The sequence below is a fragment of the Sardina pilchardus genome, chromosome 2, assembly GCF_963854185.1.
Source record: "Sardina pilchardus chromosome 2, fSarPil1.1, whole genome shotgun sequence".
NCBI lineage: Eukaryota > Metazoa > Chordata > Actinopteri > Clupeiformes > Clupeidae > Sardina > Sardina pilchardus.
Window position 1 is genome coordinate 1 of NC_084995.1, and position 120,728 is coordinate 120,728.

Consider the following 120,728-nt stretch of genomic DNA (forward strand, 5'->3'; position numbering starts at 1 on the left):
TTCTGCTATATCTGTGAATATATATTTGTCTGATCATGTTGTATAACTATGTTTTTGTGCTCCATCTAATATTTGTGTGACTATGTGTTTCATTGTATATCTATGTCTTACCAAAAGAAGGCCTACACTTTTTATGTTAACATAGGCTATACAAAAAACAACACAACATAAAACATAACATTAACATAAACATAAAAATAAAACGATTGCTGCTACAGCCCCAACTATTTCTACAAGCATTATTATTTTTATTATCATTATTATTATTGACAGTAATAATTCCAAAGAATAATGATGACATCATTTCTATCATCATCATTTATTATCATTAACTCATTGGCTGCCAGCGATTTTCAGTGCAGAGCGCTCCATACTGCCAGACGTTTTACAGCATTTTGACTGTTTTTCCAAGATTCACCGAACGGTGAGCTTTATGACTACAGATGGTACGGGTTGAGAATGCTCCTTTCTTTCCCGCACATCGGGACTCCCGAAGCATCGGGACTTTAATTAAAACTGCAACCGCAAGGGGGCAACATAAGACCGCCTTAATAAAATGAAGGTTCGGCTCATACCGGAAAACACGGAAAAACCCGAAGACACCGCGCTGGTGACAAGCGGAGAAAAGAGACATCACGCTCGGCATGTCAGATTGCAGTTTCAGAGTTTTCGAATGTTTTACAGCGTACCTCACAGCTGGCTCTCTCACTCGACGTAGCCTATAACTCAGTCAGTCCAGCAGAGATGCCAGAGCAACGTTTTGGTCAATGGAGAGGGAGAGAAATGCTCCGCATATCCGTCTCATTTAATCCGTCTCATTTAATCATTAAAATGAAGGTGATGACTGGCGAAATTATAATCAAACCACGTTTCAATAAACCATTGTTGAAATTAATGAAAATGGTTTTAGAAGCCTTCAATTCAACCTGAAAGACTCGATATAGGCAACCTTAGATTAATTCATTAATTCATTACGGTTACAAGACCGCATTTCCGTGAATAGGCTATTATTGTCAAGGCGAAGACGAAAGAGATGGACAAGATGGACATTTAGGCTACATTTATGTTAGGAATACTTAGAAATGTGTAGGCCTATAGGCTATTTTAAAACGGAGGCATGTTCATTTTAACCGGCGACGCTGGGTAGCTTACCCAGCACTTTATCACAGATGTTGTCCCCACCACTTTTGACAACTGAAAATAAAATGTATTTAACAGAAATATCTTTAATAGGCCTACATGCCTATCATGTCACTTTACTTATAACCGTAGGCTACATGATTGGAGAAGATCGCGCATTTTGTAACATTATAACAATGGATGGTCAGATATGCGATAGGGCAGTGAGGGTGATTCATTGTAACCATCGACTAGTAGGCCTAGCTCCGCAAAAGAAGTTTCTAGCAACTTAGAATATATGGATCTCGTTATGCATGTTCATGTTGATTCAGAGATAGACATAGACTACCGTGGGCTACTGTGCGTCAATATAACAGCATTTTATCATGTGGTGAATTAATGACTAACGTCAGTTTAACATGTCAGAACTTTTGATCGGCGTTTCAAGTGCATGCCGCGAATAAATGAACTCGACTGACTGAATCCTTTATATTTCTTGGCTAAGTGCGAAGAGATTGACACTCGAACTGTGGCGTAACTGGTTGAGGCATCTTACTCATACGTCAGCGACCGGGGTTCAAAACTTACTCTACGAACCTCAGGAACCCATTAAGACAAGAGGCATTATTTTATTAAAAAGTTTTGCGATTTTTTTATGATTGCGATGTCTGCTGAAAAGAAAAGTTAATATGTGAATTCGTGGTTCAGCGCACGCACGCACACACACACACACACACACACACACACACACACACACACACACACACACACACACACACACACACACACTTTTACATTTACATAATAGGGCTCGGGCACACGCCTTGCATTCTAGGAATATCGCCGCCATTTGGTAGCGCACTGAACGTAATATCCATTCATTCAGATGCACAAGACAAGAAGCAGAAATATAGTAGCGATTTATTCTTTTCCTCTTGCGATCGTGGGTTGCACTGTTACACCCCACTACACAGCAACATACTACCAAGAAGGCAAAAACTAAGTAACAGGAACACACTAAAAGGCGGGAGTAAATCCATAGTAATCCATAGTAAACTAAGGAGTGAAGCTGCCAATGTGGCTGTGCCCGCGAAGTTTTGATGTCATGATCCCGAGCCCTAGTGTCAGGAAGTGTCTGTCGAGAGAGAGGGGGGAGGGAGGCAATCGTCCTCAATGCCGCATACAGGTAGGCTATAATGTCTAGTGAACTGGTTAGACAAGTGTGGGGGAGGGGGAATGATCGCACAAGACAATTGCTCTTCATGAAATGGGTAGTCTCACAGACGTTTGTCGATGTTTAAACGTAGCCTACTACATCACTTGCGAAATCGGACGTGGCACATAGAATTATTAGGCTACTGGATTTAATATAGCATAGACTTTGTTCATCCTATATTAGCCTATATTAAAATGTAATGTGCTGCGGGGAAGCATTGGGGAAGCATTGGGGAAGTCAGTTTAAGTTGTCCTGTAACAGTTTGCCTCTTATTATAATCAAGAGTATGCAGCCACTACGCACATAATAGTCTAGGTTACGGGCGGATGCGAGCAACCCCATGCAAAAGAAGGCCTTAAGTTAACGGACTGAAGGCCTGTTTACATGTCAAACATGCATTAAATCTAAGAAACGAAAAACTCAAATATCATGTATTGTGTCGTAAACAGTTAATGACTTCGTGGCCACTATGCGCAACTGCATCGCGCAGTGAGCTGAAGGATAGGAGGACCGACACTTACTAACACAAAGCTTTGTAAAGCACTAACAACCACCCCTCAAAGTTCATTGTCCATAAGTCCAAACAATAAGTATAAAAATCCGACAATCCAAAACGATAACGTGATCTCCCAGAAACGAAAAACAAGTTTGTTGAGTAGCCTAGTCCTTCCAACAATCTCAGCTTTTGCGTTTGTTAGATAAAAGGCATTCTGTCCTGCTGTATTCCAATGAGAAAAAATCATCCACAAGGTAGGCTAAGGGTCACGGTAATGCAGCATGCAGGAATCTATATACGCACAAAACGAATGAATGGATTATATCGGCCAAAACGAATGAATGGGTTGGGAGAGTCGTCTGGCTGTGTCAGCAGACTGCAGTCGGTCTCGAGGGGTTAAATAGCGCACGTACTTGAATTTTAATCTGAAGAAGACCACACGAAAATCAAATCAAATCAAAAAAGAAGGATTTCAAGTGTGCGAACCTTTTTCCATTTTGTTTATGATTTAGCCTACTCTTGTTCTGCACCTTGACCGGGGATGTACACAACTTTTTTACTACACTTGAATTTTAAACCAACTCTTCTCTAGCCTATATCCTATACCATACTTTAATAATCAGATGTTATGCTCATTTTTGTAGGCTACACCTCACCGGCAAGCACGCACGCAAATGCTGCTTTTGCACATCTACAATATTGGCCAGGCTATATAGAATAGGCTTTTAGGACTGTATTTTGCCTTCGTGCAACTTTAGTTGTGCTCAATCTAAATTATTGTCAGTAAGGATAGGTCATATTACCAAATGGCGAACCTCGAAAATTATTTAGGATATAGAGCCGTGTCCATTACGCATGCAGTTATTGTTTAGGCTATTGTTTTATTTGAGTGTTTTTGTCTACCATGGCAAACATAGTTGAAACGTTCGCTCTAAACTTAAGTATTTCCAATCGGCTTTCACAAAACCGATGAGGTCCAGATCTCAGTGGCCTCATAGCTGCCTACAGCCATGCATAGTAAGCCTAATGATAGCCTAATAGTTATGACATTAATAGCCTATTAATGACCTCATGTCGGAATGGCACGTTGTTTGAAAAAAAAAGTTAAATAGGCCTAGGCCTACCGCCGAGTGGGGATAAATCGGAATGAACAGCGGATACCAGCTGGGTTGTAAAACATTACTGTATTCGTTGATCTTATCGATGCAGTCCTTGCGGCCACTTCTCCCCATCGTAGGAAACTGTGTGGCAGTGCTTGCTTGCCCTTCGATCCATCCCAGTTGGTGGTTTTGCACCTGTCCCTGAGTTATGGTATATGAGTAAGCGCTTATGCTCTAACCGCATAATAAAAGCAGCACCTGCAGCAGTGCTTATGGCAAGGCTATTAACACCTGTCACTGAGCTATGGACAAGCAGTTATGCTCGAAAATTATCATAATGACAGACACACCTAATTGTATGGCTCTATGTTTAAACACATCAAATTAGCAAGCATTTCCGCAGCAACGTTTGCTTTCTTTTTCTGTCGGTCCGCGGTTGCTTGGTCAATTGCGCAGCAAATTATCAGATCACCGGACCTAATTTCACCCCATGTCTCGCGGACCAGCAGCAGTCTCCACATTTCGCGGCCCATAGTTTGAGAAACGCTGCATTAAAGTGTCATTAGGTTGTAGGCTATATGTTTAGTGATTTCTTTGTGTGTTTTTCATTGTAGTGTGTGTGCATTGAGTAGTTCCTTAAAATACGGAACAAAGAGCGTCCCGTAGCCTATCTGTTCAATACGGAAGAAGACTAACTATTACTTATATATTTCTTATAACGAAACGCGAAGAAAAAATACGAGGACTGACCATCTCGTTTCTCCGCGTTTCCCCCAATACCATGGCGACAAAGATAAATAAATATGATTTGACATTTAAGCTGATTGCTGACAAATGTGCCACACAATTCGGGAGAAGCAGCGGACAGGAGCGCCACCACAAGCAAGCACTTCTAGCCCAAATTAACATGGCAACGTTGCCTATGACTAAAGTGTCTAAGTAGGCTAGTCCTACTAATATTACATTTGATTGGTAGCATGTTTGTAGCGCGCCAGTTTACCCATCCCCTACATCAAAACAGCTTAGAATCAACCAAAGAATCAGCTGTGTCGGCGTTAGGCTGTAGGCGATTTTCTATAACCATTTTCATTCATTTCAACAATGGTTCATTGAAACGTCGTTTGAATAATTTCGCCAGTCATCACCTTCATTGTAATGATTAAATGAGATTAAGGAGTCGACTATTGACGGATATGCGGTCTTCATCATTTTGAAATGCGGGATGAAACTTTCTGCCACCTGGTGGTTGTTTGGGTACATTGCCTTAGGCTCGAAAAAAATCGGCTTGACGGCCTGCGGGATCTCTTCGGGAGTCCCGCGGGAGAAGGTGCATTCTCAACCCGTACCCACTGTATGTAAACACCGAAGGAACCAAATGAAAGAGTAGACTCTCTTCTTTCACCAGGAAAAAACGGCTTGTTTCTATCGTTTTCCGTTCTTTAGTAATCGTCAGTAGAACATGGGTTAGTTTTGCTAAAAACACCTGTTTTTGACCAAAACATGGAGAAAACGATCTTTTTGTGAAAATCAACTTTTTAACGTTAGCGTTTCAGTAGTATGTCAACCACGATTGCACTGTTATCTCGTCAGTCTCGTCAAGGTTGCTAGGGACTCTGATGGTCGCTAAAGACTCTGAACAGGATGCTAGACTTAGCAAGCTAGCACTAGCAAGGTTGTTGTTAGTCTATATCGCAATATCCAATGTAAATGGATCATACCGTTCACGTGTTTTCCATCCTTGATGTAAGCAGTAAGCATATTTATTCCCTGCATCGCGTGCAAACTAGATCCACTGTGGTCGATCTTCAGTGTGTTTGCTAGTTGTCTCTGCATGACTTGTGCACTCTAGGCAGATACTAATGATCCAAATGGCACTGTTGCCATCTAGAGGTTCGGATCGCTAGTGCAGTCTGTTTACAAGCCTGAAACTCTGCCAGATCGTTCCCAAGCCCACCCAGGAGCCCTCCCCATTGAAAAACGCAATTGACGTCTAAAGACGTCAATGGCAGTCAACGTATGTGTCTGAAATGACGTTTAAAGACGTCAATGGCAGTTAATGAGTTAAACAAGATAAGGTCACTCAAATGTTTTGCGTGTGTAATAATCAGTCCCTATTGCCTTAAACTACCTTATCATTGCAATTTCAGCTTTCTTATCCCTTTTCCTTCACTCACATTTAAATTCTTTCCATCAAGCGACATCAAACCATTTTCAATGATCAATTGCTGCCTGCCTTCAAAAATCCTACTATTTGGATTATCAAACCGGATTTCAAACCGTGTAAGGGCGCTTTCAGACCTATTTTGTTCCGAATCATGGGCTGAATCGGAACAAATTCGTGTTGGTTCGGTTCGTTTCGTGTTCACACTGCCAACATTTGAAGCGGAACAAATGATGTAAATGATGTAAACAAGCACACGTGAAAAGATGTAAACAAGCACACGTGAGCTGTTCTAAACGAACCCACACGCGCTACGTTATCTGATTGGTCACATTTTGACAGCAGCCTTGTTAGCCTAGCAGCTAGTTTACCATAATGGATTACCAACCGATCCACCTATTGATAGCTTTGGTAGCGATAATTTGGCTGGCATACCAGAGCACTACACATCAACAAAACGTTCAATTTGAACGTGACTCAAGAAGACGCCGTGACAATTTGTTGCTGTTGTACCGGATCAGAAGGCGGACTGCCACTCAAAACCGCAGGAGAAGGCTAGCGCTAACGGACGCATACAGCCAACAACTCACCCAACAACTGTTCAGAAGATGGATAAGGTACGTAAAAGAGGATATTTGCAGTAATGTAGCACATAGAGAAAGAAATTAAAACAAATCACTTACACTAACACTGCTAACACAGCTATCCAACTTCTCCCTCTCCTGAAAGTATATCCAGGCAGCTAACGAAAACGTTTCTGCAGTCAATAAGTGCTTTACTGTCAAGTGATCAAAGGCAGACCAATGATCCGGGTGCGCCTTGTGATTAGTTTGAGATTCGTTCCACACTGCAAAAAGTGATAGATGCAAACTAGAATGTTTTTATCTTGATAAGGCCTAACAATGTTAGGCCTTATCAAGATAAAAACATTCTAGTTTGCATTGTTTTAGTATGATAACTTATTGTAAGATTAACTTAAAACTAGTCAAAATCTTCTTTTTCTCTTTTGAATTAAGACAAATAACGAGCAAATGTATCTGCCAATGGAAAAAGAAAATGTTGCCTTAATTTAAGATGAGATTTAAGATTTAAGGATGAGATTTAAGTTATTTGATATTATTTGTTGTATTAAGACAATGACATGGAAACTAATATTGTTATATACAAATAAGCAATATCTGTCTTTTTCTTTCCTTACAGAGACATATGGGTATATCCACGTACCAATGCTTGGTGGCCACACGTCCTCTCTACATGGACCGACTGGTTGCAGAATTTCCGGATGCGAATAGACACCTTCATGCTTTTATGTGATACCCACCGGCCGTGGTTGACACGTAACAACACCAAATACAGAAAGCCAGTTCCAGTAGAGGTTCGGGTGGCTATCTGCATCTGGAGACTGGCAACCACATTGGAGTACCGCTCCATCTCTCATTTATTTGGTGTTGGCTTGTCAACATGTTGTGCTGTAACTCAGGAAGTATGACCCATTAATGTGGTCATGAAACCTAAATATATTAAAACACCATCTGTGGTAGAGTTTAGGTTGATGGCAATACAAATGTAACATAAACTACACATTTCCATCCTTTTCACTTTTAGAATCAAAACATAATATCTTGACAACATTTCAGTAACTAGGAAATTATAAACAAAATATATTCATAGCCTACCCATAGGCCTTCTGGAAACGTTGACTCTTGTGCACGCAACTCATGTTTATTAAATTTCATGGTTATGCATGGCTTTAGATTAATATTTAGTTTATAATTTCCTAGTTACTGAAATGTTGTAAAGATATTATGTTTTGATTCTAAAAGTGAAAAGAATGGAAATGTGTAGTTTGTTACATTTGTATTGTTTGAGCCAATGACAATTGACCTAGAGGTCAAGGGTAATCAGGAAATAAGAAACAACACCAGGGAGAAGAAGGGAGAAGACAACTGCCGAGCGGGAAAGGTTTACCGCAGACTAACACAATTATAGCCTTTGTGTTTAGTGGGTAAAACACTTACTTAAACATTACTGCTAGACGGTGAAGTTGTGTTGGAAGTGAAAACTTTGAGACGAGAATTTCCCACGAGTATAAAGCCTTCAGCTAGTCAGCAAGACCTAGCTGGCTGCTAGCACGATGCGACTTGTCAATGACTTTGCGTGAGATAGCCTGCACGGCCACTCTCTTGGAACCTCCACGAGCCTTGCTGAAGACTTCTGTCCATCTGGTCCATCCATGACATCTAGCCTACACGCTGAGTTTTCTTTGTTGCGCTGCCGGAGCTATGTGCTGGAGTGGCGTGAAAGAGCCATTTTGGTTTTAGGCTTCAACGCACACCAGCAACGTTATAGGCCTGCCACACGAACTCTGACAGCTGGTTGGGTAGCCTACTCATTTTTTATTTATTTACTTAATAACTGCCGGCTATAGTATAGGGTTTGATATTTTATTTTGATGGAAAAGAAAACCATTGTTTGCTTGGATGTTGGTTGTATTACATTTGATACCTGAAACTGAAAGTTAGCCTATTGAAAACTATTGAAGATTGAGTGCATGTGTGATGAATGTGTAAATAAGAGTAAATAGAATTTGCATATAATTTAGGGATCACTAAGCTAAGTGGTTATATTTCAAATAGAGGTGATGAATGAACGCTTGGATTAATTTGTTTATTTAATACTTTAAAGAACTCAGGATAGCTACCCATGGCAACGAGGCGCTACAATATATGGTTTTGCAAAATTCATTGCTGAAATAAACTCTTTGAAGTCATGACTTGAGTATGGTGTTTGTTGTTATTATACTTGAAGTTAGACTCTCTGTTCCAGAAATGTAAATTTACAGAAATGAAACCTACATGACAGTGTAATGACACTTCATGACATGTTCAGGAAACATCTCAGATGGTTTACTGTACTTGAGGTCAAAGTTAAGCATTCATGACACTGTCAGAAAACTATTTTGGTCAGTAATAGTTCTTTGTGACAGCTTAATGACAAGTCAAAACTGTACCACTGTAGTTGAGGTCAAGAAAAGTATTCACGACCAATTCATAATGGTGTCATGACAGCCAATTGCTCAGGCTCATCATTTAAAAAACCTAAAAGATAAGTCAGGCCAAACACAGTTATATGTCAAGTTGTCACGACAATATTGTAAACGGATTACATTTTCTTGCCTAATGTCAAGTTGTCATGGCAAAGATGCCGTCAGATAATGTCATCTTGCCTAATGTCAAGTTGTCATAATGATGACGCTCAAACAATGTCAACTTAATTACAAAGCCATAAATGGAAGAGCACCCGAATATATTAAAGATCTTCTAGTCCCATATAATCCACCCAGACCCTTACGATCACAAAATTCTGGACTTCTTGTAATTCCAAGAATTTCAAAAACTACAGTAGGAGGCAGAGCCTTTTGTTACCGCGCACCCCTCCTCTGGAATAATCTTCCTCCCTCAATTCGATTAGCAGACACCCTCCCTATTTTTAAGTCTAGACTTAAAACATATCTCTTTAGTGCTTCCTATAGTTAGGTATGGTGCAGTGTGGAACTTCAACCACCTCAGGGTCTTACTGGAACGGACCACCTCTGCTGTGGGCTTGTGTGACTGGTGCCCCAGTCATGCATCCCATGGTGGCTACTGACCACACCTGAGCTGGTGCTGACCACCCTCCACCATGCCTTAGGGAGGGTCCCGCGTGCTGTCTGTTGCGCGTGCGGGCATTTGTTCATTCACTGCGCATGCGGGCTTTTGTCCATTTGCGCCGTTTCGGTCATGGGCCTTCCCCGGGTGGGCTTGCGCATCATGTCTGGGCTGCGCGCCTGGGTGGTGTGGCTGGGTGCTCTGGGCCGGTCGGGGTCCGTTCGCGGGTGGCGTTGCTCGTCCGCGGGGGGCCTCCCGTCGCCGTCTGTAGATGGGGGGGGGGGGGGGGGGGGTTCGTGTCGGCTCCATTCGCCAGTGGCTCTGCGTGGACGTATATTGGCGGTCTGGCTGGGGCATACGGTCTGATCAGATGTGCACGGCTGTGCATTTAGACGGGGGAGGAGGGAATGCTGGGAGTGGATGGCGGAGGGGAGGGCTGTTGCGGCATTGTATTTGGACTGGGCTCGCGGTCCGGGCCTTCTTGGGGTGGTGTTTCTAGAGTGGAAGTCCAATGGTTTTAACGATTTTAATTACATTACACCAATGTCCAATGATTTTAACGATTTTAATTACACTACATCGCCTCCCTACGCCTCCCGACCCTGTCAACAGGATGACAGGATGACACGTCCAAAGGCATGAAGCATTCTGGACTTTTGCTCTGGGGGCGCTGCTTCCGGGGGGCCTGGGCGGCGGGGCGGATCAGACTGTGTGTCCTGGTCGGGCCGTGGTGTGTGTTCGCGCGGTGTTGTGGTTGGGGTGGGGCTGGCGCGGGCCCCGTTCTCTCTGCTCGCGGATGGTGGTGGGGGGTGTCTGCGGATGGGTGGCGCCGCCTGTGGGCGGACTCTGGCTGGCCATGCTCGGCCATGCTGCTCCGACGCGCGGTTCAGAGGTGGTGTGTGGGTTCGCCTGGGGGGGGGGGGGGGGGGCATTGGGGGGGGCATTGTGGGTGGGTGGATGTTGCGTGCGTGGTGGGTGGGTGGATGTTTGCATGCGTGGTGGACGATGTGCGGGATGCCTCTTCGGGTTTAACTGGGTAACCTATTCCTACGCACCTGTCCCCACAAAAGAGGTGTGTAAAAGCGTTTTGTAAACCCTCTATAGTATAACCATTTATATCACCATTGATATACTTATTAATACTTAATATGACTTACAGTAATACTAACACACTCTATTTCTCTTCCCTTTCCCCTATACCTCACCTGTGAGGTAAACCATTACCAGCCATCAACCATCTCTGTGCCTGTCCCTCATCACACCTGAAGTCACATCCCTCTGACTGCCCTACCATCGCCATTGCCTTCGCCATCCCTATGACTGCCCTAACATCGCCTGCTGTGGTTCCCTGCCCGAATCTTTGGCCCTCGGATCCCAGCGACCCATCACCTACCGAAATAACTAATGGATTACTAATGGACAATTTATTCCCTACACTGGACTATTTGAACTTTCATTGTCATTGTAACTTTCAAACTACAAATGACTGTACTGTAACTGACCCAAGGCAGATGGGTTGGGCCCTTGAGTCGTGGGTCTGTCTGAGGTTTCTTCCTATATGTATCTCCAATTCTAGGGAGTTTTTCCTTGCCCCTGTTACTCATGGGCTCTCTTTGAATGTCTAAACACTCTGTAAAGCGCCTTGAGACATGTGTAATGTATTGGCGCTCTATAAGCGACATTAAATTGAAATTGAAATTGAACTTGACATAACAAAAACCGAATGACACATTATGACAACAGTCATAAACATCAATAATGTGTCATTAATGTGCATGACATGTGTCATGTCATTCTTATGACGGTTACATGACACCCTTATGTAGACCCCTTCAAATAAAGTGTTACCAAACGTTGTATTAATTTCCACCAACAGAGGACGCTCTTCATTTTATAATTACAATGACACACATCTATGACTGCTAGCCGACTTACCTTCATCACTGGTTGTGGAACTGGCGTTGGTTACCAGGCTGTCATCCCCTCCGGTGGACCCTACCACATCCACGGGCTGAACAACGGGCTTGGTACTGAGGAATTTGTCCAGGTCTTCGTACCATGGGAACCTGTCCCTTTCCTCCCCAGAGCTCCCACTTCTATTGAGGCTGTCTTTAGTTTTAATATAAAGCTGCCTAAGTTTTTTAACTTTAGCCCTGCACTGGTCTTGTAGGCGATCGCTGAAGACTTTAAAAACAACACTGTTTTTGTGTGTGCTATCCAGCATAGAGGATATCGCCTCATCGGCCCAGATGTCGATTAAATGCCTAGGTATGCTAGCTGATTACGCTCTTTGGCTGTTTGTGTTATGCAATTTGCTCAGTTTAACGTTTTTTTTTATATTGTATTCTGGAAAACGCAGCCTAATTCTATTCACGAGCATCAACTATCCCAGCTCAGCACAGATTGTTAACAGTTATTATTATTAATATTATTATTATCATATGGTTTAGGAAGTTTCTAGCCAACAGGTTAGCACACAGCCTACCAAATAGCTGTCAGCAAACTGTTTACTGCTTTTATTCCAAATGCATTACATTTATCTGGGTGAGCTTTTGGGCATATTCATTCACTGCGCATGCGGGCTTTTGTCCATTTGCGCCGTTTCGGTCATGGGCCTTCCCCGGGTGGGCTTGCGCATCATGTCTGGGCTGCGCGCCTGGGTGGTGTGGCTGGGTGCTCTGGAACGGTCGGGGTCCGTTCGCGGGTGGCGTTGCTCGTCCGCGGGGGGCCTCCCGTCGCCGTCTGCAGATGGGGGGGGGGGGGGTTCGTGTCGGCTCCATTCGCCAGTGGCTCTGCGTGGGCGTATATTGGCGGTCTGGCTGGGGCATGCAGTCTGATCAGATGTGCACGGCTGTGCATTTAGTGGGATGGGGGGGACGGGGGAGGTGGGATGCTGGGAGTGGATGGCGGAGGGGAGGGCTGTTGCGGCATTGTATTTGGATTGGGCTCGCGGTCCGGGCCTTCTTGGGGTGGTGTTTCTAGAGTGGAAGTCCAATGGTTTTAACGATTTTAATTACATTACACCAATGTCCAATGATTTTAACGTTTTTAATTACACTACATCGCCTCCCTACGCCTCCCGACCCTGTCAACAGGATGACAGGATGACACGTCCAAAGACATGAAGCATTCTGGACTTTTGCTCTGGGGGCGCTGCTTCCGGGGGGCCTGGGCGGCGGGGCGGATCAGACTGTGTGTCCTGGTCGGGCCGTGGTGTGTGTTCGCGTGGTGTTGTGGTTGGGGTGGGGCTGGCGCGGGCCCCGTTCTCTCTGCTCGCGGATGGTGGTGGGGGGACTCTGGCTGGCCATGCTCAGCCATGCTGCTCCGACGCGCGGTTCAGAGGTGGTGTGTGGGTTCGCCTGGGGGGGGGGGGGCATTGGGGGGGCCATTGTGGGTGGGTGGATGTTGCGTGCGTGGTGGGTGGGTGGATGTTTGCATGCGTGGTGGACGATGTGCGGGATGCCTCTTCGGGTTTAACTGGGTAACCTATTCCTACGCACCTGTCCCCACAAAAGAGGTGTGTAAAAGCGTTTTGTAAACCCTCTATAGTATAACCATTTATATCACCATTGATATACTTATTAATACTTAATATGACTTACAGTAATACTAACACACTCTATTTCTCTTCCCTTTCCCCTATACCTCACCTGTGAGGTAAACCATTACCAGCCATCAACCATCTCTGTGCCTGTCCCTCATCATACCTGAAGTCACATCCCTCTGACTGCCCTACCATCGCCATTGCCTTCGCCATCCCTATGACTGCCCTAACATCGCCTGCTGTGGTTCCCTGCCCGAATCTTTGGCCCTCGGATCCCAGCGACCCATCACCTTCAGAAATAACTAATGGATTACTAATGGACAATTTATTCCCTACACTGGACTATTTGAACTTTCATTGTCATTGTAACTTTCAAACTACAAATGACTGTACTGTAACTGACCCAAGGCAGATGGGTTGGGCCCTTGAGTCGTGGGTCTGTCTGAGGTTTCTTCCTATATGTATCTCCAATTCTAGGGAGTTTTTCCTTGCCCCTGTTACTCATGGGCTCTCTTTGAATGTCTAACACTCTGTAAAGCGCCTTGAGACATGTGTAATGTATTGGCGCTCTATAAGCGACATTAAATTGAAATTGAAATTGAATTGAAAATTTTGAATGGCTTGAAAACGTATCATGGTGGTTTATTGGGGCATACAAAGGCAACAAAATACAATACAAAAATGTTACAATGTGTACAACAATTGCAAACACGGGAGAGTTGTTCCGCTACACGTCCCGATTGCTTTCTCACTACATACGAACCGCTCTCGGGTTCGATTGGAAACGAGCCGAGACCACCTGCTCTAGGCGGTCTCGGCCCATTTGTTTTGTTCCGGAACAGAGTGCGATTTCTGCTTTCACATATACCCAATCGAACTGATCTTTGGGGGAAACGCTCCCTGTTCCGATTCAAATAGCCAGGTCTGAAAGCGCCCTAAAAGAAAAGCCAACTTTAAGCACAAGCTACGTTTGATACTTTTTCTTAATGTCTAGTAGCGACAGAAAGCGTGGCGCTCCCTCCGGCGACGGAGACGTGAATGAGCGCTTCTCCTTAGCGCACGGTTTATATAGGCCTTATACGTAATAGTAGACACACGTCAATCGAATGCTGCATCTAATCCGACAACATAGGCTATGTAGTAGCAACTGCTGTCAAGCAAAACTTCATGAAGCACGCTGATATTAGCTTTTCATATATCAATTCGCTGTGCGTAAAAACAGGAACTTTGGTCACTCGCTCTACTTGGACATCCTGAAACGAGTAACCTACAGTTGTTCAGGAAAACACTACAATATCTGGGATGTCGAAGGCCATGCAGACTATAGGCTATTTTCCATACTCAGACAGTGTTGAAAAAATTACTTTGCAGCTCTTGGGCGAATGAACACAGCGAGACCGGGAATTGTACAACACGGTGAAAACTACATCGAAAACAAAGCTGTCACCCCAAAAAATAAGCTAAACATTCCAGATGAAAACAAGCACTAAAACTCCCCCAATCCGCCAGCTGTTTACAGTCAACTCGTGCAATTTTTTCCGACCTGTTGCTGGCTTAGCCTATATTTCCTACCGATGCATTTATTTATTTATTTATTTATGTATTTCTTTATTTTGCTTTCAAACGGAGGAAGCAAATATTCAAAGGGGTTGGAACGTCTACGTACTAGGGAGCAGGCACGCACAGACAGACAGCCTGAAAAAAAAAAAAGTTTCACTGGCTGATGGAGAGAAAAGCTTACGGCACCTGGTATTCCCAGGCGGTCTCCCATCCAAGTACTAAACAGGCCCGACGCTGCTTAGCTTCCGAGATCGGACGAGATCGGGCGTGTTCAGCGTGGTATGGCCGTAAGCGAAAGCAACCGGCCAAAGTAACCTACTTAAAGCTCCCTAACCCGGGTTGGAGACGCGTGTGTTGTGAAAGGTGAGGTACGCTACATTGTGTTCAAGAAAACAAGGGCGCATTTTCCGCGTGGAGTTCAACTTTGAAAGTGAAGAATACAACAAATGGCATTTAAAACTTGGTAACATTTCCAATAACTGTTCCTTCTTTATCCTAAAAACGATGGGTACTGACAGAAGAGTTTGGTTAGGCAAGTGCACATACTTTACTCACAGTACAACATACATAGGGCAGCTTTATCTCTGATTAAAACGCTCACAGATTTCTTTAGAAGCTAAATAAATTGTAATGGTGACATAGCATGGCAAAAACCACTTGGTGTGTACACCATTTGAAACTACCACAAGTAAATTAGAAAATGTCACTGGAGTAAAAAAAAAGCTCAGCTTTTCAAACAAAGATGATACTCAAAGCTAAGGAGAGAAATCAGTGTCTGGCCATGCATGAGAATATAAAACCACTAAGTATTTGATGGGATTTAAAAAAAAAAAATCCGTTTCTCTAAGCAGAGCGAAAACACAGGAGACGTTTCATTGGAGAGAACAGCCCTAATTTACAATTCATAAAATATGAGCTTCGTTTTAGAAACTTAGCCTCTCAATGAAAACAACGTACACATAGGCTACCGGTCGGGATGCGGACGCTCCGAGTTGGGTCTCTGGCCAGTTAGGACTGCGCATTCAGGTCATGTGTTGTAAAGAGGGTTGTTTCGTGGATCCTCTTTGCTTCATCTTCGCCACGGAGAAAGAAAAAACAACTGCTCCAAATGCAGTTCTCTACTGGTGTGCTAGAGTCACTGGCAGCCAATGATCCATACATGTCCAGATGTACACTAGCGACAGAAAGCGTGGCGCTCCCTCCGGCGACGGAGACGTGAATGAGCGCTTCTCCTTAGCGCACGGTTTATATAGGCCTTATACGTAATAGTAGTGTAACTGCCAAGGTTGATTTTGTTTTGTATGATTTTGGTTTATTGTTGTTATGATTTGCGATATTATGTTGTGTATATTTTGGGTTACCTTTTGTGTGTGTTGCATCACCTGATAGGCCTAAAGGTCAATTTAGTACATGTTCCACACGGACATTTGAAAGTGTTGCACAGCTCACCTGGACGGCCGAGTGCTGTGCGTGTGATAACTCGTGGTCATGTCGGCATTCCACGTAGTTTAAGACTTTTTCACACTGGACCTTTTAAGCTTTTATATCGCAAGACTGTGGGGTTTTTTGTTTCTCATTCCCTCATGGTGTGTGCAGCCAGCGAGGTATGTGGACTTAATTGCTAAATGATAATATGTGATTGAGTGTTTTATATTGCCTTTTAACTGAGTGAATGTATTGTGTTTATTACCGAACTCTTAACAGTTCGACGGTGGACGAAGATTAATTAAAGAAAGAAAAATAAACCACCCGTAACTGAGAACTAAGGCTTTGCGTATTTCCTGAGGGAGTGACAGTCGAACTCGGCACCAGTAAGCAAGCCATAGCCTACCGCCTGCAAGCAAGCTGAACCCGGAGCTGCCCTTGATCCTTTCTTCCCGGCCTTTGTGGAGCCCGTTGCCGAGGTTGGAACTAATCAACCTAGGAGCTAGTGTCGCGCTCAGCTGAGTGCAAACGCTAATCGGATCCACCTGCGTGACTGCGAATTCCAAGCGGAGTTGGATAGAGTTGGGCTACAACTGCCGAAGACGGACCTGCCGAAGTTTCCCCAAACCTGGCGTGTTGGAGAGACACTAAACAGATAAGCAAACATTTAGTCTAGAATTAAAAACACACAGTTCGTTTTTTTGCACGAAAACGTCGGGCTGGGTTGTGTCCAAAACACTTTGAACTTTGTAGCCTACAGCCTATGGTATTTTAAGTTATGAACGAGCATTTAGTTTGTATTCATTGAATTGAATGTTGAAAAATGTGTGCACATGTACTAGTTAACTTATGTTGACATTTGATGCTTAGGTCCATGGACAATTTGCATTTATGGCTGATTTTTCATTAGTTCATTTAGGCTAACTATACGCCTTTGAAGTGTATGTTGCTCTTATGTATAGTCAAGTCTTGTAACTGTAAGCCTAATGCTTAAGGGACAGTAACCTGTCTAAGTTAATTTATTTGGGTAGGCTATCAAAATCATTCTCTCCTTTTTATTCATAGTCTACTGATTACTCTCCTAGTTCATTTTCTAAAATAATATAAAATGTCCCAGTCAAACAAAGAACCGCAGGGTGTAGCTGCCTTAAAAGAAGCAACAGAGCCACAGCAAACGGTTAATTCTAACACTGCCCAACCAGTTATACAAACTGAAGACCCTCGTAGAAGTGAAAGATCTCGTACATTAACTGAAAAGGGGAGGGAATTGCAAGAAGAAAAGTTAAGTGGGCTTCTGCGCCGTTTCTACTCGATTTATGAATGCTGGAAGGTTCTGACAAAGGTAGCTAAAAAATCTGTCATGAGACAGGATACTAGTAGCGTCTTACAAGACAACATAAGCCGAATGCAGAAAGAATTAACTGATCTTAATAAAGTTTATGATGCATATAGAAGTATCGACACCCCATCTCATGACCTACGCTGCAAGTTGGACAAAAGTACATCGGTCACTAAGATTGTCACACAGAATGCTCATTATCAAATGCAAGGAACAGATGAGGAGATGATTTGGCCCGATGCAGATTCTGTTTTCGCCTCTTCAACTTCAAGTATTTCACTTTCTGCCCACGAGACTAATTCCAACGCATCATTTGTAAAAAGACAACAGGCTGCTGTTGAGTTTGAATATACACAAGCTGTATTGAGAATCATGGCAGAGCAAGAGCGCCGCCAAGACGAGCTCCGAAGACTCGAAGCGGAGGAGAAGCAGAAGGCTGCAGACCAAGAAGAAGCTGCGTTGGTTCGTCTCTTACAGGAGGAAAAGGAAGAAGTTGAACGCAAGATGGAAAGACAGAAACGAGAGGCGGCCCTCCTGAGGAAGCAGCAAGAAGAGAATGCTACCAGAAAACGATCTGTTGACATCCTAAAAAGAGAGCTTGATCGCTTGGAAGAATTAAAAAGGATAAATGCTGCCAAGGCAAAGCTTCAAGTCTTTGACGAAAATCTTGACCTAGACCAGGAGCCTGCATCACAACATCTTGAGCTTCCCTCAGCTGTGCATGCAGTTAAGCAAGTTAAATCGGTGGACAGGCATTTGCAACCACCACAAGACATGACTGTAGGAAGTGCGTATCCAAGTGACACTGGGAATTTTGTGAGAGTTTTGGCCGAGGCTATATCAGCGAACAGACTACCAGTTCCAGAGCCTTCCATCTTTAATGGCGATCCACTTAAGTTTAACCACTGGAGGTCATCCTTTCAGACCTTAATTGAGAGAAAAAATATTCCCACCTCAGAAAAGGTCTTTTTCCTTCAGAAATACGTCGGTGGGGTAGTCAGAGAGGCTTTAGAGGGTCATTTTTTGCTTGGCTCAGAAGATTCATACAGTGCGGCCTGGGATCTCCTTAATGAAAGATATGGCCAACCATTTGTCATTGCTAAAGCTTTTAGAGACAAATTGCTTGCCTGGCCAAGAATAGCAACTAGAGAGAGTGCCGAACTAAGAAGATTTGTTGATTTCCTACGCAGTTGTGAATATGCTATGATTCACAATGAGAGTTTACATGTTCTTAATGACTCAATGGAAAACCAAAAACTTACTGCCAAGCTGCCTGAATGGTTAAGCCTTAGATGGAACCGAAGTGCCACACACTACCTGTTAGAGCATGGAAGATTTCCAACATTTAGTTATTTTGTGACCTTCCTTTCAATGGAAGCTAGTATAGCTTGCAATCCAATAACATCTTATCAAGCATTACAATCATGTGAATCTGAAAAGGCAAAGAACAAGAACCAGAATGCTGTGCCTTTCAAGAATCAGAACATTGGTGCCCGGATCTTTACTGTCGACACCAGTGAGAGGAACTCGGACACATGCATGTTTTGTAATATAGCAGGTCACAGCCTACACAAGTGTTATGCATTTCTTGAAAGTCAAGTTGCCGATCGAGTCAAATTCATCCAGACTCAAAAACTCTGCTTTGGTTGCTTAAATCCTGGCCACCAATCAAAGAACTGTAGGAGGCGGATGACTTGTGATATCTGCTCAAGGCGTCACCCTACATGCCTACACGAAGAGCGCTCAACTCAAGAATCTAATCGAGGACAATCCGAGGTAATAAACCACAGTCAGAAAAAGCCATATTCAATGCCACACAACATTACCACAAGTACATCTAATAGAATTGTTAAAGATGGCAATAGTACTATCCAGACTTCAACAATAGTACCTGTCTATGTGTCCAGTGACTCGGGCAAGGAAGTTCTGGTGTATGCCCTTCTAGATTCACAAAGTGATTCGTCCTTCATTATAGAAGAAGTGGCTGACGCTTTAGATGCAGAAACTGAACCGGTGAAGCTGAAACTGTCCACTATGTCATCGACAGGCACAATTGTGTCCAGCAAAAGGCTCAAGGGCTTAAGGATAAGAGGGCTGTTTTCCTCCAAAAGGATCACAGTGCCAACAGTTTACACAAGGGAATTCATTCCTGCTACGAGATCGCATATTCCCATTCCAGAAACTGCTAAAGCGTGGCCACATTTAGAACATCTTGCAGAAGACATTTCTCCATTAAAGGATTGTGAAATTGGCCTGTTGATTGGGTATAATTGCCCACAAGCTCTTATGCCAAGGGAAGTTGTGTGTGGAGAAGAAAACCAACCGTTCGCACAAAAAACTGACCTAGGATGGAGTATAGTAAGCTATTGCGACCCTATGGAACACCATGGTGATGCAGTCGGTGTAAGTCATCGCATCTTCGTAAGACAAGTAACTCCTAAACACAACTCGCCAATCCAGCTCAAAGGTGAAGTTCACTTTGTCTTTAGAACTCGGATCAAGGAAATGATCACCCCTGATGATGTCATGAAGGTGCTTGAATCTGATTTCAGCGAGCAAGCAGGAGAAGATGCAACACTTTCTCAGGAAGATCTTCAATTTCTGACTAAGCTGAAAGATGGAATAAAACACAAGCCAGATGGTCATCTTGAAATGCCTCTACCTTTTAAACAAGATGGACCAAGACTACCCAACAACAAGTCCTGTGCTGTTCAACGTTTGATGTGTTTGGGAAGAAGACTCAAAAGGGATCAGAAATACCGTTCAGACTACTTTAACTTCATGGAAGACCTTATCAACCGTGGCGATGCAGAACAAGTTCCAGAAGAACAGGTCAGCAGTAATCCCGTTTGGTATATTCCCCATCATGGGGTTTATCACCCTCAAAAGCCTGGGAAGATACGTGTCGTCTTCGATTGTTCAGCACGGTTTCAGGACACATCCTTAAATGACCACCTCCTCACTGGACCAGAGCTCACAAACACCTTGCTGGGAGTTCTCTGTAGGTTTCGCAAAGGCCCAGTCGCCATAACATGTGATGTGGAACAAATGTTTCATCAATTCCATGTAAGGCCCCAAGACCAAGACTATCTGAGGTTTTTATGGTGGAAGAATCGTGATCTTGAGTCACCACCATCAATCTTTCGAATGAAGGTTCACCTATTCGGGGCAGCATCTTCACCTGGCTGTGCCAACTTTGGGTTTCAACATCTAGCTGCCAAAGGTCAAGGTCAGTTTAACCAAAACACTGTTACATTCATCCAGAGAAACTTTTATGTTGACGATGGGCTTGCGAGTGTGACCTCTGATGCTGAAGCAATCCAGCTTATCAAGGAAGCAAGACAACTCTGTATGATGGGCAAGCTTCGTTTACATAAGTTCATTTCTAACAGCAAGGAGGTTTTGAGATCAATTCCAGAGGAAGAGTGCGCTCCAAGCATCAAAGATCTGGACATGGCCCTTGGAGAACCATTCATGGAACGAGTTCTCGGCGTCCAATGGTGTGTATCCTCTGATGACTTCCAATTCAGAATTATTGTCAAGGAACGTCCAATGACTAGAAGGGGAGTGTTGGGTACGGTCGCTTCCATCTATGACCCGTTGGGTTTTGTAGCACCCTTTATCCTTCGTGGAAAACAGATCCTACAACACCTCTGTCGAGACAAGGTCGGTTGGGATGAGCCACTCCCAGAAGAGTGTGGAATACAGTGGGAGTTGTGGCTACAAGATCTCCCAAACTTATCCAGTATAAGGATCAGAAGGTGCTATGTGCCAGCGAAATTCAGACGTTAAGCAGTATGAGTTCCATCATTTCTCAGATGCTAGCAGCACAGGTTATGGGGAATGCACTTATCTCAGAGTAATCAGTGCTTGTGGAGATGTCTATTGTTCATTGGTCATGGGGAAAGCGCGTGTTGCCCCTACTAAGGTAACTACAATACCCCGGCTTGAATTATCTGCAGCAGTGGTGGCAGCAAGGACAAGTGTCATGCTTAGAAATGAGCTGGAACTAGAAGGGCTTCAAGAATATTTCTGGACTGACTCAAAGGTTGTTCTTGGATATATAAATAATGATGCCAGGCGTTTCCAGGTGTTCGTGGCAAACAGAATCCAAAGAATCAAGTCTCTTACAGATTCCATGAAATGGCACTTTGTACGCTCGGAAGACAACCCTGCAGATCATGCATCAAGAGGCCTAACTGTAGATCAGCTGATGTCTTCCAATTGGTTCACAGGTCCAGATTTTCTATGGAAGGAGCAGCTACTCATTGGAGATGTTAGGGTGGGAGAGGTCAATGATGAGGATCCTGAGCTGAGAAAAATCCAAGTGTTGAGTACTGAAGTAAAGGAAGAGAGGACATTGTTAAGCCATCTGACTAAGTTTTCTGACTGGAGAAGGGTCGTCAAGGCGATTGCTTGTCTCAAGCGTTATGCCAAGCAGGTAAAGGGTGTTAGCCCAAGAGTAAATGGAGCTACAAGCATCAAAGAAAGACAAGAAACTGAACTTTTCATAATCAAATTGGCTCAAATGGAAGCATTCAGTGGTGAAATCAAAAGCATAAAGCAATCCAACGAAGTAAAATCCAGAGATAAGGCAAATAAATTGTACAAACTCAGCCCATTTGTCGATGAAGATGGTGTGCTTAGGGTTGGAGGGCGGTTGACTAGATCTGTTCTTCATCCACACATCAAACATCCTGCCATAATGCCACGGTCAAGTCATGTGTCGTCCTTACTCATCAAGCACTACCACGAGAAGGTGCACCACCAAGGAAGAGGATTAACTGTAAATGAATTACGTTCCAACGGAATTTGGATCATAGGGTGCAGCAGTGCAGTTTCCTCCCACATCTACAAGTGCTTGATCTGTAGAAGGTACAGAAGGCCCACACAAGATCCCAAGATGGCAGATTTACCACCAGAAAGAATGGAAGTGACATCCCCATTCACTTATTGCGGCTTAGATTGCTTCGGACCATTTTATGTGAAGGAAGGGAGAAAGGAACTGAAAAGGTACGGCCTGCTCTTCACTTGTATGTGTTCTAGAGCCATACATATTGAAATGCTGGAGGACCTTACTACAGATGCGTTCATTAATGCATTGCGAGCATTTATTGCAATTCGTGGAAAGGTTCGGCAGTTGAGATGTGATCAAGGTACCAACTTTGTTGGCGCTCAAAGAGAGTTCATGAAGGCAATGGAAGACCTCAATCAGGAACAGTTGAAGGAACATGGATGTGAGTTCAAAATGAACATTCCATCATCAAGCCATATGGGAGGTGTCTGGGAAAGGCAGATTAGAACGATCAGAAGTGTTCTAACAGCAATCCTTGATCAGGCTGGTAAAAGACTTGACAGTGCCTCACTAAGAACCTTTCTCTATGAAGTAATGGCTATTATAAATAGTAGACCTCTGACAACTGAGCATTTACATGATCCATTGAGTCTTGAACCTCTTACTCCAAATCACTTCCTTACAATGAAATCCAGTATTACAGCACCCCCTCCTGGGCAGTTTGTGAGTCAGGATCTGTACCTGCGCAAGAAATGGCGACAGGTGCAGTTCTTGGCGAATGAATTTTGGACTAGATGGAAGAAGGAGTATTTACTCAATCTCCAACTAAGACAAGTATGGCAAAAGGATAAAAGAAACACAAGGGTCAATGACATTGTCATCCTAAAAGAGGATGGTACTCCACGCAATAAATGGAGATTGGCAAGGGTAGTAGAGGTATATCCTAGTACTGATGGCAGAGTCAGAAAAGTGAAATTGCTCATGAATGACTCCACCTTAGACGAGCAAGGAAAGCGCACCTCTAAGCATGTTTATCTTGAGAGACCTGTGCAAAAGATCATTTTATTGCTTGAGGCTGAATGAAAGTCATGGGTTCCTTTGCAACCATAGACTTAAGGTCAATTCAGGGTAAAATGTGAGTACAATGTCTAAAATGAATTAGGTGAAATCACTGTTATGATTTGGTGGGAGTGTAACTGCCAAGGTTGATTTTGTTTTGTATGATTTTGGTTTATTGTTGTTATGATTTGCGATATTATGTTGTGTATATTTTGGGTTACCTTTTGTGTGTGTTGCATCACCTGATAGGCCTAAAGGTCAATTTAGTACATGTTCCACACGGACATTTGAAAGTGTTGCACAGCTCACCTGGACGGCCGAGTGCTGTGCGTGTGATAACTCGTGGTCATGTCGGCATTCCACGTAGTTTAAGACTTTTTCACACTGGACCTTTTAAGCTTTTATATCGCAAGACTGTGGGGTTTTTTGTTTCTCATTCCCTCATGGTGTGTGCAGCCAGCGAGGTATGTGGACTTAATTGCTAAATGATAATATGTGATTGAGTGTTTTATATTGCCTTTTAACTGAGTGAATGTATTGTGTTTATTACCGAACTCTTAACAGTTCGACGGTGGACGAAGATTAATTAAAGAAAGAAAAATAAACCACCCGTAACTGAGAACTAAGGCTTTGCGTATTTCCTGAGGGAGTGACAAGTAGACACACGTCAATCGAATGCTGCATCTAATCCGACAACATAGGCTATGTAGTAGCAACTGCTGTCAAGCAAAACTTCATGAAGCACGCTGATATTAGCTTTTCATATATCAATTCGCTGTGCGTAAAAACAGGAACTTTGGTCACTCGCTCTACTTGGACATCCTGAAACGAGTAACCTACAGTTGTTCAGGAAAACACTACAATATCTGGGATGTCGAAGGCCATGCAGACTATAGGCTATTTTCCATACTCAGACAGTGTTGAAAAAATTACTTTGCAGCTCTTGGGCGAATGAACACAGCGAGACCGGGAATTGTACAACACGGTGAAAACTACATCGAAAACAAAGCTGTCACCCCAAAAAATAAGCTAAACATTCCAGATGAAAACAAGCACTAAAACTCCCCCAATCCGCCAGCTGTTTACAGTCAACTCGTGCAATTTTTTCCGACCTGTTGCTGGCTTAGCCTATATTTCCTACCGATGCATTTATTTATTTATTTATTTATGTATTTCTTTATTTTGCTTTCAAACGGAGGAAGCAAATATTCAAAGGGGTTGGAACGTCTACGTACTAGGGAGCAGGCACGCACAGACAGACAGCCTGAAAAAAAAAAAAGTTTCACTGGCTGATGGAGAGAAAAGCTTACGGCACCTGGTATTCCCAGGCGGTCTCCCATCCAAGTACTAACCAGGCCCGACGCTGCTTAGCTTCCGAGATCGGACGAGATCGGGCGTGTTCAGCGTGGTATGGCCGTAAGCGAAAGCAACCGGCCAAAGTAACCTACTTAAAGCTCCCTAACCCGGGTTGGAGACGCGTGTGTTGTGAAAGGTGAGGTACGCTACATTGTGTTCAAGAAAACAAGGGCGCATTTTCCGCGTGGAGTTCAACTTTGAAAGTGAAGAATACAACAAATGGCATTTAAAACTTGGTAACATTTCCAATAACTGTTCCTTCTTTATCCTAAAAACGATGGGTACTGACAGAAGAGTTTGGTTAGGCAAGTGCACATACTTTACTCACAGTACAACATACATAGGGCAGCTTTATCTCTGATTAAAACGCTCACAGATTTCTTTAGAAGCTAAATAAATTGTAATGGTGACATAGCAGGGCAAAAACCACTTGGTGTGTACACCATTTGAAACTACCACAAGTAAATTAGAAAATGTCACTGGAGTAAAAAAAAAGCTCAGCTTTTCAAACAAAGATGATACTCAAAGCTAAGGAGAGAAATCAGTGTCTGGCCATGCATGAGAATATAAAACCACTAAGTATTTGATGGGATTTAAAAAAAAAAAATCCGTTTCTCTAAGCAGAGCGAAAACACAGGAGACGTTTCATTGGAGAGAACAGCCCTAATTTACAATTCATAAAATATGAGCTTCGTTTTAGAAACTTAGCCTCTCAATGAAAACAACGTACACATACCGGTCGGGATGCGGACGCTCCGAGTTGGGTCTCTGGCCAGTTAGGACTGCGCATTCAGGTCATGTGTTGTAAAGAGGGTTGTTTCGTGGATCCTCTTTGCTTCATCTTCGCCACGGAGAAAGAAAAAACAACTGCTCCAAATGCAGTTCTCTACTGGTGTGCTAGAGTCACTGGCAGCCAATGATCCATACATGTCCAGATGTACACTAGCGACAGAAAGCGTGGCGCTCCCTCCGGCGACGGAGACGTGAATGAGCGCTTCTCCTTAGCGCACGGTTTATATAGGCCTTATACGTAATAGTAGACACACGTCAATCGAATGCTGCATCTAATCCGACAACATAGGCTATGTAGTAGCAACTGCTGTCAAGCAAAACTTCATGAAGCACGCTGATATTAGCTTTTCATATATCAATTCGCTGTGCGTAAAAACAGGAACTTTGGTCACTCGCTCTACTTGGACATCCTGAAACGAGTAACCTACAGTTGTTCAGGAAAACACTACAATATCTGGGATGTCGAAGGCCATGCAGACTATAGGCTATTTTCCATACTCAGACAGTGTTGAAAAAATTACTTTGCAGCTCTTGGGCGAATGAACACAGCGAGACCGGGAATTGTACAACACGGTGAAAACTACATCGAAAACAAAGCTGTCACCCCAAAAAATAAGCTAAACATTCCAGATGAAAACAAGCACTAAAACTCCCCCAATCCGCCAGCTGTTTACAGTCAACTCGTGCAATTTTTTCCGACCTGTTGCTGGCTTAGCCTATATTTCCTACCTATGTATTTATTTATTTATTTATTTATTTATTTATTTATTTTGCTTTCAAACGGAGGAAGCAAATATTCAAAGGGGTTGGAACGTCTACGTACTAGGGAGCAGGCACGCACAGACAGACAGCCTGAAAAAAAAAAAAGTTTCACTGGCTGATGGAGAGAAAAGCTTACGGCACCTGGTATTCCCAGGCGGTCTCCCATCCAAGTACTAACCAGGCCCGACGCTGCTTAGCTTCCGAGATCGGACGAGATCGGGCGTGTTCAGCGTGGTATGGCCGTAAGCGAAAGCAACCGGCCAAAGTAACCTACTTAAAGCTCCCGAACCCGGGTTGGAGACGCGTGTGTTGTGAAAGGTGAGGTACGCTACATTGTGTTCAAGAAAACAAAGGCGCATTTTCCGCGTGGAGTTCAACTTTGAAAGTGAAGAATACAACAAATGGCATTTAAAACTTGGTAACATTTCCAATAACTGTTCCTTCTTTATCCTAAAAACGATGGGTACTGACAGAAGAGTTTGGTTAGGCAAGTGCACATACTTTACTCACAGTACAACATACATAGGGCAGCTTTATCTCTGATTAAAACGCTCACAGATTTGTTTAGAAGCTAAATAAATTGTAATGGTGACATAGCATGGCAAAAACCACTTGGTGTGTACACCATTTGAAACTACCACAAGTAAATTAGAAAATGTCACTGGAGTAAAAAAAAGCTCAGCTTTTCAAACAAAGATGATACTCAAAGCTAAGGAGAGAAATCAGTGTCTGGCCATGCATGAGAATATAAAACCACTAAGTATTTGATGGGATATAAAAAAAAAAAAAATCAGTTTTTCTAAGCAGAGCGAAAACACAGGGGACGTTTCATTGGAGAGAACAGCCCTAATTTACAATTCATAAAATATGAGCTTCGTTTTAGAAACTTAGCCTCTCAATGAAAACAACGTACACATACCGGTCGGGATGCGGACGCTCCGAGTTGGGTCTCTGGCCAGTTAGGACTGCGCATTCAGGTCATGTGTTGTAAAGAGGGTTGTTTCGTGGATCCTCTTTGCTTCATCTTCGCCACGGAGAAAGAAAAAACAACTGCTCCAAATGCAGTTCTCTACTGGTGTGCTAGAGTCACTGGCAGCCAATGATCCATACATGTCCAGATGTACACTAGCGACAGAAAGCGTGGCGCTCCCTCCGGCGACGGAGACGTGAATGAGCGCTTCTCCTTAGCGCACGGTTTATATAGGCCTTATACGTAATAGTAGACACACGTCAATCGAATGCTGCATCTAATCCGACAACATAGGCTATGTAGTAGCAACTGCTGTCAAGCAAAACTTCATGAAGCACGCTGATATTAGCTTTTCATATATCAATTCGCTGTGCGTAAAAACAGGAACTTTGGTCACTCGCTCTACTTGGACATCCTGAAACGAGTAACCTACAGTTGTTCAGGAAAACACTACAATATCTGGGATGTCGAAGGCCATGCAGACTATAGGCTATTTTCCATACTCAGACAGTGTTGAAAAAATTACTTTGCAGCTCTTGGGCGAATGAACACAGCGAGACCGGGAATTGTACAACACGGTGAAAACTACATCGAAAACAAAGCTGTCACCCCAAAAAATAAGCTAAACATTCCAGATGAAAACAAGCACTAAAACTCCCCCAATCCGCCAGCTGTTTACAGTCAACTCGTGCAATTTTTTCCGACCTGTTGCTGGCTTAGCCTATATTTCCTACCGATGCATTTATTTATTTATTTATTTATGTATTTCTTTATTTTGCTTTCAAACGGAGGAAGCAAATATTCAAAGGGGTTGGAACGTCTACGTACTAGGGAGCAGGCACGCACAGACAGACAGCCTGAAAAAAAAAAAAGTTTCACTGGCTGATGGAGAGAAAAGCTTACGGCACCTGGTATTCCCAGGCGGTCTCCCATCCAAGTACTAACCAGGCCCGACGCTGCTTAGCTTCCGAGATCGGACGAGATCGGGCGTGTTCAGCGTGGTATGGCCGTAAGCGAAAGCAACCGGCCAAAGTAACCTACTTAAAGCTCCCTAACCCGGGTTGGAGACGCGTGTGTTGTGAAAGGTGAGGTACGCTACATTGTGTTCAAGAAAACAAGGGCGCATTTTCCGCGTGGAGTTCAACTTTGAAAGTGAAGAATACAACAAATGGCATTTAAAACTTGGTAACATTTCCAATAACTGTTCCTTCTTTATCCTAAAAACGATGGGTACTGACAGAAGAGTTTGGTTAGGCAAGTGCACATACTTTACTCACAGTACAACATACATAGGGCAGCTTTATCTCTGATTAAAACGCTCACAGATTTCTTTAGAAGCTAAATAAATTGTAATGGTGACATAGCAGGGCAAAAACCACTTGGTGTGTACACCATTTGAAACTACCACAAGTAAATTAGAAAATGTCACTGGAGTAAAAAAAAAGCTCAGCTTTTCAAACAAAGATGATACTCAAAGCTAAGGAGAGAAATCAGTGTCTGGCCATGCATGAGAATATAAAACCACTAAGTATTTGATGGGATTTAAAAAAAAAAAATCCGTTTCTCTAAGCAGAGCGAAAACACAGGAGACGTTTCATTGGAGAGAACAGCCCTAATTTACAATTCATAAAATATGAGCTTCGTTTTAGAAACTTAGCCTCTCAATGAAAACAACGTACACATACCGGTCGGGATGCGGACGCTCCGAGTTGGGTCTCTGGCCAGTTAGGACTGCGCATTCAGGTCATGTGTTGTAAAGAGGGTTGTTTCGTGGATCCTCTTTGCTTCATCTTCGCCACGGAGAAAGAAAAAACAACTGCTCCAAATGCAGTTCTCTACTGGTGTGCTAGAGTCACTGGCAGCCAATGATCCATACATGTCCAGATGTACACTAGCGACAGAAAGCGTGGCGCTCCCTCCGGCGACGGAGACGTGAATGAGCGCTTCTCCTTAGCGCACGGTTTATATAGGCCTTATACGTAATAGTAGACACACGTCAATCGAATGCTGCATCTAATCCGACAACATAGGCTATGTAGTAGCAACTGCTGTCAAGCAAAACTTCATGAAGCACGCTGATATTAGCTTTTCATATATCAATTCGCTGTGCGTAAAAACAGGAACTTTGGTCACTCGCTCTACTTGGACATCCTGAAACGAGTAACCTACAGTTGTTCAGGAAAACACTACAATATCTGGGATGTCGAAGGCCATGCAGACTATAGGCTATTTTCCATACTCAGACAGCGTTGAAAAAATTACTTTGCAGCTCTTGGGCGAATGAACACAGCGAGACCGGGAATTGTACAACACGGTGAAAACTACATCGAAAACAAAGCTGTCACCCCAAAAAATAAGCTAAACATTCCAGATGAAAACAAGCACTAAAACTCCCCCAATCCGCCAGCTGTTTACAGTCAACTCGTGCAATTTTTTCCGACCTGTTGCTGGCTTAGCCTATATTTCCTACCTATGTATTTATTTATTTATTTATTTATTTATTTATTTATTTATTTATTTATTTATTTATTTATTTATTTATTTATTTTGCTTTCAAACGGAGGAAGCAAATATTCAAAGGGGTTGGAACGTCTACGTACTAGGGAGCAGGCACGCACAGACAGACAGCCTGAAAAAAAAAAAGTTTCACTGGCTGATGGAGAGAAAAGCTTACGGCACCTGGTATTCCCAGGCGGTCTCCCATCCAAGTACTAACCAGGCCCGACGCTGCTTAGCTTCCGAGATCGGACGAGATCGGGCGTGTTCAGCGTGGTATGGCCGTAAGCGAAAGCAACCGGCCAAAGTAACCTACTTAAAGCTCCCTAACCCGGGTTGGAGACGCGTGTGTTGTGAAAGGTGAGGTACGCTACATTGTGTTCAAGAAAACAAAGGCGCATTTTCCGCGTGGAGTTCAACTTTGAAAGTGAAGAATACAACAAATGGCATTTAAAACTTGGTAACATTTCCAATAACTGTTCCTTCTTTATCCTAAAAACGATGGGTACTGACAGAAGAGTTTGGTTAGGCAAGTGCACATACTTTACTCACAGTACAACATACATAGGGCAGCTTTATCTCTGATTAAAACGCTCACAGATTTGTTTAGAAGCTAAATAAATTGTAATGGTGACATAGCATGGCAAAAACCACTTGGTGTGTACACCATTTGAAACTACCACAAGTAAATTAGAAAATGTCACTGGAGTAAAAAAAAGCTCAGCTTTTCAAACAAAGATGATACTCAAAGCTAAGGAGAGAAATCAGTGTCTGGCCATGCATGAGAATATAAAACCACTAAGTATTTGATGGGATATAAAAAAAAAAAAAATCAGTTTTTCTAAGCAGAGCGAAAACACAGGGGACGTTTCATTGGAGAGAACAGCCCTAATTTACAATTCATAAAATATGAGCTTCGTTTTAGAAACTTAGCCTCTCAATGAAAACAACGTACACATACCGGTCGGGATGCGGACGCTCCGAGTTGGGTCTCTGGCCAGTTAGGACTGCGCATTCAGGTCATGTGTTGTAAAGAGGGTTGTTTCGTGGATCCTCTTTGCTTCATCTTCGCCACGGAGAAAGAAAAAACAACTGCTCCAAATGCAGTTCTCTACTGGTGTGCTAGAGTCACTGGCAGCCAATGATCCATACATGTCCAGATGTACACTAGCGACAGAAAGCGTGGCGCTCCCTCCGGCGACGGAGACGTGAATGAGCGCTTCTCCTTAGCGCACGGTTTATATAGGCCTTATACGTAATAGTAGACACACGTCAATCGAATGCTGCATCTAATCCGACAACATAGGCTATGTAGTAGCAACTGCTGTCAAGCAAAACTTCATGAAGCACGCTGATATTAGCTTTTCATATATCAATTCGCTGTGCGTAAAAACAGGAACTTTGGTCACTCGCTCTACTTGGACATCCTGAAACGAGTAACCTACAGTTGTTCAGGAAAACACTACAATATCTGGGATGTCGAAGGCCATGCAGACTATAGGCTATTTTCCATACTCAGACAGTGTTGAAAAAATTACTTTGCAGCTCTTGGGCGAATGAACACAGCGAGACCGGGAATTGTACAACACGGTGAAAACTACATCGAAAACAAAGCTGTCACCCCAAAAAATAAGCTAAACATTCCAGATGAAAACAAGCACTAAAACTCCCCCAATCCGCCAGCTGTTTACAGTCAACTCGTGCAATTTTTTCCGACCTGTTGCTGGCTTAGCCTATATTTCCTACCGATGCATTTATTTATTTATTTATTTATGTATTTCTTTATTTTGCTTTCAAACGGAGGAAGCAAATATTCAAAGGGGTTGGAACGTCTACGTACTAGGGAGCAGGCACGCACAGACAGACAGCCTGAAAAAAAAAAAAGTTTCACTGGCTGATGGAGAGAAAAGCTTACGGCACCTGGTATTCCCAGGCGGTCTCCCATCCAAGTACTAACCAGGCCCGACGCTGCTTAGCTTCCGAGATCGGACGAGATCGGGCGTGTTCAGCGTGGTATGGCCGTAAGCGAAAGCAACCGGCCAAAGTAACCTACTTAAAGCTCCCTAACCCGGGTTGGAGACGCGTGTGTTGTGAAAGGTGAGGTACGCTACATTGTGTTCAAGAAAACAAGGGCGCATTTTCCGCGTGGAGTTCAACTTTGAAAGTGAAGAATACAACAAATGGCATTTAAAACTTGGTAACATTTCCAATAACTGTTCCTTCTTTATCCTAAAAACGATGGGTACTGACAGAAGAGTTTGGTTAGGCAAGTGCACATACTTTACTCACAGTACAACATACATAGGGCAGCTTTATCTCTGATTAAAACGCTCACAGATTTCTTTAGAAGCTAAATAAATTGTAATGGTGACATAGCAGGGCAAAAACCACTTGGTGTGTACACCATTTGAAACTACCACAAGTAAATTAGAAAATGTCACTGGAGTAAAAAAAAAGCTCAGCTTTTCAAACAAAGATGATACTCAAAGCTAAGGAGAGAAATCAGTGTCTGGCCATGCATGAGAATATAAAACCACTAAGTATTTGATGGGATTTAAAAAAAAAAAATCCGTTTCTCTAAGCAGAGCGAAAACACAGGAGACGTTTCATTGGAGAGAACAGCCCTAATTTACAATTCATAAAATATGAGCTTCGTTTTAGAAACTTAGCCTCTCAATGAAAACAACGTACACATACCGGTCGGGATGCGGACGCTCCGAGTTGGGTCTCTGGCCAGTTAGGACTGCGCATTCAGGTCATGTGTTGTAAAGAGGGTTGTTTCGTGGATCCTCTTTGCTTCATCTTCGCCACGGAGAAAGAAAAAACAACTGCTCCAAATGCAGTTCTCTACTGGTGTGCTAGAGTCACTGGCAGCCAATGATCCATACATGTCCAGATGTACACTAGCGACAGAAAGCGTGGCGCTCCCTCCGGCGACGGAGACGTGAATGAGCGCTTCTCCTTAGCGCACGGTTTATATAGGCCTTATACGTAATAGTAGACACACGTCAATCGAATGCTGCATCTAATCCGACAACATAGGCTATGTAGTAGCAACTGCTGTCAAGCAAAACTTCATGAAGCACGCTGATATTAGCTTTTCATATATCAATTCGCTGTGCGTAAAAACAGGAACTTTGGTCACTCGCTCTACTTGGACATCCTGAAACGAGTAACCTACAGTTGTTCAGGAAAACACTACAATATCTGGGATGTCGAAGGCCATGCAGACTATAGGCTATTTTCCATACTCAGACAGCGTTGAAAAAATTACTTTGCAGCTCTTGGGCGAATGAACACAGCGAGACCGGGAATTGTACAACACGGTGAAAACTACATCGAAAACAAAGCTGTCACCCCAAAAAATAAGCTAAACATTCCAGATGAAAACAAGCACTAAAACTCCCCCAATCCGCCAGCTGTTTACAGTCAACTCGTGCAATTTTTTCCGACCTGTTGCTGGCTTAGCCTATATTTCCTACCTATGTATTTATTTATTTATTTATTTATTTATTTATTTATTTATTTATTTATTTATTTATTTATTTATTTTGCTTTCAAACGGAGGAAGCAAATATTCAAAGGGGTTGGAACGTCTACGTACTAGGGAGCAGGCACGCACAGACAGACAGCCTGAAAAAAAAAAAGTTTCACTGGCTGATGGAGAGAAAAGCTTACGGCACCTGGTATTCCCAGGCGGTCTCCCATCCAAGTACTAACCAGGCCCGACGCTGCTTAGCTTCCGAGATCGGACGAGATCGGGCGTGTTCAGCGTGGTATGGCCGTAAGCGAAAGCAACCGGCCAAAGTAACCTACTTAAAGCTCCCTAACCCGGGTTGGAGACGCGTGTGTTGTGAAAGGTGAGGTACGCTACATTGTGTTCAAGAAAACAAAGGCGCATTTTCCGCGTGGAGTTCAACTTTGAAAGTGAAGAATACAACAAATGGCATTTAAAACTTGGTAACATTTCCAATAACTGTTCCTTCTTTATCCTAAAAACGATGGGTACTGACAGAAGAGTTTGGTTAGGCAAGTGCACATACTTTACTCACAGTACAACATACATAGGGCAGCTTTATCTCTGATTAAAACGCTCACAGATTTGTTTAGAAGCTAAATAAATTGTAATGGTGACATAGCATGGCAAAAACCACTTGGTGTGTACACCATTTGAAACTACCACAAGTAAATTAGAAAATGTCACTGGAGTAAAAAAAAGCTCAGCTTTTCAAACAAAGATGATACTCAAAGCTAAGGAGAGAAATCAGTGTCTGGCCATGCATGAGAATATAAAACCACTAAGTATTTGATGGGATATAAAAAAAAAAAAAATCAGTTTTTCTAAGCAGAGCGAAAACACAGGGGACGTTTCATTGGAGAGAACAGCCCTAATTTACAATTCATAAAATATGAGCTTCGTTTTAGAAACTTAGCCTCTCAATGAAAACAACGTACACATACCGGTCGGGATGCGGACGCTCCGAGTTGGGTCTCTGGCCAGTTAGGACTGCGCATTCAGGTCATGTGTTGTAAAGAGGGTTGTTTCGTGGATCCTCTTTGCTTCATCTTCGCCACGGAGAAAGAAAAAACAACTGCTCCAAATGCAGTTCTCTACTGGTGTGCTAGAGTCACTGGCAGCCAATGATCCATACATGTCCAGATGTACACTAGCGACAGAAAGCGTGGCGCTCCCTCCGGCGACGGAGACGTGAATGAGCGCTTCTCCTTAGCGCACGGTTTATATAGGCCTTATACGTAATAGTAGACACACGTCAATCGAATGCTGCATCTAATCCGACAACATAGGCTATGTAGTAGCAACTGCTGTCAAGCAAAACTTCATGAAGCACGCTGATATTAGCTTTTCATATATCAATTCGCTGTGCGTAAAAACAGGAACTTTGGTCACTCGCTCTACTTGGACATCCTGAAACGAGTAACCTACAGTTGTTCAGGAAAACACTACAATATCTGGGATGTCGAAGGCCATGCAGACTATAGGCTATTTTCCATACTCAGACAGTGTTGAAAAAATTACTTTGCAGCTCTTGGGCGAATGAACACAGCGAGACCGGGAATTGTACAACACGGTGAAAACTACATCGAAAACAAAGCTGTCACCCCAAAAAATAAGCTAAACATTCCAGATGAAAACAAGCACTAAAACTCCCCCAATCCGCCAGCTGTTTACAGTCAACTCGTGCAATTTTTTCCGACCTGTTGCTGGCTTAGCCTATATTTCCTACCGATGCATTTATTTATTTATTTATTTATGTATTTCTTTATTTTGCTTTCAAACGGAGGAAGCAAATATTCAAAGGGGTTGGAACGTCTACGTACTAGGGAGCAGGCACGCACAGACAGACAGCCTGAAAAAAAAAAAAGTTTCACTGGCTGATGGAGAGAAAAGCTTACGGCACCTGGTATTCCCAGGCGGTCTCCCATCCAAGTACTAACCAGGCCCGACGCTGCTTAGCTTCCGAGATCGGGCGTGTTCAGCGTGGTATGGCCGTAAGCGAAAGCAACCGGCCAAAGTAACCCACTTAAAGCTCCCTAACCCGGGTTGGAGACGCGTGTGTTGTGAAAGGTGAGGTACGCTACATTGTGTTCAAGAAAACAAAGGCGCATTTTCCGCGTGGAGTTCAACTTTGAAAGTGAAGAATACAACAAATGGCATTTAAAACTTGGTAACATTTCCAATAACTGTTCCTTCTTTATCCTAAAAACGATGGGTACTGACAGAAGAGTTTGGTTAGGCAAGTGCACATACTTTACTCACAGTACAACATACATAGGGCAGCTTTATCTCTGATTAAAACGCTCACAGATTTGTTTAGAAGCTAAATAAATTGTAATGGTGACATAGCATGGCAAAAACCACTTGGCGTGTACACCATTTGAAACTACCACAAGTAAATTAGAAAATGTCACTGGAGTAAAAAAAAGCTCAGCTTTTCAAACAAAGATGATACTCAAAGCTAAGGAGAGAAATCAGTGTCTGGCCATGCATGAGAATATAAAACCACTAAGTATTTGATGGGATATAAAAAAAAAAAAATCCGTTTTTCTAAGCAGAGCGAAAACACAGGGGACGTTTCATTGGAGAGAACAGCCCTAATTTACAATTCATAAAATATGAGCTTCGTTTTAGAAACGTAGCCTCTCAATGAAAACAACGTACACATACCGGTCGGGATGCGGACGCTCCGAGTTGGGTCTCTGGCCAGTTAGGACTGCGCATTCAGGTCATGTGTTGTAAAGAGGGTTGTTTCGTGGATCCTCTTTGCTTCATCTTCGCCACGGAGAAAGAAAAAACAACTGCTCCTAATGCAGTTCTCTACTGGTGTGCTAGAGTCACTGGCAGCCAATGATCCATACATGTCCAGATGTACACTAGCGACAGAAAGCGTGGCGCTCCCTCCGGCGACGGAGACGTGAATGAGCGCTTCTCCTTAGCGCACGGTTTATATAGGCCTTATACGTAATAGTAGACACACGTCAATCGAATGCTGCATCTAATCCGACAACATAGGCTATGTAGTAGCAACTGCTGTCAAGCAAAACTTCATGAAGCACGCTGATATTAGCTTTTCATATATCAATTCGCTGTGCGTAAAAACAGGACCTTTGGTCACTCGCTCTACTTGGACATCCTGAAACGAGTAACCTACAGTTGTTCAGGAAAACACTACAATATCTGGGATGTCGAAGGCCATGCAGACTATAGGCTATTTTCCATACTCAGACAGTGTTGAAAAAATTACTCTGCAGCTCTTGGGCGAATGAACACAGCGAGACCGGGAATTGTACAACACGGTGAAAACTACATCGAAAACAAAGCTGTCACCCCAAAAAATAAGCTAAACATTCCAGATGAAAACAAGCACTAAAACTCCCCCAATCCGCCAGCTGTTTACAGTCAACTCGTGCAATTTTTTCCGACCTGTTGCTGGCTTAGCCTATATTTCCTACCGATGCATTTATTTATTTATTTATTTATGTATTTCTTTATTTTGCTTTCAAACGGAGGAAGCAAATATTCAAAGGGGTTGGAACGTCTACGTACTAGGGAGCAGGCACGCACAGACAGACAGCCTGAAAAAAAAAAAAGTTTCACTGGCTGATGGAGAGAAAAGCTTACGGCACCTGGTATTCCCAGGCGGTCTCCCATCCAAGTACTAACCAGGCCCGACGCTGCTTAGCTTCCGAGATCGGACGAGATCGGGCGTTTTCAGCGTGGTATGGCCGTAAGCGAAAGCAACCGGCCAAAGTAACCTACTTAAAGCTCCCTAACCCGGGTTGGAGACGCGTGTGTTGTGAAAGGTGAGGTACGCTACATTGTGTTCAAGAAAACAAGGGCGCATTTTCCGCGTGGAGTTCAACTTTGAAAGTGAAGAATACAACAAATGGCATTTAAAACTTGGTAACATTTCCAATAACTGTTCCTTCTTTATCCTAAAAACGATGGGTACTGACAGAAGAGTTTGGTTAGGCAAGTGCACATACTTTACTCACAGTACAACATACATAGGGCAGCTTTATCTCTGATTAAAACGCTCACAGATTTCTTTAGAAGCTAAATAAATTGTAATGGTGACATAGCAGGGCAAAAACCACTTGGTGTGTACACCATTTGAAACTACCACAAGTAAATTAGAAAATGTCACTTGAGTAAAAAAAAAGCTCAGCTTTTCAAACAAAGATGATACTCAAAGCTAAGGAGAGAAATCAGTGTCTGGCCATGCATGAGAATATAAAACCACTAAGTATTTGATGGGATTTAAAAAAAAAAAATCCGTTTCTCTAAGCAGAGCGAAAACACAGGAGACGTTTCATTGGAGAGAACAGCCCTAATTTACAATTCATAAAATATGAGCTTCGTTTTAGAAACTTAGCCTCTCAATGAAAACAACGTACACATACCGGTCGGGATGCGGACGCTCCGAGTTGGGTCTCTGGCCAGTTAGGACTGCGCATTCAGGTCATGTGTTGTAAAGAGGGTTGTTTCGTGGATCCTCTTTGCTTCATCTTCGCCACGGAGAAAGAAAAAACAACTGCTCCAAATGCAGTTCTCTACTGGTGTGCTAGAGTCACTGGCAGCCAATGATCCATACATGTCCAGATGTACACTAGCGACAGAAAGCGTGGCGCTCCCTCCGGCGACGGAGACGTGAATGAGCGCTTCTCCTTAGCGCACGGTTTATATAGGCCTTATACGTAATAGTAGACACACGTCAATCGAATGCTGCATCTAATCCGACAACATAGGCTATGTAGTAGCAACTGCTGTCAAGCAAAACTTCATGAAGCACGCTGATATTAGCTTTTCATATATCAATTCGCTGTGCGTAAAAACAGGACCTTTGGTCACTCGCTCTACTTGGACATCCTGAAACGAGTAACCTACAGTTGTTCAGGAAAACACTACAATATCTGGGATGTCGAAGGCCATGCAGACTATAGGCTATTTTCCATACTCAGACAGTGTTGAAAAAATTACTCTGCAGCTCTTGGGCGAATGAACACAGCGAGACCGGGAATTGTACAACACGGTGAAAACTACATCGAAAACAAAGCTGTCACCCCAAAAAATAAGCTAAACATTCCAGATGAAAACAAGCACTAAAACTCCCCCAATCCGCCAGCTGTTTACAGTCAACTCGTGCAATTTTTTCCGACCTGTTGCTGGCTTAGCCTATATTTCCTACCGATGCATTTATTTATTTATTTATTTATGTATTTCTTTATTTTGCTTTCAAACGGAGGAAGCAAATATTCAAAGGGGTTGGAACGTCTACGTACTAGGGAGCAGGCACGCACAGACAGACAGCCTGAAAAAAAAAAAAGTTTCACTGGCTGATGGAGAGAAATGCTTACGGCACCTGGTATTCCCAGTAGTCCGGGAGCCAAATGCCATAATTTAGGTGAACCTGGCTTTGTCGGTTAAAGTTTTTTTTTTTGCAGAATCTAGTAGACTAGGGGTCCCTCTTTAAGATTTAAGAGGGTGCCCGGTGATATCCCTTGGGCAATTTCATATATTAAGCCTTTCTTGTCCAATGTGTTGACTATAAGGCGGATATACTATAGGTGAATAGGGTAAAAAAATTAACAAGCAGATATCACTATGAAACTTCACCAGTTGATTACTTAGATCAATATGAAAAATAAATGTATTACAAGTTTTCTGAAATGTAATGTTTGAATATGCAAATTAGGTATGATGTAATTAAATATGCGCTGATTTACATAAACGTAAAAAGATCAAATCTGAACATTGGACAAAGCCAGCTTAATTTTTTTTCTTTTCATTTTGTTGACATAAGAGATGAAAAGTATTTTAGAGAGGGAATTATGGATATCTCATTTAGTTATTCAATAAATCAGAAAATACTATACCAGCCTTTAAAAAATCCATTTTCGCCATGTTTTTTGGAATAAAATGTCATGTAAATCAGGCTAAGAATCATATATCAACAAACCCCTCTGCAAAATCCTTCTAAACATGGTTAGGTATAAGACTGAAAAGTTTGGTGTATGTAGATGCTTGTGAAGTGGAGATTTTGTTCTCCGAGTGAGAGAGGAAACTCATCCATATCCGCCTTATATTCAACACATTGGACAAGAAAGGCTTAATATACAAAATTGCCCAAGGGATATCACCGGGCACCCTCTTAAATCTTAAAGAGGTACACCTACTCTACTAGATTCAGCAAAAAAAAAAACTTTAACCAACAAAACCAGGTCTGACCTGGGTTGGTTGCAACCTGACCCCATGGCTTAGTGACTGGTCTGGTCTGCCAAAAGCTCACGAGAACCTTAAAGGAACACTTCACTTTTGTCGGTTAAAGTTTTTTTTTTTGCTGAATCTAGTAGAGTAGGTGTACCTCTTTAAGATTTAAGAGGGTGCCCGGTGATATCCCTTGGGCAATTTCGTATATTAAGCCTTTCTTGTCCAATGTGTTGAATATAAGGCGGATATGGATGAGTTTATCTCTCACTCGGAGAACAAAATCTCCACTTCACAAGCATCTACATACACCAAACTTTTCAGTCTTATACCTAACCATGTCTACAAGGTTTTTGCAGAGGGGTTTGTTGATATATTATTCTTAGCCTGATTTACATGACATTTTATTCCAAAAAACATGGCGAAAATGGATTTTTTAAAGGCTGGTATAGTATTTTCTGATTTACTGAATAACTAAATGAGATATCCATAATTCCCTCTCTAAAATACTTTTCATCTCTTATGTCAACAAAATGAAAAGAAAAAAATTGAAACTGGCTTTAGCCAATGTTCAGATTTGATCTTTTTACGTTTATGCAAATCAGCGCATATTTAATTACATCATACCTAATTTGCATATTCAAACATTAAATTTCAGAAAACTTGTAATACATTTATTTTTCATATTGATCTAAGTAATCAACTGGTGAAGTTTCATAGTGATATCTGCTTGTTATTTTTTTTACCCTATTCACCTGTAGTATATCCGCCTTATAGTCAACACATTGGACAAGAAAGGCTTAATATACGAAATTGCCCAAGGGATATCACCGGGCACCCTCTTAAATCTTAAAGAGGTACCCCTAGTCTACTAGATTCTGCAAAAAAAAAAACTTTAACCGACAAAGCCAGGTCTGACCCCATGGCTCCCTGACTACAGGCACTTTCTCCCCCAAGTACATATCCTCTGCTCAACCGGCCAATCACTGAGCAATGCTGAGCAAAGCTGAGCAGCCTTCAGCCAATCACTGAGCAATGCTGAGCAGAGCTGAGCGCTCAACAGACCAATCATTGAGCGAGGATCGGAAAATATTCACGACGTCATGACGTCGGTGCTGTTAAGCTGCATCTCGAAAAATACTGGCGGCCATCTTTAACTACTCCGGTATCGGCGGCGTTTTTCCGACCCATTGGACCTTTTGTTTTTTACTCTCAGGTAAGTTTTGTATAGTTATGTGCCAAGTAATGAATGAAACTCGATGTATTTTTTAATAGTTGGTCCGATATTCAATGTTTTACACGATATCTCGTTAGCAGCTCGTAACGTTAGCAGGCTGACTCTGACCCGGCGCCGCAAAGGTAAACAGTGCTGCTCACTGTAACAACGGTAGAGTTTGCTATGCGTTGAAAGTGTCTAAGAGCCCAAATGTGTTGTTAGAAGATAGTTTTCTTAGTATTCATAAGTAATTCGTGTTTGTGGGAGTTGGGGGCTATAGACAAAGTTTTCATTCACTGTTCAGCCGCCGCCTCTGTCGAGCTAGCGTTAGCTACCACCGGTGTCGCCTTCACCTGTCAGAGGTAAACAATACATTGAACGTGAATGAATGAGATACCAATCGCCGCTGTAAGACCTGACAATCCCTGGAAACACTTTAAAAATGTCATCAGACACTCTAGCTCACTTTTTTAAGACCATAGAGGTGGTGTTACTTAAGTGTGGAGTTGACGTTTGATGTATAAATATGCCTTAGAAGTGTAAACATGTCAACCGCGATTTGCATGTTAAAAACAAAGTGATGAATGAATGGGCTGTTTTTGGTTGTCATAAGCACTTTTTTTCACCTGTTGGCTGTGGAAAGCAAATAGCACACACATAATATCAATACTCATTGCATGTGTATTTTATATTTCCAGATTATATGTTGAAGAGCCAGAGCCTGTGCCTCCTGTGAACCGGTCCGTTCAGCCCACGGTGTCGTCCTCCTCTTCTCGGCCAAAGCCTGCTGCGCCCATCCCCATTCTGCCAGGGCCTGCTGCGTCCACCCATCTCCAGCCAAAGCCTGCTGCGCCCACCTATGCGCCACCCCCTGTGTCGGCAGCACCCATACTGCTGGTTCTCCCCCCACAGCCACAGGCTCCCTCCGTCCTGTTTCGTGGGCCATCGTGCAGCCAGAGCTTTGTACGTCCTGCACCAACAGTCAAGGCATTCATGCCAAACAAGCCCTCGCGGCCATGTGGGGCTTGCCACGTGCCCAATTGTAGTGGACAGCGGAAGAGGTACACACCTTAAAGTGTCTGGAAGCACCCAGAAGATATTTTCTTCCTGTCCATCCACTAGGATATCCACCACCTCTGGGTCTGACACTGTGGTGTACGACAGCTTTGAACACTTGAAATGTGTGGTGGATGCGGAGTTGGAAAAGAGGAGAACTATGTGAATAACTGTAAATAACTCACCTGTGTGATGCCACTTCTCCTGTGCCATCTGTAGGAGAGAGAAAGAGGCTTGTTTGTGTTATGCTGAAGTACTTTGAAACACAAACAAACACATGCACAAAAACAAGCAATCTATTTATTTGTATAGTTCAAAATTTTAAAACATGCACTTAACAGTTTAAAAATGTTCTTGTGTTTGTTTTTTATTATTACTTATGTTGCTCTTAAAAGGCACTTTGTATTATCTTTTTATATATATAAATATGTTCTGTCATGTTCAATATCAAGGCCAATCTAACCTCCATCATTTTAACCTTAAGCAGTTCCGATCTAACACAATCAGTTTGCATACCCTTTAATGGTCGTTCATGTTCATATCATCTGTTTTTGTGATACGTGTTGTTTGTTCGTCTTTGTCAGCTTCATGTCTTTGTGATGTTTGTATGTCTTGAAAACACACACAACAAATGTATCTTACAGGAATGGCTTGAGCCTTTATTTGTTGATTGGTGACCTGAGTCTTTGGATAATCCTGTTATTTATTGGGCTTTTGGCCAGTACAAACCAATTGTTCATTTTTTTTATCTGAAGTACAAGTTTGTGTTTTTAATTAAGTGTTCTTGATTTATTATTATTATTATTGTTGTGTGTGTGTGTGTGTGTGTGTGTGTGTGTGTGTGTGTGTGTGTGTGTGTCCTTGTAATGTTTGTATGTCTGTCAGCTCCATGTTTAACTAAATGTTTGCAAATGGTAGTACATGTTTCACATGTGCTTTCATGCACTGCTTTTCAAATGAAACACATTCTAGGTGAAAAATAAAAGTTGTAAAAGTATTTCAAGTATGTTGGAGTCTCTGTATGCTTGGGTTTCAGAAGGGGTGGGATAGTGTAAAAAAACCCACATAATTTAGAAGTCCTTGTGTCTTCTCTGCCTCTACCAGAGGTATGAATACACCCCTCTGTGCGCTGGCTGTATCCCCTGAGTGATCACAACGATGACTTCTGTGAACGGCTCTGATGTCTTCCAGACAAAGTGACAGTTCACTGATGCATTACACCATGTCTTGATTCAGCCCAAATGTAATATTGCACACATTCCCTATTGAAAATTATGAATCTCATCAGCTAGATCAAATCAAACTATGGAAATAAAGAGCAAAACATTCAGCAGACTAATGGATTTCAATAAATTAGGCCACCGAATAAATAACACTTCAGGACTTTGACCACCAGATGGAGCTGTCCGTTTTGATCCTTTTTGCTCGCTTCCAGGGCTGAGCAATATGTACTTGTGGGGGTCATGAGCCGACTACAGGCACTTTCTCCCCCAAGTACATATCCTCTGCTCAACCGGCCAATCACTGAGCAATGCTGAGCAAAGCTGAGCAGCCTTCAGCCAATCACTGAGCAATGCTGAGCAGAGCTGAGCGCTCAACAGACCAATCATTGAGCGAGGATCGGAAAATATTCACGACGTCATGACGTCGGTGCTGTTAAGCTGCATCTCGAAAAATACTGGCGGCCATCTTTAACTACTCCGGTATCGGCGGCGTTTTTCCGACCCATTGGACCTTTTGTTTTTTACTCTCAGGTAAGTTTTGTATAGTTATGTGCCAAGTAATGAATGAAACTCGATGTATTTTTTAATAGTTGGTCCGATATTCAATGTTTTACACGATATCTCGTTAGCAGCTCGTAACGTTAGCAGGCTGACTCTGACCCGGCGCCGCAAAGGTAAACAGTGCTGCTCACTGTAACAACGGTAGAGTTTGCTATGCGTTGAAAGTGTCTAAGAGCCCAAATGTGTTGTTAGAAGATAGTTTTCTTAGTATTCATAAGTAATTCGTGTTTGTGGGAGTTGGGGGCTATAGACAAAGTTTTCATTCACTGTTCAGCCGCCGCCTCTGTCGAGCTAGCGTTAGCTACCACCGGTGTCGCCTTCACCTGTCAGAGGTAAACAATACATTGAACGTGAATGAATGAGATACCAATCGCCGCTGTAAGACCTGACAATCCCTGGAAACACTTTAAAAATGTCATCAGACACTCTAGCTCACTTTTTTAAGACCATAGAGGTGGTGTTACTTAAGTGTGGAGTTGACGTTTGATGTATAAATATGCCTTAGAAGTGTAAACATGTCAACCGCGATTTGCATGTTAAAAACAAAGTGATGAATGAATGGGCTGTTTTTGGTTGTCATAAGCACTTTTTTTCACCTGTTGGCTGTGGAAAGCAAATAGCACACACATAATATCAATACTCATTGCATGTGTATTTTATATTTCCAGATTATATGTTGAAGAGCCAGAGCCTGTGCCTCCTGTGAACCGGTCCGTTCAGCCCACGGTGTCGTCCTCCTCTTCTCGGCCAAAGCCTGCTGCGCCCATCCCCATTCTGCCAGGGCCTGCTGCGTCCACCCATCTCCAGCCAAAGCCTGCTGCGCCCACCTATGCGCCACCCCCTGTGTCGGCAGCACCCATACTGCTGGTTCTCCCCCCACAGCCACAGGCTCCCTCCGTCCTGTTTCGTGGGCCATCGTGCAGCCAGAGCTTTGTACGTCCTGCACCAACAGTCAAGGCATTCATGCCAAACAAGCCCTCGCGGCCATGTGGGGCTTGCCACGTGCCCAATTGTAGTGGACAGCGGAAGAGGTACACACCTTAAAGTGTCTGGAAGCACCCAGAAGATATTTTCTTCCTGTCCATCCACTAGGATATCCACCACCTCTGGGTCTGACACTGTGGTGTACGACAGCTTTGAACACTTGAAATGTGTGGTGGATGCGGAGTTGGAAAAGAGGAGAACTATGTGAATAACTGTAAATAACTCACCTGTGTGATGCCACTTCTCCTGTGCCATCTGTAGGAGAGAGAAAGAGGCTTGTTTGTGTTATGCTGAAGTACTTTGAAACACAAACAAACACATGCACAAAAACAAGCAATCTATTTATTTGTATAGTTCAAAATTTTAAAACATGCACTTAACAGTTTAAAAATGTTCTTGTGTTTGTTTTTTATTATTACTTATGTTGCTCTTAAAAGGCACTTTGTATTATCTTTTTATATATATAAATATGTTCTGTCATGTTCAATATCAAGGCCAATCTAACCTCCATCATTTTAACCTTAAGCAGTTCCGATCTAACACAATCAGTTTGCATACCCTTTAATGGTCGTTCATGTTCATATCATCTGTTTTTGTGATACGTGTTGTTTGTTCGTCTTTGTCAGCTTCATGTCTTTGTGATGTTTGTATGTCTTGAAAACACACACAACAAATGTATCTTACAGGAATGGCTTGAGCCTTTATTTGTTGATTGGTGACCTGAGTCTTTGGATAATCCTGTTATTTATTGGGCTTTTGGCCAGTACAAACCAATTGTTCATTTTTTTTATCTGAAGTACAAGTTTGTGTTTTTAATTAAGTGTTCTTGATTTATTATTATTATTATTGTTGTGAGTGTGTGTGTGTGTGTGTGTGTGTGTGTGTGTGTGTGTGTGTGTGTCCTTGTAATGTTTGTATGTCTGTCAGCTCCATGTTTAACTAAATGTTTGCAAATGGTAGTACATGTTTCACATGTGCTTTCATGCACTGCTTTTCAAATGAAACACATTCTAGGTGAAAAATAAAAGTTGTAAAAGTATTTCAAGTATGTTGGAGTCTCTGTATGCTTGGGTTTCAGAAGGGGTGGGATAGTGTAAAAAAACCCACATAATTTAGAAGTCCTTGTGTCTTCTCTGCCTCTACCAGAGGTATGAATACACCCCTCTGTGCGCTGGCTGTATCCCCTGAGTGATCACAACGATGACTTCTGTGAACGGCTCTGATGTCTTCCAGACAAAGTGACAGTTCACTGATGCATTACACCATGTCTTGATTCAGCCCAAATGTAATATTGCACACATTCCCTATTGAAAATTATGAATCTCATCAGCTAGATCAAATCAAACTATGGAAATAAAGAGCAAAACATTCAGCAGACTAATGGATTTCAATAAATTAGGCCACCGAATAAATAACACTTCAGGACTTTGACCACCAGATGGAGCTGTCCGTTTTGATCCTTTTTGCTCGCTTCCAGGGCTGAGCAATATGTACTTGTGGGGGTCATGAGCCATTCCCAGGCGGTCTCCCATCCAAGTACTAACCAGGCCCGACGCTGCTTAGCTTCCGAGATCGGACGAGATCGGGCGTGTTCAGCGTGGTATGGCCGTAAGCGAAAGCAACCGGCCAAAGTAACCTACTTAAAGCTCCCTAACCCGGGTTGGAGACGCGTGTGTTGTGAAAGGTGAGGTACGCTACATTGTGTTCAAGAAAACAAAGGCGCATTTTCCGCGTGGAGTTCAACTTTGAAAGTGAAGAATACAACAAATGGCATTTAAAACTTGGTAACATTTCCAATAACTGTTCCTTCTTTATCCTAAAAACGATGGGTACTGACAGAAGAGTTTGGTTAGGCAAGTGCACATACTTTACTCACAGTACAACATACATAGGGCAGCTTTATCTCTGATTAAAACGCTCACAGATTTGTTTAGAAGCTAAATAAATTGTAATGGTGACATAGCATGGCAAAAACCACTTGGTGTGTACACCATTTGAAACTACCACAAGTAAATTAGAAAATGTCACTGGAGTAAAAAAAAGCTCAGCTTTTCAAACAAAGATGATACTCAAAGCTAAGGAGAGAAATCAGTGTCTGGCCATGCATGAGAATATAAAACCACTAAGTATTTGATGGGATATAAAAAAAAAAAAAATCAGTTTTTCTAAGCAGAGCGAAAACACAGGGGACGTTTCATTGGAGAGAACAGCCCTAATTTACAATTCATAAAATATGAGCTTCGTTTTAGAAACTTAGCCTCTCAATGAAAACAACGTACACATACCGGTCGGGATGCGGACGCTCCGAGTTGGGTCTCTGGCCAGTTAGGACTGCGCATTCAGGTCATGTGTTGTAAAGAGGGTTGTTTCGTGGATCCTCTTTGCTTCATCTTCGCCACGGAGAAAGAAAAAACAACTGCTCCAAATGCAGTTCTCTACTGGTGTGCTAGAGTCACTGGCAGCCAATGATCCATACATGTCCAGATGTACACTAGCGACAGAAAGCGTGGCGCTCCCTCCGGCGACGGAGACGTGAATGAGCGCTTCTCCTTAGCGCACGGTTTATATAGGCCTTATACGTAATAGTAGACACACGTCAATCGAATGCTGCATCTAATCCGACAACATAGGCTATGTAGTAGCAACTGCTGTCAAGCAAAACTTCATGAAGCACGCTGATATTAGCTTTTCATATATCAATTCGCTGTGCGTAAAAACAGGAACTTTGGTCACTCGCTCTACTTGGACATCCTGAAACGAGTAACCTACAGTTGTTCAGGAAAACACTACAATATCTGGGATGTCGAAGGCCATGCAGACTATAGGCTATTTTCCATACTCAGACAGTGTTGAAAAAATTACTTTGCAGCTCTTGGGCGAATGAACACAGCGAGACCGGGAATTGTACAACACGGTGAAAACTACATCGAAAACAAAGCTGTCACCCCAAAAAATAAGCTAAACATTCCAGATGAAAACAAGCACTAAAACTCCCCCAATCCGCCAGCTGTTTACAGTCAACTCGTGCAATTTTTTCCGACCTGTTGCTGGCTTAGCCTATATTTCCTACCGATGCATTTATTTATTTATTTATTTATGTATTTCTTTATTTTGCTTTCAAACGGAGGAAGCAAATATTCAAAGGGGTTGGAACGTCTACGTACTAGGGAGCAGGCACGCACAGACAGACAGCCTGAAAAAAAAAAAAGTTTCACTGGCTGATGGAGAGAAAAGCTTACGGCACCTGGTATTCCCAGGCGGTCTCCCATCCAAGTACTAACCAGACCCGACGCTGCTTAGCTTCCGAGATAGGACGAGATCGGGCGTGTTCAGCGTGGTATGGCCGTAAGCGAAAGCAACCGGCCAAAGTAACCTACTTAAAGCTCCCTAACCCGGGTTGGAGACGCGTGTGTTGTGAAAGGTGAGGTACGCTACATTGTGTTCAAGAAAACAAGGGCGCATTTTCCGCGTGGAGTTCAACTTTGAAAGTGAAGAATACAACAAATGGCATTTAAAACTTGGTAACATTTCCAATAACTGTTCCTTCTTTATCCTAAAAACGATGGGTACTGACAGAAGAGTTTGGTTAGGCAAGTGCACATACTTTACTCACAGTACAACATACATAGGGCAGCTTTATCTCTGATTAAAACGCTCACAGATTTCTTTAGAAGCTAAATAAATTGTAATGGTGACATAGCAGGGCAAAAACCACTTGGTGTGTACACCATTTGAAACTACCACAAGTAAATTAGAAAATGTCACTGGAGTAAAAAAAAAGCTCAGCTTTTCAAACAAAGATGATACTCAAAGCTAAGGAGAGAAATCAGTGTCTGGCCATGCATGAGAATATAAAACCACTAAGTATTTGATGGGATTTAAAAAAAAAAAAATCCGTTTCTCTAAGCAGAGCGAAAACACAGGAGACGTTTCATTGGAGAGAACAGCCCTAATTTACAATTCATAAAATATGAGCTTCGTTTTAGAAACTTAGCCTCTCAATGAAAACAACGTACACATACCGGTCGGGATGCGGACGCTCCGAGTTGGGTCTCTGGCCAGTTAGGACTGCGCATTCAGGTCATGTGTTGTAAAGAGGGTTGTTTCGTGGATCCTCTTTGCTTCATCTTCGCCACGGAGAAAGAAAAAACAACTGCTCCAAATGCAGTTCTCTACTGGTGTGCTAGAGTCACTGGCAGCCAATGATCCATACATGTCCAGATGTACACTAGCGACAGAAAGCGTGGCGCTCCCTCCGGCGACGGAGACGTGAATGAGCGCTTCTCCTTAGCGCACGGTTTATATAGGCCTTATACGTAATAGTAGACACACGTCAATCGAATGCTGCATCTAATCCGACAACATAGGCTATGTAGTAGCAACTGCTGTCAAGCAAAACTTCATGAAGCACGCTGATATTAGCTTTTCATATATCAATTCGCTGTGCGTAAAAACAGGAACTTTGGTCACTCGCTCTACTTGGACATCCTGAAACGAGTAACCTACAGTTGTTCAGGAAAACACTACAATATCTGGGATGTCGAAGGCCATGCAGACTATAGGCTATTTTCCATACTCAGACAGCGTTGAAAAAATTACTTTGCAGCTCTTGGGCGAATGAACACAGCGAGACCGGGAATTGTACAACACGGTGAAAACTACATCGAAAACAAAGCTGTCACCCCAAAAAATAAGCTAAACATTCCAGATGAAAACAAGCACTAAAACTCCCCCAATCCGCCAGCTGTTTACAGTCAACTCGTGCAATTTTTTCCGACCTGTTGCTGGCTTAGCCTATATTTCCTACCGATGCATTTATTTATTTATTTATTTATGTATTTCTTTATTTTGCTTTCAAACGGAGGAAGCAAATATTCAAAGGGGTTGGAACGTCTACGTACTAGGGAGCAGGCACGCACAGACAGACAGCCTGAAAAAAAAAAAAGTTTCACTGGCTGATGGAGAGAAAAGCTTACGGCACCTGGTATTCCCAGGCGGTCTCCCATCCAAGTACTAACCAGGCCCGACGCTGCTTAGCTTCCGAGATCGGACGAGATCGGGCGTGTTCAGCGTGGTATGGCCGTAAGCGAAAGCAACCGGCCAAAGTAACCTACTTAAAGCTCCCTAACCCGGGTTGGAGACGCGTGTGTTGTGAAAGGTGAGGTACGCTACATTGTGTTCAAGAAAACAAAGGCGCATTTTCCGCGTGGAGTTCAACTTTGAAAGTGAAGAATACAACAAATGGCATTTAAAACTTGGTAACATTTCCAATAACTGTTCCTTCTTTATCCTAAAAACGATGGGTACTGACAGAAGAGTTTGGTTAGGCAAGTGCACATACTTTACTCACAGTACAACATACATAGGGCAGCTTTATCTCTGATTAAAACGCTCACAGATTTGTTTAGAAGCTAAATAAATTGTAATGGTGACATAGCATGGCAAAAACCACTTGGTGTGTACACCATTTGAAACTACCACAAGTAAATTAGAAAATGTCACTGGAGTAAAAAAAAGCTCAGCTTTTCAAACAAAGATGATACTCAAAGCTAAGGAGAGAAATCAGTGTCTGGCCATGCATGAGAATATAAAACCACTAAGTATTTGATGGGATATAAAAAAAAAAAAAATCAGTTTTTCTAAGCAGAGCGAAAACACAGGGGACGTTTCATTGGAGAGAACAGCCCTAATTTACAATTCATAAAATATGAGCTTCGTTTTAGAAACTTAGCCTCTCAATGAAAACAACGTACACATACCGGTCGGGATGCGGACGCTCCGAGTTGGGTCTCTGGCCAGTTAGGACTGCGCATTCAGGTCATGTGTTGTAAAGAGGGTTGTTTCGTGGATCCTCTTTGCTTCATCTTCGCCACGGAGAAAGAAAAAACAACTGCTCCAAATGCAGTTCTCTACTGGTGTGCTAGAGTCACTGGCAGCCAATGATCCATACATGTCCAGATGTACACTAGCGACAGAAAGCGTGGCGCTCCCTCCGGCGACGGAGACGTGAATGAGCGCTTCTCCTTAGCGCACGGTTTATATAGGCCTTATACGTAATAGTAGACACACGTCAATCGAATGCTGCATCTAATCCGACAACATAGGCTATGTAGTAGCAACTGCTGTCAAGCAAAACTTCATGAAGCACGCTGATATTAGCTTTTCATATATCAATTCGCTGTGCGTAAAAACAGGAACTTTGGTCACTCGCTCTACTTGGACATCCTGAAACGAGTAACCTACAGTTGTTCAGGAAAACACTACAATATCTGGGATGTCGAAGGCCATGCAGACTATAGGCTATTTTCCATACTCAGACAGCGTTGAAAAAATTACTTTGCAGCTCTTGGGCGAATGAACACAGCGAGACCGGGAATTGTACAACACGGTGAAAACTACATCGAAAACAAAGCTGTCACCCCAAAAAATAAGCTAAACATTCCAGATGAAAACAAGCACTAAAACTCCCCCAATCCGCCAGCTGTTTACAGTCAACTCGTGCAATTTTTTCCGACCTGTTGCTGGCTTAGCCTATATTTCCTACCGATGCATTTATTTATTTATTTATTTATGTATTTCTTTATTTTGCTTTCAAACGGAGGAAGCAAATATTCAAAGGGGTTGGAACGTCTACGTACTAGGGAGCAGGCACGCACAGACAGACAGCCTGAAAAAAAAAAAAGTTTCACTGGCTGATGGAGAGAAAAGCTTACGGCACCTGGTATTCCCAGGCGGTCTCCCATCCAAGTACTAACCAGGCCCGACGCTGCTAAGCTTCCGAGATCGGACGAGATCGGGCGTGTTCAGCGTGGTATGGCCGTAAGCGAAAGCAACCGGCCAAAGTAACCTACTTAAAGCTCCCTAACCCGGGTTGGAGACGCGTGTGTTGTGAAAGGTGAGGTACGCTACATTGTGTTCAAGAAAACAAGGGCGCATTTTCCGCGTGGAGTTCAACTTTGAAAGTGAAGAATACAACAAATGGCATTTAAAACTTGGTAACATTTCCAATAACTGTTCCTTCTTTATCCTAAAAACGATGGGTACTGACAGAAGAGTTTGGTTAGGCAAGTGCACATACTTTACTCACAGTACAACATACATAGGGCAGCTTTATCTCTGATTAAAACGCTCACAGATTTCTTTAGAAGCTAAATAAATTGTAATGGTGACATAGCATGGCAAAAACCACTTGGTGTGTACACCATTTGAAACTACCACAAGTAGCCTAAATTAGAAAATGTCACTGGAGTAAAAAAAAAGCTCAGCTTTTCAAACAAAGATGATACTCAAAGCTAAGGAGAGAAATCAGTGTCTGGCCATGCATGAGAATATAAAACCACTAAGTATTTGATGGGATTTAAAAAAAAAAAATCCGTTTCTCTAAGCAGAGCGAAAACACAGGAGACGTTTCATTGGAGAGAACAGCCCTAATTTACAATTCATAAAATATGAGCTTCGTTTTAGAAACTTAGCCTCTCAATGAAAACAACGTACACATACCGGTCGGGATGCGGACGCTCCGAGTTGGGTCTCTGGCCAGTTAGGACTGCGCATTCAGGTCATGTGTTGTAAAGAGGGTTGTTTCGTGGATCCTCTTTGCTTCATCTTCGCCACGGAGAAAGAAAAAACAACTGCTCCAAATGCAGTTCTCTACTGGTGTGCTAGAGTCACTGGCAGCCAATGATCCATACATGTCCAGATGTACACTAGCGACAGAAAGCGTGGCGCTCCCTCCGGCGACGGAGACGTGAATGAGCGCTTCTCCTTAGCGCACGGTTTATATAGGCCTTATACGTAATAGTAGACACACGTCAATCGAATGCTGCATCTAATCCGACAACATAGGCTATGTAGTAGCAACTGCTGTCAAGCAAAACTTCATGAAGCACGCTGATATTAGCTTTTCATATATCAATTCGCTGTGCGTAAAAACAGGAACTTTGGTCACTCGCTCTACTTGGACATCCTGAAACGAGTAACCTACAGTTGTTCAGGAAAACACTACAATATCTGGGATGTCGAAGGCCATGCAGACTATAGGCTATTTTCCATACTCAGACAGCGTTGAAAAAATTACTTTGCAGCTCTTGGGCGAATGAACACAGCGAGACCGGGAATTGTACAACACGGTGAAAACTACATCGAAAACAAAGCTGTCACCCCAAAAAATAAGCTAAACATTCCAGATGAAAACAAGCACTAAAACTCCCCCAATCCGCCAGCTGTTTACAGTCAACTCGTGCAATTTTTTCCGACCTGTTGCTGGCTTAGCCTATATTTCCTACCGATGCATTTATTTATTTATTTATTTATGTATTTCTTTATTTTGCTTTCAAACGGAGGAAGCAAATATTCAAAGGGGTTGGAACGTCTACGTACTAGGGAGCAGGCACGCACAGACAGACAGCCTGAAAAAAAAAAAAGTTTCACTGGCTGATGGAGAGAAAAGCTTACGGCACCTGGTATTCCCAGGCGGTCTCCCATCCAAGTACTAACCAGGCCCGACGCTGCTTAGCTTCCGAGATCGGACGAGATCGGGCGTGTTCAGCGTGGTATGGCCGTAAGCGAAAGCAACCGGCCAAAGTAACCTACTTAAAGCTCCCTAACCCGGGTTGGAGACGCGTGTGTTGTGAAAGGTGAGGTACGCTACATTGTGTTCAAGAAAACAAAGGCGCATTTTCCGCGTGGAGTTCAACTTTGAAAGTGAAGAATACAACAAATGGCATCTAAAACTTGGTAACATTTCCAATAACTGTTCCTTCTTTATCCTAAAAACGATGGGTACTGACAGAAGAGTTTGGTTAGGCAAGTGCACATACTTTACTCACAGTACAACATACATAGGGCAGCTTTATCTCTGATTAAAACGCTCACAGATTTGTTTAGAAGCTAAATAAATTGTAATGGTGACATAGCATGGCAAAAACCACTTGGTGTGTACACCATTTGAAACTACCACAAGTAAATTAGAAAATGTCACTGGAGTAAAAAAAAGCTCAGCTTTTCAAACAAAGATGATACTCAAAGCTAAGGAGAGAAATCAGTGTCTGGCCATGCATGAGAATATAAAACCACTAAGTATTTGATGGGATATAAAAAAAAAAAAAATCAGTTTTTCTAAGCAGAGCGAAAACACAGGGGACGTTTCATTGGAGAGAACAGCCCTAATTTACAATTCATAAAATATGAGCTTCGTTTTAGAAACTTAGCCTCTCAATGAAAACAACGTACACATACCGGTCGGGATGCGGACGCTCCGAGTTGGGTCTCTGGCCAGTTAGGACTGCGCATTCAGGTCATGTGTTGTAAAGAGGGTTGTTTCGTGGATCCTCTTTGCTTCATCTTCGCCACGGAGAAAGAAAAAACAACTGCTCCAAATGCAGTTCTCTACTGGTGTGCTAGAGTCACTGGCAGCCAATGATCCATACATGTCCAGATGTACACTAGCGACAGAAAGCGTGGCGCTCCCTCCGGCGACGGAGACGTGAATGAGCGCTTCTCCTTAGCGCACGGTTTATATAGGCCTTATACGTAATAGTAGACACACGTCAATCGAATGCTGCATCTAATCCGACAACATAGGCTATGTAGTAGCAACTGCTGTCAAGCAAAACTTCATGAAGCACGCTGATATTAGCTTTTCATATATCAATTCGCTGTGCGTAAAAACAGGAACTTTGGTCACTCGCTCTACTTGGACATCCTGAAACGAGTAACCTACAGTTGTTCAGGAAAACACTACAATATCTGGGATGTCGAAGGCCATGCAGACTATAGGCTATTTTCCATACTCAGACAGCGTTGAAAAAATTACTTTGCAGCTCTTGGGCGAATGAACACAGCGAGACCGGGAATTGTACAACACGGTGAAAACTACATCGAAAACAAAGCTGTCACCCCAAAAAATAAGCTAAACATTCCAGATGAAAACAAGCACTAAAACTCCCCCAATCCGCCAGCTGTTTACAGTCAACTCGTGCAATTTTTTCCGACCTGTTGCTGGCTTAGCCTATATTTCCTACCGATGCATTTATTTATTTATTTATTTATGTATTTCTTTATTTTGCTTTCAAACGGAGGAAGCAAATATTCAAAGGGGTTGGAACGTCTACGTACTAGGGAGCAGGCACGCACAGACAGACAGCCTGAAAAAAAAAAAAGTTTCACTGGCTGATGGAGAGAAAAGCTTACGGCACCTGGTATTCCCAGGCGGTCTCCCATCCAAGTACTAACCAGGCCCGACGCTGCTTAGCTTCCGAGATCGGACGAGATCGGGCGTGTTCAGCGTGGTATGGCCGTAAGCGAAAGCAACCGGCCAAAGTAACCTACTTAAAGCTCCCTAACCCGGGTTGGAGACGCGTGTGTTGTGAAAGGTGAGGTACGCTACATTGTGTTCAAGAAAACAAGGGCGCATTTTCCGCGTGGAGTTCAACTTTGAAAGTGAAGAATACAACAAATGGCATTTAAAACTTGGTAACATTTCCAATAACTGTTCCTTCTTTATCCTAAAAACGATGGGTACTGACAGAAGAGTTTGGTTAGGCAAGTGCACATACTTTACTCACAGTACAACATACATAGGGCAGCTTTATCTCTGATTAAAACGCTCACAGATTTCTTTAGAAGCTAAATAAATTGTAATGGTGACATAGCAGGGCAAAAACCACTTGGTGTGTACACCATTTGAAACTACCACAAGTAAATTAGAAAATGTCACTGGAGTAAAAAAAAAGCTCAGCTTTTCAAACAAAGATGATACTCAAAGCTAAGGAGAGAAATCAGTGTCTGGCCATGCATGAGAATATAAAACCACTAAGTATTTGATGGGATTTAAAAAAAAAAAATCCGTTTCTCTAAGCAGAGCGAAAACACAGGAGACGTTTCATTGGAGAGAACAGCCCTAATTTACAATTCATAAAATATGAGCTTCGTTTTAGAAACTTAGCCTCTCAATGAAAACAACGTACACATACCGGTCGGGATGCGGACGCTCCGAGTTGGGTCTCTGGCCAGTTAGGACTGCGCATTCAGGTCATGTGTTGTAAAGAGGGTTGTTTCGTGGATCCTCTTTGCTTCATCTTCGCCACGGAGAAAGAAAAAACAACTGCTCCAAATGCAGTTCTCTACTGGTGTGCTAGAGTCACTGGCAGCCAATGATCCATACATGTCCAGATGTACACTAGCGACAGAAAGCGTGGCGCTCCCTCCGGCGACGGAGACGTGAATGAGCGCTTCTCCTTAGCGCACGGTTTATATAGGCCTTATACGTAATAGTAGACACACGTCAATCGAATGCTGCATCTAATCCGACAACATAGGCTATGTAGTAGCAACTGCTGTCAAGCAAAACTTCATGAAGCACGCTGATATTAGCTTTTCATATATCAATTCGCTGTGCGTAAAAACAGGAACTTTGGTCACTCGCTCTACTTGGACATCCTGAAACGAGTAACCTACAGTTGTTCAGGAAAACACTACAATATCTGGGATGTCGAAGGCCATGCAGACTATAGGCTATTTTCCATACTCAGACAGCGTTGAAAAAATTACTTTGCAGCTCTTGGGCGAATGAACACAGCGAGACCGGGAATTGTACAACACGGTGAAAACTACATCGAAAACAAAGCTGTCACCCCAAAAAATAAGCTAAACATTCCAGATGAAAACAAGCACTAAAACTCCCCCAATCCGCCAGCTGTTTACAGTCAACTCGTGCAATTTTTTCCGACCTGTTGCTGGCTTAGCCTATATTTCCTACCGATGCATTTATTTATTTATTTATTTATGTATTTCTTTATTTTGCTTTCAAACGGAGGAAGCAAATATTCAAAGGGGTTGGAACGTCTACGTACTAGGGAGCAGGCACGCACAGACAGACAGCCTGAAAAAAAAAAAAGTTTCACTGGCTGATGGAGAGAAAAGCTTACGGCACCTGGTATTCCCAGGCGGTCTCCCATCCAAGTACTAACCAGGCCCGACGCTGCTTAGCTTCCGAGATCGGACGAGATCGGGCGTGTTCAGCGTGGTATGGCCGTAAGCGAAAGCAACCGGCCAAAGTAACCTACTTAAAGCTCCCTAACCCGGGTTGGAGACGCGTGTGTTGTGAAAGGTGAGGTACGCTACATTGTGTTCAAGAAAACAAAGGCGCATTTTCCGCGTGGAGTTCAACTTTGAAAGTGAAGAATACAACAAATGGCATTTAAAACTTGGTAACATTTCCAATAACTGTTCCTTCTTTATCCTAAAAACGATGGGTACTGACAGAAGAGTTTGGTTAGGCAAGTGCACATACTTTACTCACAGTACAACATACATAGGGCAGCTTTATCTCTGATTAAAACGCTCACAGATTTGTTTAGAAGCTAAATAAATTGTAATGGTGACATAGCATGGCAAAAACCACTTGGTGTGTACACCATTTGAAACTACCACAAGTAAATTAGAAAATGTCACTGGAGTAAAAAAAAGCTCAGCTTTTCAAACAAAGATGATACTCAAAGCTAAGGAGAGAAATCAGTGTCTGGCCATGCATGAGAATATAAAACCACTAAGTATTTGATGGGATATAAAAAAAAAAAAAATCAGTTTTTCTAAGCAGAGCGAAAACACAGGGGACGTTTCATTGGAGAGAACAGCCCTAATTTACAATTCATAAAATATGAGCTTCGTTTTAGAAACTTAGCCTCTCAATGAAAACAACGTACACATACCGGTCGGGATGCGGACGCTCCGAGTTGGGTCTCTGGCCAGTTAGGACTGCGCATTCAGGTCATGTGTTGTAAAGAGGGTTGTTTCGTGGATCCTCTTTGCTTCATCTTCGCCACGGAGAAAGAAAAAACAACTGCTCCAAATGCAGTTCTCTACTGGTGTGCTAGAGTCACTGGCAGCCAATGATCCATACATGTCCAGATGTACACTAGCGACAGAAAGCGTGGCGCTCCCTCCGGCGACGGAGACGTGAATGAGCGCTTCTCCTTAGCGCACGGTTTATATAGGCCTTATACGTAATAGTAGACACACGTCAATCGAATGCTGCATCTAATCCGACAACATAGGCTATGTAGTAGCAACTGCTGTCAAGCAAAACTTCATGAAGCACGCTGATATTAGCTTTTCATATATCAATTCGCTGTGCGTAAAAACAGGAACTTTGGTCACTCGCTCTACTTGGACATCCTGAAACGAGTAACCTACAGTTGTTCAGGAAAACACTACAATATCTGGGATGTCGAAGGCCATGCAGACTATAGGCTATTTTCCATACTCAGACAGTGTTGAAAAAATTACTTTGCAGCTCTTGGGCGAATGAACACAGCGAGACCGGGAATTGTACAACACGGTGAAAACTACATCGAAAACAAAGCTGTCACCCCAAAAAATAAGCTAAACATTCCAGATGAAAACAAGCACTAAAACTCCCCCAATCCGCCAGCTGTTTACAGTCAACTCGTGCAATTTTTTCCGACCTGTTGCTGGCTTAGCCTATATTTCCTACCGATGCATTTATTTATTTATTTATTTATGTATTTCTTTATTTTGCTTTCAAACGGAGGAAGCAAATATTCAAAGGGGTTGGAACGTCTACGTACTAGGGAGCAGGCACGCACAGACAGACAGCCTGAAAAAAAAAAAAGTTTCACTGGCTGATGGAGAGAAAAGCTTACGGCACCTGGTATTCCCAGGCGGTCTCCCATCCAAGTACTAACCAGGCCCGACGCTGCTTAGCTTCCGAGATCGGACGAGATCGGGCGTGTTCAGCGTGGTATGGCCGTAAGCGAAAGCAACCGGCCAAAGTAACCTACTTAAAGCTCCCTAACCCGGGTTGGAGACGCGTGTGTTGTGAAAGGTGAGGTACGCTACATTGTGTTCAAGAAAACAAAGGCGCATTTTCCGCGTGGAGTTCAACTTTGAAAGTGAAGAATACAACAAATGGCATTTAAAACTTGGTAACATTTCCAATAACTGTTCCTTCTTTATCCTAAAAACGATGGGTACTGACAGAAGAGTTTGGTTAGGCAAGTGCACATACTTTACTCACAGTACAACATACATAGGGCAGCTTTATCTCTGATTAAAACGCTCACAGATTTGTTTAGAAGCTAAATAAATTGTAATGGTGACATAGCATGGCAAAAACCACTTGGTGTGTACACCATTTGAAACTACCACAAGTAAATTAGAAAATGTCACTGGAGTAAAAAAAAGCTCAGCTTTTCAAACAAAGATGATACTCAAAGCTAAGGAGAGAAATCAGTGTCTGGCCATGCATGAGAATATAAAACCACTAAGTATTTGATGGGATATAAAAAAAAAAAAAATCAGTTTTTCTAAGCAGAGCGAAAACACAGGGGACGTTTCATTGGAGAGAACAGCCCTAATTTACAATTCATAAAATATGAGCTTCGTTTTAGAAACTTAGCCTCTCAATGAAAACAACGTACACATACCGGTCGGGATGCGGACGCTCCGAGTTGGGTCTCTGGCCAGTTAGGACTGCGCATTCAGGTCATGTGTTGTAAAGAGGGTTGTTTCGTGGATCCTCTTTGCTTCATCTTCGCCACGGAGAAAGAAAAAACAACTGCTCCAAATGCAGTTCTCTACTGGTGTGCTAGAGTCACTGGCAGCCAATGATCCATACATGTCCAGATGTACACTAGCGACAGAAAGCGTGGCGCTCCCTCCGGCGACGGAGACGTGAATGAGCGCTTCTCCTTAGCGCACGGTTTATATAGGCCTTATACGTAATAGTAGACACACGTCAATCGAATGCTGCATCTAATCCGACAACATAGGCTATGTAGTAGCAACTGCTGTCAAGCAAAACTTCATGAAGCACGCTGATATTAGCTTTTCATATATCAATTCGCTGTGCGTAAAAACAGGAACTTTGGTCACTCGCTCTACTTGGACATCCTGAAACGAGTAACCTACAGTTGTTCAGGAAAACACTACAATATCTGGGATGTCGAAGGCCATGCAGACTATAGGCTATTTTCCATACTCAGACAGTGTTGAAAAAATTACTTTGCAGCTCTTGGGCGAATGAACACAGCGAGACCGGGAATTGTACAACACGGTGAAAACTACATCGAAAACAAAGCTGTCACCCCAAAAAATAAGCTAAACATTCCAGATGAAAACAAGCACTAAAACTCCCCCAATCCGCCAGCTGTTTACAGTCAACTCGTGCAATTTTTTCCGACCTGTTGCTGGCTTAGCCTATATTTCCTACCGATGCATTTATTTATTTATTTATTTATGTATTTCTTTATTTTGCTTTCAAACGGAGGAAGCAAATATTCAAAGGGGTTGGAACGTCTACGTACTAGGGAGCAGGCACGCACAGACAGACAGCCTGAAAAAAAAAAAAGTTTCACTGGCTGATGGAGAGAAAAGCTTACGGCACCTGGTATTCCCAGGCACTTTCTCCCCCAAGTACATATCCTCTGCTCAACCGGCCAATCACTGAGCAATGCTGAGCAAAGCTGAGCAAAGCTGAGCAGCCTTCAGCCAATCACTGAGCAATGCTGAGCAGAGCTGAGCGCTCAACAGACCAATCATTGAGCGAGGATCGGAAAATATTCACGACGTCATGACGTCGGCGCTGTTAAGCTGCGTCTCGAAAAATACTGGCGGCCATCTTTAACTACTCCGGTATCGGCGGCGTTTTTCCGACCCATTGGACCTTTTGTTTTTTACTCTCAGGTAAGTTTTGTATAGTTATGTGCCAAGTAATGAATGAAACTCGATGTATTTTTTAATAGTTGGTCCGATATTCAATGTTTTACACGTTATCTCGTTAGCAGCTCGTAACGTTAGCAGGCTGACTCTGACCCGGCGCCGCAAAGGTAAACAGTGCTGCTCACTGTAGAGTTTGCTATGCGTTGAAAGTGTCTAAGAGCCCAAATGTGTTGTTAGAAGATAGTTTTCTTAGTATTCATAAGTAATTCGTGTTTGTGGGAGTTGGGGGCTATAGACAAAGTTTTCATTCACTGTTCAGCCGCCGCCTCTGTCGAGCTAGCGTTAGCTACCACCGGTGTCGCCTTCACCTGTCAGAGGTAAACAATACATTGAACGTGAATGAATGAGATACCAATCGCCGCTGTAATGACCTGACAATCCCTGGAAACACTTTAAAAATGTCATCAGACACTCTAGCTCACTTTTTTAAGACCATAGAGGTGGTGTTACTTAAGTGTGGAGTTGACGTTTGATGTATAAATATGCCTTAGAAGTGTAAACATGTCAACCGCGATTTGCATGTTAAAAACAAAGTGATGAATGAATGGGCTGTTTTTGGTTGTCATAAGCACTTTTTTTCACCTGTTGGCTGTGGAAAGCAAATAGCACACACGTAATATCAATACTCATTGCATGTGTATTTTATATTTCCAGATTATATGTTGAAGAGCCAGAGCCTGTGCCTCCTGTGAACCGGTCCGTTCAGCCCACGGTGTCGTCCTCCTCCACTCGGCCAAAGCCTGCTGCGCCCATCCCCATTCTGCCAGGGCCTGCTGCGTCCACCCATCTCCAGCCAAAGCCTGCTGCGCCCACCTATGCGCCACCCCCTGTGTCGGCAGCACCCATACTGCTGGTTCTCCCCCCACAGCCACAGGCTCCCTCCGTCCTGTTTCGTGGGCCATCGTGCAGCCAGAGCTTTGTACGTCCTGCACCAACAGTCAAGGCATTCATGCCAAACAAGCCCTCGCGGCCATGTGGGGCTTGCCACGTGCCCAATTGTAGTGGACAGCGGAAGAGGTACACACCTTAAAGTGTCTGGAAGCACCCAGAAGATATTTTCTTCCTGTCCATCCACTAGGATATCCACCACCTCTGGGTCTGACAATGTGGTGTACGACAGCTTTGAACACTTGAAATGTGTGGTGGATGCGGAGTTGGAAAAGAGGAGAACTATGTAAATAACTGTAAAAACTCACCTGTGTGATGCCACTTCTCCTGTGCCATCTGTAGGAGAGAGAAAGAGGCTTGTTTGTGTTATGCTGAAGTACTTTGAAACACAAACAAACACATGCACAAAAACAAGCAATCTATTTATTTATATAGTTCAAAAGTTTAAAACATGCACTTAACAGTTTAAAAATGTTCTTATATTTGTTTTTTATTATTACTTATGTTGCTCTTAAAAGGCACTTTGTATTATCTTTTTATGTATATAAATATGTTCTGTCATGTTCAATATCAAGGCCAATCTAACCTCCATCATTTTAACCTTAAGCAGTTCCAATCTAACACAATCAGTTTGCATACCCTTTAATGGTCGTTCATGTTCATATCATCTGTTTTTGTCATACGTGTTGTTTGTTCGTCTTTGTCAGCTTCATGTCTTTGTGATGTTTGTATGTCTTTGTCTGCTTTATGTTTAACACAAGTTTGCCAAAGAAAACACACACAACAAATGTATCTTACAGGAATGGCTTGAGCCTTTATTTGTTGATTGGTGACCTGAGTCTTTGGATAATCCTGTTATTTATTGGGCTTTTGGCCAGTACAAACCAATTGTTCATTTTTTTTACCTGAAGTACAAGTTTGTGTTTTTAATTGTTAAGTGTTTGATTTATTATTATTATTATTATTGTTGTGTGTGTGTGTGTGTGTGTGTGTGTGTGTGTGTGTGTGTGTGTGTCCTTGTAATGTTTGTATGTCTGTCAGCTCCATGTTTAACTAAATGTTTGCAAATGGTAGTAAACGTTTCACATGTGCTTTCATGCACTGCTTTTCAAATGAAACACATTCTATGTGAAAAATAAAAGTTGTAAAAGTATTTCAAGTATGTTGGAGTCTCTGTATGCTTGGGTTTCAGAAGGGGTGGGATAGTGTAAAAAAAAACACATAATTTAGAAGTCCTTGTGTCTTCTCTGCCTCTACCAGAGGTATGAATACACCCCTCTGTGCGCTGGCTGTATCCCCTGAGTGATCACAACGATGACTTCTGTGAACGGCTCTGGGGCCTGTACTACGAAGCGGGGTTACTGGCTTAGCTGGGTAACTTCGAGAGTAAGTTGATCACGTGTGGCGTAACTTCCCGGTTAACCCGTACTACGAAAGGTGGATAGGTTTTAACCGAGGTATGCTGCCATGGCAATTTACGCTGCATCTCAATGATCTTGGTTAACCCGAGGTTTGCGGTTAACCACACCCCACAATGTCGACGTAGGCTACTTGGAAGATACATTATTGGAGCGCAAATTGTAAGCGCCTCTCTTCGCAAGGCGAGGGTTTTTAAAGACCGCCAGAATCTTTCTCCATATAATATTCTCTATGAAAGATAGCCTATACATTCTCAGCCGAGGGAATTCGTTGCATTTGTCAGCTGATCGAGGCAAAGTGGAGGCTATAAGCATTGGCAATATAACATTTTCATAATTAAGACATATTAATGCAAACTATAACTAGGCCTATAAACCTTCGGAATGTTTTTGAGTTTCATTTTCACCTGCTGCCAGCGGCACTGCCGTTGCATCTAAAATGTTCACAGGATAGGCATACACTAAATCAGTCAATGGGGCTAAACATTCAATTATCCTTTATTAATATTTATTCATATACATGGCATGAATTGTGTTGCATCTGTAGGACTCTTATGAACTCAAAATGTATTTATTTCAACACATTTCAGACATTCCGCAAGCTTAATCCTGCGTAACACATAGGCTATTTAAGGAACATGAAATAAAACTTTACTTTCATATATCCGATCTGCAATAGCCTACGTTGCCAACAGCCTTGTCTTGCTTTGTTTGCTGCCGACGTAGGCTATTTGATGTATAGTAAAGTGGGTTTTAATTCCTCGCACTTTTTATAATCATTGCGCATTGCTTATCCGTAAAATAACGTGATCGCGTCATCATTAAAAGTGATGATTTGCGCTGCAACCCGCCCATTTTATGTGAACGCGCACCAACTCCGATGAGGTTAACCCCAGTTCAACAAATCAACTTCTTACTCAGCGTCGTAGTACCGATTAATACCAATGAAGATAACCAGGTTTTGTCAACCCCGGTTAAGCAAAGTAACACTGGGTTACATCTGGGTAGGTTGAGCTCCCTTCGTAGTACAGGCCCCTGATGTCTTCCAGACAAAGTGACAGTTCACTGATGCATTACACCCTGTCTTGATTCAGCCCAAATGTAATATTGCACACATTTCCTCTTGAAAATTATGAATCACATCAGCTAGATCAAATCAAACTATGAAAATAAAGAGCAAAATATTCAGCAGACTAATGGATTTCAATAAATTAGGCCACCTAATAAATAACAGTTCAGGACTTTGACCACCAGATGGAGCTGTCCGTTTTGATCCTTTTTGCTCGCTCCCAGGGCTGAGCAATATGTACTTGTGGGGGTCATGAGCCATTCCCAGGCGGTCTCCCATCCAAGTACTAACCAGGCCCGACGCTGCTTAGCTTCCGAGATCGGACGAGATCGGGCGTGTTCAGCGTGGTATGGCCGTAAGCGAAAGCAACCGGCCAAAGTAACCTACTTAAAGCTCCCTAACCCGGGTTGGAGACGCGTGTGTTGTGAAAGGTGAGGTACGCTACATTGTGTTCAAGAAAACAAGGGCGCATTTTCCGCGTGGAGTTCAACTTTGAAAGTGAAGAATACAACAAATGGCATTTAAAACTTGGTAACATTTCCAATAACTGTTCCTTCTTTATCCTAAAAACGATGGGTACTGACAGAAGAGTTTGGTTAGGCAAGTGCACATACTTTACTCACAGTACAACATACATAGGGCAGCTTTATCTCTGATTAAAACGCTCACAGATTTGTTTAGAAGCTAAATAAATTGTAATGGTGACATAGCATGGCAAAAACCACTTGGTGTGTACACCATTTGAAACTACCACAAGTAAATTAGAAAATGTCACTGGAGTAAAAAAAAAGCTCAGCTTTTCAAACAAAGATGATACTCAAAGCTAAGGAGAGAAATCAGTGTCTGGCCATGCATGAGAATATAAAACCACTAAGTATTTGATGGGATATATAAAAAAAAATCCGTCTTTCTAAGCAGAGCGAAAACACAGGAGACGTTTCATTGGAGAGAACAGCCCTAATTTACAATTCATAAAATATGAGCTTCGTTTTAGAAACTTAGCCTCTCAATGAAAACAACGTACACATACCGGTCGGGATGCGGATGCTCCGAGTTGGGTCTCTGGCCAGTTAGGACTAATCAACTAAGTTAGCTAATCAACCTGGTTAGCATTGTTAGCAAATCTAGCATAGTTAGCATTTTTAGCATTACTGTTAGAAATCATCGGTTAAGTTAGCTAATCAACCTGGTTAGCATTGTTAGCATAATTAGCATTTTTAGCACAACTAATAGAAATCATTAGCTAAGTTAGCTAATCAACATTTTAACATGAATAGAAATCATTAGTTAAGTTAGAACTGGAATGTTTCAACTTTAAACTGTCTACCTTCACACTATCAACTCTCTGTAAACTATGCAATCACCATGTTTACCCTAGCTACACCTTAGTAACCATATCTACATTATCTATCTTTTTTTGCATTTTCATGCACTGGTAATTCCTTGGAATTGCATTTCTAGTTACAGTGCATGAAAATGCACTGTACTGTTCTTCCTAGGCTTCTTATTACAGTGCATGAAAATGCACTGTACTGTTCTTCCTAGGCTTCTTCTTCTTATTACAGTGCATGAAAATGCACTGTACTGTTCTTCCTAGGCTTCTTCTTCTTATTACAGTGCATGAAAATGCACTGTACTGTTCTTCCTATTCTTCTTATTATTACAGTGCATGAAAATGCACTGTACTGTTCTTCCTAGTCTTCAACTTCTTCATCTTCTTATTATTACAGTGCATGAAAATGCACTGTACTGTTATTCCAAGTCTTCTTATTATTATTACAGTGCATGAAAATGCACTGTACTGTTCTTCCTAGTCTTCTTCAACTTCTTATTATTACAGTGCATGAAAATGCACTGTACTGTTATTCCAAAACTTCTTATTACAGTGCATGAAAATGCACTGTACTGTTCTTCCTCGGTCTTCTTCTTCTTCTTCTTATTATTATTCTTCTTCTAACGCACGCAATTCAGCTTCAACCGTTTAACGTAGAAACTTCATTCAAACGTTGTTGCGTAGGTCTTGCTTATGCCATGCCTGCTTTGTATTTTTCAACTTTGTAACTTTTATACTTTTTAAACTATTAGTTAAAAACTATTACAATTTCCCCCATAGACTTAACATTGCTCATTATGACATCACGGCAGCAATTAGAATCTTAGGCCAGGTGGCCGGCCACCTGGGCACCAACTGTCAGTTTCTCTGGCTTTAAGCATACAGTCTCTCAGAAGACTACATATCCTGTTAACTGTTTACTCTGTCCACAACTGTTTCAAAATAAAAGTCCTCACTGCAATAATACACTATTAAATCATTTAACCATTGAAACTACTCAACTATTGAACTGTTCAACCATTCCAACGGTCAGTTATCATCCACTATGCCTCCAGTCAACTACATGAAACCTCCATGTACCTAGCAACCAACATAGCAACCATTAAAATTAAGCGTTTTTGACCGTTTCCATAGCAACCAACATGATTATACTGCAGTAACTTCTTGTTTCCTGATAGTGGCCACCATGGATACCCTAGCAACAAATGTTTCAAAATAAAAGTCCTCACTAGCAAGTTAGCTAGTTAGCATGGTTAGCATTGTTAGCATAGTTAGCATTTTTAGCATAACTGCAAAAAATCATCAACTAAATTAGCTAATCAACCTGGTTAGCATGGTTAGCAAATTTAGCATTGTTAGCATAGTTAGCATTTTTAGCATTGCTGCTAGAAATCATTGGTTAAGTTAGCTAATCAACCTGGTTAGCATTGTTAGTAAAGTTAGCATTGCTAGCATAATTAGCATTTTTAGCGTAACTGCTAGAAATCATTAGCTAAGTTAGCTAATCAACATTTTAACATATATAGAAATCATTAGTTAAGTTAGAACTGGAATGTTTCATCTTTAAACAGTCTACCTTCACACTATCAACTCTCTGTAAACTATGCAACCACTATGTTTACCCTAGCTACACCTTAGTAACCATATCTACATTATCTATCTATTTCTGCATTTTCATGCACTGGTAATTCCTTGGAATTGCATTTCTAGTTATTATTCTTCTTCTTCTAACGCACTTAATGGAGCTTCAACCGTTTAACGTAGAAACTTCATTCAAACTGCGCTGCGTAGGTCTTACTTAGGCCATCCGGGCTTTGTATTTTTCAACTTTGTAACTTTTATACTTTTTTAACTATTAATTAATTAAAATGACAATTTCCCCATAGACTTAACATTGTGATTATGACATCATAATAGGGCAATTAGAATCTTCTGCCAGGTGGCCAGGCCAGCTGCAGCAGCTCTCTCTCTCTCTCAGGCTTTAAGCATACATTCTCTGTGAAGACTACATATACCTGTTAAACTGTTTCCTCTGTCCACAACTGTTTCAAAATAAAAGTCCTCACTGCAATAATACACTATTAAATCATTTAACCATTGAAACTACTAATCTATTTAACTGTTCAACCATTCCCACTGTCAGTTATCATCAGCCATGCCTCCGGTCAACTACATGAAACCCCCATGTACCTAGCAACCAACATAGCAACCATTAAAATTAAGCGTTTATGACCGTTTCCATAGCAACCAACATCATTATACTGCAGTAACTTCTTGTTTCCTGATAGTGGCCACCATGGATACCCTAGCAACAAATGTTTCAAAATAAAAGTCCTCACTAGCAAGTTAGCTAGTTAGCATGGTTAGCATTGTTAGCATAGTTAGCATTTTTAGTATAACTGTAAAAAATCATCAACTAAGTTAGCTAATCGACCTGGTTAGCATTGTCAGCAAATTTAGCATTGTTAGCATAGTTAGCCATTTTAGCATTACTGCTAGAAATCATTGGTTAAGTTAGCTAATCAACCTGATTAGCATTGTTAGTAAAGTTAGCATTGCTAGCATAATTAAAATTTTTAGCGTAACTGCTAGAAATCATTAGCTAAGTTAGCTAATCAATATTTTAACATGAATAGAAATCATTAGTTAAGTTAGAACTGGAATGTTTCAGCTTTAAACTGTCTACCTTCACACTATCAACTCTCTGTAAACTATGCAACCACCATGTTTACCCTAGCTACACCTTAGTAACCATATCTACATTATCTATCTATTTTTGCATTTTCATGCACTGGTAATTCCTTGGAATTGCATTTCTAGTTCTTCTTCTAACGCACGCAATTCAGCTTCAACCGCTTAACGTGGAAACTCCATTCAAACTATGTCGCGTAGGTCTTACTTACGCGATGTGGGCTTTGTATTTTTCAACTTTGTAACTTTTATACTTTTTAAACTATTAGTTAAAAACTATTACAATTTCCCCCATAGACTTAACATTGCTCATTATGACATCACGGCAGCAATTAGAATCTTATGCCAGGTGGCCGGCCACCTGGGCACCAACTGTCAGTTTCTCTGGCTTTAAGCATACAGTCTCTCAGAAGACTACATATCCTGTTAACTGTTTCCTCTGTCCACAACTGTTTCAAAATAAAAGTCCTCAATGCAATAATACACTATTAAATCATTTAACCATTGAAACTACTCAACTATTGAACTGTTCAACCATTCCAACTGTCAGTTATCATCCACTATGCCTCCAGTCAACTACATGAAACCTCCATGTACCTAGCAACCAACATAGCAACCATTAAAATTAAGTGTTTATGACCGTTTCCATAGCAACCAATATAATTATACTGCAGTAACTTCTTGTTTCTTGATAGTGGCCACCATGGATACCCTAGCAACAAATGTTTCAAAATAAAAGTCCTCACTAGCAAGTTAGCTAGTTAGCATGGTTAGCATAGTTAGCATTGTTAGCATAGGTAGCATTTTTAGCATAACTGCAAAAAATCATCAACTAAGTTAGCTAATCAACCTGGTTAGCATTATTAGCAAATTTAGCATTGTTAGCATAGTTAGCATGTTTAGCATTACTGCTAGAAATCATCGGTTAAGTTAGCTAATCAACCTGGTTAGCATTGTTAATAAAGTTAGCATTGCTAGCATAATTAGCATTTTTAGCGTAACTGCTAGAAATCATTACCTAAGTTAGCTAATCAACCTGGTTAGCATTATTAGCAAATTTAGCATTGTTAGCATAGTTAGCATTTTTAGCATTACTGCTAGAAATCATCGGTTAAGTTAGCTAATCAACCTGGTTAGCATTGTTAATAAAGTTAGCATTGCTAGCATAATTAACATTTTTAGCGTAACTGCTAGAAATCATTACCTAAGTTAGCTAATCAACATTTTAACATGAATAGAAATCATAAGTTAAGTTAGAGCTGGAATGTTTCATCTTTAAACTGTCTACCTTCACACTATCAACTCTCTGTAAACTATGCAACCACCATGTTTACCCTAGCTACACCTTAGTAACCATATCTACATTATCTATCTATTTTTGCATTTTCATGCACTGGTAATTCCTTGGAATTGCATTTCTAGTTATTAAACTTCTTCTTCTAACGCTCGCAATTCAGCTTCAACCGTTTAACGTAGAAACTTCATTCAAACTTTGTTGCGTAGGTCTTGCTTATGCCATATGTGCTTTGTATTTTTCAACTTTGTAACTTTTATACTTTTTAAACTATTAGTTAAAAACTATCACCATTTCCCCCATAGACTTAACATTGCTCATTATGACATCACGGCAGCAATTAGAATGTTACCCCAGCTGGTCAGCCACCTGGGCACCAACTGTCAGTTTCTCTCAGGCTCCTCTCTGAAGACTACATATTCTGTTCCCCTGTATCCTCTGCGCACAACAGTATCAAAATAAGTCCTCCTAATTCCATCCAACTTTATATCCATTCATCTTCTTCAAACCATTCACTCATCCACCCATTCTAAACAGTCTGCCTATCAACAACATCAATTAGACGCTCTACATTGAACTTTTAAACAATCTACTCTGTCTCAGGCTGGCTCTCTTAAGACTAGCCAGTTAAATTGATTACACCTGTATCTGTATCCACTACTCTCAGTAGAGAGCTGTGTCTCTCCATTCTACAAGAATATAAGGCACATTCCATCCAACATTCTATCCATTCATCTTCTTCAGACCATTCACTCATCCACCCATTAAACTGTCTATCAACATCTATTAAACAATCTGTCTATCAACATCCATTAAACTCTCTGTCTATCAACATTTATTAGACTATCTACATTCAACTTTTAAATTATTTACTGTCTCAGGCTTTAAGAGTACACGCTGGCTCTCTTAAGACTAGCCAGTTAAATTGATTACACCTGTGTCAACTACTCTCAGAGAGCTGTATCAGTGTCTCTCTTAACAAGAATATAAGGCACATTCCATCCAACCTTCTATCCATTCATCTTCTTCAGACCATTCACTCATCCACCCATTAAACTGTCAATCAATATCTATTAAACAATCTGCCTATCAACATCCATTAAACATTCTGTCTATCAACATTAATTAGACTATATACAACTTTTAAAGTATTTACTGTGGGTCCCTCTCAAGCAGTGTTTATATGTCCTCCCTCGCTCCTCGATCCTCAATGATCTACATAAAGAAAGATAGAAGAAGGGCTAGACTATCCCATTGTTGCCGCTCCATCATTCTTTATGTAGATCAGTGAGGAGCGAGAGAGGACGCGTAAACGCTATATATGAGAGGCACCTTCTGTCTCAGGCTTTAAGCATACAATCTCATTAAGACTACAGATCCTGTTTCACTACTTCCTCTGTCCACAACTGTTTCAAAATAAAGGTCCTCACTGCAATAATACACTATTAAATCATTTAACCACTGAAACTACTCAACTATTGAACTGTTCAACCATTCCAACTGTCAGTTATCATCCACTATGCCTCCAGTCAACTACATGAAACCTCCATGTACCTAGCAACCAACATAGCAACCATTAAAATTAAGTGTTTATGACCGTTTCCATAGCAACCAACATGATTATACTGCAGTAACTTCTTGTTTCCTGATAGTGGCCACCATGGATACCCTAGCAACAAATGTTTCAAAATAAAAGTCCTCACTAGCAAGTTAGCTAGTTAGCATGGTTAGCATAGTTAGCATTGTTAGCATTTTTAGCATAACTGCAAAAAATCATAAACTAAGTAAGCTAATCAACCTGGTTAGCATTGTTAGCAAATTTAGCATTGTTAGCATAGTTAGCATTTTTAGCATTACTGCTAGGAATCATCGGTTAAGTTAGCTAATCAACCTGGTTAGCATTTTTAGTAAAGTTAGCATTGCTAGCATAATAAGCATTTTTAGCGTAACTGCTAGAAATCATTAGCTAAGTTAGCTAATCAACATTTTAACATGAATAGAAATCATTAGTTAAGTTAGAACTGGAACGTTTCATCTTTAAACTGTCTACCTTCACACTATCAACTCTCTGTAAACTATGCAACCACCATGTCTACCCTAGCTACACCTTAGTAACCATATCTACATTATCTATCTATTTTTGCATTTTCATGCACTGGTAATTCCTTGGAATTGCATTTCTAGTTCTTCTTCTAACGCACGCAATTCAGCTTGAACCGTTTAACGTAGAAACTTCATTCAAACTGTGTTACGTAGATCTTACTTACGCGATGTGGGCTTTGTATATATCAACTTTGTAACTTTTATACTTTTTAAACTATTAGTTAAAAACTATTACAATTTCCCCCATAGACTTAACATTGCTCATTATGACATCACTGCAGCAATTAGAATCTTACGCCAGGTGGCCGGTCACCTGGGCACCAACTGTCAGTTTCTCTGGCTTTAAGCATACAGTCTCTCAGAAGACTACATATCCTGTTAACTGTTTCCTCTGTCCACAACTGTTTCAAAATAAAAGTCCTCACTGCAATAATACACTATTAAATCATTTAACCATTGAAACTACTCAACTATTGAACTGTTCAACCATTCCAACTGTCATTTATCATCCACTATGCCGCCAGTCAACTACATGAAACATCCATGTACCTAGCAACCAACATAGCAACCATTAAAATGAAGTGTTTATGACCGTTTCCATAGCAACCAACATGATTATACTGCAGTAACTTCTTGTTTCCTGATAGTGGCCACCATGGATACCCTAGCAACAAATGTTTCAAAATAAAAGTCCTCACTAGCAAGTTAGCTAGTTAGCATGGTTAGCATTGTTAGCATAGTTAGCATTTTTAGCATAACTGCAAAAAATCATTAACTAAGTTAGCTAATCAAACTGGTTAGCATTGTTAGCAAATTTAGCATTGTTAGCATAGTTAGCATTTTTAGCATTACTGCTAGAAATCATCGGATAAGTTAGCTAATCAACCTGGTTAGCATTGTTAGTAAAGTTAGCATTGCTAGCATAATTAGCATTTTTAGCATAACTGCTAGAAATCATTAGCTAAGTTAGCTAATCAACATTTTAACATGAATATAAATCATTAGTTAAGTTAGAACTGGAATGTTTCATCTACTGTCTACCTTCACACTATCAACTCTCTGTAAACTATGCAACCACCATGTTTACCCTAGCTACATCTTAGTAACCATATCTACATTATCTATCTATTTTTGCATTTTCATGCACTGGTAATTCCTTGGAATTGCATTTCTAGTTATTACAGTGCATGAAAATGCACTGTACTGTTCTTCCTAGGCTTCTTATTAGAGTGCATGAAAATGCACTCTACTGTTATCCGATATCTTCTTATTATTTTTATTTTTCTTCTAACGTTTTTGTGCGTGCAATTCAGCTTCAACCGTTTAACGTAGAAACTTCGTTCAAACTGCGCTGCGTAGGTCTTACTTAGGTGACTTCAGCTTTGTATTTTTCAACTTTGTAACTTTTATACTTTTTGAACTATTAAATAAAAACTATTAAAATTTCCCCCATAGACTTAACATTGTGATTATGACATCATAATAGGGCAATTAGAATCTTATGCCAGGTGGCCGGCCACCTGCTGCTCTCTCTGTCTCAGGCTTTAAGCATACAATCTCATTAAGACTACAGATCCTGTTTCACTAGGCCTACTTCCTCTGTCCACAACTGTTTCAAAATAAAAGTCCTCACTGCAATAATGCACTATTAAATCGTTTAACCATTGAAACTACTCAACTATTTAACTGTTCAACCATTCCAACTGTCGGTTATCATCAACTATGCCTCCAGTCAACTACATGAAACCTCCATGTACCTAGCAACCAACATAGCAACCATTAAAATGAAGCGTTTATGACAGTTTCCATAGCAACCAACATGATTTTACTACAGTAACTTCTTTATTTCTGATAGTGGCCACCATAGATACCCTATCAACAAATGTTTCAAAATAAAAGTCCTCACTAGCAAGTTAGCTAGTTAGCATGGTTAGCACTGTTAGCATTTTTAGCATAACTGCTAGAAATGATTAGCTAAGTTAGCTAATCAACCTGGTTAGCATAATTAGCATTGTTAGCATAGTTAGCATTTTTAGCATAACTGTTAGAAATGATTAGCTAAGTTAGCTAATCAACCTTGTTAGCATTGTTAGCATAGTTAGCATTGTGAGCATTTTTATTATAACTGTTAGAAATGATTAGCTAAGTTAGCTAATCAACCTGGTTAGCATTGCTAGCATGGTTAGCATTTTTAGCATAACTGCTAGAAATCATTAGTTCAGTTAGAACTGTAATGTTTAAGCTTTAAACTGTCTACCTTCACACTATCAGCTTTCTTTAAACTATGCAACCACCATGTTTACCCTAGCTACACCTTAGTAACTATATCTACATTATCTACTGTATCTATACATTTTTGCATTTTCATGCACTCGTAATTTCCCTGGAATTACATTCTCTAGTTATTAAACTTCTTCTTCTAACGCTCGCAATTCAGCTTCAACCGTTTAACGTAGAAACTTCATTCAAACTTTGTTGCGTAGGTCTTGCTTATGCCATATGTGCTTTGTATTTTTCAACTTTGTAACTTTTATACTTTTTAAACTATTAGTTAAAAACTATCACCATTTCCCCCATAGACTTAACATTGCTCATTATGACATCACGGCAGCAATTAGAATGTTACCCCAGCTGGTCAGCCACCTGGGCACCAACTGTCAGTTTCTCTCAGGCTCCTCTCTGAAGACTACATATTCTGTTCCCCTGTATCCTCTGTGCACAACAGTATCAAAATAAGTCCTCCTAATTCCATCCAACTTTATATCCATTCATCTTCTTCAAACCATTCACTCATCCACCCATTCTAAACAGTCTGCCTATCAACAACATCAATTAGACGCTCTACATTGAACTTTTAAACAATCTACTCTGTCTCAGGCTGGCTCTCTTAAGACTAGCCAGTTAAATTGATTACACCTGTATCTGTATCCACTACTCTCAGTAGAGAGCTGTGTCTCTCCATTCTACAAGAATATAAGGCACATTCCATCCAACATTCTATCCATTCATCTTCTTCAGACCATTCACTCATCCACCCATTAAACTGTCTATCAACATCTATTAAACAATCTGTCTATCAACATCCATTAAACTCTCTGTCTATCAACATTAATTAGACTATCTACATTCAACTTTTAAATTATTTACTCTGTCTCAGGCTTTAAGAGTACTCTGGCTCTCTTAAGACTAGCCAGTTAAATTGATTACACCTGTGTCAACTACTCTCAGAGAGCTGTATCAGTGTCTCTCTTAACAAGAATATAAGGCACATTCCATCCAACCTTCTATCCATTCATCTTCTTCAGACCATTCACTCATCCACCCATTAAACTGTCAATCAATATAAAACAATCTGCCTATCAACATCCATTAAACATTCTATCTATCAACATTAATTAGACTATCTACATACAACTTTTAAAGTATTTACTGTGGGTCCCTCTCAAGCAGCGTTTATATGTCCTCCCTCGCTCCTCGATCCTCAATGATCTACATAAAGAAAGATAGAAGAAGGGCTAGACTATCCCATTGTTGCCGCTCCATCATTCTTTATGTAGATCAGTGAGGAGCGAGAGAGGACGCGTAAACGCTATGAGAGGCACCTTCTGTCTCAGGCTTTAAGCATACAATCTCATTAAGACTACAGATCCTGTTTCACTACTTCCTCTGTCCACAACTGTTTCAAAATAAAGGTCCTCACTGCAATAATACACTATTAAATCATTTAACCATTGAAACTACTCAACTATTGAACTGTTCAACCATTCCAACTGTCAGTTATCATCCACTATGCCTCCAGTCAACTACATGAAACCTCCATGTACCTAGCAACCAACATAGCAACCATTAAAATTAAGCGTTTATGACCGTTTCCATAGCAACCAACATGATTATACTGCAGTAACTTCTTGTTTCCTGATAGTGGCCACCATGGATACCCTAGCAACAAATGTTTCAAAATAAAAGTCCTCACTAGCAAGTTAGCTAGTTAGCATAGTTAGCATTGTTAACATAGTTAGCATTTTTAGCATAACTGCTAGAAATCATCGGTTAAGTTAGCTAATCAACCTGGTTAGCATTGTTAGTAAAGTTAGCATTGCTAGCATAATAAGCATTTTTAGCGTAACTGCTAGAAATCATTAGCTAAGTTAGCTAATCAACATTTTAACATGAATAGAAATCATTAGTTAAGTTAGAACTGGAATGTTTCATCTTTAAACTGTCTACCTTCACACTATCAACTCTCTGTAAACTATGCAACCACCATGTTTACCCTAGCTACACCTTAGTAACCATATCTACATTATCTATCTATTTTTGCATTTTCATGCACTGGTAATTCCTTGGAATTGCATTTCTAGTTATTAAACTTCTTCTTCTAACGCTCGCAATTCAGCTTCAACCGTTTAACGTAGAAACTTCATTCAAACTTTGTTGCGTAGGTCTTGCTTATGCCATATGTGCTTTGTATTTTTCAACTTTGTAACTTTTATACTTTTTAAACTATTAGTTAAAAACTATCACCATTTCCCCCATAGACTTAACATTGCTCATTATGACATCACGGCAGCAATTAGAATGTTACCCCAGCTGGTCAGCCACCTGGGCACCAACTGTCAGTTTCTCTCAGGCTCCTCTCTGAAGACTACATATTCTGTTCCCCTGTATCCTCTGCGCACAACAGTATCAAAATAAGTCCTCCTAATTCCATCCAACTTTATATCCATTCATCTTCTTCAAACCATTCACTCATCCACCCATTCTAAACAGTCTGCCTATCAACAACATCAATTAGACGCTCTACATTGAACTTTTAAACAATCTACTCTGTCTCAGGCTGGCTCTCTTAAGACTAGCCAGTTAAATTGATTACACCTGTATCTGTATCCACTACTCTCAGTAGAGAGCTGTGTCTCTCCATTCTACAAGAATATAAGGCACATTCCATCCAACATTCTATCCATTCATCTTCTTCAGACCATTCACTCATCCACCCATTAAACTGTCTATCAACATCTATTAAACAATCTGTCTATCAACATCCATTAAACTCTCTGTCTATCAACATTAATTAGACTATCTACATTCAACTTTTAAATTATTTACTGTCTCAGGCTTTAAGAGTACACGCTGGCTCTCTTAAGACTAGCCAGTTAAATTGATTACACCTGTGTCAACTACTCTCAGAGAGCTGTATCAGTGTCTCTCTTAACAAGAATATAAGGCACATTCCATCCAACCTTCTATCCATTCATCTTCTTCAGACCATTCACTCATCCACCCATTAAACTGTCAATCAATATCTATTAAACAATCTGCCTATCAACATCCATTAAACATTCTGTCTATCAACATTAATTAGACTATATACAACTTTTAAAGTATTTACTGTGGGTCCCTCTCAAGCAGTGTTTATATGTCCTCCCTCGCTCCTCGATCCTCAATGATCTACATAAAGAAAGATAGAAGAAGGGCTAGACTATCCCATTGTTGCCGCTCCATCATTCTTTATGTAGATCAGTGAGGAGCGAGAGAGGACGCGTAAACGCTATATATGAGAGGCACCTTCTGTCTCAGGCTTTAAGCATACAATCTCATTAAGACTACAGATCCTGTTTCACTACTTCCTCTGTCCACAACTGTTTCAAAATAAAGGTCCTCACTGCAATAATACACTATTAAATCATTTAACCACTGAAACTACTCAACTATTGAACTGTTCAACCATTCCAACTGTCAGTTATCATCCACTATGCCTCCAGTCAACTACATGAAACCTCCATGTACCTAGCAACCAACATAGCAACCATTAAAATTAAGTGTTTATGACCGTTTCCTTAGCAACCAACATGATTATACTGCAGTAACTTCTTGTTTCCTGATAGTGGCCACCATGGATACCCTAGCAACAAATGTTTCAAAATAAAAGTCCTCACTAGCAAGTTAGCTAGTTAGCATGGTTAGCATAGTTAGCATTTTTAGCATAACTGCAAAAAATCATAAACTAAGTAAGCTAATCAACCTGGTTAGCATTGTTAGCAAATTTAGCATTGTTAGCATAGTTAGCATTTTTAGCATTACTGCTAGGAATCATCGGTTAAGTTAGCTAATCAACCTGGTTAGCATTTTTAGTAAAGTTAGCATTGCTAGCATAATAAGCATTTTTAGCGTAACTGCTAGAAATCATTAGCTAAGTTAGCTAATCAACATTTTAACATGAATAGAAATCATTAGTTAAGTTAGAACTGGAACGTTTCATCTTTAAACTGTCTACCTTCACACTATCAACTCTCTGTAAACTATGCAACCACCATGTCTACCCTAGCTACACCTTAGTAACCATATCTACATTATCTATCTATTTTTGCATTTTCATGCACTGGTAATTCCTTGGAATTGCATTTCTAGTTATTCTTCTAACGCACGCAAATCAGCTTGAACCGTTTAACGTAGAAACTTCATTCAAACTGCGTTACGTAGGTCTTACTTATGACATGTGTGCTATGACTTTTCAACTTTGTAACTTTTATACTTTTTAAACTATTAATTAAAAAACGATTTCCCCATAGATTTAACATTGAGCTATTTCCCCATAGACTTAACATTACCCTTTATGACATCACGGCAGCAATTAGAATCGTACGCCAGGTGGCCAGTCCAGGTGCAGCAGCTCTCTCTCTCTCTCTCTCAGGCTTTAACATACACTGGCTCTCTTGAGACTGCATTTTCTGTTCCCCTGTATCAACTGTATCAACTTAAGTCTTCCTAATTCCATCCAACTTTCTATCCATTCATCTTCTTCAAACCATTCACTCATCCACCCATTCTAAACAGTCTGCCTATCAACATCAATTAGACGATCTACATTCAACTTTTAAACAATCTACTCTGTCTCAGGCTCTCTTAAGACTAGCCAGTTAAATTGATTACACCTGTATCTGTATCCACTACTCTCAGTAGAGAGCTGTGTCTCTCCATTCTACAAGAATATAAGGCACATTCCATCCAACTTTCTATCCATTCATCTTCTTCAGACCATTCACTCATCCACCCATTATACTGTCTATCAACATCCATTAAACTCTCTGTCTATCAACATTAATTAGACTACATTTTCACTTTTAAATTATTTACTCTGTCTCAGGCTTCAAGCATATACACTCTGGCTCTCTTAAGACTAGCCAGTTAAATTGATTACACCTGTATCAACTGTCAGTTTCTCTGGCTATAAGCATACAATCTCTCTGAAGACTACATATCCTGTTAACTGTTTCCTCTGTCCACAACTGTTTCAAAATAAAAGTCCTCACTGCAATAATACACCATTAAATCATTTAACCATTGAAACTACTCAACTATTTAACTGTTCAACCATTCCAACTGTCAGTTATCATCAACTATGCCTCCAGTCAACTACATGAAACCTCCATGTACCTAGCAACCAACATAGCAACCATTAAAATTAAGCGTTTATGACCGTTTCCATAGCAACCAACATGATTATACTGCAGTAACGTCTTGTTTCCTGATAGTGGCCACAATGGATACCCTTGCAACAAATGTTTAAAAATAAAAGTCCTCACTAGCAAGATAGCTAGTTAGCATGGTTAGCATAGTTTAGCATTTTTAGCATAACTGCTAGAAATGATTGGCTAAGTTAACTAATCAACCTGGTTAGCATTGTAAACATTTTTAACATTGCTAGCATAGTTAGCATTTTTAGCATAACTGCTAGAAATCATTAGCTAAGTTAGCTAATCAACCTGGTTAGAACTGTGAGCATAGTTAGCATAGTTAACATTTTTACCATAACTGCATGAAATCAGTAGCTAAGTTAACCAATCAACCTGGTTATCATTGTTACCATAGTTAACATTTTAACATGAATAGAAATCATTAGTTAAGTTAGAACTGGAATGTTTCAGCTTTAAACTGTCTACCTTCACACTATCAACTCTCTGTAAACTATGCAACCACCATGTTTACCCTATCTACACCTTAGTAACCATATCTACATTATCTATCTATTTTTGCATTTTCATGCACTGGTAATTCCTTGGAATTGCATTTCTAGTTATTCTTCTAACGCACGCAAATCAGCTTGAACCGTTTAACATAGAAACTTAATTCAAACTGCGTTACGTAGGTCTTACTTAGGACATGTGTGCTATGACTTTTCAACTTTGTAACTTTTATACTTTTTAAACTATTAATTAAAAAACGATTTCCCCATAGATTTAACATTGAGCTATTTCCCCATAGACTTAACATTACCCTTTATGACATCACGGCAGCAATTAGAATGTTACGCCAGGTGGCCAGTCCAGGTGCAGCAGCTCTCTCTCAGGCATACACTGACTCTCTTGAGACTACATTTTCTGTTCCCCTGTATCAACTGTATCAACATAAGTCTTCCTAATTCCATCCAACTTTCTATCCATTCATCTTCTTCAAACCATTCACTCATCCACCCATTCTAAACAGTCTGCCTATCAACATCAATTAGACGATCTACATTCAACTTTTAAACAATCTACTCTGTCTCAGGCTTTAAGAGCACACCCTGGCTCTCTTAAGACTAGCCAGTTAAATTGATTACACCTGTATCTGTATCCACTACTCTCAGTAGAGCTGTGTCTCTCCATTCTACAAGAATATAAGGCACATTCCATCCAACTTTCTATCCATTCATCGTCTTCAGACCATTCACTCATCCACCCATTAAGCTGTCTATCAACATCCATTAAACTCTCTGTCTATCAACATTAACTAGAGATGTAATTCCAAGGAAATTACGAGTGCATGAAAATGCAAAAATGATGAGGACTTTTATTTTGAAACAGTTGTGGGTAGAGGAAACAGTTGAACAGGATATGTTGTCTTAAGAGAGCCAGAAAGCCTGAGACAGAGAGTTGCTGCCAGGTGGCTTTGAACACCTGGCTTAAGATTCTAATTGCTTAACGACTTTATTGTGATGTCATAATCCAATGTTAAGTCTATGGGAGAAAAAATGTTTTAAAAAATTCATATAAATTAAACGATAAAGTTTTCAAAGATGAAAATTACATAGCTGAAGTCACCTAAGTAAGACCTACGCAGCGCAGTTTGAATGAAGTTTCTACGTTGAACGGTTGAAGCTGAATTGAACGCACAAAAAGTGTCTGAAGAAGAATAATAATATCGATAATAAGAATAAACAGCATAACAGTAGAGTGCATTTTCATGCACTCTAATTAGACTACATCACGGCAGCAATTAGAATGTTACGCCAGGTGGCCAGTCCAGGTGCAGCAGCTCTCTCTCTCTCTCAGGCACACTGGCTCTCTTGAGACTACATTTTCTGTTCCCCTGTATCAACTGTATCAACATAAGTCTTCCTAATTCCATCCAACTTTCTATCCATTCATCTTCTTCAAACCATTCACTCATCCACCCATTCTAAACAGTCTGCCTATCAACATCAATTAGACGATCTACATTCAACTTTTAAACAATCTACTCTGTCTCAGGCTTTAAGAGCACACCCTGGCTCTCTTAAGACTAGCCAGTTAAATTGATTACACCTGTATCTGTATCCACTACTCTCAGTAGAGCTGTGTCTCTCCATTCTACAAGAATATAAGGCACATTCCATCCAACTTTCTATCCATTCATCTTCTTCAGACCATTCACTCATCCACCCATTAAACTGTCTATCAACATCCATTAAACTCTCTGTCTATCAACATTAATTAGACTACATTCAACTTTTAAATTATTTACTCTGTCTCAGGCTTCAAGCATATACACTCTGGCTCTTAAATTAAATTGATTACACCTGTATCAACTGTCAGTTTCTCTGGCTATAAGCATACAATCTCTCTGAAGACTACATATCCTGTTAACTGTTTCCTCTGTCCGCAACTGTTTCAAAATAAAAGTCCTCACTGCAATAATACACCATTAAATCATTTAACCATTGAAACTACTCAACTATTTAACTGTTCAACCATTCCAACTGTCAGTTATCATCAACTATGCCTCCAGTCAACTACATGAAACCTCCATGTACCTAGCAACCAACATAGCAACCATTAAAATTAAGCGTTTATGACCGTTTCCATAGCAACCAACATGATTACACTGCAGTAACTTCTTGTTTCCTGATAGTGGCCACAATGAATACCCTTGCAACAAATGTTTAAAAATAAAATCCGCACTAGCAAGTTAGCTAGTTAGCATGGTTAGCATAGTTAGCATTTTTAGCATAACTGCTAGAAATGATTGGCTAAGTTAGCTAATCAACCTGGTTAGCATGTTTAGCATAGTTAGCATTTTTAGCATAACTGCAAAAAATCATCAACTAAGTTAGCTAATCAACCTGGTTAGCATTGTTAGCATATTTAACATTGTTAGCATAGTTAGCATTTTTAACATTATTGCTAGAAATCATCAGTTAAGTTAGCTAATCAACCTGGTAAGCAATGTTAGTTTAAGTTAACATTGTTACCATAGTTAGCATTGCTAGCATAGTTAGCATTTTTAGCATAACTGTTAGAAATCATTAGCTAAGTTAGCTAATCAACCTGGTTAGAACTGTGAGCATAGTTAGCATAGTTAACATTTTTACCATAACTGCATGAAATCAGTAGCTAAGTTAACCAATCAACCTGGTTATCATTGTTACCATAGTTAACATTTTAACATGAATAGAAATCATTAGTTAAATTAGAACTGGAATGTTTCAGCTTTAAACTGTCTACCTTCACACTATCAACTCTCTGTAAACTATGCAACTACCATGTTTACCCTAGCTACACCTTAGTAACCATATCTACATTATCGATCTATTTTTGCATTTTCATGCACTGGTAATTCCTTGGAATTGCATTTCTAGTTCTTCTTCTTCTAACGCTCGCAATTCAGCTTGAACCGTTTAACGTAGAAACTTCATTCAAACGTTGTTGCGTAGGTCTTGCTTATGCCATGTGTGCTTTGTATTTTTCAACTTTGTAACTTTTATACTTTTTAAACTATCAGTTAAAAACTATTACAATTTCCCCCATAGACTTAACATTGCTCATTATGACATCACGGCAGCAATTAGAATCTTACGCCAGGTGGCCGGCCACCTGGGCACCAACTGTCAGTTTCTCTCAGGCTTTAAGCATACAATCTCTCTGAAGACTACACATATCCTGTTAAACTGTTTCCTCTGTCCACAACTGTTTCAAAATAAAAGTCCTCACTGCAATAATACACTATTAAATCATTTAACCATTGAAACTACTCAACTATTGAACTGTTCAACCATTCCAACTGTCAGTTATCATCCACTATGCCTCCAGTCAACTACATGAAACCTCCATGTACCTAGCAACCAACATAGCAACCATTAAAATTAAGTGTTTATGACCGTTTCCATAGCAACCAACATGATTATACTGCAGTAACTTCTTGTTTCCTGATAGTGGCCACCATGGATACCCTAGCAACAAATGTTTCAAAATAAAAGTCCTCACCAGCAAGTTAGCTAGTTAGCATGGTTAGTATAGTTAGCATTGTTAGCATAGTTAGCATTTTTAGCATAACTGCAAAAAATCATCAACTAAGTTAGCTAATCAACCTGGTTAGCATTGTTAGCAAATTTAGCATAGTTAGCATTTTTAACATTACTGCTAGAAATCATCGGTTAAGTTAGCTAATCAACCTGGTTAGCATTGTTAATAAAGTAAGCATTGCTAGCATAATTAGCATTTTTAGCGTAACTGCTAGAAATCATTAGCTAAGTTAGCTAATCAACATTTTAACATGAATAGAAATCATTAGTTAAGTTAGAACTGGAATGTTTCATCTTTAAACTGTCTACCTTCACACTATCAACTCTCTGTAAACTATGCAACCACCATGTTTACCCTAGCTACACCTTAGTAACCATATCTACATTATCTATCTATTTTAGCATTTTCATGCACTGGTAATTCCTTGGAATTGCATTTCTAGTTAAACTTCTTCTTCTAACGCTCGCAATTCAGCTTCAACCGTTTAACGTAGAAACTTCATTCAAACTTTGTTGCGTAGGTCTTGCTTATGCCATATGTGCTTTGTATTTTTCAACTTTGTAACTTTTATACTTTTTAAACTATTAGTTAAAAACTATTACCATTTCCCCCATAGACTTAACATTGCTCATTATGACATCACGGCAGCAATTAGAATGTTACCCCAGCTGGTCAGCCACCTGGGCACCAACTGTCAGTTTCTCTCAGGCTTTAAGCATACAATCTCTCTGAAGACTACACATATCCTGTTAAACTGTTTCCTCTGTCCACAACTGTTTCAAAATAAAAGTCCTCACTGCAATAATACACTATTAAATCATTTAACCATTGAAACTACTCAACTATTGAACTGTTCAACCATTCCAACTGTCAGTTATCATCCACTATGCCTCCAGTCAACTACATGAAACCTCCATGTACCTAGCAACCAACATAGCAACCATTAAAATTAAGTGTTTATGACGTTTTCCATAGCAACCAACATGATTATACTACAGTAACTTCTTGTTTCCTGATAGTGGCCACCATGGATACCCTAGCAACAAATGTTTCAAAATAAAAGTCCTCACTAGCAAGTTACCCAAAACACATCATACCCAGTGTGAAGCATGGTGGGGGCAACATTATGTTGTGGGGATGTTTCTCTTCAGCAGGGACTGGGCAATTGGTCAGGATAGAAGGGAAAATGGATGCTGCCAAGTACACCCACATTCTTAAGGAAAACCTGCGTCCCTCTCCTAGACTACTGAAGATGGGCAGGTCATTCGCCTTCCAAAACGACAATGATCCTAAACATACTGCCAAAAGAACAAAGCAGTGGCTTAAGGATAGGATGGTGAATATCCTTGAGTGGCAAAGTCAGAGCCCTGACTTAAATCCTATAGAAAATCTGTGGATTGACTTGAAGAGAGCAGTCCATCGCCATTCCCTACAGAATTTGACTGAATTTGAACATTTCTGCACAGAAAATTGGGCAAATATTCCCCTATCTAGGTGTGCAAAGCTATAATAGAGACATATCCAAACAGATTGATGGCTGTAATGAAAGCAAAAGGAAGCTTTACAAAGTATTAAGTCAGGGGTATGATGACTTTTCCAACCCTGTTGTTCTAGTTTTTAATTTTTTTATTAATTTTCAGAACTGTTGACTTCTTTTTCAGTATGTTGATGTTGTACAGCTAAATTTGTAAATACAACTGGAACAAGATTTTTTTTAAATGGGTTTTGATTTCAGGCTGTAAGACAAAAAAAGTAACCTTTTCAAAAGGGTATGATGACTTTCTATTAGGCACTGTACATGTCACTGATCTTGAATTAATGAATCACAAAATACTGAATCATGTCTTGTCACTGCTTTAATAGGAATGTTCCAATGTGGACACTATTGTGCCGTTGTACAGCCTGTCTGAATTTAAGGCACATTTCAGACTTTCCAAAGTGCAAGTGGAGTGCAATTTCAAAAACTACAGTAGGAGGCAGAGCCTTTTGTTACCGCGCACCCCTCCTCTGGAATAATCTTCCTCCCTCAATTCGATTAGCAGACACCCTCCCTATTTTTAAGTCTAGACTTAAAACATATCTCTTTAGTGCTTCCTATAGTTAGGTATGGTGCAGTGTGGAACTTCAACCACCTCAGGGTCTTACTGGAACGGACCACCTCTGCTGTGGGCTTGTGTGACTGGTGCCCCAGTCATGCATCCCATGGTGACTACTGACCACACCTGAGCTGGTGCTGACCACCCTCCACCATGCCTTAGTTATGCTGCTTTAGCATTGCGCTGTCATGGACTTCTTATGTGGCATGCCGTACAACTCCTCTTCTCCCCTCTCCCTCTCCGTCTCTCTCAACTCTCCCTCTTTCCTTCTCTCCCTGTCCTGTCCTCTATAGTGTAGCTTGGGGGGGAGGGTCCCGCGTGCTGTCTGTTGCGCGTGCGGGCATTTGTTCATTCACTGCGCATGCGGACTTTTGTCCAATTGCGCCGTTTCGGTCATGGGCCTTCCCCGGGTGGGCTTGCGCATCATGTCTGGGCTGCGCGCCCGGGTGGTGTGGCTGGGTGCTCTGGGCCGGTCGGGGTCCGTTCGCGGGTGGCGTTGCTCGTCCGCGGGGGGCCTCCCGTCGCCGTCTGTAGATGGGGGGGGGGGGGGGGGGTTCGTGTCGGCTCCATTCGGCAGTGGCTCTGCGTGGACGTATATTGGCGGTCTGGCTGGGGCATGCGGTCTGATCAGATGTGCACGGCTGTGCATTTTGTGGGATGGGGGGGACGGGGGAGGTGGGATTGCTGGGAGTGGATGGCGGAGGGGAGGGCTATGTTGCGGCATTGTATTGGGCTTGCGGCCCGGGCCTTCTTGGGGTGGTGTTTCTAGAGTGGAAGTCCAATGGTTTTAACGATTTTAATTACATTACACCAATGTCCAATGATTTTAACGATTTTAATTACACTACATCGCCTCCCTACGCCTCCCGACCCTGTCAACAGGATGACAGGATGACACGTCCAAAGACATGAAGCATTCTGGACTTTTGCTCTGGGGGCGCTGCTACCGGGGGGCCTGGGCGGCGGGGCGGATCAGATTGTGTGTCCTGGTCGGGCCGTGGTGTGTGTTCGCGCGGTGTTGTGGTTGGGGTGGGGCTGGCGCGGGCCCCGTTCTCTCTGCTCGCGGATGGTGGTGGGGGGTTGTCTGCGGGTGGGTGGCGCCGCCTGTGGGCGGACTCTGGCTGGCCATGCTCAGCCATGCTGCTCCGACGCGCGGTTCAGGGGTGGTGTGTGGGTTCGCCTGGGGGGGAGGCATTGGGGGGGGCATTGTGGGTGGGTGGATGTTGCGTGCGTGGTGGATGGGTGGATGTTTGCATGCGTGGTGGACGATGTGCGGGATGCCTCTTCGGGTTTAACTGGGTAACCTATTCCTACGCACCTGTCCCCACAAAAGAGGTGTGTAAAAGCGTTTTGTAAACCCTCTATAGTATAACCATTTATATCACCATTGATATACTTATTAATACTTAATATGACTTACAGTAATACTAACACACTCTATTTCTCTTCCCTTTCCCCTATACCTCACCTGTGAGGTAAACCATTACCAGCCATCAACCATCTCTGTGCCTGTCCCTCATCACACCTGAAGTCACATCCCTATGACTGCCCTACCATCGCCTGCTGTGGTTCCCTGCCCGAATCTTTGGCCCTCGGATCTCAGCGACCCATCACCTTCCGAAATAACTAATGGATTACTAATGGACAATTTATTCCCTACACTGGACTATTTGAACGTTCATTCTCATTGTAACTTTCAAACTACAAATGACTGTACTGTAACTGACCCAAGGCAGATGGGTTGGGCCCTTGAGTCGTGGGTCTGTCTGAGGTTTCTTCCTATATGTATCTCCAATTCTAGGGAGTTTTTCCTTGCCCCTGTTACTCATGGGCTCTCTTTGAATGTCTAACACTCTGTAAAGCGCCTTGAGACATGTGTAATGTATTGGCGCTCTATAAGCGACATTAAATTGAAAATTGAATTGAAATTGAGGTGTGTAGCTGATGTTAAGAGAATGTATTGGGCACAAATTTGACATGATATCATTATTCATTTCTGTTGTTATTTCCTATACAGGATGTGATTGTGGCCCTTGGGTCAGTATATCAAAATCCACTTGGCACTAAAATTCCGCTCACACACAGTGTCCTGGCCTGTTTGTGGACTCTCGCATACCAGGAGTCCTATAGGGGTGTAGCAGATAGAGTCGGTCTGAGCAAGTCCTCCCTCATGCACCATGTTCACAACTTTTGCTCTCTGGTAAATACCAATCTGGGTCATCACATCCTGTGGCTTGTGGGGGAAGCCCTCAACTCTTCTGAGCTGGGATTTGCCAGAGCTGGATTTCCACACACAGTGTGTGCCGTAGATGGGTGTCATATACCAATCAGAAAGCCTCATGTCCAAAATCCCATTGCATACCTTAACACAAAACATTTCTATTCCGTAATCCTTACCGGTTTCTGCACCAGCTACTACTCAGGGAGCAAAACCCCCTTTTTTAGGGAAATCAGACATAGGCTGCTGTAAAAGGTTGTCATACAAAAATAAAATCTAGGGTGTCCCAGGATCACAACCTGGGTGGCCAACCCGGTCAATAAGCTGCTGTTTGTGTGTTATCGCCCTTTTTATGCCCCATTATAAGTCTATGGACGAATATATTATGGGGTGAATAGGGTAAAAAATTTTACAAATAGATATTCCCACAAAAATTCCTTAGATGATTACTCACTGTAAGATAATACTTTTTTATATTGCAAGTTTTCTGAAATACTTTCTACATTTATGTAGATGAACCATTATCAAATTGTATGCATGAATTTGCATACATTTATTAGCCTTGGGCTTGGGGGGCTTAAAGTGCACCTCTATCAATCAAACAAACTTTTGGTGAAAGGTCCGGCTATGCTGCATATAAAAATGAATGTTAACATGGGACAATTTTGGGTTACACTAACCTAAAGCTACATGGGTGTACATTGAGAATCAATGCATTACAATACAATGCAAATACTAGTATAGAGAGATTCATTGTCAAATGTTGTGGAAGAAGGTGAGACTTGTCTCAGCACATATTAAATCATATCTACAGGGTGTAAGATCCTAGAAAATATATAGGTTAGGCTCAGCCTAGGCTGTTTCTTACTGTGTTTACCCATAAGGTACAGGCCAAACTTTTGATAATTAGGCTTGCGTACATTTAAGTGTATGATGCCTTATTAACATATTTGTACATGATATTTAAAAGAAACTTGCAATACAAAAAAGTATTGCCTTAATGTAAATAATCATCTGAGGAATTTTTGTGGGGTTATCTATTTGTTAAAATTTTTACCCTATTCACCCCATTATATATTCGTCCATAGACTTATAATGGGGCATAAAAAGGGCGATAACACACAAACAGCAGCTTATTGACCGGGTTGGCCACCCAGGTTGTGATCCTGGGACATCTTAGATTTTATTTTTGCATGACAACCTTTTACAGCAGCCCATGTCTGTAAAACTCAATTTGCCCCCTGGGTATACAGGCAGTTCTGTCATATCACTGTGGGCCACCCTGGAAGCTGGCATGACGCTAGGCCTTCCGTCTAACTTCAGTTGCCCAAGGTCTTGAGGAAGATCCCCAATCCCTTGTTCCTGTAGGTATGCATATCATTGGAGATTCGGCCTATCCTCTGTTGCCGCAGCTGCTTAAAGTGTAAGTTTGGCGGAAATTGAAAATAAAGCTATTTTCTGAATGAAAATACATCAACTAAGCCATGGAGGAAGTAATTTTCGCTCATCACGCAGTACAGAGCTAGCACGGGCAGGAGCTACAGCCCAAAATCGCAAACAGTGGGTTAGCATGGGGCAAACAGCCACACGCTTTCAAACTCGCATTTTTAAACCACTAACATTGCTCAAAACAGCGGCAAACCTCGTCAGCAGCTTGCTCTAGGTGTCTACACATACAAAGCAGCACCAACTTTCGAATAGTCTGTACAAGTAGAATTAGTTCGAGACCGCAACCCAATCTGAACCACAGAATTTGCGGTTCTGCAAATAGACAATGTCACGAGGTGGCTAAGAGACAAACGTCTGAGCATCTGTTCATCTTTAGAATTATTATTCCGCTGTGCAGGTAGCCTATGCACAAAGAATACACTTTTGTTTTGCTACAAAGTATCCCACCAACATTGTTGTGTGGCAATTAAAGTTTCTGTTCTAGGCTACTGTATGGTGGTAGAATTCCAGAGTGAAAGCAAAAAGTCTCAACTTTTTTTGTTGGTTCCATTTAACTTGGCTAGATTGGTAATTATAACAAGTCATCGTTGAATGCATTAAAATTGATGTCTGGTTCACTAATTCAGATCTAATAGATATTTAGTATATTTAAGTGATAATGTTACTCTGAACTGGGATCAATTTTAGCAATTCGACGTAGACATGATCTAAAATGTTAGTGACACATATAATGTACATGAATTGGAAGAAATGTAGGATTTGCCAATGTCCAGCACGTTGTAAATGGACTAGAATACAGGAAATTGCATCTTAAAAATTAAAATTTTTCTGGGGGAGGACCCCCATACCCCCCGCAAGACTAATACCCAGATGTGCATTTTCAAATCCACCATCCCCCCTGCCATTTTTTAACAACTCGACTACTGGACACAACAGACCAAATTGTGGACCAGCAGCTAAAGCTAACTTATTTGGGACTGAAATGCCCTGATAGCTGAGTTTTAGCTGCTGGTCCACTGTTTATGTTCATGTTGTGTCTAATTTTCTGTTTCTTTTCTTCACTACAGCACACAGTGACCTCAAACAACAGGGCACTGGGTCTAATAATGCATTTTCTTAAACTAACAAAGTTTCCACCCTTCCCCATCGGCCTCAGTGCACGTCACCATCAACGAGGGCACTGGTGTGCAGGCCATTGCAACAACTGTGCAAGAGTAAGCTCCTCAGACACATTCACCATGTGTGACTCAAAAGGGGTACCCATTTCTGATTCTGCTGAGACAAAAGCTTTGACCCATATGAAATATCTAAATACTAAACACACTGGTAATAAATGCTTTGGAAGTGACATTGATACCAATTGATGTAAAACCCAATGAATTGACTAATAAACTGAAGTCATACATATGTTGTACTTATTTATTTAAATGTAATGTGAGTGTGTGTTAGTGAGTCTATTCAAATTATGTTGTGAACTGATTGTGTTTGTGTCTTCTGTCTTCTATGCAGATTTGGAATTCTGGAAAACTCCTAGTCGAAAGATCTATGCGATAAAGAACACAGACATCTCCAAGCTTACACAAAGCTCATCAAAGAAAAGGAGGTGAGGCGGGTAGTACTGTAGTACCTGTAGAAACAGTCAATCGAAAAATAACTTCAATAGTAAGAAATAGTGAGAAGTTTGTCCAACTTAAACACAAAATGGCACTGAAATCCCACTTTTAATTATTACTGTCTCAATGTTATTCAGTCCCTTCTTGTCTGTTGTAAGTAGAATATCACACTTAATACTTAAATTAACTGATGCAAATGTTATGGAGAGGCAAACGACATCTCTGGCAGCATTCTTGAGGAATGTTTTCCATTGCACTTGGCCCCAACCTGCTGCATTAACCCCCCTGATATTAATCCATTCCTCATGGGCAGTTGCAGTTCCCCAAGATTGTTGGACTTGCAAGCTGCGTCTGCCTTATTTTTTAATTGTGCAAATTATCCTTGTTTTGTTGGAACAGTTGAATGTGTGGGGGGGTTGGATTATCTGAAGTGCAATCAGTCATATGTGTGCGCTTGTTTAGCTTGTGATTTGTGGATTGTTCCTGATGTTTGAATTGTCCCTGACACTGTCTGCCATGAAACTGACATTTCATCTTCTCTTAGATCTGAAGCTGAGACCATAGAAACATCAGTGAAGATAAATTTGACTAATGTCAAGGAGAACCTCAAAATTGAGCTGAAGCAAGATTTGCACCAACATGCCCACGACAATTGTTGTCGTGGCAGCATGTTGTGGGCAAATAGTGGGATGTGGGGGATGTGTACAGAGATACCTTGAAGAAAACGACAGTTGTATGTTGTGCAAGTCGGCGACATTTGGCAACAAATTGGTATTTTTGAGAGGTGTCAGTGAGCTACTTTTAAAACTTGCTTAAAGTTTGTAGTGTAAGAGGTTTTAATGTAAAACAAATCCTGCTTTGTGTGATGTTCGTGAGCTTTGAGCTCCTTTAAAACTTGTTTAAAGTTTGTAATGTAATGTAAAAAAAATCCTGCTTTGTGTGATGTTCGTGAGCTGCGACCTCCTGTTGCAAGAGAATATTGGCTGGTGGTCGCTGTGGCCTGTTGTAGACCTGTTTTTGTGGGTTTGAGTGTCCTCATAAAAACATCCTGCTTTGTGTGATGTTCGTGAGCTGCGAACTCCTTTAAAACTTGCTTAAAGTTTGTAATGTAAGAGGTTTTAATTTTAAAAAAATTCTGCTTTGTGTGATGTTGGTGAGCTGCGAGCTCCTGTTGCAAGAGAATATACAGTAGGCTGGTGGTCGCTGTGGCCTGTTGTAGACCTGTTCTTGTGGGTTTGAGTGTCCTCATAAAGTACATTAGATAGAGTGGGTTGGGATATCCTCTAACTTCTATTATGTTGTTAAATAAACGATATTGGGTTAATTTAATGTGTGATTTACTTTTGAACTAGCTCATTACAATGAAAAAAAGGAGGCAGAATGTTCCATCACATTTTGTTTTACTATTGCGTATAAAATATGCATAATAATATTACATCATGTATCATCTGCAAATATATCAGTATGGAAGGTCAGTAGTTGTAATTAAAATGAAGGGGAGAGACAAAAAGGTTTAGCAATAGGGTGCATGCTAAATGACAGAGTTACTACTGTTGAGCAAACCCCTCTCCAATGTAGCTCAGAGTAGGCTACTGATAAAAAGAGGAAACAACAGTGGTTGTTAATGTTTGATGTCTGTCCTAAAAAAAAACTGGGTTTGACCTGTAGGCCTATGTACTCTAACATACACTATATGGGAGATATTATTTGTATATTGTTGTAAATAATTTCTAACATCAATCTATAATTGACTAGGTTACCGGTTGGTGCATATTTCACATTGATTGTCACACAAAACTGCATGTTCATCTTTATCATGGAAGTTCAGCTCCAATTTAGTGTTAAATATATAAAATGCTGGGGGACTATAGGCACATTGTAAGGCCATGGAAGACAGGGAGAGTTAGTTCGCTTGAGTGTAACAATACATAGTGTGGACATTTCTCAACAACAAATGTAACATTAATTCTGCAACTATAGTGGTCATGCTCCTCTTCTAGTAGCCAAATGTAGCCTTACAGGATACCTAAGTGAGAGAAAACCATGAATTAATTTATTCCTGCTCGGGGCTCACACATACTGGAGCAGGGAAAGCATAAACATGTTTTGACTGAGAGTGCGGACCTGGGGTGCGTTTCCCGATAACGATGGATAGACACTCTTACGAGGGTTTTCTATGATTCATCTTAAGATCGATCGTTAGGATTTGCCGACTGTTTCCCGAACATGCTTGTAGCTTGAACGCGCGTGCACAGCTCTTAAGATGCTCTTAAGGGGAGCTGTCCACCGAAGCAGTGCTGAATATCTCGCAACTCTGTTAGAAAGAAGACACATAAGCACGAAGATGACAAGGGCGCGGGAAGTGGGTGCTGAAGGTACTGCATCCCCTGCTATAGCAAAACATTTCATGTGACCTGTACTGTTCAGACTTCAAAAGTGACATCCGATACAAATCTGAATGGGCGAAAAATCGGATTTTGGCTGGCAGTCTGAACGCAGCCTTTGTTGCATGTGTCTGAGCCATAAAGAACATGCAGAACACAACCTTGACTAATGACAACCGTTACCGTAATTTCCTGGCTATTAGCCGCGGCTTATACATTGATTTTGCAAAATAATGTCCGCTATGAGGTTTATACAGGGGGGCAGTAAATATGGTGTTAATATGGTTTTGTTTCTTTTAACTTACATAAAACACTGTCCTGCGGCTTATACACAATGCGGCTTATATGCGGGAAATTACTGTATTGCCTCCCTGCCATGAGGAATTAGACAAATGAGTCGTTTGCATTTTCGACACTCAAGTACCTTGATGTGAAACATACACTCCTAATTGCTCAAAGGATCAGAGTCACCTGTGCAGTGTTGTGTAACCTGTACACATGAACCCTCACATAAGCCAGTGTGTGTAATTACATTTTATTTGGCAGACGTACACATACGCATTGGCCACATACACATACACTTAAGGCTGCGTTCAGACTGCCAGCCAAAATCCGATTTTTCGCCCATTCAGATTTGTATCGGATATCACTTTTGAAGTCTGAACAGTACAGGTCACATGAAATCCGATTTTTGCAAACCACATCCAGGAGGTAGTTTCATATCGCATTCGTATCGGATATGGACAGATGCGTCTCAGTCTGAACAGCTCCCAACACTCAGATCGGATTTGACTGTCCGTGACGTGACTTTACGTGCGTGACCGCCCACCTATTTCGAGTTGTGGAGCAACGTTACGGCTATGTCTTTTGACCATGTTATATTAAACGTGACACAATACTCAATGCTAAATAGAGCATTATACAGTCTCTGCTCTGTTTCTATGGAAGTTGCAAGAATCCACATTGTTCTATTAAATACCGTTAAATAATTAAATAGCCTTCCAACAGTTTGAAGCGGAGCTTGCTACCGATTAGTTTCGGTTTCTGTCGCGCAAATGCGCACACGTATGCATGCATTCAATGAACACTCACCTAGTTGTATTGTTCTATGTTTAATCACACCAAATTAGCAAGTATTTCCTCCTGATGGCAGAAATGTTTGTTTTCGTTGCTACAGCAACCTGTCAGATCTGTTACTAATGTGACCCAGTCTGAACAGAGCCATATCCGATTTGGACACTTACTAAAGGCAGTGTGAACAGTCAGCCCTAAAAATCGGATATGAGAAGGAATCAGATTTGAATCAGATTCGTCTGCAGTCGGAACGCGGCCTAATTGTTGCGCATGTGATTACATCAAGATGATACCTCACAGCCTCCACATCAATTATCTTTAATCATCTGCATGTTTTTGTAATTACTATACGAACCTACATATACTTAGCGAAAATGTAGGCCGGCAGAGCAAAGCATGGCTGGAAGACAGTGAGTGCTCGCGCTCCGTGCGCAAGAGAGAGAGAGCGACAGAGAGAGAGAGAGAGAGGCAGAGGCGTCCCCGGAGTCACCTTGTGCGTCTGAACGCTACCCTTCGGGCGAATAACAACCCCATGGAGGTGTTTAATGATCGGGCGATCATTGAGAGGTACAGGCTACCGAGGGAGGCTGTCCGGCAACTCCTTGAGGCCACCGCCGAGGACCTGTGACGCTCAACTCGGAGGAGTTTTGCGCTCACCGCGGAAACGCAACTGTTGGCCGCCCTCAGATTCTTCGCCACAGGGAGTTTCCTCCAGGTCGTGGGTGATGGCCATGGCCGTCCGTTCAGGCGGTGACCGACTGCCTGTTGCGCCTGGTACCTGAACACCTGACCTTCCCCACGAGAGAGGAGATGACGGGGATACAGGGGCATTTTTTCCGCACGCATCGTATTCCGCAGGTGACCGGAGTGGTGGATGGCACGTTAGTTCCCATACTGACACCCCACGATGATGGTCACATCTACATCTGCAGGAAGGGCTACGCGGCCATCAATTGCCAGGTTGTGTGTGACCACCGAGGCATCATTCGCGACATCGTGGCGAGATGGCCCGGGAGCACCCACGACTCCTTCATCTTCAGGGAATCCACCATTGGCCGGGAGGCAACTGCGTCCAGGGGTGAGTGGCGACTCCTCGGCGACAGTGGTTATCCTCTCCGGCCATTCCTCTTCACACCTGTGGCCAACCCTGAAGACGACCACCAGCGAGCCTACAACGAGGCTCACCGTCTGGCGAGGAGCGTTGTCGAGCGCACCATCGGGCGGTGGAAGATGCGCTTCAGGTGTCTTCACCGATCCAGCGGGGGACTCCTCTTTAGTCCAGCCAAGGCCTGCGCGGTAATTTGTGTAACAGCCATGTTGCACAACATTGCCGTGCGGGCAGGGCTTCAGCTGGATGAGCCTGAGGAGGACGAGGAGGAGGCTGCCGGTGTGCCACACGAGGGAGGACGTCCCGACGACCAGCCTCAACACTACCAGGCTGGTTTTGAGGCCCGCCGTGATGTCATCCACACCTTTTTTTGATGTTTTGAGTTATTCCCTCCCCACAGAGCACTGTCACCAATCACCACCAGCACACCTTGCTTCCTCCCTATATGTTTTTGCCCCACTGCCCTTCCAAGTTCTCTCCTACACCGTCTGCACAACTCTCTCATATTTTGTTCTCCGCCCCATTGTCCTGTTGCCTGTTTTGTTTTTTTTGGCCACTTCATAGGCCTTTATTTATGTATTTATTTTTTTATTTCTCCGTCATATTCCTTCTCTCTCCTTTTTTGGACACATAATAACACTTTCACAACATTGATGAATAATTACTGCACCAGCCACCTAAGCCTACCTAACAACATAGCCTATATAAACTCGCACAAGTGAAGTCAGTTTTATACAGTGTCTTGACATATATTGCAGAGGTCTTGCCGCATATGCCTCAGTGGAGTCACCAGCAGGAAGTTCGGTGACATTCCATAGACACGTGTAATGTCACTGATATTCCTGCTGGAGACTCCACTGAGGCATATGCGTTACGACGCTCTTAGGCAGTAACGAGCACTCTGGATCACTCGTAGATCTACGAGTGTTTTCACGATGCTCTTAAGCTACTATGGTTTCGGGAAACAGTCGGCAAACCTTAAGACGGTCGTAAGAGGGACTTTACGATCATCGTAGGCTTACGATGCTTTCGGGAAACGCACCCCAGCTACGTAACTTAGAAGAGGGGACTTTTATTTTTAATGCTGCCGTACAACCACCAACCATTTCATAACCACATGACCCCCCCCCCCCCCCCCAGCAGCTCTGGGCGCATGCAGAATCAACACCTTTCCGATTTTCTATTTTTTCAATTATTCAATTTTCTATCAAGCTCAACACAAATGCAAAATTAAGAAAACGACTCAAAAATCTTACTGACGTATTTACCTGGCGAACAAAACACACAATATTAGGAAATTGAAACACATTTAAGAGCTAATGTTGGCTAACATGCTTTTCTAGCGACTGCAATAAATACACATGCAACATTTAGGGCACGTCCGGTTTTATTCCACAAATGGATACAGTGATACAGTTGAACTCTCGACATTTGAGCTTTTTGTGCTCAAAGTTAATCGTAATACGTTTCTCCACCACGTCTCCATTTCTGCTGGTTGTTTTGGGATACAAAAGCGCACGTAAACAGTGACGTAGCGACGCAGCACTACTCTGGCACGCAGTCTGGAAAAGCGCCCCGGTTCTTGGATAATCGGCAGGTAGGACCAGCACCGAACTGGCACTAGCACCAGCCCGGAACCAGCACCTGGTTCGTGGTGGTGGAAAAGGGGTATGAGTGTAGGCTAGCCTACATGGGCGGACTTCGTTATACCGCAGAGCAACTTCGTCAGCACGCCTCCTTCACCACTTCCATCGATGAGGATGTGCTCCACCTTTGCCAGGCTGAAGGGATCCTTCGGAGGAAGCGCTATGTGCACAGAGGGTCACGCTCCTTTACCATCCATCGAGTGACGGAGGATGCCATGCCGACTCTGCAGTCTCAGTGTGACTCTCCTGGACGGTCCAAGAAAGTCCACCATAATCACCTCGCTCCTATGACCGTCAGCCCAGCTTCTCCAAAACTGCGGGTCTGAGGCGGCGGAGTGAACTTTTTGAACATCCACCCATTAGAATATGTGCAACGTCCACAATCTCTCGAACTGCCGCCGGCAAAGTTTGCACTGCTCAATGCAAGGTCTGTGTCTTCTAAAACGTTCATTCTGAAAGACTTCTTCATCCAACGGCATCTGGATATTATGTTTTTAACCGAGACGTGGAAGGGGTGGCGGTATTGCTATGATTTTTAAGAACAATTTCAAACTAACAATTATACCTGACTTTTTCAACTTTCGAAATGCAATGCGTAAAAGTGGAACCTACTGCTTCACCCTTAGTGTGTGCCCTGGTTTATAGGCCTCCTAAACCAAACAAAGACTTCATGAAAGAGTTCTCAGATCTGATTTCATTACATCTTATGACCGTTTGTTGATTTTAGGTGACTTTAATATCCACCTCTGTTGTCCAGATAAACCAGACATCCCAAGTCTCCCGGAAGTTCCGGGAGTCTCCCGCATATTAATAGCGACTCACTGATGCCCGCAAATTACTTAAAATCTCCCGGAATCTAGAGCGAGCGGGCAAGATCGCGCACACACGACACAGACTGTGCCCAAAACCGCACACAGCATCTGTGTAGCGCGCACAGGACAGAGAGGCAGAACGAGAGACTGTTCATGTGTGTGATAGTGTGCGTGTGTCTCATGAAGCATCCTGATTGGCATGTTTCGGTAAATCAACCAATCAATTTCCAGTGTGGGCGGGATTATATCTCTTCTCCCGAACCGTATCAATAGGTTTCATTTCAAGTGCATATTATTCAGGCCGGCTAGTTGCCAGGGCTACATGAAAACAACAAACCCCTTAGACCTGTTTAAAGTTGCAATGGAATACGAATAAAAGCCGTTTACATTAATAGTATAAGCAGCCCATAAAGTAATCTACATATTCTTACATGATTAGAAGTGCATTGGGCTAGCCTGTATTATTGCCTTATCTTCCTCTTTTTTTTTTTTTTTGGCGGGGATGGGTGGGGGGGTAGGGATACCTGAGATAAACCCTTGGTTAAGGATTTCTGTCATCTTATGGATTCGTTTGATCTGGTGCAACACATTAATCAGCCCACACATATACTTGGTCACACTCTTGATTTGATTTTGTCATGGGTTTTCTGTTGATAATGTGTATACTGAGGAGGCCTCCTTCTCCGACCATAAACCCGTTCTAATGTAAACCTACCTAACCCTCTGTCTGCAGCTAAACCCCCTGGTCGCTTTTCATGTTATGTAAATTCTCTCACTGCCTGCCATTTCTCTGATTGCTTTCTGAGTAATGAAGTTGCTAGCTCCATCTCTACTGCCATTGAGGTCCATGACAGCATAGATGACGTAGTGTCTCTATTCAACACATCTTGCTGTAATATTCTAGATTCTATTTCTCCCCTTAAAGGGATAATCCGGAGTGAAATGCACTTTAGATAAAGTTTTCGGACTATTGGGGGTACATACGTTGAGTTGACACCAAAATCATGTCATTCGGATGTATTTTGAGAAAGTTCGAGCTCACCGTTTTTAGCCAAAACTCGTTAGCCTGGAAGTGACCGGGGCGTGTCCTTTCGCCGCTACAAAACGCTATTTTTATACCTCTTCTACTGTTCAAACAACACTACACTTACGTGGTAGTGAGTAGAGGGTCCCTAAAGCCAAACCGAAGTATCCCCACGTCTTTATGTGGTCGGATAGAGAGTCCAGAATGAATTTAATCGAGTCCGTACCTTTCCGGAAATGTTAGTAAAGTGTTGTTAAAACGTTGCTAGCTGCAGCAGCGACATTTCCGGAAAGGTACTGACTCGATTAAATTCATTCTGGACTCTCTATCCGACCACATAAAGACGTGGGGATCTACAGTATCTAAAGACTCCGGATTATCCCTTTAAACTCAAACATCCCAAACCTAAGCCACAACCCTGGCTTGACGACACAACGCGTACTCTAAGACAGGTCTGTCGGAGAGCTGAGCGGAAGTGGAACAAAGATAGGCTTACCAGTGGCGTAGCGTAGTTGCGCAAGGCCCCGGTGCAAGTCTGGCGCTGGACCCCCCCTCGACCCATCCCTGTATCTCAAGACACACACCGACCGACCACAGAGGGAAAGAACACACGCACGGTCATTATTACATGGACACCGACTACGGTATTTGCGTAACTTGCACACAGCCTACGATCAAAAACAGAACGCATACAAATTGATTCAACTGAACACACCACGTTCCCTTGCAGCACAACAATGGCCTCATCAAAGGAATACACTGAGGACGGCTTGACGCCGAAACACCAGAGGTGTGGACTCGAGTCATGTGACTTGGACTCGAGTCAGACTCGAGTCATGAATTTGATGACTTGAGACTCGACTTGACAAAATATAAAAAGACTTGCAACTCGACTTGGACTTTAACATCAATGACTCGGACTTTCACTTGGACTTGCGCCTATTGACTTGTAAAGACTTGCTACTTCCCATTAAAAAAACGAAAGACAAAAAGATAAAATGTAGATACGGACTGATCTATCTATATTTATGTGTGTGCGCCTGTGCGTGAGACAATGCGCGTATTCGGCACAAAATCCAATCAAATCACTGACTGTAGCCTAGATTGTTTTGATTCGACAGCGGCCAACCACGCGGAACAAGCTAGACAACACGCAGGGCCAGACAACGGACGTGAATGCGCCAGCAAAATGATACCTACGATTATTTCGTTAATTCGTTTGCCTACAAAAAAATACGTGGAGACCAACAAGAAACGAATGACTGTGTAGAACTTGTTCAATTCCTCCCAGCTTCATCCTAGCCTGCTTTTGACATATGCCTGTTAGGCTACTATGAAACCAAACTGGTAGCCTACCCTACTGATTCTGTTGTCTAATTGATGGATTTAACCACGATTAGGCTTTTAAAAGGTGGAACATTTTTACCTCAAACGTGCGCTGCCTGTAACATATAGCCACTGCGTCTTTTTGTGTACATTCACATTAAATCCATTCCACTACTAACATTATCAGGAGGAGAATAGGCTACCATAATGTTTTATTTTGAGCACTGGTTGTTATTCATTGGATACATATCAAACTCCATGTCTGGTAGAGTAGGCTAAGTTAAGCACCCACCCAATTAAACATGACCAAGGAATCATAGAAGTTAACATTGCAAGATATTTTCTATGACATCAGAAATATTTTCTTTACCTTGTCAGTTTTTTGAACATTCATTTTATTTAATGAAAACATATATCCTTGAACTATGGGTGACTATTTTTCTAACCGAATGAAACCTAATTACGTTCACATACTTCTTAAAGTGACAGGCACTCAATTAGACCTACACACTACCCTGTAATATCATTAAAGACAAGTGTAATCAATATGAAGTATTCAAATTACTGAATATTTTTAGCTATAAGTAATTATGCAGATCCTAAAATACTATAAATTGTTAACAAAATATGTCAAGTTTATGAATTCAAAATATGAAATAGACACAAGACACACCATTTTCTGTGTGTGTGGACTGAAGGTTTGAGCAGAGACTAGGATTGCCACTGCTGTGAGTTATCTGTATACCCCTTATGGCAATACGGTTTTGCCTACATTTTTGTAATGTAATAAACATGGTCACACGTTATAAAACTATTTCAGCTTGTGTAGGCCTATCAGTGGTTTCTTAACAAATTGAACACATATTTTAACACATAGGGCCTATATTTCATTGAGAATGTGCTAGAGATACCATTTGACATTTCTGCTAGACAGATTTGCATCTCAATCTCTCCAGCACACACAAATTCAATTGACAAAATACCTGTTTCACTCGATTTTTAAAAAGACTCGAAAGGACTCGAAAGTCAGACCGTAGGACTTGGGACTTGACTTGAGACTTGTTGGCCTTTGACTTGGACTTGACTCGGGACTTGCCTGTCTTGACTCGGGACTTGACTCGGGACTTGAGGGCAATGAATTGAGACTAACTTGTGACTTGCCAAACAATGACTTTGTCCCACCTCTGCGAAACACGTTTGTTTTATAGGCATGGTGCTACAATAAAGTATAAGATAAATAACTAGTGAGTGCGGTTCTTTTGCACATTGGAATACGATATTTAACTCGCACCCGAAGAAGGAGATATCTTCGAGTTTGAGCGTGCCTCTCTCTGCAAACTCATCAAACAACAAACAGGCACATAAATTATGGCACAGCGGCCATTTAATTGAACTGAATTGAATTGAATGCCTTTATTGTCATTGTACTTTGCAATACAACGAGATTAGAGCGCTACTCCACTGGGTGCACACATACAATAAATAATCATTATAAGACATAAAAACACACAAACTAACCTGTACGCCAATCAGTTGCCGTATTAAGCAAAAACACTTGCACTCACCCGTCAGAAGTGTAGCCTACGGTGAAATTCAATTTCCTCGCCCTGTCATTTTCGATGGAGAGTATGGCCAATCCACTCAATCGCTCCAGACCCATGGCACTCCTCAGATAGATCTTTATTAATTTGCTGACTTTCCACGACTTTAGTAAGAGTAGTAGTTTATACCTGTTTACATTTGCTAGCATGTGCAGCAGCCTATGATCAGAGATGACGTAAAAATGACTGGACAAACAGATTTCCCAGCAGGCCATGTTACAACATCTTGTAAGTTGACCATAAAATAATCAATAATGCTATAAGTTTTATTGATTAATTTTGATTCTAACATTGAAATGTCATTAGTAAAATCAAAAAAAGTTGGAGAAAATACAAGAATTGGGGAATGGATAGGTGCCACCATGAGACCATGTTGTAGGAGATAGTGAAGCACTTAAATAGCAATCAGTTTACTTTAATTGGCAATTAAGAACAGACGGCGTCATTATTGACAACAGTTGATTTTATGTCGTATATTGTAGCTGGGAGGCGCTGGGCAAATTCCGAATTGCCAAGGGCCCTGCGAAGCTCTGAAGCCGCCTTCACATTGGCACAGTAGATACGGCTGCGAAACGGCCGGAAGTCATTCATTTCCTATGGAGATTCGCAGACCGTATGCGAATGGGTCCGAACAGTGCGGTGCGAAAAAAATCGGGTCCGTTGGTCATCCGCATGCGTTAAAAAAATTGAACTCGTACGACAGCAACGGACGGTTCCTATCCGAAGGAAGTTAGCGTTGCTATGGTACTGATAAACAAATTGAATATCTATCTTTTATAATGTCATATTACATGCTTTTAAACGATAAAGTTTAAAACAAAAGTCATCGAAAAGGAAGTGTATGATCCATAGTGGTGCACAAGCCCATCTTGTGAAAATAATGTAATAAACCTCCTGGGTAGGGAAAAGGTCCCCCTCTAGCGACCCCCTTTATTCCCTCCCACAGGTAGACCACTCAGAGAAGCAACAGACGCCACACCACCACGAACAATTCAAATGATCTTTATTTAATACATATAGCCAGGCGGCTCTGGATGCTATAGCCAATCAGACTGACGGGGTCTGAGATCCCCAATCACGCTCTGTGCAAAACAGCAATAATAAATAGCCTACACATAGTAGTCCACTCCACACAATTCATAGACACCACAAAGAGGAAAATATCTCCATTCAATTCATAGCAACACACGTCAAGTGATCACACTAAAAGGTTCCCCCCGCCCCCGTCACTAATAAATTAAACTATTGCACAAGAGTAACCCGGCCTTCATTCATAAAACATAGAGGAGAGAACAAGTGAGTTAATGGATTAAAATGGGAACTTCCCTGCTCCCCAAGACCCTCCCCTGGGGTCTGATCGCCATGGACCGTGACTTCGCCCTCAAGTGGTCAGCGGTTGTCCAATCGCAACATGCAAGTTCCCGGGTGTAGTTCCAAGGAATAAGTCCCAGTATGTAAGCTCCAGTATGTAAGTCCCAGTATGTATAAGCTCCAGTATGTAAGTTCCAGTATGTAAGTGCCAGCATGTATAAGCTCCAGTATGTAAAGCCGGGCCGTAAGAGTCCAATAGCTCAGTCCAAAGCGCAGCCGCCAGTCGCGACGTCAGTCTAGAATTTACACAAGGTCTATGCTAAAACATCCCCCCACTAACTATCTTCACTGGCGGCGATCCTACTGACCGCGACCAGCACAATTCGTCCCCTCGTTGACCAACGCGCTCCTGGCGTTCCGCTTGTACACTTAATCAGTCCCGGCTCTCTCGCGCACCTTGCTCACCTGCATGGCTTTATCCTTCTGCACAGGTGAGTCTCATTAGGCCAATTAGGCAGCAAGCCCAATGCAATCATTATCTCCCCCCTATTATCCCATCAGTCCACCACACTTCTCCCTTCCCAATGAAAAGAGACTCGTCCCCGAGTCAGTCCGACCCGAGTTGAAAATCAGTAGTCCAGGCAGGCCGCCGCCTGTCCCGCTGGGGACGTACAGGTCCCATGAGGGAGGGGTGAGCCCCCTCACCCATCCCCACCTCACTGGCTCCCTGCTGGTCCTGCGCGCTGGTTTCCAGACCTGGCTCGGCAGACCAGTCTCCATTCTGCTCCTGCGGAGGCTCCTGTGCGCGCTGTTCTGGATCCGCCACAGGCACTGCCTCCCCCAGCAACGGCACAATAGATGTCACCTCCCGCTCCGCACCATCCTCATCACACTGCACTCCCCCTGTAGCCTGACTGGCCTGGGATGCAGACGGGGCAGGGAGGTCGTCTGGCTCTGTGTGGTCCCTCAGGGTTTCTGATGGCTCCCCTGAAGCAGACAGGACACAAGGTTTCAGTCGGTTAAAATGTACTATCATTTCCTTTCCCCCTTCAGGCAAAACCAACTTGTAGAGCACATTTGAAATTGATTCTACTACTTCATATGGTCCTTTATACTTTCTCTGCAATTTTGGACAACGACCCCGCTTCCTGGCTTTATCTTGGACCCACACTAATTCCCCGACAGTGTAGTACTGATGGTTAACTTTGAAATCAAACGCCGCCTTCTGCTGCCCTGAAGCTCTGTCTTGATGTCGCTTAACCGCTCCCACCACTGTAGATAATATGTCAGTGAGCCCTACCACATAATCAGTCACTGCAGAGAACCTCTCCCCGTGGCCTGTGTCCCACATCACATCCACAGGGAGAATTATTTCGCGGCCAAACAATACCTTATGCGGGGTGAACCCAGTGGAGGCGTGAACACTACTCCTGTAGGCCATGAGCACGTAGGGCAACAATACATCCCAATTAGATTGGTTGTCTTCTATAAACAATGCCAACATGGACAATAGGGTGCGATTAAACCTCTCAACCATCCCATTAGATTCCGGGTGGTAGGGAGATGTTCGTGTCTTATTTATGCAGAGCAGTTGACAAACTTCTTTAAACAGTATAGACTCAAAATTTCTCCCTTGGTCCGAGTGAATGCTACGAGGAGCCCCAAACCGACACACCCACTGCTCTACCAGCACCCGCGCCACCGACTTTGCTTCCTGATTTGGCAGCGCATAAGCTTCAGTCCATTTGGAGAAGTAATCCCCCACTACTAGAATGTATTTATTTTTATTTGGAGTTTCAGGCAAGGGACCTAGTATATCCACGGCAAGGCGTTCCAGCGGTCGGCATGTAGCGGAAGGATTCAAGGGAGCCCTAGGAGCAGGCCCCTGGGACTTACGTGAGGCACAGTCCTGGCATGCTCTACAGAACTGTCGAACATCCCCGAACCATCCGGGCCAATAAAAACGATCTTTGACTTTAGCCTGCAGTTTTTGAATTCCTAAATGAGCCCCAAACACACTACTATGCAGCATTTGCAGCGCCGCCTGCACCATGTTGCTAGGAAGTACCACCTGCGTACCTGAGGCTGCGTCAGAATATGTGGGTGGCACCCGAACCAAACGTTGTTCTTGTACTTGGAGTTGGTCCCATACGGTCAAGTATTTTCGCAACTCGGGGTGACGTTGCCCCACATCCACCCCTCCCTGCGGGTCCAACTTTAATTTAATAATTAAACTTATGTTTGGGTCGTCTTTCTGCGCTTGAGTCAACTCATCTACTGAAGTCAGAATGCTACCTGTCTGTGTTTGCGCCTCCACTCTTACTGTACAAATTTTCTCTGTAGACATGTTGCATGTTTCTAAAGAATCACCTGGAACACTCTCCATAGTCACCGTGTCAGATGGAGGCAAGGGTCTGCGGGACAACGCATCCGCATTGGTGTGCAATTTGCCAGGCCGGTGTATGATTTTATAATGAAACGCAGCCAACTGCTCTACCCACCGAGCCAACTGCCCTTCAAGGCCCTGGAAATTATGTAGCCATCTTAGGGAGCTATGGTCAGTACGTAAAATAAACTCTTTACCCAATAGATAATGCTTAAAATGTTTAGTAAAAGCCACCATGCTCAACAATTCCTTTTTAGTAGCTGCATATTTTCGCTCCTCTTTAGTTAGCGCTCTACTGGCATATGCCACTACCCTCTCCATACCCCCATCCCCTTCTTGCGACAACACTGCCCCGATACCCAAATCACTTGCGTCCGTATCCAAAATGAAAGATCTCTGAGGGTCTGGATACGCCAGGACGGGGGCTGTAATCAAACTAGTTTTTAATTGCCGAAAAGCCTCTTCACAAGCGTGATCCCACTTATACTTTCGCCCCTTTTCCGTCAGTTGGTGTAGTGGTCTTGCTATATGCGCAAAGTCTTTAATGAAACGGCGATAGTAGGACGCCAAACCAAGAAAACTTTTAATTTCAGTTTGCGTTTTTGGCACTGGCCAGCTTCTAACTGCTTCTACTTTCGAGGGGTCCGCCATAATCCCCTGGGCTGAGATAATATGTCCCAGATAGCGTACCTCTGTCGAAAACAGATTGCATTTAACCGGTTTCACTTTTAAGTTAGCTTGACCCAGCTTTAAAAGAACTTCGTCCAGTCTGCGTAAATGTTCGTTAAATGTCCGGCCAAAACAAATAATGTCGTCCAAATAAACTAAACAGGTTGACCACTGCAAATCAGCCAGCACCAAGTCCATTAAGCGCTGGAACGTGCTAGGCGAGTTGCAGAGGCCGAAACTTAAGACATTAAATTCAAATAACCCCTGTCTAGTTATAAAGGCCGTCTTGTGTTTATCGCAGGGGTCCACCTCGACCTGCCAGTAGCCACTGGCCAGGTCGAGGGTAGAAAACCATTGCGCATTTGCCAGGCTGTCTAAGGCATCATCGATCCTCGGCAGAGGATAAGCGTCTTTTACAGTGACTTCATTCAATTTACGGTAGTCTACGCAAAAGCGCAGACTACCGTCCTTTTTTCTAACTGGGACTACCGGGGCAGCCCAGGGACTACATGAGGGGCGTATGATGTCATCTTCAAGCATTTGTTTAACATGATCAGAGACCTCTTCTTGTAAGTGCAGGGGCACACGGCGAGGGTGCATTTTAATTGGCCTAGCATTTCCAGTGTCGATCCGATGTTGCGTCATATGAGTTCTCCCCAAATCACTGTCGTTTTGACTAAAAACACCACTATGGCGTTGGAGCAGCTCTCGTACCGCTTTTAACTCTGGCGGAGAGAGATTTTTTTCCGCCAATCCAAGCTTTGAAAAGAGAGTCTCCCCCGACCAACCCGCGTTACTCATTGACCCTTCATTTTCTTCTATAGTGACGTCTGTATACATAGTGCCCACTTTCATGCCCTTCTTCAAAATACAAGACTCCTCAGTCACATTTATAACCCTCACTGGTACTCTCCCCTGCTGAGCTTTACAAACCACCCGCGCCACCATCAAATCACAGTGAGAGGACAGGGAATCAGATGGCTCTAGTAGCCCAACAGCCCGTCCTGCCAAGAGTCCCTCCACGGCCCCCGAAATAATTGCTTCAGAGCGCGGTCCCACCACAGTATCAGTCTGAACAGTCACTAACTTTGGCTGACTAGCCTCATTCAGCGATATCAGTGGCAATTGCTTCCCCATTAAACAGCAACATTTATTAACCAGATCCACTACAGCCCCATATTTTGACAGGAAATCAATCCCCAGCAAGATCTCAGTCGGCACATCAACCACTAAAAACTCCACAACCAAAGCCAAAGAGTCAAATTGACAAATAGTTTGCCACCTCCCCATTACACACATATCACTTCCATTAGCGGCTGATGCTGCCCCCTGATACCCGGTTAACTCCCCCACCCCCTTTGTTATTTGTAACCACCTATGCTTAGGGATAATCGAGGCTTGTGCCCCAGTATCTACCAATACATGTGTTAAGAACCCACCTATTTTTGCATTAAGGTAGACGCCTGGGCTATCCGGATGGTTGTAGGCCAGTCTTGCAGATCTGCAGAAAGGGGCGGGCATTCGGCCCACTGTACCCACCCCTTCTAGTTTCCCTGCAAGTAGGGGCAATTACGACGCAGGTGCTTTGTGCACCCACATTCCCAGCACGCATCTCGCTCACGGGCTGCTGTTGCGCGCTCAGGTCCATTATTCTGACCACGTCTCCCCCATTCGTCCTGGCGATTTCGCATCATTCTATTGTTCACGGGGGCCTGTAGAGATGCAACACTATGCTGAAGAGTTTTAACTTCTTGTCTTAGACCCTCTACCACTCCCAGCAGAAGCTCCATTTGTTTGTCGCTAGGCGATTTCTCAACCACAGCTCGCACCCTGGTGTCATGACTAATTTGGGACATTTCCAAGCTCTTTATCATTTCCAACTCAGACGCTATATTAATGGCCTCCTCCAATGTGTTAGGTTTCTGACTACGGAGGTGTATTCTCAAATCGCCACTCCCCACATGTTCAACAAAGTGGTCGCGGGCAAACATATCTCGAGTGACATTATCTGCCAGAGGGTAAGCTTTATAAATCAGACGGCGCAAAGCCGTGCCAAAATCACGGGCGGCCTCGTTTGGTAAGCGTCTGCGAGACAAGAAGTTGGCCCTATTCCAGTCCTCGCTGTCGCACGGTTCAAAGCATCTTCCAAGCGCCTCTTTTAAACTCCCATAGTCATTAAGGGCGGAGGAGTGTAGCCCCGAGTACAACTCTCTAGCACGGCCCGACAAAAGTAACGACATGAACTTCATTTTTAAAGCATTATCCCACCCATTCACCTCAGCGGCTACTTCAAATTGAGCCACCCAATCCGACCACTCCCGGCTAATTCCCGTGAAAGTCTCAGGCATAAACACTGGGCGAGCTGTTCGTGCTACTGGATTACTGCCCGGCCCCGATGGTCCTGCAGGTGGGTGCGCTGTGTTCTCTGAGTCAGACATGATCCCACCGCTGCCACCAGTGTAATAAACCTCCTGGGTAGGGAAAAGGTCCCCCTCTAGCGACCCCCTTTATTCCCTCCCACAGGTAGACCACTCAGAGAAGCAACAGACGCCACACCACCACGAACAATTCAAATGATCTTTATTTAATACATATAGCCAGGCGGCTCTGGATGCTATAGCCAATCAGACTGACGGGGTCTGAGATCCCCAATCACGCTCTGTGCAAAACAGCAATAATAAATAGCCTACACATAGTAGTCCACTCCACACAATTCATAGACACCACAAAGAGGAAAATATCTCCATTCAATTCATAGCAACACACGTCAAGTGATGACACTAAAAGGTTCCCCCCGCCCCCGTCACTAATAAATTAAACTATTGCACAAGAGTAACCCGGCCTTCATTCATAAAACATAGAGGAGAGAACAAGTGAGTTAATGGATTAAAATGGGAACTTCCCTGCTCCCCAAGACCCTCCCCTGGGGTCTGATCGCCATGGACCGTGACTTCGCCCTCAAGTGGTCAGCGGTTGTCCAATCGCAACATGCAAGTTCCCGGGTGTAGTTCCAAGGAATAAGTCCCAGTATGTAAGCTCCAGTATGTAAGTCCCAGTATGTATAAGCTCCAGTATGTAAGTTCCAGTATGTAAGTGCCAGCATGTATAAGCTCCAGTATGTAAAGCCGGGCCGTAAGAGTCCAATAGCTCAGTCCAAAGCGCAGCCGCCAGTCGCGACGTCAGTCTAGAATTTACACAAGGTCTATGCTAAAACATCCCCCCACTAACTATCTTCACTGGCGGCGATCCTACTGACCGCGACCAGCACAATTCGTCCCCTCGTTGACCAACGCGCTCCTGGCGTTCCGCTTGTACACTTAATCAGTCCCGGCTCTCTCGCGCACCTTGCTCACCTGCATGGCTTTATCCTTCTGCACAGGTGAGTCTCATTAGGCCAATTAGGCAGCAAGCCCAATGCAATCATTATCTCCCCCCTATTATCCCATCAGTCCACCACAATAAGATGAACGGTTGATGTAAAATAAATAATTATTTCCAAACGAAGTTTTTTGTCATGTCACTGTCTTACATGGTCTCTTAACACTATTAGGGCAGTTAGACAATTAATTTAGAAATAAAATAGCACTATTGTACATTTTACTACCAAACTCGAAAAGCCTCCGACACTTCCAACGGTCAAGTCCGACGTCCGACGGGGGAGCACTGCGAATTACGGAGTGCCAATGTGAAGGCGGCTTGAGGGCTGGTGCGTTGCACCGGCTGCACCGTCGCACGCTATACCCATGAGGCTTACAGTTTCGCTTGACATCTTCAGAAATTCATTAGCAACCTTTCAGAGAGCGGCTAAGCAAGCCAGGCTCAATATTTCTCTGATATTATTGACAAATACTCTCACAGACCCCAAATCCTTTTAGTACCATTACAGTAACTCAATCATTAACCCCCAAGTCTCCCCCGAGGTCGAAACTTCCACAGTCTTAAGGCTGGCTTACATTGCACGATTTTGACCTGTTTTAACAGTCGGCGACTACATTTCCAAAATCGGGCGGCAATCTTGGGAGTTGTACTAGAATCGCAGCGCGCTCCCGTCATCTAAATCGTTTAGTGTAAGGTGCCAATCTTAGCGGTTTTAAGTCCGTCGGAGGCAGTCTTTTTCTAGTTTTGCCGTTACGACAATATCAAACATGTTTGATATTATCGGAAGTCTTTTCAGTCGTGGCTCATGCAAATAGTGACGTGAACATTAAAAACCAATAGTAACCACGGTCGAACATGAAACAGGAAGGGGCAAAATAGGCGACAGCTGTAGCCTATATGATTATTTGTTATTTCATTTCTTATAATTTATTAGACGGCTGTTCTACGTGACAGAACAACTCTATATCTGTTAGTGATGTCACACATCAAACAATACTGCAGAAACGCGAAAAAATTACTTTGATATGAGTAGGCTATCATGTGAGTTCCTGTTAATGATGACGTGTAGCCTATTGCACGATGGAAATAATTTGAAGGAATCTAGCAGCAGTCTTGTAAATAGTGACCCACAGTCTTTGCAAAATCCTAATCTGAGACTGGCCTGTGACTAGACTGTGACTAGAAACTCAATGAATTGTCTTTAGATGTGAGAGGGTCTGAGACAGTAGTCTTTCAAAAATCTTTTCCAAATCTTTGCAAAGTCTGTCAATGTAAGGTAGGCTTTATGTGAAACTTTTTTGACATTTTTTATTGATAAAATTGAACTTATCAAATTGTCTTTTACACCCTCTGTGTCCCCACTCCACTGTGTCATTTACCTGGTGAAGTGTTCTTTGATCATTTTTCACCAGTGACCCTAAATGAGCTGAATGATATTGTCATGCACATGAAACCCTCTACATCCCCCAATGATGCTATCCTTGCTCAAATGATCAAAGATGCCTTTGAAACCATTGGTCCTATCATCTTGGTCATTATAAACACATGCCTTCTCTGGCACTGTTCCCTCATGCTTCAAGCATGCAGTTGTCCAACCGTTGCTTAAAAAACATAACCTTGATGTCAATCACCCAAAAAACTACCGCCCCATTTCTGAATTACCATTCATCTCCAAAATTCTAGAATAAGTAGTCCTCTCTCAATTACTGCCTTTTCTTAAAGTGTAAGTTTGGCGGAAATTGAAAATAAAGCTATTTTCTGAATGAAAATACATCAACTAAGCCGTGGAGGAAGTAATTTTCGCTCATCACGCAGTACAGAGCTAGCACGGGCAGGAACGACAGCCCAAAATCGCAAACAGAGGGTGTGGATGGGGATTGGAGCCACACGCTTTCAAAATCGCATTTTTAAACCACTAACATTGCTCAAAACAGCGCCAAACCTCATCAGTAGCTTGCTCTAGGTGTCTACACATAAAACGAAGCACCAAACAGTCTGTAAACTTTGGAATAGTCAGTATACACGTAGAATCAATTCGAGACCGCAATTCCATCTAAAGCACAGAAATGTCTCGCGAGATCTCACACGGAAGCACGGGACCTATTCCTACAGGTAGTCAAAATCGCATTTTTAAACCACTAACATTGCTCAAAACAGCGCCAAACCTCGTCAGAAGCTTGCTCTAGGTGTCTACACATAAAATGAAGCACCAACAACTTGGCTCATGAACCCGACGTTTATAAAAGAAGACTGTTATGAATATAACCCCTTCCAGCTCCTCACGAGGGAAAGTCCACGACCTCTCGTGTGAGATCTCGCGAGACATGTATGTGCTTCAGATGGGGTGTTGCGGTCTCGAATTGATTCTACGTGTATACTGACTATTCCAAAGTTTACAGACTGATTGGTGCTTCGTTTTATGTGTAGACACCTAGAGCAAGCTACTGATGAGGTTTGGCGCTGTTTTGAGCACTGTTAGTGGTTTAAAAATGCGATTTTGAAAGCGTGTGGCTCCAATCCCCATCCACACCCACTATTTGCGATTTTGGGCTGTCGGTCCTGCCCGTGCTAGCTCTGTACTGCGTGATGAGCGAAAATTACTTCCTCCACGGCTTAGTTGATGTATTTTCATTCAGAAAATAGCTTTATTTTCAATTTCCGCCAAACTTACACTTTAATTCTGCAGATATCATGGAGCCATTTCAGTCTGCCTTTGAAGCACGCCACAGCATTGAAACAGCTTCGCTGAACGTTTCAAATTACTTGCTCCTCACACTTGACACAGGTGATAATGCTATCCTAGTCCTACTAGGCCTCAGTGCTGCATTTGACACTGTAGACCACCCGACTCTTCTCGGCCGTCTCCATTAGTGGGTATTAGGGGCTCTGCTCTGCTCTGCTCTGCAGTGGTTCTCCTCCTACCTCACCCATAGATCCTTTTCAGTTTCTATAGGTAAACACTCTTCATCCTCTGCCCCTCTTTCCTGTGGTGTCCCCCAGGGGTCCATCCTGGGTCCAGTCCTATTAAATATATGCTTCCATTGGGAAATATAATTAGAAAATACAACCTTTCTTTCCACTTTTATGCTGACGACTCCCAACTATATCTCCCATTGAGATCCAGTGACTCTCTTCAGACTCTCCTAGAGTGTCTGAAGGAGATTAATGTCTGGATGGGAGAAAATGTCCTTCAGTTAAACAAGGACAAAACAGAAGTAATCATTTTTAACCCCTCCAAATCCAAAAAATCCAGTGATTGACCTGGGTAGTCTGACATCTTTCGTAAAACCATCTGCTAGAAATCTGGGTGTCATTTTTGATTCTGAGCTCTGCTTTCATAAGCAAATCTCTGCTGTGGTAAAAAGCAGCTTCCACCAGCTCAGAATTATAGCTAAAATAAAACACTCCCTGTCATATAATAAATTGGAAACAATTATTCATGCCTTTATCACATCGCGGCTGGATTATTGTAACTCCCTCTACCTTGGTCTCCCCCAGTCCCTCATACAACGCTTACAAATGGTCCAGAATGCAGCAACAAGACTCTTAACTGGGTCAAAAAAGTGGGATCATATCACACCTGTCCTTGCATCCCTTCATTGGCTGCCAGTGCATCAAAGGATTCACTTTAAAATCCTACCTACTGATGGTGTTCAAAGCCCTCAACGGCCAGGCCCCAACTTACATTTCAGACCTCCTAATCCCCCACTCAGCCACTAGGTCCCTGAGATCTTGCAATCAGGGTCTTCTACATATCCACCACTCCTGATTAAAACAAAAAGGTGACAGGGCCTTTGCTGTTGGGGCTCCACGTTTGTGGAACCAATTGCCACCACACATACGTGAAGCCCCCTCCATCTCCATCTCTTTTAAATCAAGGCTCAAAACTCATCTTTACACCCTTGCTTTCCCTCCCCCTTAATTTGATATTTTTTTGTTTTATGTGTACTTTTATTTAGTAGGCCTATTGTTATTTATCTATTTTATTGGGGGCCAAGCAGCGAAGCTGCGAGGCAACCCATAGTGATTGTACGTATTCTTATTATTGGGGGCCAAGCAGCGAAGCTGCGAGGCAACCCATAGTGATTGTACGTATTCTTATTATTATTATTGGGGGCCAAGCAGCGAAGCTGCGAGGCAACCCCTAGTGATTGTACGTATTCTTATTGGGGGCCAAGCAGCGAAGCTGCGAGGCAACCCATAGTGATTGTACGTATTCTTATTATTATTGGGGGCCAAGCAGCGAAGCTGCGAGGCAACCCATAGTGATTGTACGTATTCTTATTAGGGCCCGAGCACCGAGGTGCGGCCACTGAAAGTGGCTGCACCGGAGGTGCAAGGCCCTATTGTTTTTGCTCAGATTATTAGGGCCCGAGCACCGAGGTGCGGCCACTGAAAGTGGCTGCACCGTAGGTGCAAGGCCCTATTGTTTTTGCTCAGATTATTCTTCTTATTATTATTATTATAGTATAATTATCTTACCAGTAACATTTTTCACCAACTTGGCATGCTCTAAAACTCTTGCAATTTAGCTGGCATATGTAGAATTGCATTTGATACTCAGACACAGAGCTGTGGCCTAGGGTGTGGCTCAGGGACTCTATAGCGCCACCTAGCGCGCCGTCTACTGTGGTTGACACATACATTCACGGAAATGAACCAAATTTGGTGGACATGTGTGTTGTATTATTCTGAACAAGTTTTACATTCAAACTATATAGTGAATCTTAGAAGAATTTGAATTATGTGAGATTTTCTGATTTTTGCACATCATGTATTTTGAAATACTTCTCCTAGACGGTTTATCGAAATTATGTCATTTAAGCACTAAAATGATCTTGAGGGGTTGCCTGAGAGGAATTGCGACCAGATTTTTGAATTTCAAAAGTATATTGAAATGGCGAAGGTTTGAATCTAGGTGTCTTATAAAAGAAACAAAAAGTTGGTGTTATAGGCAGAAAACAGTGACTAATGTGGATGAAATTTGATGGAGTATTAGTTAGTGTGTTTGTAGTGACAGTCATATACAAAGTTTTGAATTTGGTGTTGTTTGTGTTTTTTAAAAGCGCATTAATGATTGTGGTGGACACAGTTTTAGCTAAAATATTTTGAAGCGAGTTGATGAATAATTATAATCACATCAACCTATGCTGCCATTTTGATTTCAACCATGTTAACAGAAAGTGAGATATTTAGGTTTATTAGGTTTTTATAGGTCTGTGTGCCTAGCCGCGCACGGTCTGGCTCCCTCACTGTTTCCCTCCCCCCACAGTTCTTTCCACCCCTCCCCTCTCTCCCAGCTGGATGTCTCTCTAACCTCCCCCGCTTTCCACATAGAGACTCAGACACAGACACAGACACACACACACAGACACACACACACACACACACACACACACACACACACACACACACACACACACACACACACACACACACACACACACACACACACACACACACACACACACACACAGGTTTGAACCTAGGTGTCTTATAAAAGGAACAATAAGTTCGTGTTATAGGCAGAAAGCAGTGACTAATTTGGATGAAATTTAATGGAGTATTAGATAGTGTGGTTGTAGTGACAGTCACATTCAAGTTTTGATGTTGTTTGGTGTGGTTGTGATTTTGTCACTTATAATAGCATATTAATGATTGTTGACACATAGTTTTACCTAAAGTATTATGAGATGAGTTTACAAATACTAATAGTCATATTAACCTATGCTGCAATTTTGACTTTAAACACATTAACAGAAAGTGAGTTATTTAGGGTTATTTGTTTGATGCCCTAGGGAATGAAACTCAATTGTCTGTAAAAGTCTCTCACTCATTTGACATTCTGTGGTCGAGAGCACTGTCCCCGCCCACTACACCATGTGATTTGTTAGTCAGTGCAGATCCAGGCGACCCCATAGAAGTCTCAGTCAATGTAGCTCTATACTGAGTGTTTTCGTGGATTTATATCGTGGAAACAGTGCAATCATTTTGACTTTTTGTCTACGGAGTTATTCTTGAAAGTAAGGTAACCGTTTTGTTGAAATGCAACTTTGCAAGCTATTTGATGCGGTTCAATAAGTTGGCTAAAGCGCTCGTTTCCTCCATCTAGCTAACTCCAAGTGATGCATGTTAGTGATATGGTGTTTACTAGCTAGTTTATCTCAGCTTACAAATAGAGCCTTAATAGCCTAGGTGACAGCCTAACTAGGCCTACTGAAACATAATCCAAACTTTTGACAGTTGTAAAATGTAACGTGAAGTTCAAATGTGTCACTGTTTGGGAGTAGCCTGCCGTTTGGGAGCTAAGGCAGGTTTTTGTCACGTTCGGTAATTAACAAGTCCCAGTGCGATAACGAACGTCAAATAGCCTACTGTAGTTGGTCTTGTTTGAAAAGGTCTAGCGGAAAACACAACAGGCACCTAGGCCTAGGGCCAGCCGTAGTAAATTCGACCTGGTTTTAAATCTTGGCCTAAGCTAGCTAGCTAAGCTAGCTCGCTAAGCTAGCTCGCTAACTCCAATTGATGCACGTTAGCGATATGGTGTTTACTAGTTTATTTTAGCTTACAAATAGAGCATTGATAGCCTAGGTGTCAGTTTAACTCCTGAAACATAATCCAAACTTTTGACAGATGTAAAACGTAATGAGAAGTTCAAATGTGTCACATTTTGGGAGTAGCCTACCGTTTGTGAGTGGAAGCTAGCTAATGCCTTTATTAGTGGAGGACGTAAGTTTGAAACCACAACGAACTTACTCTGCCTAACTGAAGGAGGACGTTTCTCCATGGACATCTAGAAAGCAGGAGAGAAGATGACAGAACTAGAACTGGCCGTCTGCTTAGCTTTCAATCAAGGTAAGAACATTTCCCTGCAGTGCAAGGCAGGTTAATGTTATTCAGTTGTGGTGATTAATTGCCTTTAAATTGAGTGAACCATCTATCTATTCAAAATAATCTAAACGTTTCCCCTATCTGGAAATACGTTAGTTTGGTGCCACCGATTCATATGAGCAGTCGTGCAATGTGTGTGTGATCCAAGTGAAACCATACGAGGCTAGAAACAACCATATTTTTCAAACGATTGATTCCTGCAACTAATACATGCAAACAGCATAGGCAGACTGCCTAATCTTAGTTTTTGAAACGATTGAAGATGGTATGAACATAGTTTATCCCTTTGCATGCGTTTGCAAACATGCTCTGGGTAGACTTCAAAACGTTTTTTTTATTATTTGATCTGCCATCACTAAGCCTAGTTAAATTAGGCTATAGGCCTATGCATTAATAACCTTGCCTATGATGGACTGAGAAATTTGCTGTCGACGTTAGGCATGAAACGGTAGGCTCAAATTATTTATTTAAAAGACGTAATTTATGAAGTTGTTGTTGGCTTTGCCACGCGTTCGCATCCAGTTTGACGTGTCCGGATTTTCCGATAATGACAGCAATCTCGTGATGGCAATATTGACTTTTAATTTCTGCGCGTGTAAACTAGTCTAGGCTACAGTGCCTGAAGTTAGCTGTGACAGACTAGCCTACTGGTTTTCAGTTTTAGCCACAAAGCCTGTCTACCCTAGGTCAACTCAATTGTTTAGTTATCACCTTGGCATTTCGCGTTTTTCCAGCCTTATCTCCGTGCGCCCCATCCCAGACAGCAAACTGACTCCGTAGCGGATCCGCCGCGGAGGTACCGCGACTTCCGGAACGGATCCGCGAAACGGGTCCGAAACTGCGTCCACTTGCACACCGCGGCGGGTCCGAAGCGGTTACGCATCACGGGTCCGACCAGACTCCGTGGCGGACTCTATCCGCATCCGCGCTTGAACCAGCTTATCCGCTACGGGTCCGTTTCGAACCCGGGAAATGGACGTGCATCCGCAGCGGAGTCATTTCGGACCCGCGAATTAAACAGCGCATCCGCCGCGGATTCATTTCGGAGGCGTTTATCATCCTCCCGGATCCGTTTAGGACCCGTTCATGAAGCAGTTCATCTGGCCTATATCCCTGCTGATTTATCTTATTATGGCCAAAACTATACTACAGAAATCCACTGTATAGCCTAATCTAACTTGCCAACATATCACTAGGCTACATAAAGTAAGTTTTGTATCAACCATAATAATGATTAAGTCAAAATCTATCATGTGAAGCACCTTGTGGTTTTACAGCCAAATACCTTCATTGTGTGAAACAGTAAGCATTAGAATATGGGTTTTACAGTACATGAATTCAACTCTGCTACACTACAGCCTACAAGTTATTAAATAAGTTACAAACTTTTAACTCCTTCATGCAATTCCTAGACAATAGTAGACACTTGTCACCGGCACCTCAATGCTCAATGAAATAAGTCATCGTAGACAATAAATACCTTAAACAGATAATAAAGTAAAATGAAATGCAACCATAAATAGTGTCAAACATTTTTATTATTATTTAATGAATATTTATGTTTCAAAACACTGATAACCTTCATACCAGACCATTGTTTTTCTTAGTTGGACATAACAGTAGGTTGATCTGTTTGGGTAGGAATGCTGATAGTTAAGACACCTCCTTGAGCTTTTCCTGTTTGCTGGGCTGGTTGAACTGCTGTACTGAATCAGAAGCCGCGGCACAGGGCATAGCTCTCTCACAGCATCTGTAATCATACAAGCATAACAAAATGAGTTACGTTTTGGAAGCATATACAGTACATTACTAGTTTTCAACTGAATGTCAGCAACATGAATATAAAGGTACCGCTACCAGCAGGCTGCTGTAATGGTGACACAATCCATCACCTGTAACTAGACAGCTACACTGGGTCCACAAGTGAAGCACTCTGTTCGCAGAGCATGAAAATAGTTTTAGAAGACGAGTCTAATTTTTTCAAACATACTGTACATGCCGCTATCACATCTAAAGAGTTCCATTGATTACAGTGTTGCAGCAGATGCTCTGCAAACGGAATGCTTCTGTTATGTGCACAGTGTAGTCTTCCAGTAAATATAATGAGGGTTTACGACATGATGGCAAAGACCTGTTACTTGAAAATGTAAAAAGGCAATAGAAAAGTGGTTCACAGAGACAAATACTTGTTAGTTATACCACAGCATTTGCATGCACAGATTAAACAAAAATGATGCTGATTATAGAGCTTTGTAGGTACTGGAAATTAGGAATTTATCAAAGTAGACTAAAAACATTTTTTATGTTGAAATGTATCTGCAATTCATCCTTACCTGGTAAAAGCAGTTGCAGAGGCCTTAAGTAATTTCTCTTCTGAAATAAAAAAAAATATGTACATTTTATTAGAGAGCTTTTGAGGTAAACAGTGGATTTTATTACAGCAGAGAAAGGCATTTATGTATGTTGACATTTACCTTCAATTCATCCTGAACTGGTAACACCAGTTACAAAGGCATACAGTATGGTTATCTTATATGACTAATGTGTGGACCAAAAGTCAAATAAATGAAATGTAAAACTGTATAGCTTACTTTATTGGGTGGCAGGACAGGATGAGAAAGGCTAGACCCCCAAACCAGGCTGGAGCCACTTGTGAATGGCCTGTAACACATATACAAAAATATGCATTACTTCTATCTTCAGAAATAAATTGCCAAATAGTTATCATAACCACTTATACATCCAAGTCAAATAACTCAAATGTAAAACTGTATAGCTTACTTTATTGGGTGGCAGGACAGGATGAGAAAGGCTAGACCCCCAAACCAGGCTGGAGCCACTTGTGAATGGCCTGTAACACATATACAAAAATATGCATTACTTCTATCTTCAGAAATAAATGGCCAAATAGTTATCATAACCACTTATACATCCAAGTCAAACAAATCAAATGTGAGGCTGTATAGCTTACTTTATTGGGTGGCAGGACATGATAAGAAAGGGTAGACCCCCAAACCAGACTGGAGCCACTTGTGAATGACCTGTAACACAGACACATACATATGCATAACTGTTATCATCAGGGGGAAAAAGGCAAATATTTATTATTACCAATATTACACCCCATCAAAATAGCATTATATTGGGATCCAGAGAATATGGTGTTGATCCAATTTAGCTCCTCTTCCCATATTCTAAACTTTGAAAAGAGTCTGGTCTGTGACAAAGCAAAGCAAGGATATGCATCAAGTCAACTACTGCCTCTAATGTGTTTCTCCTTTTCAGTCAAATCATGCTCCAAAAAACGTTCAGCATTAAATGACCTCATTGACAGCAGTTTCTTCATAAATGGCTTCGGGATTTGTGCCCTTATATTTTATGAAAGTTAACGAGCAATCTCTACTATTCAATTGAAAAACTCACCAGGAAACACGCCTGAAAACCAGAAGTTTTAGATTGAATAGTAGGCCGGTTTCTCGCTAACGCGTGTACAAATGTAAAGGCACGAATCCCGAGGGTATTTCTTGCTGCCATTTACGAGTTCAAAAAGTTTTAAACAGGTCTGAGCATGCGCCTGACATGGCGCATAGCTTGCATTACTAGCAGCTAGTTGCTACTAGAACTATCGATACGTCGTTCATAATTTAAAATCACAAACGTTATCTTATCCAGGATAGGTAAACAATGTGAAATCAGCCTCCCTCCAAGAACGAAATAAGATGTAAACACATCTAGCAGCTAAGTCTTCTTAAAGACTCCCGAGTCCAATATATAAGCTTTCATTAGCTGCTAACGTTAGCTGCTAACAAAAAATATTCATGACAGTTTAACGTTATCGTTAGCCAACAAGCTAACGCTAGCTCACGCAAACCAACTTGTTGTTCACAGGCATATATGAAGTTAGCGTTCAACCAAATCAAGCTTCGCTCAATTTTAACTGAGTTTTGAGTTTAGCTTTGATTAAAAATGTAACAAAGCCCAAGTTGGGCAAGATTTAGCCCTGTCGAAAGTGAGCTAAATTAGCGTGCGCAAGCTAGCTGCTAGACGTTAGCTGGTGTGTATCATCAGATGGCCAGTATAGCAAATTACGGATTATATCAGCAAATAAAGCTAGATAAGTTGGTAACTTGTGTTATGGGAGTACGTTTTCACTGAATATACTAGGTAACTGCATAAATAAAGCATATAGAAGCATACTTACAGTGAGCCCGCAGACACCGCTGTTTCGCCACCGCACTCCATCAGCGAAAAAACTGAGGAAGGAAACCGTTAGCAGATTTGAAGGGCGCGTTCGATGTGCGCATCCGCAAAGGGACCGGCGTGGATCCGCCGTATGAAGGCGCGTTAACGGAGGCGAAATGTGTTCTGTGCCCGTATCCAAAACGGAGGCTGACTGTCAGGCGGATGTGGCGGCTTGAGCGCGGGTCCGTTTTGGACTCCTTTGCTGTCTGGGATGTCATTCAAGACGTCATTCAAAACATATTTCGGGATAGCCATCTCACTATGAGAAAACGTATGACGACAGTGCTAAGAGATTAACACATTGGCATGCTTGGTAAACTTGTCTTGCACATAATATTGAGCTGATTTTTTTAGTGAAAATGGCCTGTAGCATTGTGCTGATAGATGAAAAAAGTCGCCTATTTAAAGGCACAGTTTGAATTTTAATCCTAGCTCTCCATTTAGTGTGTGCACTTGAACAAATGATGTAGCTTATAACAGTAGGGCCAGACATTTGTTTTTAGGAGGAAAGGTGATGGACATATTACTTTGGATAGTCCGGGAGCCAAATGCCATAATTTAGGTGAACCTGGCTTTGTTGGTTAAAGTTTTTTTTTTTGCAGAATCTAGTAGACTAGGGGTACCTCTTTAAGATTTAAGAGGGTGCCCGGTGATAATTTCATATATTAAGCCTTTCTTGTCCAATGTGTTGACTATAAGGCGGATATACTGCAGGTGAATAGGGTAAAAGAATTAACAAGCAGATATCACTATGAAACTTCACCAGTTGATTACTTAGATCAATATGAAAAATAAATGTATTACAAGTTTTCTGAAATG

The 120,728-nt window shown here is 42.1% G+C and overlaps 1 protein-coding gene, 1 long non-coding RNA gene, 15 other non-coding genes and 3 pseudogenes across 18 annotated transcripts; all 20 read right to left on the minus strand.

Moving 5' to 3' along the window:
* Nucleotides 1-15,017: 15,017 nt before the first annotated feature.
* LOC134075370 (5S ribosomal RNA) lies at nt 15,018-15,136 on the minus strand. The gene has a single exon (XR_009938125.1). It is a non-coding gene; the product is annotated as a 5S ribosomal RNA (ribosomal RNA).
* Nucleotides 15,137-24,764: 9,628 nt separating this feature from the next.
* LOC134075402 (5S ribosomal RNA) lies at nt 24,765-24,883 on the minus strand. The gene has a single exon (XR_009938154.1). It is a non-coding gene; the product is annotated as a 5S ribosomal RNA (ribosomal RNA).
* Nucleotides 24,884-26,500: 1,617 nt separating this feature from the next.
* Nucleotides 26,501-26,619, minus strand: LOC134075520 (5S ribosomal RNA). The gene has a single exon (XR_009938264.1). It is a non-coding gene; the product is annotated as a 5S ribosomal RNA (ribosomal RNA).
* Nucleotides 26,620-28,237: 1,618 nt separating this feature from the next.
* LOC134075638 (5S ribosomal RNA) lies at nt 28,238-28,356 on the minus strand. The gene has a single exon (XR_009938378.1). It is a non-coding gene; the product is annotated as a 5S ribosomal RNA (ribosomal RNA).
* Nucleotides 28,357-30,008: 1,652 nt separating this feature from the next.
* LOC134075757 (5S ribosomal RNA) lies at nt 30,009-30,127 on the minus strand. The gene has a single exon (XR_009938478.1). It is a non-coding gene; the product is annotated as a 5S ribosomal RNA (ribosomal RNA).
* Nucleotides 30,128-31,745: 1,618 nt separating this feature from the next.
* On the minus strand, nt 31,746-31,864 carry LOC134075288 (5S ribosomal RNA). Its single transcript, XR_009938046.1, has one exon. It is a non-coding gene; the product is annotated as a 5S ribosomal RNA (ribosomal RNA).
* Nucleotides 31,865-33,508: 1,644 nt separating this feature from the next.
* LOC134075300 (5S ribosomal RNA) lies at nt 33,509-33,627 on the minus strand. Its single transcript, XR_009938057.1, has one exon. It is a non-coding gene; the product is annotated as a 5S ribosomal RNA (ribosomal RNA).
* Nucleotides 33,628-35,245: 1,618 nt separating this feature from the next.
* LOC134075408 (5S ribosomal RNA) lies at nt 35,246-35,354 on the minus strand (annotated as a pseudogene).
* A 1,617-nt stretch (nt 35,355-36,971) lies between these two features.
* On the minus strand, nt 36,972-37,090 carry LOC134075282 (5S ribosomal RNA). The gene has a single exon (XR_009938040.1). It is a non-coding gene; the product is annotated as a 5S ribosomal RNA (ribosomal RNA).
* A 9,014-nt stretch (nt 37,091-46,104) lies between these two features.
* Nucleotides 46,105-46,218, minus strand: LOC134075420 (5S ribosomal RNA; annotated as a pseudogene).
* A 1,618-nt stretch (nt 46,219-47,836) lies between these two features.
* On the minus strand, nt 47,837-47,955 carry LOC134075395 (5S ribosomal RNA). Its single transcript, XR_009938148.1, has one exon. It is a non-coding gene; the product is annotated as a 5S ribosomal RNA (ribosomal RNA).
* A 1,618-nt stretch (nt 47,956-49,573) lies between these two features.
* LOC134075312 (5S ribosomal RNA) lies at nt 49,574-49,692 on the minus strand. Its single transcript, XR_009938068.1, has one exon. It is a non-coding gene; the product is annotated as a 5S ribosomal RNA (ribosomal RNA).
* Nucleotides 49,693-51,310: 1,618 nt separating this feature from the next.
* On the minus strand, nt 51,311-51,429 carry LOC134075382 (5S ribosomal RNA). The gene has a single exon (XR_009938137.1). It is a non-coding gene; the product is annotated as a 5S ribosomal RNA (ribosomal RNA).
* A 1,622-nt stretch (nt 51,430-53,051) lies between these two features.
* LOC134075323 (5S ribosomal RNA) lies at nt 53,052-53,170 on the minus strand. The gene has a single exon (XR_009938080.1). It is a non-coding gene; the product is annotated as a 5S ribosomal RNA (ribosomal RNA).
* A 1,618-nt stretch (nt 53,171-54,788) lies between these two features.
* On the minus strand, nt 54,789-54,907 carry LOC134075334 (5S ribosomal RNA). Its single transcript, XR_009938091.1, has one exon. It is a non-coding gene; the product is annotated as a 5S ribosomal RNA (ribosomal RNA).
* Nucleotides 54,908-56,524: 1,617 nt separating this feature from the next.
* LOC134075346 (5S ribosomal RNA) lies at nt 56,525-56,643 on the minus strand. The gene has a single exon (XR_009938102.1). It is a non-coding gene; the product is annotated as a 5S ribosomal RNA (ribosomal RNA).
* A 1,618-nt stretch (nt 56,644-58,261) lies between these two features.
* On the minus strand, nt 58,262-58,380 carry LOC134075358 (5S ribosomal RNA). The gene has a single exon (XR_009938113.1). It is a non-coding gene; the product is annotated as a 5S ribosomal RNA (ribosomal RNA).
* A 5,587-nt stretch (nt 58,381-63,967) lies between these two features.
* LOC134075432 (5S ribosomal RNA) lies at nt 63,968-64,081 on the minus strand (annotated as a pseudogene).
* Nucleotides 64,082-102,328: 38,247 nt separating this feature from the next.
* LOC134059246 (uncharacterized) lies at nt 102,329-108,062 on the minus strand. Of its 2 annotated transcripts, none has more exons than XM_062515671.1 (2): nt 106,838-108,062; nt 102,329-103,330 (listed from the first exon to the last, which is right to left on the minus strand). In XM_062515671.1, exons 1-2 carry the CDS (start codon nt 106,917-106,919, stop codon nt 102,951-102,953), a joined length of 462 nt encoding a protein of 153 aa, XP_062371655.1. In that variant the 5' UTR covers nt 106,920-108,062; the 3' UTR covers nt 102,329-102,950. Both variants share the same exon structure in this region; 1 of them encodes a protein (XP_062371655.1).
* Nucleotides 108,063-117,258: 9,196 nt separating this feature from the next.
* Nucleotides 117,259-119,904, minus strand: LOC134100036 (uncharacterized). The gene is made up of 6 exons (XR_009941197.1): nt 119,869-119,904; nt 118,639-118,708; nt 118,449-118,518; nt 118,259-118,328; nt 118,001-118,040; nt 117,259-117,417 (listed from the first exon to the last, which is right to left on the minus strand). It is a non-coding gene; the product is annotated as an uncharacterized LOC134100036 (long non-coding RNA).
* Between the last annotated feature and the right edge of the window lie 824 nt (nt 119,905-120,728).

Bases quoted from the DNA above. Each gene is read 5' to 3' on its own strand.
- LOC134059246 (XM_062515671.1), bottom strand. From the start codon at position 106,919: ATGCCCGCCCCTTTCTGCAGATCTGCAAGACTGGCCTACAACCATCCG. The intron at 103,331-106,837 runs GTGGGTTCTTAA...TGTCTGCTTCAG, and splicing joins CTACCTTAATGCAAAAATAG to GGGAGCCATCAGAAACCCTG.